Source organism: Sminthopsis crassicaudata, chromosome 2 (genome assembly GCF_048593235.1).
Source record: "Sminthopsis crassicaudata isolate SCR6 chromosome 2, ASM4859323v1, whole genome shotgun sequence".
Lineage (NCBI taxonomy): Eukaryota > Metazoa > Chordata > Mammalia > Dasyuromorphia > Dasyuridae > Sminthopsis > Sminthopsis crassicaudata.
Window position 1 is genome coordinate 109,176,737 of NC_133618.1, and position 144,179 is coordinate 109,320,915.

The 144,179-nt window shown below is 35.3% G+C and overlaps 1 long non-coding RNA gene across 1 annotated transcript; it reads right to left on the reverse strand.

Annotated features, from left to right (window-relative positions):
• Nucleotides 1–30,296: 30,296 nt before the first annotated feature.
• On the reverse strand, nucleotides 30,297–105,514 carry LOC141553245 (uncharacterized). The gene is made up of 3 exons (XR_012485344.1): nucleotides 105,405–105,514; nucleotides 36,763–36,869; nucleotides 30,297–32,314 (listed from the first exon to the last, which is right to left on the reverse strand). It is a non-coding gene; the product is annotated as an uncharacterized LOC141553245 (long non-coding RNA).
• Between the last annotated feature and the right edge of the window lie 38,665 nt (nucleotides 105,515–144,179).

Consider the following 144,179-nt stretch of genomic DNA (forward strand, 5'->3'; position numbering starts at 1 on the left):
GGATGTAATTTCCCTCTTTTTATCACTCCTTCCCCTTTTTCTGAACCGACCTCCTTCCCTTTACTACACCCCCCTTTTTTTCTTTTATATCAGTAAAATCAAATTATCCTTGAGTATTTTTTATATACCCACAACAGAGTTACAGTTCTCAAGGGTTCTGTGTACCTTTTTCTGTTTCTCTTCAGTCTTGTGGATGTAGATCAAATTTTTTGTTTAAGTCTGGTTTTTTTCTTAGAAACATATAGAATTCCTCTGTTTCATTGAATGACCATCTTCTTCCATGGAAAAAGATGCTAAACTTAGCTGGGTAGTTCATTCTTGGTTGCAGTCCTTGATCTTTTGCCTTACGGAATATCAGGTTCCAGGCCCTTCTATCTTTTAATGTGGAGGCAGCCAGATCTTGGGTGACCCTTATTGTGGCACCTTGGTATTTAAATTGTTTTTTTCTAGCTGCTTGCAGGATTTTCTCCTTTGTGTGGTAATTTTGCAGCTTAGCCACAATATTCCGTGGTGTTCTTTTTTTAGGGTCTATTTCAGAAGGAGTTCGATGAATTCTTTCCACATCTACTTTCCCTTCTGTTTCTATTATCTCTGGACAGTTCTCTTTGATAATTTCCTGTAAAATAGAATCTAGGCTCTTTTTTTGGTCATAGTTTTCTGGAAGTCCAATAATCCGCAGATTATCTCTCCTAGATCTATTTTCCAGGTCTATAGATTTTCCCAGTAAGTATTTGACGTTGTTCTCCAGCTTCTCATTTTTTTTGTTTTGTTTGACTGATTCTTGGGTTCTCTGTGAATCATTCATTTCTATTTATTCCATCCTGACTTTTAAGGAGTTATTTTCTTCTTTCACAGTTTTTAGTTCTTTTTGTAAATGCCCAATTTCGTTTTTAAATGAATTATTTTGCTCTATTGAATTTTTTTCCATTTCCCTAATTTTTTTTTTGAGAATTATTTTCTTTTTCCAATTCAGAAATTCTATTTTCTTGAGACTTTTTTATCTTTTCCAATTCAGAAATCCTACTTTCCTGTGTTTTTTTAACCTTTTCTAATTCACTAATTTTGTTTCCCTGCATCTCCTGTGAATTCTTTATTTTTTCCAACTCCAATTTCAGGACGTTGTTATTCTCTATCATAACTTCCCTTTCCTTTCCCCATTTTTCTTCGATCTCCCTCAATTTTTTAAGAGCTTCTTCTAGGAGAGAGTTATGTGATGGGGGGCATGAATCGTTCCCCTTTAGGTTGTTGTCTGCTGATTCTCTGCTGTCAACTTCCTCGGGGTTGGATACCCGCTCTTTCTCTATGTAGAAGGAATCTATAGTTTTTCTAGCTTTTTTGCTCATACTTAAAAAAATGTTTTGGGGTCTGTCCCTGGGGTAGGAAATTATTTACTTCTTTACCAGCTTCCTCCCAGACCGGATGGATGCAGCGGCCCCTGCGCCTGAGCTAAGAGAGAGCTCTGGGAGAGAGTTCCCCACCCCCTCCCTGGAAGTGCCTCAGAGGTGATTAGCACTACTGTGCTTCGAGGGCGTAGAATAGTGAAGACAGCACGAAGCCCAGCCTATGTGTCCGGGTGGGGAGTGGATGTCTGCAGCAGGTGACGTGAGAAGCCCCTGTGCTCAAACTGGAAGTGTTTGCCAGAAACCGTGGTCCCTAGTTCAAAGGTTCCGCTTCTCTGGGACTTCCTGGAGCTGAGTTCCACTCCCTCCAGCTAAGCTAGGCAGTGTGTGTTGCCTTGGGCCGTATCCACCCACTTGTCAATCTCTTAACTATTCTCAGGAGGTAGCTGAGGCCACACCCCCTGGTGCCAAGAGTTTTGCTGAGTCACCCCTAGGATCGGGGAAAATCTAATTTGAGTTTTAAAATATTTTGGCTTTCTCTTCTGAACTGCTAAATAATTAGCAGAGAAGAGCTAACAGCCTGTGCCAGATTCCTTTACCTCAGTGGCTTCTCTGATCCCAGAGCCCTTCCCAGTGCAATGGGCGCAGTGTGCCCCTACCCCACCGTCTGTGCTGGTCTTTCTTATTCCTCCCCTGAGAACTGACCTTTCCTGTTGAAACTCCAGATTCTCTTCAGCTGGTAAGTCGTGCTTCCAGTCCTTGTGGTATCTATCAGTCCTGAGCTAATTTTGAGACTTAATTTATCTAATTGGTTGTGAGGGAGTGAGGACGTTCACTGAGTCGTGTGTTTCTTCTCCGCCATCTTGGCTCCGCCCCCTGCATTTCTTTAATTAATAGTGATTTAGAGCATTTTTGTCATTTGACTGGAAATGGCTTTATTTTTATCATCTGAAAATTGTCTGATTATATCCTTTCACCATTTATCAATTGGGGAATGGCTTATATTCTTATAAGTTTGAGTCAATCCACTATAGATTTAAAATATTATTTTAAAAATTAAAAGAAAGAAGAAATAATTTTATATAAGGAAAGATAAAATTAATAATTAACCTTAACTGTAAATGGACCCAAATCCCAATAAAACATGGGAAAAACCTGCAAAAAAAAAAAGAAAACCCAATAATTTGATACATTAAAGGAATATACCTAAAACATATAGATACATGTAGAGTGAAAATGTGGGGATGGAACATGTTTTCTATTTCAAGAGATTTCAAAGAAGTTAAAGTTAAACTCATGATTTCTGATAAGGCCACAAGAAGTATTGTTAGTAAGAAAAATAGTGAAACTCTATCAAATTAAAAGACACCATAACAATAAAATAAAACCATTATTAAATAACTTTATACCAAATAGATTAACATCTAACTCCCTTAAGGAAATGATAGACAAATTAGAATTAAAAGTTTATAAAATGGAATCACAGGAGGTCTTCATTTTATTCTTTTAGAACTGAATAATAGAAAAATAAGCAAAAAAGAGAAAACTGAACCAAATTTTGAAAAACTTGACATAAAATACCATTTGTTATTTTCCCATAAGAATGTTTTTAAAATATACATTTCTAATCATTACTTAGAATTTCCACAAAAATATGTTCACAGGGAATAAAAATAATAAATAGGAAAAAGCAGGAAAAAGAAATGTATCTTTGAAAATAACCATAAAATATTAAATGATAAAGAAAGGAGGAGCAAAATTTATAAAATACATATGTGTATATAATAGTAGTTTCCTCATACAGGAGAGCAGCAATATTTCACATTTTAAATAAGAAAAAATAAAATAATATATATATTTACCAGTTATCAGAGCAAAATGTATATGAGACTACATTAATATCAAAAATATTAAAAATAATTAATGTACTGAGAATAAAATTTAGAAGTTAGAAATTTAATAAAACAAATTTTCTTATAACTATAAACTTCTTTGATTTCTTCTTCTAAAAACTTCTATAAATTTGATTCATTTCTATACTCAGCATATACATTTATATATACACATATATGTACATACACATATATATGTATATGATAAATGAGGCTTTTATTAAAGAAACTTGCTATAAAATGTATTGATATTACTTCATTGTCTATGGTAACTTCTATTATCCCTTTTAATCATGTCTGTTCTTACTTTGGCTTTATCTGAGATCATTATTGCTACCTACTTCAGCCTGTTTTTAGTTCAGCTACAAATTATCTATGTTATTATATTACTTACTTTATTAAATATTCCCCAATTACAGTTTAATCTTTTTTGAAGGAGAAGTCATCACTTTCAGGACTGAGTTTGACATCTCTGCTCTGGGGCATTGTGACACATGATTTGGAAACTGGTACTCTAGATAATAATGGTTAGTAGCTTTCAGAAGAAAGAAAAAGATCTCACAGACCATTTTGGTCACAGAAATCTTAGTGGAATAAATGAAATTTGAGAGCAGTAATTCTCTTACTATAATTGTGGACAGATGATAAGGAAGATTCATAAAAGACAGAGTAGTACTCATCAAGATACTTCAGAAATGGTAGGGAACTTGGAGGCCATATATGAACAAAATTCCCTTTTATCATGCCTGCAGCCAATGATTATCCTTTAAAAGTCTCTATAGATGAGATAATCCACTGTCTATTAAGTCAAACCATTTGGTTACAGGATAGTTCTAATTAATAGGCTTTTGGGGAAGGAAGGAGCAATTGGGATTAAGGGATTTTCCCAGGGTCATACAGCTAGTAAGATCAAATGTCTGAGGCCACATTTGAATTCAGATCTTCATAAATCCAGGTACATTGGTCTATTCACTGTGTCACCTAGTAGTCCTATAGTATTTGTTTCTAGTAATAGAGATTAAGGAAAAATGAAAATCCTTCATTATAATAATAACCCAATGGGACCCTATGAGAAAGACAGATGGTATCTGGCAGTTTATAGTTAACTATCTCTATCCCTATAGCTGTTCCTAATCAACCTACAACATTGTAGATCAGGTAGATAGCCCGGTTCCAAAATGAGTGGTATGTATATATAAACCTTGTTAATATTTTTGCCTCTTCTATTTCTGTTTGCTTTCACCTAAGAAAGAATCCAATATACTTTCACTGTCACTATTGTTCCATAAGATTACCTGAACTCTTTCTATAATGCTACGTTATAGTGATCAGAGAACTGGACAACATCTCCCTTCCTAAGGGCATTGATGTATACCATTAGGCTAATAACATTACTTTGACTGGACTAGGTGAGGTCATGGTAACAGAGGCCCTTGATCAAATGGTGGCCCACATGGAAGGCAAAAGGTAGAAAATCAATCCTAAGAAAATTCAGGGTCTATCCCTTTCAATCAAGTTTTGGGGAATACAGAAGGCACAGAAATTCTTGAGGATTCCAGGCACAGTCCAGAATAAACTACTAACATTTACTTTCTAGTGATCTTAGAAGAAAGTCTAGACACTTTTAACCATATCAGTTAGAACAATACCTGACATATAGTAAGGGGAAAGGAAGGAAAGAAAAAAAAATCATTTAAGTGCCCAATGTGTACCAAGCACTATACTAAAATGTGTCCAAGAATTATTTCACAGAACTCTCATAACAGCTCTGGGAGTAGATATACTAATATTATCCTCATTTTACTGTTGCGAAAACTGAGGCATTTGTTTGCCTAAATTCACAGGTATCTAAATCGGTTCTGAGGTCTTGAATCTAGAACTAGCACTTTATGTACTGTACTGTCTCACTATGTCTGTCCTTTTCTTCTTGATACTGCTTTAGAATAATTTTGCACTATGTGGGATGGAATGAAATTGAGAAAAACTGAAAGCAGAGAGGCCAATTTTAAGACTTTTAGAGTAACCTTACAGAAGATATTAGAAAACTTTAATAGGGTGGTATCGGTAGAAATAGAAAAAAGAAAAAAAAAGGAAGAAATTTAAACAATATTATAAGGGAGTAATCAATAAAGTGTGGTCTTTGGTTTGGTGGGTAGAGCAATGAAGATGGAGGTATTGAAGGTAGTTTCAAGGTTTTTAAGGCTGACTCTCTATACATAAACTATAAAAAACAAACAAACAAAAAAAAAAAACCAAAACAATATTTTCTTGAGAATATAATAAAATTAATTAACATGTATATAATTTTACAGTTTAGAAAGATAGTAATAAAATTCAAAAGAAATTAACTAAAAATCATATGTTTGATTGAGAAGAGAATAATCCAATCTGGATTCAAATTTAAATTTTCCAAACCCATGATCTTATGGAAGCTGGTGAATTGGATGGGAATTTCAAAGAACACAAGGAAGTATGAAGGGAGTAGATACAAATACTTTAAAAGTAAAGTTCCTTGGAAAGATAAGTCAAATCAAATTAATAGTCAGTTCTCTGATCTCAGTCTTATATCTTATCTCAATCACCTTATCAATTCATTAATTACCTATGAAGTACTTGATATATGCAAATAAATATGAAACAGGCCTTATCTTTGAGATTACATTCTATCTCAAGTAGTTTTATATCCCTTTTATTCTGAGTATAACATTTGTTGGTTTTATTTTAGTCCTCAGCTATGTCCAACTCTGTGATCCCATTTGAAGTTTTCCTGGCAAATATAGTGGAATGGTTTGCCATTTTCTTTTCCAGCTGATTTTACAGATAGTTAAGTGACTTGACCATGGTCACACAGCAAATAAGTGTCTGAGGCCAGATGTGAATTCAGGAAGATGAATTTAGGCCCCATACTCTATCCATTGTGCTAATTAAGTACCCTCAAATTTGACATTAAAAACAACTTAATGGATGACTTACTAAGGTTTTGGATGTGACCATTTGAGATGGTTTAAAACAAGTTTAATTTTTCTCTTTATTTTATATAAGCCAGAATTTGGGAGGTGAAGGGAAGGAAGAAAAGTGAAGGAATGTTTCAGTTCACGACACCTTCACCAGTTGTAGGGCAGGCAAGTCAGTTCAGTTGTAGCAGTAATGCACACTGAGGGAGAATCAGAAGCATGTGTCAAACAAGTCAAATCAGCTCAAGCACACCTTTCCTCAGACACCAAGATAAGTCGACCAGGATTCTGAACCCAAAAGCTAGCCACAATTGTGCCATGAGTAATACTTATAGCTGACCAACTACCAAGAAAGCCTAGTGGAAATGGCAGACTCTCTCTCCTCCCTCCTTCCTTTCCACTGGTTCTACTTCTAGTCTAACTCCTAGAGCAATTCCAAGAAATAGCCACCATGAAAATGTAACCTGGCAACTGTTTCTGAGGGGTGTTGCAGCTACAGCTATTAAAGATCCAGAAAAGAAAATTGGCTTTTTAAGTTTGTATCCCAAGTGGTTAGCATAGAAATATGTGCAAAACATATATTTAATATTTTTTCATTCATCCATTAAACATATTGAATTTTTTTATTACTATTAATTGCTATCTGCTATTTATCAATGTCTTGGTAATTGTGCTGGAATCCTTGGACAGTTGTTTTAAATTTGACAATACGTCAGGTGTGTGTTTCTTATGTATTTGATATTTGGTATCTGAATAAAGACCATAGAATTTCAATTCAACATCAGTTCAGGCTAATAATATTTTTGTTTTTGTCTTGCTTCTTCAAACTTCTTTTTCTTCAAATTATTTATACTGAATACACGTATACAAAAAATAATCCTTGATAGAGAGTTAAACAAAAATCCTTTTATGACAAGAAATGGTCACAGATTATTAACATTCACTTTCCCAAGGCTGATTATACAACATGAATAACAATAATTCTGAATTGATTCTAGAATAATAAGAAATAAGAAACCAACTTTTTAGTCATATCTTTGATATTGATCAATTTTAGAGTGTTTTCTGCATCAGCTTGAATGCAAATATCATATATTTCCCCTCTAACCCCAAAAGTTTGAAATACAGATGGCAAAGCAGACCAGAAGATGATTTTGTCTGCATAGCTATCCTTGGATTAGCTCAAAGTTCTCTGAAGCACTGAGTCAATTGAGGGAATTTTTCAGTAATCCTATGCTGCTTCTAAAGACATCTCATTATTACTGGTCTCTAATAAGTAATTATATTGGAATATTTGACACCAATTTACCCCAAATATTCAGATAATTATTTTTAAAAACTTGGAATTTAAGAGTTGAACACTATTTGTAAAACTTTAGAAAAGTCATTTAACTTGTATGGTCCTCAGTTTCCTAATCTATTAAATGAGTGAGTTAGACTAGATAATTTCCAACGTCCCACACTAAATATAGATGCACTAGAAACCTACTGTGTGCCAGGGTAATCAAAAAAAAAAAAAAAGGAAAGGAAAAAATCATCCCTGTACTCAGGAAATTCACAATCTAATGGTGGGGACAACATGAAACGAATGTACAAACAAGATGTACACAAATAAGCTAGAGATAATCTCAGCTGAAAGACACTAGCATTAATTATGGGAGATCAGACAAGGACAAGTAAACCCTATACTGGCTTCAGCAACTCACTGTGCGAAGGCCTGAGTTTTAATAGAAACACGCTTGCCTCCCTTCCTCCCAAGTTCCCACCTCTTTCAGGCAGTCTGCCAGCTGAAGCCAAAAGAGAGAATCCTAGCACATTGTCCCAAACTCCAGCCAGAGCACAAAAATAAACTGTCCCAGAATTTATTTCTTTTAAGAAAAATTGCTTATTCAAGCCTTGCTTTTCTCGTTTGCCCCCTCCTCTCCTTTCCAAACACTTTTCTTCTAGCATCATGCTATAATGTTGCCATCTGTCTCACTGCCAGACACACAAAAAGGGAAATCCACTTACAAGGAGTTTTGAGGGAACAGAAAAATCAGTTTGTTGTAAGTAAATTGGTATTTTTTCCCCAACATCATAATGATGATACTGTCTTACATTTATATGGTGCTTTGCAATTTACAGAGTATCCTCATATATATTATTTGATCTCACAACAATCCAAGGATGTAAGCAAATATTATTATCACTTTTCTATAATTGAGGAATCTGAGGTTCACAGCAAGTGACTCAGCCAATGTCACATAATTATAAACTGGGAATCAAACACAACTGTTTTAACTTTCTAACTTTTTCTAGCCATAGAATAAGATGGCCACAATTAAGGGATTCAAGTCCTTATGCCTCCAATAGAGCTTTTCAAATGCATACCTAATAGCAATGATTTATTGCAAATTACTTGTCAAAGAATAATAACCAGATCCTCGAAAGTGGAAGGGATCACAGAAGCCATAAAGTCTATCCCTACTGAAACAAGAATCCTTTTTGCAAAAAATCAAAATATTAGAATACAATCTTTGCTTGCAAACTTCCAATGAGTGGGAATCAACCACCATTGAGGAAGCCTATCTTCTTGGATATTACTTTAAGATTTGAACATTTTTCCTCATATCTATCCCAATATTTCCTTATGCAACTTGTATTGATAACCCCTAACTCTACTCACTGGAGAACTAGAACTAGAACTTCTTTTATTGCCTTTGAAATACTTGAAAAAAGCTATCATGTCTTCAGTTAACACTTCTTATTCAGACTAAACATTCCCAGTCCTTTTGATTCATCCTCATAAAGCATGATTTCAAATGCCTTTCAGAACTGCAATTATACTCCTCTGAGCAATTCTAGTTAGTCAGACTTTCCTAAAATGTGGTTTGGGTTTTTGTCCTTCAGTAATGTTTGACTCCTCATGACCCTATTTTTTTTTGGAAAAGGTATTGTAATGGTTAGCCATTTCCTTCTCCAGCTCATTTGACAGAGAAGGAAACTGAGACAAACAAGGTTAAGTGACTTGCCCATAATCACACAGCTAGTAAGTATACTAGTAAGTCAGGAATCTTCCTGACTCCAGGCTCAGCATTCTATCTACTGGTATGTTAATGTGGTATGTTTGATACCAAACCTAAATAAACATGCTAGATATACAGGGAAGAGAACTCTGTTAATATCAACTGTATATGTCTGCATATTATACATTTAAAATATTATATTGATGTCTTTGATTTTTATCCCAAATACATTTCTCAACCTAGTGTTTGGATCTGGTCAGTTAATAGCTCCAAACCACTTAGCTTCACTAATGGTGTGATAATTAAATATCAGATCTAAATCCAATGTCTCACTAATACATTGTTGGTAGAATTGTGAGCAGATCTAGCCATTCTGGAGAGCAGTTTGGAACAATGTTCAAAAAGTTATCAAACTGCGTGTACTCTTTGATCCAGAAGTGTTTCTATTGGCCTATATCCTCAAGAAATCTTAAAGTAAGGAAGGTGTATATGTACAAAAATGTTTGTGGCAGCTCTTTCCACAGTGGCAAAAAACTGGAAACTGAATGGAAGGCCATCAGTTGGAGAATGGCTGAATAAGTTATGGTATATGAATGCCATAGAATATTATTTTTCTATTAAAAAATGATCAGAGGATGATTTTAGAGAGGCCTGGTGACATTTGCATGAACTGATGGTAAGTGAAATGAGAAGAACCAGGAGATCATTGTACATAGCAGCATAACATGATCAATTCTGATGAACGTGACTCTTTCCAACAAGATGATTGACATCAGTTCCAATGATCTTGTGATGAAGAGAGCTATCTATACTCAGAGAGAGGACTGTGGGAACTAAATGTGAATGACAACATAACATTCTCACCCTTTTTATTGTTGTTCTCTTGCATTTTGTTTTTTTTTTTTTACTCATTTTCTTTCCTTTTTGGTCTGATTTTCTTGTACAGCAAGATACTTGTATAAATATATGTTCACATATTGTATTTAACATATATTTTAACATGTATAACATATATTGGATTGCTTGCCATCTAAGGGAGGGGCTAAGGGCAGGAGGGGAAAATCTGAAACACAAAGCTATGCAAGGATCAATGTTGAAAAACTATCCATGAATATGTTTTGAAAGTAAAAAGCTTTTTAAAAGTAAATTAATAAAATCAAAAATAAAATAAAATAAAATAAAGAATTACTGCCTCTATTATTAACTGTCATAAGACTTTAGCAAACATTGTTCTCAGTAAGGGCAGAACCTTCAAATGTTTCTTTTGCTCTCCTTCTCTCAATACTGTGTTTTCTCTAATTAATAAACAAAATTCCAGTTGATAGCATTTTCTAGAAAAAAAAAATCCAATGTCTCTCCGTCTCTTCAAAAATCAAGAAATGTATTCAATGGAATTAAAGAACAACAATAAGTGACAGAGAAGATATAAGAAAAAAAAAACATCACAAGAAAAACTTCAAAGAAATAACAAAAAGTATTTTTAAAATGTGAGTAAGCAACTCCAAAGAGCCTTCAATACAGTGAATAAAAATTATGGGGAAAAAACTTAATGATAACATCCCAGATGCAAAGAAAAATGCTGCAATAATAAAACCCCCATAAATGTTTGTGGAAAAACATCAATGATCACCAGAGTGGTTTATAAGATCAATTAAACATTTGAAGGAAGAAATCAGCATGGAAATGATGGTGAAAATTAGAGCTTTCATGGAAAACTTTATACAAAAAAAGAGAATAGATTTTTAGAACAAACAATGGAAAATCTCTCAGAGATTCTAAAAAAAAAGACATTGGATAGTTTCAAACTCACGTATGCAGAGATGGAAGAAAGGATTTCATAATAAAATTAAAATACAGCAAAGTTTAAAATCAATTGGGATCTTGTCAACAAAACAAAGCAACTCTTAACTTCAATGACAAAATACAAGAGAATATCAAAATAATAGGTTTTCTAAAATTAAAAAAGTTAAAAGTATGAATTATACAAGATTCATTAAAAAGGAAAACAATTAAATATAATATTTCAAAAAGCAAATTGCCTCTAAAGTTAAGCTTAACCATCACTAAAAATAAAAGGATTTTAGCAAAATGAAAGAATTATAAGTTCCCACTGAATAATCGATAGGTAACCTGTATATCACACATGCTAATTCATCCAGGAATAGAACTAGAAGGAGACAAAGAGAGAGGCAAGGAATGGAATTCTGTATTTTTTTGGAAAGAAGTTTCAAATAATTTTTGAAAGGCCTTCAAAAACACAGGAAAATGAGAAAGTTAAGAGACAAGATGAAGATGAATAAAGAAAGAGATAAAGCAGCTCCTTCTTAGAAGTTTGAAGATCATTAAGCAAAGCCCATGAAGCAGGAATAAAAATTATTCCAAAGGACAAATGGAGAAAGCAGGACAGAGAAGTCAACAATACTGCTGAGCCAAGCCAGCATGAGAAGAAACATGCAAATCAATAGTTTCACCAGGTCATTTTTCAGAAGATTCAGTAGGACTTAAAGCACAGTGTACAGCTAGAATGGCAAAACCTAAGTTTTTATACAAGTGTGGTATACCTCACACAGAGGATCATATCTATGGAATACTCACCATGGGCAGGGTCATCTGTAATGAAGTAGCTAACAGGTTATTGCTTTCTTACACAGATATTGCTAAAATGTCAATATTGATACCATGATTCACTTTATACTTTCAATCCCTCAGTGTTCCTGGTACACCAGGCAGAACATAAAAAGGCCTATTAGGGAGAAAGGGAAAAATAACAAGTTCCTCTTCCTTTGAAAATCTGTTAAGGGATTGAAGATACTTTTTTCTTTATTTTTCTTATATTTTTGTCTGTTTTTCTCACAGCAAGTCTTTCATGGAATTATGTTTTTATGACTATATATATAGTCATATATATGGTATATGAATGTTATGGAATATTATTTTTCTATAAAAAACGATCAGAAGATGATTTTAGAGAAGCCTGGTGACACTTACATGAACTGATGCTAAGTAAAATGAGAAGAACCAGGAGATCATTGTCCACAGCAGCATAAATATTATAAGATGATCAATTCTGATGAACATGACTCTTTCCAACAAGGTGATTGATATCAGTTCCACTGATCTTGTGATGAAGAGAGCTATCTATACTCAGAGAGAGGATATATATACATATATATATATATATATATATATATATATATATATATATATAGCCTATGTCAAATTGCTTACCTTCTCAGTGGGGGAGGGAGAGGGAAGAAAAAGAGGAACAGAATTTGGAATTCAAAATTTGAAAGAGATTGTTAAAGTTGTTTTCACATATAATTAAGAAAAGTAAAACATTAACACTTTTAAAATAAACAGGATTCTGTTTGTGGATAACAGGTTAAATCTTTTGCAAGGGTTAAATAAAGTCTCTCCCCTTTCTGACATCCATAAACTATCTAAAACTAATTTGCTCTTTTTTGTTTGTTTTATGCATTAAAATAACATTATTCTGAGAAGGGTTCCATATATATATCACCAGACTACATTGGACCACTAGGGTTCATGACAAATTAGTATAGTACACTGTTATTTTATATTAATTATTACGAATTAAGCAAAAAAAAAAATGGCCTCAATAACAAGGAAGGTGAAGGACTTGAAATCTCTATCATTAGATGAATGGCCACTGAAGTCTAGTTGCACTCCAGTTATGGAGGGAGTGGAGGGGAAGACAACCAATTCAAAAAAATTGTGGTGAAAGATAGGGAAATGTTTGTTTTAAGAAATGAGAAGGCCAGTCTGGCTTTACTACAGAGTGGGAGATAAAGGCTAATGAGGCTGGAAAGATAGATCAAAATTAGGCTATCAAGGACTTTCACAGCTAAAGAGGAGTTTATATTTGAACACTGAATGAACAGGGAAACACTGAAGTTAACTGAGTAGGGAAATGATATGTCCAAATCTGAACTTAAGAAAAATGACTTGGTAGCAATATGTATTATAGACTAAAGTGGGGAGAAACTGGAGGTGAGAAGATAAATTAGAGCACTGCTACATTAATTTAGGCAAGTGGTAATGCAAGTCTGAATTAAGGCGTAGCTCTGTGAGTATAGAGGAATCAGTGGCAAGAGATAGTGTGAAGGTAGAAAGAGTAAATTGACAACTCATTGGCTATTTGAGGTGAGGGAAAGTAAAGAGCTGAGGATAATGCCATTATCATGAACCTAGGGATGATAGTGTATTTGACATAGGTGAGAAGATTGAGAAGAGGGGAGTGTTTGGGGTAAAGATAGTAAGTTTAGATTTACACATGTTGATTTTGAGATACCTATGAGACAGCCAATATAAGACATCTAATGAGTATTTGGTAATCTGGGACCAAATCTCAAGAGAGAGACTTGGGCTGATTATTCAGATTTGAGAGTCATTTGTATAAAAATGATAGTTAACCCCATGGGAGCTGATGAGGTCTTCAAGACAGTAAATATAAAGAAGAATACAACTTGAAGAAAACCCATAGTAGGGGTGTCTATGTGTATAAACCAGCAAAGGAGATTGAGATAGAGAGGTTTCACAAATAGGAGGTAAATCAGTATATAACAATGTCACAAACACCCTGAAAATTAAGAATATACAGGAGAAAAAAGTAATCATGTCCAATATGACAGAAAGAGAAAGGATTAGAAAGACCATCAGATTTAGCAAATGAGAAATCAGTGGTAACTTTGGGAAAAGATGTTTCAGTTGAGTGATGAGATATAAAATCAAATTACTAGGATTTAGAATTAGAGAGAAAATATCTTTCATCCTGATATTTTTTGATGTTAATTATATTTGATAGCTTAGGAACTCCACAGGTTTCCATTTGACCCTGTTCATAATTATGGAGAAAGAAAATCTTGATGCCCCTATTCTCATGGGTCTATTCTTTATTACTGCATAAAAAGTTAAGTCCCTTGATGGACTTGTTATAGGTCCCCAGTATTATTGCTGGTATCCCCTTGCATCCAATTCAAATGGAATAGAACTTTTGGGGGAAAATTCAATAATATTGGTTGATTAATTTGTTATACCATTTAAAAGTTTCCTCACCAACAGTTGCTAGCAGTTACACTAACAGCCCCTAATGATGTTATATTCTTAACATAAATTTATTCAATAACTCAAGTATGAGATTTGAAAATAAAATAAGTCAAACAACTCCTCAAGCTACAAATACATTCCTCTTTGGGTATTTAGCCAGTTATTGGAAATAGCCATAATAAATAGACACACTTTTTCCACATAAAATCTTTGTGGATCTTTTTTTTTTTTTTTTTTAAAGATATACTCAAAGGCAGACATTAATTTTCAGGATAATTGTATAGTACATTAAATAAACTTAACTGGTTTCCTTTGATTTGTAGGAGCAAATATTAAGGACATATTTAAAGTCCTTCACAATCTACACTTATTCTCCATTTCCAACATTATTACACATTACTAACTTCACAAACACTCATTTGGCCAAATAGGCTTTCTTGTTTATTACATGTAACACTCCATCTCTTCTTTCCATCCCTTTGCCCTTGCTGAATTTCAAATGTTCTCTGACTCTTCAAATCCTTAACATATTTTAAAACTCCATCTCACCTTCTACAAGAAGTCCTCTTACCTACTATCTTCCCCTGAAAATCACTATGTTTCTATATTGTATTTCTTAAATATAGCTTAAAAGCAGTCTTCTCTTGTAAATGGTAAGTTTTTCAAGAACATAAATGATCTTGTGTTGAAATTTTCTAGACTTTTAGGGAACTCTCTGAGGACTTGCTTTTATTGGGGCAACTAAGTTTGTTAGAATATCAGGAATGAATGTGCTCTTAGTCTTTGTCTTTAAGTGGCTTAGACAGGGATTTATTCCCAACAGTCCTTGTAAAGATGAAATCCTCTTTCAGTCACCTTGAAGACTGTAGGTCTCAATTAATCAATAAACATTTATTAAGAGCCTACTATTTACCAGGCTCTATGCTAAATGCTGGCAATAAGAAAAGAAGCAAAAGACAGTCCCTGCTCTGATGGAAAAGACAACAAGCAAACAAATGCAAAAGAATAAGGTATAAACATGAAAAAAGGAAGTTATTAAAAGAAAGAACTAGTATTTAGAAAGGTTAGAAAAGCCTTCCTGGAGAAAATGGGATGCTAGTTAGGATTTGAAGGAAATTAGGGATGTTTTTAGGAATAGAGAACTTCACAACCATACAAGTATGGGATGAACAAATTGGTGAAATCTGAATAGGAGGTTGGGATAATTGTGGGTTAGACAAATAATGCTGACAATACAAGTAGGCATTCTGGCAATGGGAGAGGAAGAAGAGAGCCCACCTCTATCCTGCTGGGTAGACAGAGGCGTATGACTCTACATCCTGGGCAATGGCCAGTCATCGTGACCTTTGTCTTGCCACTGGACTCTGATTGCCCTGGAAGAGAGAGCAAGTCTGACAACATTGTGCTCTGTTTCATTCAAATCCAATTCTCTCTCAAGTCAAGACATCCTCCTGGTGTCACTGGAATTTTTCAAGATCAAAGGATAAACAATATCCCTTGATTAAAAGGGTCATCATATTTCACATCCTTGGAGAACTTCAAGAACATAAAAGGCCCCTTTATTTGTATTTTTTTATGAGTACAGACCCATGATTTCATCTTTATAGAAAATTCTGGACATAGTATCTCCGTCTATCAAAGCAGATGACAGCTATCTTTAAGAGTCTCAAATAGCTGCCTAGGACTCTATGGGGTTAAAAAAACAAACAAAAAAAAAAAAACAAAAAAAAAACACCTACAGTCGCACAAACAATATAGATCTGAGGCAGAGATTAACTACCAACCATCCCTGTATTCATGAAAATAAGCTGTCCACAGCTGAGAAGGTAAACTGTTTTCTCCAGCAAACTGACCTGTGTCTATTTCTGTTGTAAGAAAGAAATGCACTGCTCATTACTGGACAGAAACAGACTTCTTTCTATCATACCTGCAATCTAAGGTATGATAGTTTACAGTATTACAGTTTAAAACTAAGAGTTCAAAAAGAGCACAATAAAGCACAAAAATATGATATGGGCACACATGCGAACACACACACAAGCACACATACACACACATACACACAAGGAGAGTTTCCTTTCACCAAGATGCCCCCATCTCCACCCCCAAAGACCTTCAAAGAGTATGTTCCAGAATGGCCTTCATTGAGTTCCTTTTGTAGTGGCTACACTCTATTGATTATGTGTTGAGGGACCTTGCTGATTCATTGGGTCCTCTTGAAAGCAGCACCTTCAGGTTGAAAGGGAAACATTCAAGGAGCCAGCAGGCTCTAATTACTAATAGTTGTTCTTTCTGATTTAGTAATGCTTGTTGGGTGCAGGGAGGGGCAGTAAGCAGAGCCAGGATCTTCGAGGAAGCCAATTGAAAACAAGGCACTAAGAAAAGTCACTGAAAATGTCAGCCAGTCCAATGCAAAAAGGTCCAGGGTGTAGCAAAAACACAGCCTATACTTTTTCATCTATGCAATCTGACCCTGGGCCCACTGCCATAATCTTTTTAAGGTTAGTGGTGGGAAACTGCCTCCTGAATGTTTGCAGAGGTCTGCTAACATCCTGTGCTGAGGAACCCTAAACCTCAGGTACTATTTCAGAGGAAATGGACAGTACAAAACACAGACTGAAAATTAACCACAGCAGACCCTGGGCCTAAATCAGTTCCACTAGCCTTTCTGAAATCACTTAAACGCTGAGGTGGTTGGGGGGTGGGGAGGGGTGTTTTTTCCACCTTGGACCCTTGCCCAAACATTTTAATAGGTACAACAGAGGGAGGAAAAGAAAGAGAGACAGAGACAGAAGGAAAGTAAAAGGAAAAAAAAAAAAGAGAGAGAGAGAGAAAGAAAGAAAAAACTATTTAGCTAAGCAATTTAAAAATTCTTTGCAAAAATAATAAAAAAAAACAGTTTAACAAAATTGCAGCTGTAGCAGGTCTGTGAGGGTAACTTAGTAAAATACTCTGTGGATGGCTACAAACCTCTAATGGAAAGTTGTATAAGTGGCTGAGGCCAAAGTAGGCATTAATTACAATGAAAAATCAGTTTAGTGTAGGCCACAACTAAATTGGAAGCTGGTCCTCTAGGTAAAACAAAGAAAGTGAACAGCAGCCTTAGATTTGATTACACGGCAATACAAGAAAAATGTGCTGTATGTTGTCTATTATTAAAGCTGCTTTTGGGCCTTGTGTGGGGTGCCTAAGGGATTTTAATAAAAAATTAGTAATAGCCAGGCTGCTCTGGCTCACGGTGGCTTTTGGGGAGTATTGGTGGGTTCCAGGCTGCCCTGCCGTGCAAATTAAGTCATTGCAGACAAGCAGCCTCAGAAAGTGTTATGTGATAGCTAAGTTCAAATGGGGCATTTCTGCTTTAAAAGGACACAGACCCCTGCTGGAGGCCAATTCAGAGTTTCAAAGAAGCAATAAAATTTCATCAGGAAGAAAGGGGGTGGGGAGAAACACACACACACACACACACACACACACACACACACACACAACTGTTTGGGGTTTTCAAGTCTTTGATTATGCCTGGCAAATAGAGATCCAAGTCCATAAACTCTGAGCACATAAAATATTGAGGGACCTGAAGATAACTGCAGAAAAAGCAACTGTTAATCCAGCTTCTTCTTTCCACTTACAAATGTTAACTCTATAACTCTCTTGATATTGATGTAGTGTTATTAATAATATTGTCCTTATTGCTAATATCACCACTGGGCCCATGGCATGACCGCATATATTCAAGCCATGAAACATTAACAAAAGTTCACCCTGATTAAGAAATCAAGACCATAAAATCTACATTCTTTCTAGGTTGGAAGTATCTGGTGCAAAAATTGCTTTCTGCAAGTCTCTATGAAGAGAAAATTGCTCAGATTTCTTCTCCCTCCAAGTGGAGCACACAGGTCTCATGTTTGGAACCTGATGTCATAAAGAAATATATCCTTAGTCTAGTCTTAATTCCAAAATGAATCATCCTTAAGTCAGATTAGAACTGTGGAGGACACCATACCCATTCAGATGGGGATGTCTATATAAAATAGTCCTACTCCACTTTCCACCCCACCAAATAATAATTTCCTAAATATCCTATAAGTAGCTAAATGGATAAATTTCAGGGAGTCTGTGAATTGAATGGGAAAAAGTATCTCATTTTAACTAAAATACATCACTTTCACCAACTTCTAACTGAAATTTAGTATTTCATTCCAGTATTTAAAATATTCTTGAAAAAGATTCCATAGATTTCACCAGACTGCCTGAGGGATCAATGACCAAAAAAGATTAAGTGTTAGTGAATTCTAGTGAGTGTCTGAAAATTTTACTTATTGTAACTTCATTCCTTTTAGCTTAAAAGTTTTGAACCTTGTTTAAAGTGAATGTCTCTCAGAAATGTAAAGTTTTAAACCGTATCAGTCATTTATGGGTTTAATGCAAATAATCTTAGAGAATATTTTGTTGCTGGGAAGAGAAAAGGTACTGTAAGGGGACCAAATCTTGGGAGGGAGGAGGAGAAGCAAAAGGTTACTGGGTTCTCCAATGACAAACTTCCTCCAACTCACTGTTTTACCCAGAAACTAATTTCTTATAAGCATAGTTTAGGTTAGGGGCTTTCTGTCCAGATGCAAAGGTATGGAGTCAAGAACTTCTAAAAAGTACTTTATGAACACATTGTTTCAGTTTCATATATCTACAAAGTGAAGTCAGATACCCTTAGGAACCAATCAAGGAGCAGGTTCCCAATGGCTGTGGTCAAACAATTCATACTCCTGAATCACAGGTTTAGGTTATTCCCTGGCCTTTACCAAGGTGAAAACAAAAGAAGAAAAACTAGAAAAAAGGGAATGAAAAAATAGTAGACTAAATGGTGGCTGGAAAGGTAAAGCTGTCAAAATGGTGATGTTTTTTCGAAGGTGGCTGTTCCTCTCAGCCACAGAAAGTCCTGATAATGCTGACCTTTGTTCAGAGCTACCAAGAAGAAGATGTTAACAGGTGAGTCTTAGTTTTTTCAGCACCTTATTCTGGATTGGTTATATCTCTTATTGCAGGTTTAAAAAACAACTACCACCTTGTGGCAGTGACTAATGTTTTGTAATGCGGCAACAACGCCAGTGTCAAAACATACTGTGCAATCTCTTCTTGTACTGATAATGCTTTACATCTTTTTTGTTTTTATAAGTGAGGTGCTCTGCATTTCAGAAAGTACATAGTGATGAGCGATAAGGACACTTCAGCTATGCCTCTTCCACTCTGGCTATTGGGCTGAGTTCTGAAATCTGTATGCATCCTGGAGCCTCACCCCAAAATAATTAGATAACAGGAAAAAATATTAAGAGCCATTCTAATAATACATTTTAATCTGCTTTATACAGATTTTTGAAGGCTAATTTTTAAAGCTTTTCCAGATAATTTAGGAATTTCCCAAGGTTTCCCTAAGCAAAAAGGACATAAATACAATTAACTCTCTAAACTAAAGTTTCTTCCATGACCAATGTTGCCTACCAGAACATGGGATCTTTGCATGGAATTATTTAGGAGCTTCTTTATGTTTTTATATTCAATATCCAGATAAAAATAAGGAAAATTTCTGTCTGGTAATATATTGAAAAAACTTTTGTGAAAGCATCCTGTGCAATATCTTCCAGCATCTTTCTCCTAGTATTATTATGAGGACTGAGATAATATTTTAAAGCATTTTGCAAACTTTAATGTGTCATATAAATGTTAACTCTTACTTTATATCAGATAATGAATTATTACAAATATTATATCACATCTTTTTCTTTTATGCTATAGGTATTGTTTCATCATTTGGTTTTCTCATATATACATATTTGAAATACACACACGTATATATATACACACATGTAAATATCTATCCTTTTTTATTTCTCCCCAATTACATGATAAAACAATTTGGTTTGTTTGTTTGTTTTTATAAGGATCAAAACAAAGGGGAAAACATAAAGTCCATGGATTTTAGTAAGAACTTTAAAAGAAATCTAGTTGAATACTTTCTTTTTACAGATGAAAAAATTAAAGCTTAAAAAAGTTCTATGACATCTTCCAGTTACAGAAGCAGAATACAGAGCTGAGCTAAATTCTGAACCCTGGCCATCTTAACACTGGACCATGATACCTGCCATATACATTTTAAATTTTAACCAAATTTATAAAATTGGCATTAAGTAGATATAGTCAGATATTTATTTACTACCTGATAGTCCTTTCAGAGTCCTTTCCAATCCAGAAATTAAAAGCAATTCTCTAAACAGTCTAAAGATAAAATGAGAAATATTTAACATGAAGCTTACAGTTAGTACAACCATTCTCTGACTGTGAATTTGCTGTATCTAGTCACATCTATAAAGCCTCCCTTTGACTGGGCTATTCCCTCATTCCCAGAATGCCTTCCAACAAAGGCTAAATAGTTCCCAGGTCACCAATCACAAGTATTGGGATAGAGCACACTATATTCACCCAGTGCCTGAGCTACCCTCATTGATCATACTGCCAGAGGCGGCTAAGTATTGTACACACTGAACATTCTAACAGAGTAGTCAAAGCTTTTACAGAGTTCAGGATTAACCACCTGTTAGATAACTAATATCTATAATGTCATTTTTCTCTATCTCTGTCTCTTCCCCCCTTCTCTTTCTCTATTCCTCTCTTTTCTTCCCATTATCTCCTGTCTCTGTCTCTTCCCCATCTTAAAAGCCAAAAGAAGAATTAGTATACTCTATAAGATAAAAGTACATATACTTTTGAATTTCTAATATATTTTATATCCTTTAGGCCAATGGGAAATGTTAAATAATAGTAGGAATTACACTTACTATGGCTTAAAACCTTAACTTGATAACCTATGGATCTATGATGGGTTCTTTTTCTAATTCTGCAAAGTGGTCAACTTTCCTCAAAAACGAAATGCATCAATATTGATGATCTTAATGATTGCCTGGCCCATACTTTCTAAATGTAATTTTTCTGTTTATTTCCCTTTAGATCCAAAGCACTAGCTGTGGGGCTCTTTTTTTTCTTCTTGTTTTCGTTCCTTTGTCCAGGGTCTTGCACTGAAGCTCTCATGCAGCTGATTTTCTGAGCACCGTTCATTTGGAGAGGTCTGCTCAGAGCCATGAGTGTATAAAAGATTCAGATGTAGAATGTGATCCTTCCTTATGGAAACAATTATAGGACAGATTCCACCTAGTTTTCAGAATTATACTAAGGTAGGAGACAGAAGTCAAGTCCCCTTTTGTTTGCTGGAAGGAGAAATATAAATGTAGCATAGAAATATGGTTCAATCTTACTAACATTTTTAATTTTTTGTATATATGATTGGTGTTCTGGTTAGTTTTAATTTTATATCTCTTTTTTAAAAAATCATATTATTCAACTCCTCACCCCTATGTTAGAATTTTATATACTTATAGATTTAGAGCCAGCAATTCCAAATCCTTCATTTATAGATTAAAAAACTAACAAAACCACATACTGGAGATCCAAGAAGTTTGGATAAATGGATATGCCCATGGTTCCACAAGTAATAAGCACAAAGGCTAGAATCTGAAACCATGTCTTTGGATTTTTTCTGATCCCCAACCTTTCTGGATTTATGTCTGTTTTCTGAGTCAAGAATTGCCCTTATGTTACTGATTTAAGGCCAAATCATTATTTCTGAGCAGTAATTCATTTAAAGAACAGGAGCATGGATTCCAGCTCAAACTTACTTGATTCATATTGCCTCCAATTCAAGAGCTTAAGGGTCAACATATGTTGCTTTAATCTGCAAGCATCCTGCCTTAGGATACTAATCTAGAGACCCACATTTTCAGATCTTTCCTGAAGCCCCAGTTATGAACTTTTCCACTATGGACAGTCATCAGGAGCAAAATTTGAGTTAAAAACATATTTGAAAATTTAGCCTAATTTTTTAAAAAGGTAACTTTCAGGTGAGTTTTCCAAGTCATCAATTCCTCTGTTCAGAAAATCAGCAGGAAAGAAAATGAGTAAAACCACAAATCTACATTTCTATTGTTAACTCTAATCTTTTGTTTGAACTAAAGGTTCCCTGCTTTATTACAATCCTAAATGGCCATCACTGAGAAATAATGATGTTGAATTTCACAAGTCTGTAAATTTTGTAGCAAGGATACACTTTCAGTCAATATTTTCATTTGACAATTGTAATTAATCAGGATCTCCTTTAAACTAAGGGATGAGTGTCTTTCACAATATAAACAGGATCCTGATATGTGTTCAATGATTATCCCCTGGGGTTACCTACAGATACTGTTAAAAGGATTGGAAAAGAAAGTAATAAGATTGGTTGTTGAGAACTGCACCCATTTCAATGTCCTCCTCAGTCCTTCAAAAAAGGAAATTGAGAAGAATCTCTAGCTCAGATAGCAGTGCTAAGTCAGTTCTCCTCGATGGACCTTGGGAAGGGTTCTGCTAACTGCTGCTGCTACTACTGCTAGTGCTGCTATTCCTAGTGCTGCTACTGTTGCTGCTATTATTACTGCTGCTGCTGCTATTGCTACTACTACTGCTACTGTTGCTGCTACTGTTGCTGCTACTGCTATTGCTACTACTGCTGCTCCTCCTCCTGCTGCTACTGTTGTTTGCTGCATCCTGACACTGATATCTTTCAAAAGTTGTTTGCACAAGCTCTTCCAACCAAGAGATCAACAATGCACAGCCCTCCAGACCTGAGAACTCCAGCAAACTGAGCAAAAGCTAGTTTCCTACTCCTTGAACAGTGGCCTCGCTGGAGTTCAACCCAACATTAGAATAAGAGCAGATGACTGACTCAAAAGTGGCAGTTTTATCAAATTCTATTTCCCCTTTATCCTGCTCTGTCTCTGCCCTCGCAGCATCCTGTGATGAATAACAAACTGATTTATTCTGAATAAACATAGTTATCTCCCTTTGCATGCTCCCTCCCAGCTGCCAAATCCCTCTCCAATCCTTGATTAGGATATTGATTCCTTTTTTATATACATATATAGTCTACGGACTTGAGTACAGGACTAGGAACTGAGGACTTTTCATGGAGCAGTCACTGCCTTGCTCTGTGACTTAGAATAAGCAACTTTTTTTTTTTTTTAGGAGATAGACTTATTTTATTAATTTTTATAATTATAACATTTTCTTTGACAGTACATATGTATAGGTAGTTTTTTTTTTGTTTGTTTGTTTTTGTTTTTTTTTTTTTTTTTTTTTACATTATCCCTTGTACTCCCTTCTGTTCTGAGTTTTTCCCCTCCTTCCCTCCACCCCCTCCCCTAGATGGCAGGCATTCCCATACATATTAAATATCTTATAGTATATATGTACAGAACTGAATTGTGTTGTTGTTGTAAAGGAAGGATTGTATTTGGAAGGTAAAAATAATCTGGGATGAGAAACAAAACAAAACAAAACAAAACAAAACAAAACAAAACAAAACAAACAATGCCCACAGTTTACACTCATTTCCCAGTGTTCCTTCTCTGGGTGTAGCTGATTCCTTCCATCATTGATCAATTGGAATTGGATTAGCTCTTCTCCATGTTGAAGATATCCACTTCCATCAGTATACATCCTCGTACAGTATCATTGTTGAAGTGTATAATGATCTTCTGGTTCTGCTTGTTTCACTTAGCATCAGTTGATGTAAGTCTCTCCAAGCCTGTCTGTATTTCTCCTGTTGTTCATTTCTTACAGAACAATAATATTCCATAACATTCATATACCATAATTTACCCAACCATTCACCATTTGATGGACATCCATTCATCTTCCAGCTTCTAGCCACTATGAAAAGGGCTGCCACAAACATTTTGGCACATACAGGTCCCTTTCCCTTCTTTAGTAGTTCCTAGGGATATAAGCCCAGTAGTAGTATGGCTGGGTCAAAGGGTATGCACATTTTGATAAATTTTTGGGCATAATTCCAGATCGCTCTCCAGAATGGCTGGATTCTTTCACAACTCCACTAACAATGCATCAGTGTCCCAGTTTTCCCACAGCCCCTCCAACATTCATCATTATTTGTTCCTGTCATCTTAGTCAATCTGACAGGTGTGTAATGATATCTCAGAGTTGTCTTAATTTGCATTTCTCTGATCAATAGTGATTTGGAACACTTTCATATGAGTGGAAATAATTTCAATTTCATCATCTAAAAATTGTCTGTTCATATCCTTTGACCATTTATCAATTGGAGAATGGCTTGATTTCTTATAAATTAAAGTCAATTCTCTGTATATTTTGGAGATGAGGCCTTTATCAGAACCTTTAACTGTAAAAATATTTTCCCAATTTGTTACTTCCCTTCTAATCTTGTTTGCATTAGTTTTGTTTGTGCAGAAACTTTTTAATTTGGTGTAATCAAAATGTTCTATTTTGTGATCAATAATGGTCTCTAGTTCTCCCTTGGACACAAACTCCTTCCTCCTCCACAAGTCCGAGAGGTAAACCATCCCATGTTCCTCCAATTTATTTATGATTTCATTCTTTATGCCTAAATCTTGGACCCATTTTGATCTTATCTTAGTATGTGGTGTTAAATGTGGGTCCATGCCTAGTTTCTGCCATACTAATTTCCAGTTTTCCCAGTAGTTTTTGTCAAATAATGAATTCTTATCTCAAAAGTTGGGATCTTTGGGTTTGTCAAACACTAGATTGCTATTTTTATTCACTATCTTGCCCTGTGAACCTAACCTATACCACTGATCAACTAGTCTCTTATTTAGATGCTGCACCACTTGGTGCATATATGTTTAATATTGATACTGCTTCATTATTGATGCTACTCTTTAGCAGGATATAATGCCCTTCCTTATGTCTTTTAATTAGATCAATTTTTGTTTTTGCTTGATCTGAGATGAGGATGACTACCCCTGCTTTTTTGGCTTCTCCTGAAGCATAATAGATTCTGCTCCACCCTTTTACTTTTAGTTTGAATATATCACCCTATTTCAGGTGTGTTTCCTGTAAACAACATATAGTAGGAGAATAAGCAACCTTTAAGCCATTTAAAGGGTACCTGAGAAAAAAAGGATAGAGAAGAAGAAATCCAAAGAAAGGTGTCACTGAGCTGTGGACTGTGTCTGGGTGGCACAGTGGTTATGAACATAGTTCGGCCACTACACCTTAGCAAGATTTTCATGAGTAGTAATTAATAGCCATGCTGATATAGTTCTCGGAGAAGATTTAAAATGTTTCCTGTAATCACATAGTAAGTTTTAGATGTAGGATTTGAACATGGACTTGATTGATTCCAAACTTAGTCCTCTGCCCAGTATGATAGAGATTCCACAATGTGTGGAATATATCAGTGGGGAATAAAGCATCAAAGGAGGCTATGTATGATCAGCCAGTCAGATGGTAGGAGGATGAGTTGCATCTCAGGGCAATATTACCATAGTCTGCCTTCCTCTTGTTACTGGGCCAACTCCCAGATTCTTTTCTGCATCAGACATGGGATGCTCAAGCTGTAATCTCATAATGGGGCACTTGAATGAGAGAGGCATAGGTACCACTGGGAAACTTCCTCCTCTCTTCCCTAGTACTACCACCATCTCCTCCCCTCTCCATTTCTTATATCACCATCTACTTGCAACAGGCACCTATGAACTGGCTCTTTGTCCCACCTCTCCACCTGGACACCTCTCCACTATGGGGTAAGAGCTGGTAAGATCTGGGTCCCTTCCTCTTTTTCTTTTCATTGAGATAGATTGCATTCCAATGAGTGGATAGGCATGAATAGGTTTTCATCTCCACCAAAAATCTCATTACATTATCTTGTTTTTCAAACCTACACTTTTTCTGAATACTATCAAGAGCAGCATAATCCCTCCACACTCACCTGGGTTCCCAAGGAGTTTCATCTTTAGCTCCTCACTCTCCCTACCCCATATTTTTAATCATCCAGCCATTTCTATTTCCACAACTTATCTTGCATCTGCCCCTTTCTTTCTACTCACACAGACAACAGTAGTTCAGGCCCTCATCCTCTCCCCCCTTGACTACTGCAATTGCCTCCTAATTAGTCCCCTTGCCTCATATCTTTCTCCTTTTTAATCCACCCTCCACACAGCTGCCAAAGTGATTATCCTGAAGAGCAGGTCTGACCATGTCACTCCCTGGTTCAATCATCTCCAGTGGGTTCCTATTGACTATGATCAAATATGATTGCCTCTTTGCCTCTTTAGTTTTTTTTTTTCCTTTTAGAATTTCTATTTTGCAAGTTTTATAATATACATAATTAGTACAATAATATATGCATGCCATTATAAATAAGCAATTATACATACATTGGAGAATAAGTGCTAATTGTTTTTTCTTTCCTTTTTTTTTTTTTTTTTTTTTTTTTTTTACTGATGCAAACAATCAAAAAACTTTGAAGACCATCACAAAATGTCTTTTGCTTCCATTAAGTACAAATAGGTAGGCTCTGTGGCTTTGGGGGTAGAGAGGGTTTCTATGCTAGCTTTTCCAGGGATGACACTATAAACAGGGAATTATTCAGTTTAAGTACATCAAACAAGAACCATAACAAGAAGTTGTTTGGTTGACCATATTTTTCACTTTCTAAATGGCTTGTGGCAAAATGCACACATAGCCAATATATTTCTCAAAGAAATGGCTTAGCTGTATTTTAATATTATAGGCATATTTGTATGCATTCGGCAATACCTATATTTTGGAAATCTACATTGAGTATATATTGATTCTTTTAAGAAATCAATATATAATGATGTGTATATAATTTTCTATATTGTACTTTTGACATATATAACAAGATGCACTTTATGTTTATATGTGTGTCATATGTATATGTGCAGTCTATCTATATCTATCCATCTGCCTGTGTCTATCTTTCTATCTATCCATTTGTCTATCTATATGTTTTTATTTACTTATTTGTCTACATATCTGTCCATGTTTCTATTTATCTATGTATCTATCTATAGCTATACCTACATATATATCTTCACATCTCCATATATAACCCTCTCTGTTTATTCATACATTTACAACTCTAATTCAGGCCCCTATAATCTCTTACCTAGACTATTGCAAAAAGCTTCTAATTCATCTCCCAGCCTTGTTTTTCCCTATTCTAATTCATTTTCTATTCAGCTGCCAAAAAGATATTTCTAAAGAATAGTTCAGAGTGTTACCACATGAGCTCCAGTACTTTTTGTTACCTTCAGCATCAACTATAAAGCTCTCTGCTTAGCATTGAAAGGTCTTCATAACCTAGATCTAACTCTTCTAACCTTGCCATGCTTCTTAGATAGGAAACTCCAACACTCATCTCATTGTCTTGGAAATAACTGCATCCCATTTCTGGAGTGCTGTGTCCCATCACTTCTTGCGTCTCTTACTTTTCAAACTTTCTTCAATTTTTATCTCAAAACCCAAGCTCTGCCTCTTTTCCCACTGCCCTCTTCTAATGCTTCCTCAGTCACTAGGGATTTTCAAGGTCTGGGATGTAGACTCCCTGAGGGCAATCCTGTTAACTTTGCCTTTCTTTATCTCATCACTTAGTAGAGTACTTTCCTTAACTAATAATATAAATCAATCTTATTATTTTTCTATGTCTACATTAAATACCTAGTATCAATTTAGAACTGACAGGTTTACTAATTTCTTCCTTTACAACAATCTCATGAGGATGTAAATATAAGTATTATACCCATTTTTCAGATGAGGGAACTAAGATTCATATATAGCTGTAGGTATCATCTCATTAATAATTTTTTCCCAATAAAATACATTGCCTCCTAAATACATTATCATGTCAAAGATACTTAGTCATTTCTGACTGATCTTCAATGGCATAAAAATAAACAATTAAGTGCTTAGCAATTTCAATCTTTTAAAATGAAAATAGTCACTACTAATTTCTCTACTTTGAACTATAGGGCTTACAGGGATGAAAAGATTAAATTAAATAATATATGGAAAACACTCTACTCCTTAAGATGCTAAATAAATGTTAGATATTATTATTATTACATCTGTATACATTTGATACCATTTCTTAGTGTTAAAGTGAGCCTATTTTAAGTTTCCCTGGTTCCTGTATTCCAGTATCCCACCTCATGTCACATGACAGTACAGACTGAATTATCAGCTGGTTAAAGGGGAATGGCAAAAGGCAAAAAGAAGAGGAAACCACACAGTCTTAATCTTCCCAAGTACCATTTCCAAGTTGATTGCTGTCCCTCTTCTCCAACAGCAACTGGTTCAGTTCAGCAGAGAACCAGACTGGAGCCTTCCAAGCTGATTTTCTGCAAGCAGTGGCAATCTCTAGTGTCTGGCAGACCTAAGTGCCCCAGATGAACTGTACAGAACAATCTGAGCACTAGGGTTTGTTTGCAAGAATTGCAATCGCTGATGAACTACTCAGCACATTTCTAAGAAAAAAAAGAAAAAAAAAAAAAAAAGGGGGGGGGGACATACTGTTTTACAATTCTAAACTGGAGATAAGGTCCCATTCTTTCAATGACCCTATTGGAACCACCCGGTGGGAAATCGGCAAGATTACTGCAGTTTCTTGGGAAAGGGAATGAAGGGGTTAATCCAGGGTATTAAATTTACATTTTCTTTTATCCTTTTCCCCCTATACAGTATTCTTTCAACAAGTTAATATACCAGTTTTTCAACAATAAATTTTTCTGGGTTCTGCTAATTTATTTTTCAATACTTCTCTGCATCTGCTAATAAGGAAAAATAAAAAGAAAGAACTTTTTAATCAGGTTTAATTTTACTGGATATAATGCATGCATTTAGGCAAGTTTAGAGGAAGAAGAAAAAAGGGGAGGGGGAAACTTTTGTATGGGGATTCAACAGAGTACTGTCTTTCCTGTCTTCATCTACATTAAATTGGTCATGACCTTCCAGGTGTCTTTAAGGTTGAAGTGTTTGCTGGACCATTTCGAGCTCCACCGGCTGGTTCACGTGACCCTCCTGACATCAAGAGACAGGCTTTTAAAAGAACAGGGCCACCTTGTCAGTGCACCAGGGTCACTAATAGCCTGCCTTGGGCCCTCAAATAGGTCATGTTCGCCTTGCTCTTCCAACACAAAGAGAAAGGAGAGGAAGGCTGGGGAGGGGGGATAATTATCATTCTGTTTTTTTTTTTTTTTTTTTTTTCCTCCAGGCTCAGAGTTATACTCCATGTCACTGTGTTAATGTGCCTGCAACCAGGGAGACACATAATGCTCCTCTCAGCCCTGTTTATTAGCGAGATCCATTTGCAAAAGGCCCTTCTTTTGTGCCACAATATGAATGTGCTTTGATGGCAAATAATTACGGCGGTCCTTTTGACATGAGGATCCACAGGCTGCCCTAGTTAAGCCAGTAATTAGCCTGTCCTCCTTTTTTATTATTATTATTGAGAAACTACAAATTATCTTCATATGAGCACTGGCCATTCCCTTTCTCCCTTCTATTCTCATTCTCTCCTCTTTCTCTGTCTCCCTCTTTCTCTCACTCTCCCCCCTCCTTTTTCATCTGTCTCCCCTTCTCCCTTTATTTATCTCCTCTTTCTTGATTTCTCTTTTTTTTCTTTCTTCCTCTTTCTTCCTTTTCTTTGGTCTCTGTTCCTGCTCTCTTTACCTTTCTCTTTTTCCTCTTCCCTTTCTCTTTTTTTCTCTGCTTTCCATCTTCCTTCCTTTCCTTGTCCTCTTCCTTTCCTATCTTTTCTCTCCCCTTTTCTATCTCTTGCCCCCTTTCCCTAGTTTTCTTCCCTTCCCTCCTCTGAGACTTCTATTCTGCCTTCATCCAGTCTTTCTCTGCTCTGTCTGTCTGTCACTCTGTCTCTCTTTGTCTCTGTCTCTGTCTCTCCCTTCCCTTCCTCTCTTTCTCTTTCTGTTTTCTGTCTCTCCCTTCCCTTCCTCTCTTTCTCTTTCTGTTTTCTGTCTCTCCCTTTTTTAATCCTTCCCTCCTCTCTGTTTTCTCTTTCTGCTATCTCCTATCCTTCCTTCCCCCCTGTTTTCTCTTTCCCCTCCTTCTCCCAATGTTCCCCCCCCCCCATATCTCTCAGCACTTTGGATAAGCAGAATGCAGCTGCACAAGAGCAAGATAAAGCTCTACCATCAAGATGATGAACAATTTGGATGAAGAGCCTTCGAGACAAACACAAAAGCTGAAGGAGTGCAGTTGATGCAGGCCCGGACAGCTGAAGAATGCCGCGGTCTACAGATGAATAGCCCTCATTTGTGAATATACAGATTTTCCATGATGAATAAAAACTGAGTGTAGGTCACAATAAATAAACTTTTTTTCCCTTCTTCTTAAATAATAATTCAGGTTCCCGGCACCAAACAGCTGTAAATTGAAGGTTGTGCTTAGTTTTCTCAACTCTCAAAGGGGATAATTAAGCTAAGCTCATATTGTTTGATATATTAGTGTAATGATGAGCTACTATATTCTGGCTTGTTTCAAGTTATTTTAGGAGTTTTTTCCATTATCTTTTTAAAAAAATTATGTTTCAAATACATTTTAAATGTAGTAACAGCATCTCTAAAACACAGTTGCCCTATGTTTGGATCTATTTGAAATGTATTCATATAACATTTAATTAAAGCTGCAATACTACCACCACCCCCCTTCAGAAAATGAGTAAGAGGTAGAAATGTCTGTATTAGCTGACTAGTCCTGACATAATCTTGCCAAAAGGCTGATTCTTTTTCCTTATTGGTGCAAGATAATTAGACCATCATTAACCTCCGGAAACATCACTGTCCGTATTTCTTGGCATCATAAAATCCAGTGATTCAGAGGATTTTCATAATTTTACTTAAGATCAATGCCGAGGCAAAGATCAGTTTTGAATCTGCTTTATATTTCTAAAAACTACAGTCTGCTGAGCTGTTCTTCACATTGGAACTTAACCCAAGAGGAAAACTAACAAAACCTTCACACCTGTGTCCCTGTGATCTCTATATAACACCCACTTTGATTTCTATTGGCAAGGGGAAGCAATGAGCAGAGGGGACAACAAAAGACCTATTCCTCATGAATATGATAGTGATATGGTCATTCATTTTGTTTCTTCTTTTTCTGCCTTTTCCAGACAGTTATTATTTGAAGGAGAGGAAGAAAATAAATGAAAATTTGTTCCAGAATCAGCTTTATGTCAAAGCGTAAAAGGAACTGGTCATCTCTATGTTTTGTTTATTTAACTATATAGGCCTGAGATACCTGAACTCAGTAAAATTTATTTTTCTCCTTATTTTTTCTTTAGGGAAGAAGATGTCAGTACTTTTTGGCTCCCTCTTTAGCCATACCTAATCTTGACCTAGCTTTCCAAGTACCCCTTCAAGGAAAATAACTTTCCTAACTCCTTTAGAACAAGAGTCCTATGAAAATGGAGAAACCTTTTTTGTACATGATGTTACAAGTACTATTTAAGAATGATAATATACATATTTAAGGTCCTGGTCCCATAGACCTTTAAGAAATCGTTGAATAAAACAATGATGACAAAGAAAAAGAAGAAATAATCAATTGGGGAGAGGGGTTGCAGAAGGCAGGAGATTTGACCAAATGACTGACCACAACAGCTTACTTCTAATATTATATTTATCTGAAAGACCTAAAACAAAATTACTAATCTCTCCCCCCATACCTCTTATTTAATTGTCCTGTCAGTTTATGAAATTACACAAGGCAAGGGCAGAGAAAATAGATTTCTATGTTGACCCAAAAGAGGGTTCATTGAAGTTAATAACTGAACCTAAGCTAATATATTATAGAGTCACAAGTAAAAGTTCTTAGATTTACAAAGGTCATTTCACTCTACTGCAAATGAATATAGCCAGAGGGCCACAGAAAGCAGACCTGGAAGGCCCTTTGAAATCACATATTCCAATCTTCTTACATCATAAGAGGCAGCTAGGGAGCTTAGTGAATAGAAATTTAGGCTCAGGTAAACTATGTTCAAATCTTACCTCAGATCCTTAATAGCTTTGTGACCCTTGCAAAATAATTTTATCTCTCTCTGGGTCCCTCAAGTCACTCATCCACAAATGAGAATAACAGCAACTGATTCTCATCTTGTTCTGAGAATAAATTGAAGATAACACATGAAGAAAGCACTTTAAAGACCTTAAATCACCTTATAAATATCAGTAAGATATTTGTATAGTTATAAGAATCTAAGATTAGAGAAAGGAATTCACTTACCTAAGGCTATAAAATTGGTGATGGAGGCAACACTAAAAATGGGTCTGCTACCCAAATAAAATGGAGAAAAACATAATTTGTTGTGTTAAAACTCTAAGGGTCAGTGCCAACCCTATCCATAGGTGGTTTGGGCTGCTGTGTGGCTAAGGTAATTTTAAGACCTACAAAAATGCATCTTCACAGAAAAGGATCTATTTGTACAAAAATATTTATAGTACTTCTTTTTGTGGAGGCTAAGAATTGAACGTTGAAGAAATGCCCATAAAATTGGGTTGGCTAAACAAAATTGTGGCATACGATTGTGATGGAATATTATCTTGCTATAAGAAATAGATTTACATGAACTGATGCATTAAAAAATGACAGAACCAGAAAAACATTGCACACAGTAACAGTAATATTGTTCAATGAAGAAACTGTGGATGATTTAACTATTTTCAGCAATACAATGATCCAAGACCATCCTAAGGGACTAATGATGAAGCATACTATCTGTTTTCAAAGCAAGAACTGATATTGATCGAATACAGGCTGAAGCATGCTATTTTTCAGTTTCTTTCTTTTTTTTTTTTAATTTGAGTCTTTTTGTACAAAATAACCAATATGTAAATGTTTTTACATTAAGAAATGTTTAAAATCCTCCTTTCAACTAATCTCCAATGAATAGCCCACCTGTTCCCAGTACCTTGCCTCCATTTCTTAAGATCTCACCATTAGTTCAGACTTGGGAGTTAAGATAATCAATACTGAAAGTTCCTATTAAATTGTACCTCATATAGACGTGGCTTTCTTCAGCAATGAGATGATTCAGGCCAGTTTCAATGGTCTTGTGATGAAGAGAACCATCTATATACCCAAAGAAAGGACTGTGGGAACTGAGTGTGGATCACAACATAGTATTTTCACTCTTTTTTGTTGTTTGCTTGCATTTTGTCTTCTTTCTCATTTTTTTTTCTTTTTGATCTGATTTTTCTTGTGCAGCATGATATTTGTAGAAATATGTATAGAAGAATTACCCATGGGGGGAAAGGAACACAAGGTTTTGCAAGGGTAAATGTCGAAAATTATGCATGCATATATTTTGAAAATAAAAAGCTTTAATTAAAAAAATTAATTGTACCTCATATTTGGAAAGCATGAGGTATTAACATTCATTTATTTTGTCCTGTATTAATTAAATATTTAGATTAGTTTATTATTTCTCTGGAAAAAGCTTGTTCCTGAGTTAATGAGACAAAAACAGATAAATTTTGAAGAAGCAAAGACAAGGGAAAGGGTCTAGGCTTGACAAGTGTGAGCTAGGATAGAAGTGGAGAAGGGGATATAAGAACAAACTTCATCCACCTCCAAATTGGGCATGGGGCTGGCCTTGTGTGTAGTCCTGCCTTAATTCTTAAATCCAAAGATAAAAAATGAAGTTTGGTCATTAGTTTGTTCAGATTTCCTAAACAATAGAGTAGAGACATATCTGAGAATAAGGTTTTCAAAGAAAAATTTTGATGACTATCTGTGTTTTTTAGTAACTTTATCATTAGAAAATCACCTGGTATGATTGAAAGTGCCTATTTGCTGTAGTGTTGCATTCTTCTGGTGGGGGAGGGGTGCATTGGTGAAGAATGAGGGAGAAATGATAGATATATAAGAGATAAATAGATTAATCTCAGAGCTCTCCATCTTCCAAAGTGAAGGAGTAATTAATTTTGTGAATAGATTGCATTACAAAGGGCTACAAGTAAAGAGAGGACATGCTGAAGTGCCTATTCCCAAATTTATAGACTCTGCCTGGAAAGCCCTAGTACTTCAGAACTATCTGTCCTCATATAAACTCATCCCTCTTTTGAATATTTTAAATGACTAGATAATGGTGGGGGGAGATAAAGTTAGTTACCTTCATCAGACCTTGGCACTTTGACATTCTTTAACAAAATTACCTAAATTGTATATATGAGGGAGGGGGGAGAGATGGGGGAGGAGTGCTTGTGTGTGTGTGTGAGTGTGTGTGTGTGTGTGTGTGTGTGTGTGTGTGTCCATCTTCCTCTCTACATGTGCACACACAGGACAGATAGACCCATTTTTCACTGCAGCTCTAAAGCAAAGTGGCATTAAAAGAGGCAGAGAATTACTTAAGAATAGTCCAGGTCTTAGATTCTTTATAATATTACTTTGGTTATTAGTATTCAAAATGCTCATGAGACCAACAACAAGTAGGTGACTTTTGGAAGACCAAAATGCAAATTGACATTTTCACAATTTTTTTCACTATAAATTAAAATTTATGACAAGATAAAGGAAAAAAAAATTGATGGTAAATGATAGTTCATTGGTTTTCCTTGTAGAATAAAATAAAGGAGTAGGTGAAGTTGGTTTTAGCTATGTGGAATTGGCTTTATCATGCATCTAAGGGAGATCATTTAATGGTATATTTGATCATTTCATTGTAATGCTTATAATAAGTAATGGGAAAAAATCAATATAAAACAAATGAAAAAGATTTATTAAATATCGACTATTAATTCAAGTGCTCTCTTTGTAAATATTATCTGATTTAATTCTCACAAAAACCCCGAAAGTTAAATACTGTTATCATCCCCATTTTATAGGTGAGGACATTGAGGTGACTTGCTCAGTATCCCACAGCTAGAAAATATCTGAGCTTGAATTTGAACTCAGTAGCCCAAGTTGTATTTGAACACTGGGTCCAATGTTCTAGCTCCTGCATCATCTTGTCTGTGTAGCTTATGCAACAAAATTTCTTACAGAGGATAAATTAGAAGAGTTAATAAAGAACTTAGTAAGACCTTCAAATTAAATGAACATATTTACTGAATGACTTCAGTGAAAAGGTAGATTAGGCAAGGAGGGAAAATATAGATATAGATAAATAGATGATAGATAGATAGATAGATAGATGAATGTTTGTGTGAAAAAGAGAGTCATTTGTTGTTATGTTTATTTCTTTGATTTTGCTTATTTCATTCATTAGTACCTTCAAGTCTTATTTCCCCCAATTTCTCTCATTTTTATTTCTTATTACAAAATTATATTCCATTATATTCATATTATAAGTTTTTTTCCAAGTCGTCATCCAAGTGGGGGCCTAATTTTTTCTGGTTCTTTGTTTTAGCAGTCGTATTGCTATGGATATTTTATAACATTAATAAAAGAACAAAAAACACTAACATGACCCTCTCTCCTTCCTCTAAAAGAAAATGTCCTGTTTTTGAGCTCTGTCAGGTGAATGTTCCATAATGGGACTGCTAAATCAAAGGGCATGGAAATTTTAAACATTATTCTTACATAATTGCTAATTGATTTCCAGAACAGTTGGACTAATTCACAGGTCCACCAATAGCGTATTAGTGTGACTGCCTTCCCACAATCATATATTTCTGTCATCTTTGCCAATTTGTACATATGAGCTGAATCTGAGTGTTTTTTTTTTCAATTTGTGATGAATATTTTCTGGGAAAATATAATTTGTAGGCACTGAATTTAGTAAGCATTAAAATAACATTGCAAAGTTTAATTGCTTCAACTTCATTGACAGGAAATAATCAATTACTAATGTGAGAGTGATTCCTGACTTATACATAGCATAATTTTTTTCTTTATTTACATATATGATATGTATGTATGTTTGTATATATATGTGTTTACATGCACTGACTTGTTAAAGATCAAAACTGATATAAATCTCAAAAAAAAAAAAAAAAAAAAAAAGGCCTAGAAACCAAACTATTCAATCCTAACTATTTCAACTAATTATTGAAGATGAAAAATGGAGTATGGGTATGAGAGAGGACAATAAAGCAGATCTTAATGATTTCATTCAGAAGGTTTTTTGGTTTATTTTGGGAGAGTGGCAATTGGGGTTAAGTGAGTTGCCCAGGGTCGCTTCCATAGCTAGTAAGTATTAAATGTCTGAGGCTGGATTTGAAGTCACATCCTCCTAAAGGACCAGTGTCCTGTTCTCTGGGCCATCTAATTGCTCACAGAAATTTAACTGATGTAAATACATTGTCATAATCAGAAGATGAGAAGAGCCAATGATATGCTCCAACTGGCAGACAATTATGTCAGTCAAAGGTGATGACAGTTTAAAATACAAAATCATCTATAACAATGAACAAGGAGTGTTTGAAAATTATCAGTTATATCACCTAATTAAACAGAGAGGAGTAAATAACAAAGTAAAAAATAAAACTGATTTAAGGAAAGCTATGTGAGAGACCCAAATAATCATAGCAACTCCAATGATATTTAAGAATTAAAAAAAAAAAAATGGAAGGCAATAAAGAGAAGAAAAGTACAAAGTTTGTCTTACCAAATTTTCTAACCATCAAAAGTATCAAGGTTACCAGCCTCGTTTTCTCCTCCAAAGCCATCTGGATCCAGTGGCCAGAATAATGTACATATCAATCAAGGGGATACCTAATAAAGATATTCAGGGGAAACAAAAAAAAAAAGCTTTTTGTAAGTGATATTGTATGGTGGTCTTCATTTTTACTTTTTTGACATTTGACTGGAAGACAGAGAAAATTCAAGATTTTACTCAATTCATCTTTTGTGGACTATTTTTTAGAGTATGTGTTTTTTTTTAAAGCAAAGCATTGTATTAAGTTTTCTCTTCTCTACATAAAGATCTACCCATCCATATATAAAAATTATTCATGATTTCATTAAAACAAAAATAATTTTGTTCAATGGCCTTCTGGTCTTAGATATCTAATCAGGGATAAAAATAGGGATATTTATTCTCATCATTTATTCTCACCATGTTTCATAGAGTTCAACTGAAGAAGGATTCCTTTTGTACTGTTTTATTTATATAATTATATAATTGTTTGTGGATGACACTTTAATAATTATATCCATCAAGTCAAACCACTCAAAAAAGTTCGGTTTAATGCAAGGAATGTGCTTGAGCATTATCTTTGTCTATGCTCCAGATGAGAAGATAGTTATTTGAACAAACTACAGAGCTCATCCATCACTGTGTATGTGTGTAATGCACATGCGCGTGCACACATGTGTGTGTGTGTATGTGTGTGTGAAAAAGAAATGTGAGCTAACTTGCCATTGGGAAATCGAAAAATTCCTTTAATAATGGCAAGTATCTCTCAGAAATAAAGGCCCAGTTCTATAATAGTAATATTCTATTATTGTTGTCATATGGTACAAGTCATGGAGTACTACAGTAAACATATTTACCACATTAGGGACAATGGAGGGGCATATGTGAAGTGTGAACCAGCCACAATATTTAACAAACATAGAATTTCACAGAAGAAAGGGAGTAAAAGATGTCATAAAGGAAATGTATTAGAGGAAAAAATGATAGGCTGAACATGTTGTAAAAATGAGGGATAATCAATGGACACTTCATGTGTTCCATTGGGATATTTATGATGCCAAGAAAAAGAAAGTAATGATGTCTCTATCATATTGAATGGAATATTGGTAGCAAAGTTATCAAAGAACACGATTGCCTTTTGTACTCTTAGAAGAAATAAATTAATATCTTATCAAATTAAGGACATCCTAAATAATGATAATTAGGAGACAGTCAGCCTGTGAAAGCAAGGAAAGTTTCACACTAGACCATACCTTTACTATCACACATTGGAATAAAACCTATAAAAATACAGGATCTCATGTTGGGTATTATTTGTTGGTTACAAAATATATGTGATTTATTAGGGAAAAAAATTTAAAGGCTCTATTCCTATGAAAAGGATCCAAATGACACATCATTCAGGAAAAGATATAGAAAGAAAAGTAACTTTGTTCAACAATTCTTCAATAATTTTCATAAAGATCTTACTAAAGAGTTAAGGTGGAATTTAATTTGAAAAATAATTCCTTAAAGTGATGATGCCCTGCATATACCTCTGTTTACAAATGACATTGTGCTGATTATATTAAGACTGGGATCATTACATATATTCCTATGAAAGATCATTGAAGTCTAAGGTGATTTCAGCTTAAATATCCACATGGGAAAAATCAAGTGTATGAAGAATGGTACTGTATAGATTATTTATGATTAGACAACTTTAAAAGCTTATCCAGATCAATGATAGTAAATTAAAATACATATATATATATATGCACATATGTACTTATATAATATTCTAAAAGTCAGTGCAATTTTAAGCCATTAAAGCATTATAAATATATACATATATTTATTATATATTATACACATATATGGATATATATTTTCTATAAATGTATATATCATGTATACATATACAAAAGGGTAATGCATATGTCCTTTTATAATGTATGTGTGCATAGATAGATGCATATACACATATAATTTTGAACAGACACTATCAATCAACATCAAATTGAATAAATAAATCAATTGGATAAGAGGAGGGGATGGTCTAGGCCCTATTGCCTTTGGGAAAATAAAGTTATTTTAATAACCCTAAGCTTCTCCATAAAACAGACACACTTTTTTCAAAGTAGTATTCTTCCAGTGATATTTCATGGCTGTGAGTCATGAAATAAAAGAATGTCTGAAAAACAAAAGTTGGAGATTACCAAAATGATAATGGAAAAAAATTCAAGGCAATTTTAAATAAGAAGCAATACATTAAAAACAAGAATTAGGAAGAAGCAGAATAAAAGATATAATCAAAAGAAATGTATGTGAAAAACAAAACTTGACCATGTCATTTGTGGAGAGTGAGGGATAATTTATGAACTTTTTGCAGATTCTCTTTGTATCCTCAGCATGTGGGAGAGTTTGAGGAAGACCTGTAGCACACTGGGATGGACCACTTGTAGGACACATGGGCAAGAATTGCCTAGGGAAAATCTACATTAATGAGATCACAAATTAATTTGAAGACAAGTTAGGGGAGAAAGGACAGCAATAGCTATTTAATTCAATCTGACTTTAAATAAGGCTTGTTTTTGATAGATCATCTTATTCTTCTCAAAAGAGAGAATCCCTTTTTTATCAGGCTATATTTTTCCCTTGCTGTTGTTTCTCAAAAAATCCTTAGGATAGACAAAACCTTAATTTACAAATGAGAAGATAGATAGATAGATAGATATAGATAGATAGATAGATAGATAGATAGATAGACAGACAGATAGATATTTACACATAAATACTTATGTGGGAGAGAGGAGCAAAAATTATACAATGTGCAATTACAATAAATTAGGAAAAGATTTTCTCAATTTATTTTATTTCTAATTTATGGAATAGAATAAGCATTTCCATGACATAGTATAATAAAAATGATGATGATAGTACATAAAACTGCAAAACTACTATGTACAACTTGCAATTCCTTTTAAATATATAATAAAAATTGTCTTGAATTTTTTTCAATTAGTTTAGATTTGCTAAGTGCCTCCAGTGTCTTAGGCATCATACACAACATACATGTAATAGAGTTCTTTGCCTCTGGGTGCTTCCGTGCTATGGTATTAAGATATACCAACACATCCTCCCTATATGATAAAGGTGACAACATTTTCCATCTCCCTAAACTCTAAATATTGTGCTGGTTTATGTCTCCATTGACGTGCGCCTCTCATGCTCCCAGACCAGACAGACTCTATCCATCCTCATCCACCATGCCTTCCACTTCCAGTTTGGTCTTTTCACTTGTGCTGCACTTAAACTCCTGATGGATTTCCATTAGTAACTGTGGTAAAGGCAGTGGATTTATTAACTCTTTTTCTTCACTCAATATCCTCATTTATAACAAGGTGCGCACTGGAGAACACAGCAAGGCAGATCAATAGCCAGGATAAAATGGGGAGAAGCACCATATTACAATTCTTTGACTTCTCTCTTTTCTCCCTCCCCTTCCATTTAGGTTAACGTTTCCCCTTCATGTGTACATGAGGTTTGCTTATAACTTTCATTTCACTCGAATACAAAACAAAGAATCTTTCTTATTTGGGCTCCAAGTGAATTCTTATTATATCTGAGTATGGACAGGTTAGGTCAGAATTTCTTTTTTAACTATCATGAGCAGGAGAAAAGTAAGACTTAAATCTTTCAGGAAGGCTCTTTTACCTTCCATTCAAAACCAAAGACTTGCCAACAGCATCGTCAATCAGCAACTGGGTTTAAAATTCTCTTTAAAATGTTTTACTAGTTCACTTTACTTGGCATTTTTATCACTATTTATATCTGTAAAGTAGTGATATAATTAGTAAAGCTATTAATGTTTCTTATGCTTAGTCTTACAAATGCTACAAATCTCTATAAATCTAGCTTATAGCAAAATAAATAATGATGATAATTCTGTCAAGCATCAGGATAATTGCTGGACTGCCTTTGTGTAAACCAAGCAAATATCAGCCCTGCTAAACAACTTAATCTGGGCCACTTAGCTACCCCCTCTTTGAATGATTCTTGAGCTCCAAAGTAACCACTAAGCAAAGAGACTCCTTAATTTCCATCATTTCCACAGTGCAGGACCACTGTCAAGGCTCCTGGCTACTATTTGGTTTATAAAAGCTTGTTTCTTTCGGATACAGAGTCCTTTTTGTGCTAACAAAGTGGATATGTGTATATGTGTATACATATTGATGTATATCTTTATTTGCTCTTCCTTTTGAAGAAAACTGGTGACATCATGGGAGATGTCTTTATTTGCTTGTGAACTAGATTTAAGTGAGTCAGTCATCGAAGTCCAATGGAAGAAAAACATCGAGTTGACTGGCAGTGGTCCAGGATGTGATGAATGACCTTAGCATCTTCAATGCCTGACCAAGCTCTAAACACGTCACAGAGACTGCTTCAGCTGCCTTTCTGGTCATTGGTCAAAATTGTTCACTTTTGCTTATTCTACAGAAGAAAGTCTTCACATGCTTGGAGTACTGAACCCTAATTCACTGATGGCGTTGAGATCCATGAATTATTCTCAACTCAGGTTAGCCTGCTTGATGAGACAGTTTACCTGACTGTGGGCAATACATCTCCTAAGAACCATAAGTGAGAATTGAGTGCCAGATAGACATCAAAGGTAGATAAGCAGCCCTGAAAGTACTTAGTAAGATTTCACACTAGAGATGCTTGTCCTCCCTGGGTACTCCATATACTCCATGTATGCATGTGTAACTATAGTGTATGTATACATACATAAATATACCCACATATGTATGTATAATGTTGAGTGTGACCTAGGGCTGAGATGTTACTTGAAGACACCAATTGTGTATCTGAATTATGATAATTACAGCTGACATTTATATTGGACTCTCTATGCATTATGTTATTTGAGCCTCACAAGTGAGATGTGCATAATGTTAATACTTTAGGTATTATTCCCATTTTGTTAAAGAAATTGAAGCTTAGAGAATTTAAGTTACTTGTTGAAGGTCATAGAAGGAGTAAAGGTCAGAGACTCTCCTGACTCAGAATTCGGCATTCTTAATCATCACTACATTTTAATATGTTTATATATGTTATGTATATATATATATATATATATATATATATACATATGCATATATATACATAGCTATATGTGCATAATAGATGTGACTCCCTACTTTCTTCTGATCAATAACTATCTCTAGCCTTCATAAAGACAAGTTTCCTCACAGGCCAGATGACACAGAAACATCTTTATTTTTATTATGGAACCCTGATTTGCATGTATATCTGGATTATGACATATCACAAGCCTATGATGTTTGAGAGTATATTTTTACCTAGAATCTATTCCCAGAATTATCATTTTAAGTAACTAGAAGAAATTAAAATGAACAGCCCAACACACCAGCCCTGAGTAATGGGCCTTCTAAAACAAAAGTATTAGACAAATATATCAGCTATGAGATATACCAAAGGCTAGTAGCCCAGTATCAGCATTTTTTACTTTCACTCTAAAGTGACTGGATGATAAGAGAGTACAATATGTATTAGGAATTCAGGGCGAGAAGATCTTTTTAATATAACTGTTTTACAATGTAGCCATATATCATTTCTTAGCCAAATGCAAAACAAAGCCCAGTTCTGAATCTGAAACACACATGATAGATTTCCATTGTTTTATTTTACTCCTTGAATGAATTTCTCAAGCAAACTTTTGTTGTTGCAGTTGTTGATGGTGCCAAAGGGTTTTAGTGAATCTTTCTTTACAGGGAGAACGGCTTCCAGACGAAAAAGAGCTGTTTGGGGTGAATAATGAATGCAGAGCTATATACTCCCCATGGCAGCATGTGCAGGGGGACTATATGAATAGACAGTGAGTGCTTGGCACGTTGAAAAGTCAGTCTCCTTTTCTATTATATTTGGCCTTGTTGAGCCAATGTGCAAAAGAGTGGCCGTACATTATTTTCCATTAGCATTTTTATGGCACTTTATATTCGCAGAGTGCTTGGCAATTCTTTATTCTTAGCCTCCCAATATTCCTTGTGAAATCATCACCATCACCATCGATTCATACTTATTGAACACCTGGTATGCTAGGGGCTACAAATCGATGACTAACGTTCAGAACCCCACAAGTGCCACACTGAATCAGATCTGGGATTCGTCTAGCCCAGTTCTCTGTCTATGGGTACTTCAAAAAAGATAGTCCTCCTTGAGATCAACTTCCACATTCAGAGACTTGTACTCTCTAAACATCCTTTGTTTCTCTAAATTACTCAGTTTGAGGTTGCCATTCATTTATTTATACAAAATGATGCTGAACTTATTCATATTTTCATCCTTTTTTTAATCTTTTTTAGCTAACAAGGTCCCTAAGTTGACTTGCCATGATGTAAAGTCATTTCCCCCTGTTTTTAGTAAAACTACTTCTCTCACACTGAAAGCTTTATACTTCCATCTCCATCATTTCTAGCCTTATATAAATATTGAATTTGGTGGTGTTTTAGTTTACTATTATAGAATATGGAGTCCTCTTATCTTCTGGCTCTAATCTCAATTCTCTGCCTTTTTTTTAACCTCCTCACTAGAATCCTTATTTTCTCATTGGCTCTACTTCTGATTCTGAACTTTTCTATCTTTCCCTTCTCTATTCCTTGTAACTCCATCAGCTTTTAAGCTCCCCTTTTGATGTTTTGTCTTCCTGTGTGAAGATGCAAGCTTCCTGCGGGTAGAAGTTCTCTCTCTCTTATTCTCTGCCTCCCTCCCTTATTCTCCTCCTCTTCCTCACCCCTCTCTGTGTCTTTCTCCATTTCTCTGTCTCTGTCTCTCTATCGCTGTCTCTGTGTGTTTCTTAAACTGTTGGTTCCAATCCTATATGGGCTTGTGTAACTGAATGTGAGGTCATGAAAAAATTTCTGAATGCTCTATGTCCTGCAGTATCAAATATTCCACCAAGATTTAATTCCTTATGCAAAAAACAAATTTGCTTTCATCTTTAATAGATGGTAAAATTATTTGTATAACAAAGAATTGTTTTAAAATCACTTTATGATTTATTATCAGTAAATATCTGATTTTTGTTACCTATTTTATATGTCTATATACCTGGGGTTACATAAAAATTTCTCTGGCAAAAAGGAGTTACGAGTGAAGAAAGTTTGTGAAGCCTTGATCTAGAGAACCATTCCCCATTTGTTTGAGGGTCCTTTGTGTGCTTTTCTGATTCTTGGGTCTTATTATCCTGACAAATCACTAAAAGGTTAGGGTGGAAATGCTAGACATGGCTTCTGCCACTCATCAAGCACTATACTGCCTACTTTTGTGCATCTTTCATGTGTAAGCTCTTCTCTCCCCTAACATTTTTGCCATTTTGGTAGGGGTCCTCATTTCTTCATGCCTGTTCTAGTGCAATATCCTGCTGCTTAGTCCCTATGACTTGTCTTTCTCCATTTCAATTCATCCTTTACTAAGGTTGTCAAATTAATCTCCTTAAAATATACATTTGATCAGATATCCCTCCCTCACCATTCAGTAACCTCTAGTAGCTCCCTGTTACCTCAACAATCAAGTATAAAATATTCTGTTTGGCTTTAAAAAGCCCTTTAAAACCTGTCACCTTCCTCCCTCCCTTTTCAATTGTGCTCTACCTTATTCCCATTAATATAGTTTATATGAAAAATCCTGAAAAGTTGGGTTTCCCCAGTGTTGCAAGCTTCCAGGTAGTATGGGATAGTGGGTACCACTGACCAAAAGATTTTCAGAATGTGAGATTAAGGAAGGTTAAAATTCCATAGAGCAATTAAGTGATCCAATAGAAGCCTTGAACAAATGAGGAATTGGGGAGCTAGGAAGGCACAAATGGATTTAACCAATCAAAGAGTCTGGTGGTTTTGAGAAAACCACAAACTTAAGATAATATCAGATCTAGACCAAACTAGTTGGGGTCAATAACCTGACTTGACCAAATCACTATTGCACCTGCTTAAGAGGCTAATTGGATATTAAACAACATACTGCATAGGAGTTTTCCATCATTTTTTAAACATGTGATATATGATGAGGGAGGAGGAACATGTTTATACATATTTAGCAGAAACATGTAGTGGGTGTATCAGAAAGATTGTAACCTGGAAGAAACGAACAAATCTGTTCTCTGCATAGAGGGATTGTGCCAAACTAGCTAGTATAAAGTTTCTCCCACTTCTGTGCTTGGGGCTCCCTCTTCCTAAAGAAGGGTGGGGCCCATTTCTGACCAAAAATGTTAAGATGATTCTTTAAGATTCTTCTTTAATAAAATGTCTTCAGTATCTAATTTTCAGTATCAGGAGTATATTTCTGACACTCTGACCCAGTGAGTCTGGTTTCTTGAATGTTTGTCACATAGAACACTTCCAACTCCAAGTATATTCCCTCACTAACTTTTATATTCTTCCTCATCATCTCTGCCTCTTGGCTTCTTGGCTTCCTTCAATAACAACATATTGGGAAATAGAGACTCGGCCAGTGAGTGAGAGAAAAGATAAAGGAAGACAAAAATAGGGCCAGAGTAAGGAAAATATTTCCCTTTCCAAGAATGCCACACACTTTTCTTAAGTATAAATCTTACATACTTGTGTTAAGAGTGACTATTGCCATATTTCCTTATGTAATGTCAGTTATTTCCATTTAATACCCATAAAAAGTTGCATAGAACTTTAGTCTGATTTTCTTCCAGAAAGTCTTTTTTGACTTTTCAAATTCATACTCATGCTTTTCTTTGAATTTCTATATATTTTTTTCAGTATCACTCATGTAAATACTTACCAAACTGCCTTGCCTTGTTACTTAATTGTTATAGTTTATGTGTGCTGTCTCTCCAAAAAAAAATTAAACTCCTAAAAGTCCAGAATCATGTTGTACATTTCATTTAGTGCCCGGAATTGCAATGAATGTCCTAGATAGCGAATAATATTTTTGAATGAATAAATGATTCCCAGTGTCCAACTACCATTTCAACTTCTCAACCTTCTTTAGACATCTCTCTGAATATTGATTTAACTTAGGCTACCTGAGTTTATAGCACATGACAAGAGACCAAGGCCAAGATACCACAGCAGTAACAGATTTCCAAAATGAAAGATTAAGTCTGGCCAAAGATATGTTCCTTCAAAAGTTAACAGAGACTTCCCAAAGTAGGAAGTGTGAAGAGGTTTTAAATGAGATTTTAGCCCTTGCTACTGATATAAAAGGAATTGCTGTATGGGAAAAGAAAAAGACAGAAAGAAAAACCCTCATACCTATAATATACCCCAGTTCTGTCTGTTGTTCCTTCAGCTGGCTCTGCAGGCCCATTGACCTTGTGCCAGAAAGCTGATCACGTGGAGCTGAAGCTATCAGACATCACCTGTCTGGGTGCATTCTTCTGACTTTTGTCTGTATTTCTATTACACAAATGCCACAAATTCTGTCTTTACAAGATTGAATTGAAGATTGAACTGCCTGAAACTCCAAAGAGGGGAGCATCACCTTCCTCTCTGCTCCAAGTGGAGACCTGGGGCTAGTCCCCAGCTCTTTCCGAACAGTACATGGTTACCATGGGCAGATTCTGGGAGATTTATGTTTATCCAAGTTCCGGAGCCTACTGACCTTAGATACCAAAGATAGAGTTATAAAGTAAATTTACTACAAGAATCTACTGCTGGTGAAATGAGAGCATTTTACTCCTTTTTAATAAGGTTAAAAATAGTTACAAGTGGAGCACTGGAATAAGGACTTTAAAAAGCTGTGTGTCCCTGCATCTGCAGCTGAGGCACAGATCGGGGTTTTATATCTCCATCTAATCTATATCTCCAATCTAATAATAAAGGTTTCCCCTCCCTTTCACTTTCTGACTCTGCTCCTCCCAGACTCATTGATTTGGTTCCTGCTTCTGGTCCTCACTTAATACACTAACAGCATAGGTCTTATACCTCCCCAAATTTTCAATCCTGATATTTCTCTGGCATTAGATGAACCATTCATTCTGTTTATAATTTCAGAAGATTATTTTAACTAATAGTTGGATAGTTGCATTGTTGCTGGTGGTGGTGGTCCTTTGTTCTCAGAGAACCAATGACATCATTGAGGATGCCTTGACTTACATGTCAATTGGATTTAAGTGAGGCAGTGTTGCTCAAAGTTGATTACTGGATAATTTTATATTAAAGATGACAGACTGGCAAACAGGAAGAGGATTCTAAAAAGTCTTTGAGCTTTCTCCATAGAATATATCTAACCTGCTGAAGAGTTGGTTGAAAATAAATTCAGCAACCCAGAAATCTTGTTGGTGTAAATGTTGTTATAGACTGAGTGAAGTCCAAGCTTCCAGAGATTAATCAAAAAATATAGTCTGAATTCAGGGAAATCAGAGGATTTAGGGGCAAGATCCCATTATACTTGACTGGCTAGTCATACATCCATGCTTTCCATCTCTTGAAGAAATTTCATGTACAAAGAGGGAAAAAATAATTTCATGGTTTTGTTTTCGAGGGTTTGGCTTTCATTTTTGCTTTGGGGTTGATGTTTTATTGTTGTGTTTTTTTTTTTTTTTTTTTTTTTTTTTTTTTTTTTTTTTTTTTTTTGCCATAATAAGAGTTTCATTATACCTTACCTTGTTAGACTCTGCCCTGTTATATGTAGTATTGGGTGTAGACAACATTTAAAAAGGAATATTTTTATAAGGTGGAGAATAATTAGAGGAGGGTGTGTAGAATGATAACAGTTATCAAGTTCATACTATATGAGGATCAACTTAAAGAAACAGGAAAATTCAGCTTTGAGAAGAAATGACTTAGGGTGGACATGATAGCTGTCTCCAAGTATTTGAAGTGATTGCCTGGTGGACCAGCGATTAGACTGTTCTAAATGCTTGTTAGATTGATAGATTGATTGTGCCTAGAGAGAGAGAGAGACCAGGAACAATAGGTAGAGATTATAAAAAAAAATTAAGATTGATTTGGGGAAGATTTTCCTTATAATAGAACTATTAAATTCAAATCAATTTAATACAAAAAGAATGTTAGTCTGTCAAAAATATTAGGTGTGTACTATATACCTTATTCAGTCCCTACCAGGTTCCAGATTCCTATTTCAATGAGTTTACTTTCTCTTCTCTTGTACAGATAATGCCAGTTTAGAAAGGTTTGCCCCATGAGATAATAGATAGGCCTTCAATGTTGGTCTTAAAGTAAAGGAGTAGAAAAAATCATTTCCAGGTATGGGTTAGACTACATGGTCACAAAGGTTTCTTCTAGCTCTAAAATTTTATGAAATGATGACTCAATTAAACCCTAGATCAAAGGTCTAAAAAGACCACAATCCAATGCCAGTCAGAGACAGAGCTAAAGATAGACCTCAATAGAATCCAATTTAGATTTCAGAACAATAACATGCATAATACCAAGATGACAGATGCTGAATTTCCCAATAAAAACTCACATTTGACGCCCCTGGAATGAGACATCATTCATCAATTTCTTGGTCACCATAGTGCCCTAAACTGAAGGAAAAAAAAAATTCTCACTATTATTAAAAAAACAGTGTGGAAGACATCTAGTGGCTAGTCATCACATTCAGAACTCACCAGAAGGTATTTTGGTTGGCCTCAGAAAAAAGTTCATTAAATGCTTGGAACTTCTTACAAATAAGACAATGAATCAACAGAGATAAAACATGGGAGGATTTGATGAGATAATAGCATTATTGAAAATAAAGGTTGAATCTAAAAAAAAATCTCTCATTTTACATATGAAAAATCTCAGAAAAAGAAAAAAAGACTCTGAATTTTGGTTAGCCCAATTTATTAGCATGAGATTATGTTAACCCTAAAAATGGATCTCATGTACATAGGTATGATCACTAAAATGCATATTTTGAGCCTTTGGCTGTGTTCTTCCCTTGCCTGCTGTGTCCAGGTAGCAGAACATATGGACTGTCAGACTACCCACCGATAAGAGACCTCTTCATTACCCAAGCATGATAGGGGGTGGGGTGAAATTTTAGTTATATAACTTACTTATGTGTATCTCAGCTAGATGTTTAACATACAGGAAATTCATGTTGGCTTTACTTTCAAAGGAGGATAATAGGATGATGTGAATAACAACAAAAAGAGAAAAACTGTAATTTTGTAAATAACAAAGTCTTCCTCTCAGCTGGATAACATGGCAATGAATTTACTTATTTGCTCTATTGTTCTTAATACTCTTAGGTTCTCCACACTTTCCTGGCAATCTGACCAAGTTATTCAGAAAAATGTTGTTTGTTTTAGGTCAATGAAAAATCTTCCCCCTCTTCTTCCAATTCCAACATTTTGGACATGTTGAGTTTGAGATATCAATGAAATATGCAAGTGAAAGTGTCCAGAAGCCGCTGAAGATACAGAATTAGTTCAGGAGATAGACAGAATAGGGAGAAGATGAGAGATCTTATTCATCCAAACAATTAATATTTTTAATGTGACTTGACTCAAAAATATTTATTAAATTTCAATACCAGGTTCTAGGGAATAGAAAGGGAAAAAAAAAAAAAAACAACAACTAAATAGTCTCCAAACAAGACCTCACCCTCTATGAGGAAGTGGGGAGCAATGAACATATAATAGATAACATAGATACTTAAGCTATAGGGTAATTTGATAAGATGGAATTAAGAAGAGAGAGAGAGAGAGAGAGAGAGAGAGAGAGAGAGAGAGAGAGAGAGAGAGAGAGAGAGAGAGAGAGAGAAGGAAGGAAGAAAGGAAGGAAGGAAGGAAGGAAGGAAGGAAGGAAGGAAGGAAGGAAGGAAGGAAGGAAGGAAGGAAGGAAGGAAGGAAGGAAGGAAGGAAGGAAGGAAGGAAGGAAGGAAGGAAGGAAGGAAGGAAGGAAGGAAGGAAGGAAGGAAGGAAGGAAGGAAGGAAGGAAGGAAGGAAGGAAGGAAGGAGAAAGAAAGAAGGAAAGGAAAGAGGGAAGGAGGGAGGGAAGGAAGGAAAGAAAGGAGGGAGGGAAGGAAGGAAGGAAGGAAGGAAGGAAGGAAGGAAGGAAGGAAGGAAGGAAGGAAGGAAGGAAGGAAGGAAGGAAGGAAGGAAGGAAGGAAGGAAGGAAGGAAGGAAGGATTTCTTTCTAAAAATCTAAGGTTTATGGTAGAAAGGCATTCTGACTCTTTTGTAGTGAAGATGATTTTTCTAATGGAAGTGGAATGCTAAGTTGAGAGGAAAGCCAAGGTAGTAGAGTTGGCTAGTTCTTAAAATTATTGGTGGAGAGGGCAGTAAAGAAAATGAAAGAGTCCATGGTGACTATTAAATTACGAGCTCCATTGACTGGAAGACAGATTGAACCCTCTACAGAAAGAAAAAAGATTTTAAGATTTTTGGAAAGAAAGGGGATTATGAGGGATGGTGATGAGCTCCATTTGACATACAACAATAAGAAGAAAAGATAATCAGAAGAATCTAGGCTTAGTGGTAGAAGATACCTTAAAGATCATATAATCTAACCAATACTCAGATAAATATGATCTCCATATAGCAGAAAATTCCTTGAAGCAATGTAGGCTGAATGCATTCATGGCTGATCATCCCATGAGACTCATGTCCATGTCTTCTCATAAGTTCACAGCCATATATACTCACTTTCTCTTGACATCATAGGGTTATCAGTATAATACTTGGACTGTCCAATTGTCATCTCTAGCCATTATTATTGGACCAACTCTTCCTTTCCCATCACACATTTCCTTGATGACATCTTTTACTCCTGTTCTTTCTCAAAGCTTCTTATTAATTATATTGAAGCTGGTTCAACAATCCATAAAACAAAGAAAAATACAAAATGTCCCTCAGTTTTGTATAGCTTCCTTTAGCTGCTTTCATAACAGTGGGAGAAGGATGAAAAAGGAAGAAAGTAATATTGAATCATACCATTTTACACCATTTATAAACTTAAACTTGACAGTTGGCACTCTACACATGTATCTAACCAAATAATAATCTTTATTTTACTCAATTAAAACTATTTATTGACCAAATTTAATATTTTATTTTTGTCCCAAATCCATACATACACAGAGTATAGCATAAATCCAGCATCTTCAACTTTCTTGGACTTGCTTTTGTGTGCCATACTCCCAATCTTTTTTTTAATTAATTTTATATTTATAAATTTTTTGACAGTACATATGCATGAGTAATTTTTTATAACATTATCCCTTGTATTCATTTTTCCAAATTTTCCCCTCCCTCCCTCTACTCCCTCCCCTAGATGACAGGCAATTCTATACATATTAAATGTGGTACAGTATAACCTAGATACAATATATGTGTGTAAATCCAATTTTCTTGTTGCACATTAAGAATTGGATTCCGAAGGTATAAGTAACCTGGGTAGAAAGACAGTAGTGCTAATAGTTTACATTCAATTCTCAGTGTTCCTTATCTGGGTATAGCTGTTTCTGTCCATCATTAATCAACTGGAAGTGAGTTGGATCTTCTTTATGTTGAAGATATCCATTTCCATCAGAATATATCTTCATACAGTATTGTTGTTGAAGTGCATATTGATCTTCTGGTTCTGCTCATTTCACTCAGCATCAGTTCATGTAAGTCTCTCCAAACCACTCATCCTGCTGGTGATTTCTTACAGAACAATAATATTCCATAACATTCATATACCATAATTTACCCAACCATTCTCTAATTGATGGACATCCATTCATTTTCCAGTTTCTAGCCACTACAAAAAGAGCTGCCACAAACATTTTGGCACATACAGGTCCCTTTCTCATCTTTAGTATTTCTTTGGGATATAAGCCCAATAGTAGCACTGCTGGATCAAAGGGTATGCACAGTTTGATAACTTTTTGTGCATAATTCCAGATTGCTCTCCAGAATGACTGGATTCTTTCACAACTCCACCAGCAATGTATTAGTGTCCCAGTTTTCCCACATCCCCTCCAACATTCATCAATATTTGTTCCTGTCATCTTGGCCAATCTGACAAGTGTGTAGTGATATCACAGAGTTGTCTTAATTTGCATTTCTCTGATCAGTAGAGATTTGGAACACTCTTTCATATGAGTGGAAATAGTTTCAATTTCATCATCTAAAAATTGTCTGTTTGTATCCTTTGACCATTTATCACTTGGAGAATGGTTTGATTTCTTATAAATTAGGGTCAGTTCTCTATAGATTTTGGAAATGAGGCCTTTATCAGAACCTTTAACTGTAAAAAATATTTTCCCAATTTGTTGCTTCCCTTCTAATCTTGTTTGCATTAGTTTTGTTTGTACAAAAGCTTTTTAATTTGATGTAATCAAAATCTTCTATTTTGTGATCAATAATGGTCTCTAGTTCTCCTTTGGTCATAAATTCCTACCTTCTCCACAGGTCTGAGAGGTAGACTATCCTCTGTTCCTCTAATCTATTTATGATCTCATTCTTTATGCCTAAATCATGGACCTATTTTGATCTTATCTTGGTATATGGTGTTAAGTGTGGGTCCATAGCTAATTTCTGCCATACTAATTTCCACATACTCCCAATCTTGCAAAAGTTGTATCCTCGGTGAGCCTAATTTCCATCCATTCTTTTCAACTGCATCTCTTCAACTGTTCAATTTCCAGTGAGTCAGCATCCCTGCCTTCAGTGGAATGTTGGTTATCTCTAGCAAAAACATATCATAAGTCCCCTGTACAACTTATCACCAGCACATCAGTAGAGGATGAACAAACATTGTGAAGGCTAATAAGAAAAAATGAAGATTCTCTCTTTCTCTCTCTCTCTCTCTCTCTCTCTCTCTCTCTCTCTCTCTCTCTCTCTCTCTCTCTCTCTCACACACACACACACACACACACACACACACACACACACACACACACACACACACACACACACACACACACACACACACACACACACCTTTTACCTGGAAGAGTAAAATGGTTTATATCAACTTTCTCCCCCCATTCATACACCAAAGAAATCACTCAATCTGAGAAAGCATTCTCCACCTTACTCTGATTTTTATGCCTATATTATGAACCCCTTAAAGTAGGGGGTTTATAATGGAAACACTGACAGACCCTTAACTAGAGGGGCATTAGCAGGCGCCACAGTAATAACCATTTAAGCCCTCTTTCCTCAGAAATGATCTGCTGGGCCAATGAGGATAGAGTAAACACGGCTGATATCTTAATGACCTTTGAGCATTAGCAGATGGCCTTTTTATGATCACAGATTAGCAGTACATGGCCGATTTTTAATGACCCCTAACAGGTGCCAGAGGTTCTTTTCACTTTTTTTGCTTATATACCTTCTTAGAGAGAATGGGAGAAGCCTTTCCATTGAAACTCTTTTCCATCTTTCCATTTTTCCTTATTTTAATCCTTTGGCTTCAACATCCATAGTCTATGCTAAGACTAGCTTCTCAGAGTTCCCTGATCATAGTAACCCCAAAACTGATAGAATCCCTCTTTCATTCTGTAGGTTCTCTTTCAGGGTCTCCAAATTTTAGAACTATATATGTGCAAAAGAAACAAATAGGGCCTCCAAATAAGCCTGTCTGATTTGACTTTAGATTGCGCAGCACTATGGGGCTGAATGATAAAACACTGTAGTAGCTTCTTTCTAAGTTAATTAAACGAATCAACTAGCATGGGTGAAGCCATCAGAACACTTCCATTCTGCCATTTGCAACATCATTCAATTAACTTCACCTGGAAGCACATTTTCAACCTCCTCCTCCCTCCCTTCTTCCCCAAACACTATGCCTCAAGGCCATACACCCTACCCTGTTCATCTTTCTCTCCCTCTGTTCCTGAAAGGGAGGGAAATCAGAGCTGTTGCGCCCAGTCAGTGAATGTAAATGATCTTTCCATCCAATGTTTGGGTAAATATCCCTTTGCCCTAGTTTATTCTAGCACTGGAACAATTCAGGAGGGCACCAGGACACAGAGTAATTACCAAATTGGTTTCTCTGCGTTTATCTCTGTGGGTGGGGAAAGTAAACCCCCTACAATTAATCTCAGATGCTGTCTGCTTATAAGCAACTCTGAGGCTGCAAACCTTTGAAGCAGATAAAGCCTGCCTGAAAGTTGGAGCAAAAGCAGTATGCGATTGAACTCCAGAGAACATGTGAACTCGATCCACTTGGCCTAAAGGTTGGAGGCACTATCTCTGACAGAAGCAAAGCTGAAACAAGACCAGAGGAAATAAATATTCTTTCTTTCAATAGGCAGCATTCCTCTGAGATGCATATACATATACCCCCCTTTTATGATTTTTTTTTTTAAAGCTGCAAGTAAGTTTACAGGAAAATGACTTGTTTTCCAAAAGAAACACAGGTTGTCTTTTCTAAAATAAAAAATGTTGCAAGACATGTGTGGGTTACAGCTGCTGTACAAAACAGAGACCAGCAGCCAACAAAATACTGACATAGAATGATATGGGAAGAAGCATTTCATTTAAAGAAACATTAGAGATCACCCCAAAGACAATCATCATATGCATAAAAGAAAATAAGGGGCAGTTTAGTGAGACCTCTTTTGGGCAAATTGGAGGATACTTTTTGGTTTCTGCTTTGATGAAATTGTTTATATTTCCTTTCTGAGAAATTGTTTTTCGGCTGAATATTTCATCAATGTGGTTTTCTTGTTATTTCCACTTAGGACAACTTAAGACATGACACACTTATGTTTTGATTCAGTCCCCAACTAGTAAAAAAAAAAAAAAGTTCATTGAAGACTGGCTGCTTTCAGACTTTGGACAAGAGAGGTGCAGAATGGGCAGGTGTTTGAAAACGACTTTTCTTTTCATCAGTCTTCTAAAATTCACAAGACCTGGATAAGCCTACTGTCCTCCCCAGCCTCCCGCTATTTCTCTCTCAGTTCTTGGTCAAGTTTCAAGAAAACTCTTTGTCTATGCTATGTAGCTCAGAGGTGTAAAACCAATTAAGAAAATGAATCCCAAGGTGTTGAATTTCTAGATCTAGTGGGCAATTTTTTTTCTTCATATCAGATGTGAAATAGAGAGGGAGAGGATGTGCTGACTTCACAGGGGCCACTATTACAGATGAATGAAGGCTAAAATATTCCAAATGCTAGATTAAAGTATTCAAATTGTCTGCTTCATTTACAGGTATGTCCTAATTGTATAGAACCTGCTTTCTCCTTTCTGAGGATCAAGATAATGAATGGGGTAAGGGGTGGAATGTGATTATTATGACCTCCTCGTTTCCTGAGCCTCTTATTCAGGAAAGAAGATAAGGACATTTTTCTATGTCTTCAGCAATTGATTAGGAATGGAACTTTTTGATTTTTGTTTCTTTTAAATCTCAGCCCCTGTTGCTTAGGAAGCCCCGTCTTTAAACTATTAATGTGTGAATGTCTCTGCCTGCTCCCAGTCAAATCGGGATCATTTTCTATCAGACATAGTTAAAAAGACAAAATGAAAAATCCATTACTAATTAGACTGTTAAATTAAACTGCTTTAAATTTATTTTATGGGAGGCATAAAGTACATAAAAGAGAAGACCCAGAGTGGTACCAGTGACCTTTTCCAGAGACTTGTAGCCCACCCTGATGCTTTTTGAACCAATTGGCTGAAAACCCCTGGATTTCTTAACACCCTGTATTCCCTCTCTACCACTTTTAAACCTGAAGGATTTATTTTTATCAGTCCCTCGCCCACATAATGACTTTAAAATTCCTTAGGTTCATACCTTAAAATATAGCTGGGAATTAAGAAATAATGCCAATTAACAGTTTAAGCTCAGAGGCACTGATGGAGTTAGGAAAGGCTTCTTTCTAGAAAACTGTCATAAGCACACAGAAGAATCTATACAGTCTCTGAGTTCGGTGCATTAGTGTATCCATTTATCACAGTGTGATAAGTGTCGGGCAATATACATAGACAAAGGGAAATTGGGCACCACTTGTTCCAGTGAGAAACTTTGAATGTCAGGCAAAGTGTAGAACATTTAGCTCTATTTAATGCAAAAAGCTCTGTTCATACAACATTGCCACCGTTCTCTTACAAGCCCCAAAGTCAGAAAATATTTAGTGGATTGGTTTCCCCACACACCATTCTTTTAGCGCTTTTGAACATGTGTGATATCTAGGATTATTGCATATGTTGTTAACTTTGATGCCTTCCTATATTGTACAGTATGGCCAAGTAATGGTTAGGTTTTCCAGCTCGTTTGGTATTAAAAGATTTTTAGATGTCTTCATTGGTGTTTGTGAGGCTTTCTTAGAGCACTGAGGTGGAAGGTTGGCTACCCATTTGTTAAATGGCTTTTATCAACTAACAAGATTCCATTTTACTAGATTGCTTCTAAAGGGCTGTGGGATAAGTCACAGTCCAAAAGAGTTATCCTCTATATAGTCAATGAATGTCAAATAGAAGGAAAGGACAAAATTTAGCTCTTTGAATATTAGTACCTATGTCAAGTCCTCTTGCCACAAGAGCCCTCACTTGACATTACTATTCCTGTCTGAACCTACCTGATCATTAATTATCTGTCTGTACCACACATTCTAATATGTAATGAAATCGTTTTTTTTTTTTTTTTTTTTTTGGCAGGGAAATTGGGGATTAAGTGACTTGCCTAAGATTACTCATCTAGTAAGTATCAGGTTCTTGAAGTTAGATTTTCACCCAGGTTTTCCTGACTCTAGTCAGTGCTCTATCTATTGTACCATGTAGTTACCCCACATAAATAAATTTAGCATTTAACATGTGCCATCATTTAGTTATTTGCTAATTGTTTCATATTTGAAAATCTGATCTTTCCAATGACAGAATAAACACTTCAAAATCTAGGACTACATTCTATATTTTCCAGTATCTGGGATGTACTAGATTTAGCTCTAATTCCCAGACAACCAATTATTAAGTTTTCAGTGTGAACATTTTTACCTTGGAAATCCTCAAATGCTACAAATCAAGAGTTAATTTAATGTTGGTTGATTTCAAGGCTGATGTGATAGAAAAAAAAGTGTTAATACACAGTAAATTTAAGTATCATGTAATCAATTTTGATGGACAACTCTCTTCAACAATGAGATGATTCAGAAACTTCCAATGGTTTTGTGATGAAGAGAGCCATCACACCCAGAGAGAGAACTGTGGGAACCGAGTGTGGTTCTCAGCATAGCATTTTCACTCTTGTTGTTTGTTTGCATTTTATTTTCTTTCTCATTTTTTTCCTGTTTGATTTTTCTTGTGTAACAAGATAATTGTATAAATATGTATGCATATATTGAATTTAATATTTTTAACATTTATTGGACTACTTGACATCTAGGAGAAAGGTGGGGGAAGGAGGGGAAATTGAAACACAAGGTTTCACAAGAGTTAAGGTTGAGAAATTATCTATGCATATGTTTTGAAAATAAAAACTTTAATAAAAAAAGTAATAAAACTGTATCATGAACTTTTTTTTTTAAAGGGAGCCAGTTGTTAAACATTTGCCAGCACACCCTTATTCATATACCTCATACCTCTCAGCTCAAAAAAGAATATATTGAATAGTTAATAAATAATAATGTAATTTAACTGGAAAATGGTTTCATATTGTTCATTCAAAAAAACATTCAACATGAACTTATTGAGCTCTTATTATGTGAGCTCACCGGGTTGTTGTACAATCATTTCCATCTCTCCAGGACCCTGTGAACCAACTGTCCAAATTACTGGAGTGATTTGCTATTTCCTTTTCTATTTTTATGCAGGCAGGGAATTAAGTGACTTACCCAAGATAACACAGTTAATAAGTTTCTGAAGTCAAATTCAAACTCAATGCTCTATCCATTGTGTCACCTACCTGCTTGTATTGATCAGTGCTAGAGGACAAAAAGGATTTAAATGAAGTCAACAACAACAAAGAATATATATTCCCTAATTTCATTAATATTTACATTCTAGCTAGGGAGATTATATCTGAGAATAAGGACATATATAGGACCATAGATTTGAGCTGGAATAAACTTCAAAGATTAACTAGTGTAATTCCTTTTCAGTATTGTAAACCAGTGAAGGGTATTAATCCCACTTCTTCTGTCTTATCCCCTGAAATAGGCCTGTCTTCTGCTCAGGGCTTTCTCCAGAAATTCTAAAGCCATCCTTCAACCAGAGCCTCCCATATATCTCGTTTAGCCACGTTACCTCCCAACTAGACTCCCCATGGTCATACCTACAAACATTCTTGTCTGCTATGTTGTAGGCATCCTAGGGTCTTACAGGACACAATTTAGCACACACATTTGAACTTGGACCTTATACAGTATAATCATTTATCTTCCTCAACAGACCTCTCTCTAGCCACCAATAATCTGTCTGCACTCATTCATTAATGGTCAACATATTCCCATCTTCTCATATTCTTCTCATCCCAATAATTCTGAACCTCCAGTTGCCAATAAACAAAGCTGATTCCCCATTTCCATCCATTTGCTTCTTTTCTCCCAGCTCCCTAAATCCTATTTCCCAAATATTCCACTTGATATTTGCTTGTCCCTTTATTGTGTTCTCTAAAATGAGGGCTACTGATGAATGTTAATAAATTTCCTTTCATCTCAAACCTTTTCCTTTCCCACCTCTTCAATTTGCTGACATTCATTGCCTCCTACATGATGACATCCCTAACCATACTCACTGTAGCTGGTTGCTCTCCTACCCATATGCCCCAATTTAGTGGACTGGAGAGAGAGTTAAACTGTTCCTTATTCTCCATGTCCAGGACATATCAAAGTTTTCTTTTCTACCACCAGAACTCAGCAACCTCTCCTTCTTTGTTTGAGTTGTTGCCAGTCATGTCCAATTCTTTGTAACCCCATTTAGGATTTTCTTGGCAAAGATGCTAGAGTAGATTGCTATTTCTTTCTCCAGATCATTTTATAGCTGAGAAAACTATGGTAAACAGAATTAAGTGACTTGCCCAGTGTTGTACAGTTCCTAAGTGTTTGAGGCCAGATTTGAACTCAGGAAGATGTCTTCTTGACTTCAGGCTCTGCGCTTTACTCATTAGCCTAATTGTTTCCATTTCTACCCTACTTGTCTTTTATCTATCTAGTTATTTGCATTGTGTCTCCCCCAGTACTATTGATCTTTTTTGGCCTTTATTTTTCCTTATCATCAGCTCCTCTTACTGTATCTGAAATACAGCAAATACTTTTAAAATGTTTGCTGATTGACTGGTTTTGTAAATAAGAATATTTGGGACCCGATATGTGAAATAATTTGCTCAAGGATACACAACTAGTATGAGACAGTATCAGAAACCACGTTCTGACTACAGATATGTCTTTCCACTATACTGTGCTGCCTCTCTCAAATAGCATAATAAGTGTTGAAAAGAGCCAAAACCAGGACATGCATCATCTGAGTAATATTAAATCAATCAAAACTTCTGAAGAATTCAGTAGGACTTGGTCTCAAAGGAAATAATGTCCATATATTATGTCCACGATCATATGAAGGATGGTGAATGGAAGGAACATAGTTAGGATGAGTGTGGTATCTGTGAGTAAGACAAAGATATTTTGTTAGATGTGGGATAGATGAAGATAAAAAGAGTGTCTATGAAGTAGATACAGAAAGCCAGAGAAAAGTATGTGAATTTTGAGATACTCTAAAATTTAAAGAGAATAACTGAGTAGTGGACTCTGATGCAAGGTATTAGTGATATAGTAAGGGAAGAGAGGCTAACTAGGGGTCTACTGTATTCATCTAGAGACAAGGTCAGAAGCACCTTACCTAGAATAGTGTATAGAGAAACAGAAAAAAAAAAAAAAAAATAGAATAAGAAACATGGTGGTAGAATGAACATCAAGACTTGACAAATGAATTAGTTGAGAAAGTTATGCTCCCATGGCAATGGAAAAACGGCTGTGTTGTTTCCAGAATCATAGGCTGTCAGATTTGGAAGTAACCTTAGAAGCTCTCTAGTTATCTGCATATGAATCTCTACAACATACTTGGCATAAAGACTTAGCTTAAAAATCTCTAATAAGGAGTCAACCCTAAGAAACCTAATCTACTTGTTTGTTGTTATTCAGTCATAGGTGTCTCTTCATAATTCTGTTGACAATAATTCTGTCCATGAGGTTAAATGGCAAAGATTTACAAGTGGTTTTCCATTTCCTTCTCATGTGGATTAAGGCAAACAGAGATTGGGGACTTGTCCAGAGTAACAAAGCTACTATCAGAGACTGGAGTTGAATTCAGGTCTTCTTGACACCAGGTCTAGCCCTCTTAACTGCCTCCAGCCTACTTTTAAATAGCTATAATTGTTAGGACAAGTTTACTGCAAATTTGTCTCTTGTGAGTATCATTCATTGCTCCTAAATAGAATATCTAATCCCTCTTCCTTTCTTTTGCATACTTGAAGAGAGTCATCATTTCTCCCAAAGCCTCTCTTTTTCAAAGCTAAATATTTTACCTACTCCTCATGTGAAATGGATTCAAGAACCTATGGCATTCTACTTTCTTCCTTCTGGACAGTTTATCCTAAACCATTGTGCCTATTGATATTAATAGTAAATTACTAGAGAGGAGTTAGGGATGGGCAGAAGATAATGAAATTAAATATTAACAATTCAGAGTATTTAACAGAAATTTATTCTTCACTTTATAGTATCATATAGACAATTATTATAAAAGACTAGGAAGCATTTGAGAGGTCAGGCCTGGAGTGGTGGATTTTAGAATCATCAGTTCAGAGGTAATAGTGGAAACCCAAGAAGTTGTTGGTGCCTCTCTAAGGGAATTCATGTACAAAGGAGAAAAGCAGAGGGCCAAAGAGAGAACTCTAGGGGATCCCTTGAGAAAGAAAGAGAAAGAGATGTCAGCAAAGGAGTCAGAGGGAAAAAATGGTGAGAGATGTAAAATCTTTCCAACTAAGGTTACTTTGGAATTGGCTAAAGATAAGGAGCTGTTAAACACAGATAGGATAGGACTGGAAAAGGCTCCATGGAGATCAGGCATTGAATGAGAGAAATATAATCTTAAATAAGGCTGGAGGCTAAGAATGTTGGGATTGACAATAGATAGGGTGGAGCAAGAAATGTGGCTGATTGCCAGATATTCAGGTAAATTCATCAATGTGAATCAAAAAGAGATGAACTCTCTCTCAACTCAGCTGGCTGCTCCCTTGACTAGATGGGGTTTTCCACAGGCACTCACCCAGCTCCCCACCTCCTTCCTCAGAGGCATAATGAGCCAGGTGGCCAAGCCCATGGAAAATCAGAATACAGTGTCACAGAAGCCAGGGGAGGAGAGGGTGTCAATAAGGAGGGAGTGGCCAACCATGTCATAATGTCACTGAGACATAAAGGAAGATGAGAACTGATAATTAGATAAATACAGCAGAACATTCATTCTGTTTAAAGCCCAGACTTGGAAAGAAGAATAAGTTCTCCTTCTGGTATTTTTGACTGCAGCAGCACTGATTATCTTGCACCCTGAGGGCTGTTTTTCTTTTAGTACATTAGACCCATTGTTTGATAAGTGGCTCAAGGAAATCAATGTCCTTCCCTAAGTGCCATTGGTCATGCCCATATGCCAATAGCAACTGGAATGGTTCCCAAAACTGGCCAGATTTGTTTTCTGGGGCTCATCTAGATAAACATGTGAAAGGGATTCAGGAAGAACAGTTTCACTACTTAAATGATATTCACCAAATCTATGATGAGCCCTGTCAACCTAACTGAATTATCCATTTGACCACTGTCATCATATTGGTCAAGTATCGCAGTTTGAAGCCAGGGAGAGTCTGCTTCTATTATAATATATTAACTTTCATTTCTGGGATGTCAGTTTATGTTCATCATGTTAGTGCAACACATCTCAAAGAACTTAAATGGTATCAAGACATGATGTTTCTATATATTTTATTAAATTTTGACCTTCATTTTTTTCTCCTGAGCCATGTTTTCCAAGCTATATTTTGCCATCCTCCCATCTACTAATTTTTATACTGAAGTATTAAATGGATAATAAATCTAGACCAACATTGAATGGTAGAAGGGTTTGCCTTTGGAAAATTGCCCAGAGTTTTCAATGACCCTCAAGCTTCTCCCTCAACAGAGGCTCATCTTTTAAACAACAGCAAGCTTTTAGAGATGCTATATGTCTCCAAGTTATAGGATATCACAAATAGTCACTAAAGAATTGAAGTTGAAGGCACCCAAAGGGTAATGGGGAAGTACAGCGTGAACAATTTCAGCTATAGCATATTATCAATGAATAAATGTGCAAAAAGAGAAGTGTAAGGAAGGTCATTTGAGAAATATATGACATGAAAGGAAAACAAGGCATTCAAGGAAAAAGTGAAGAACAACAGGTAGCTATTGGTATCTACACAACTCAAGAGTTCTGGGAGGTCTAAAAGATTATGAGTGGATACTCTGTGAGGGATTTATGAGAAGACATGGACCAAGGGTTCTCAAACTACTGCCAGTGGGCCAGATGCGGCTAGCGGAGGATGTTTATGCAGCCCGCTGGGTTATGGCAAATGAGCTGAGGGGTGGAGACAGAGTGTGAGTTTTTGTTTTTAACTGTAGTCTGGCCCTCCAACAGTCTGAGGGACAATGAACTGGCCCCCTATTTAAAAAGTTTGAGGACCACTGAGTCATGGACTATAGTTACATGGATAAGAGGTCATGGACTTGTGACAGAAGCCATTGGATGAGTAACCACATTAATCAGATTATAGGGATAAAATCAGAGATAGGATTGGTGATTTCATTTGTATAGGGAACCCCCAGATAAGGACATTCCCTCTACTAATTCAGGTGCCTATTTTAACCTCAATTTAATCATATTAGCGTATTACTCAAAGAAATAAGAGGTTATGTTCCTTGCCCAGAGTCACATAGCCAATATGTGTCAGATAACTTCAGTCTTCCTGACTTGAAGGCTAACTGACAATTGACTTTAGCACACTACCTCTCAGTTGCCATCAAATCATGTAAATTAAATAATCTTAGAATCTAACACAGTACTTTAAATATGTAAGAAACTTAAAACTTATTTGTTGAACTAGAATGAATTTAAGACATCAATCCAGTCATATGAGGGAGTCTACCTGAAAATAAATCAACAGGATAGTTATTTGGCCCATGTGATCACAATTGGCCAGCTCCCTCTCTACAAAAAACCTGAGATGTTCCTATGGATCATATAACAACACCTAGAATGTCATTGCTGTCAGTGGCCATTTATGGATCACTTAGTCCAAGTTGTACCAAAGTAGAAATTCCCTCTACCATATGCTAAATTTGTGGTCATCCAATATCATCTCAAAAACCTCAACTGGGGAAGAATTCTACCCAAGGAAATCCGTTATATTTTTGGATAGTTTTGATTACTGGAAGGGCAGCTAGGTGGCACAATGGATTGAGCACTGAAACTAGAGTCAGGAAATACTGAATTCAAATCCAGTCTCAGACACTTATTAGTTTTATGACCCTGGACAAATGTGTTTGCCTCAGTTTTCTCATCTGTAAAATGAACAAGAAAACAATAAACCACTCCAGTGTCTTTGCCAAGAAAACCTCAAATGGAGTCATGAAGAGTGAGATGTGATTGAAGAACAATTGCTAACAAGATTTTTCCTTCTATCCAGCAAAATCTGATTCTTTGTTGTTTTCATCCATTACTCCTGATCTTATTGTTTTGGGCAGGGTAGAAACAACTTCAGTCTTTGTGCTATAGGATAGGCCTTCAAATACTTAGAGGTATTGCAGTGTGATGGGACATAAGGTGAACATGGCTGGACGCTGATATGTCCTGACACTGCACAGCTTGACACTGAGACTTTTTCAAGACATAAGAGATGTTAAGATTATTATTTTTTCATAATAATGCTAAGATGTCTTATTTTTTAATTTGGTAAATATCTATAGATATAATAAACCAAAAACTCTTTGGGGGAGAGGAGACAAAGGACTCAATAATTTTTTAAAAGTATAAAGGCTCCTAAGATCAAAAAGCTTAAGAATTGCTTCCTAAAGCAAACATTTGTAAGAATTCCCCATCCCTACAAAGGAAAAAGTCCATTTCTCAGGTGAAAAGATTACCTTTACTAAAGGTTTACCCTTAATGGTAACCTCATACACTGGGATATCATTTCACTAAGGGATTTTCACAGCCTCAACCATGTCTTTCACAATTTAGAATCCAGAGTTCAAGAGGGACCTTCGGGGTTCATGAGTATTTGGTGAAGTTATGACCATAGCAGCTGCCATCTATCGTGTCAGAGGATGAGAATATGACAAAAGACCTCAATCTGAAAGGGGTCTTAGAGGACATCTCTTTTTAACAGATTATGAAACTGGGACGCATGAAAATATTTATATGATTTTCACAAAATCATGAAGGTAGTCAATTATTATTGTTTTTTTGGTCATTTCAGTTCTGTGCAACTTTTTGTGACCTTAATCGAGGTTTATTAGGAAAAGATACAGGAGTGGCTTGCCATTTCCTTCTTCAGATCATTTTTACACTTGAGGAAATTGAGGCAAACAGAGTGAAGTGACTTGTCTAGAATTATATAGTTAAGAGGTATCTGAGGTCACATTTAAACTCAGTTCTTCCTGACTCCAGATCCAGTTGAATGCTACCTGACTGCTCACAGGTAGTCAGTAGGACATGGCATTTGAACCCAGATGCTGTGACTCTGAAATTCAATGTTTTTCCTGGAAGAATAGCAATCTTAGAAGTATTTTCTCTTACAAATCTTAATATAATGGGTTATATTATACTACTATTACTAGTCCTAATAATAATATCTAGCATGTATATAGTGCTTTGATATTTGAAAAGTACTGTCACATTTGATTCTAGGAAGAACCCTGGGAGGTATAGATGAGGAAACTGAGGCAGACAGAAATTAAGTGATTTGTTCAGTGTTACACAGTTAATAAATGTCAGAATCATGATTTAAACTTGGGTCTTTCTGACTCGAAGACCACTATTCTATCCATTATGCCACCTAGCTCCCAACAAAACAGACTTAACAGTTTCTCAAAGGAATTTACTGAGCAAGGTTTCCAGTTTGGGTCTTTCCTAATTCCAAATACAATCCAATTTTTACTGAATGAGCATTTATTAAGTGTCTTGCTACGTATCAGGCAGTGTATTAAAGTTCTGGGAATACAAAAAGAGGCAAAAATCACTTCCCTTACTGACTCTCAATTCAGTTTCTCTGGACAAGTCACATCCTCAAAAATAAGGTTCAGTGATCTGGATTTAGACCTGGTCTGGCATTTGAAATAGTAAATTTCCTCTTATTCAAAGGCTAACAAATAAGGTAGGATCTCACAATAGCTCTGTCTCAAGCCCCAGGAAGGGAATCAGTTAGACCTTATACATCAATCATCTCTCTGTGAAATCTATTCCCACTCCTAAGATACTTTTGTGCGCTGACCTCCCACCCTTAGCCATACAGCCACACCACTGAGGCCTCATAATGAGCTATGTTCTTTCAGGGACACACAGGAGGCAACCTTGTCCTAAGCCACCACCTCATAAAAGGTGGTCTGATTCCCAGTATACTAGGACTGAGTACACAGAACATCCATACTAAGGTATGTGTGTGTGTGTGGGGTGGGGGTATTTCTGTATATATGTGTATTTGTGTTTGTGTGTTGTATATATGTTTGTATATTGTGTTTGTGCGTGTGAATTGTATTTATGTGTTTGAGTGTATGTATAGGTGTATATGTGTTGTGCTTGTATATATGTGTATAAGAATGTATGCATATCTTTGTGTGTGTGTATGTGTGTAGAAGTGAGAGGAGTGGTTTGTGCATAGATCTTCATACCTGATCCACAGAACTTCACAGTCTTAAGACTTCAGGAACTGAGAGTTTCCTAGTTCAGGGTATAATATCATCACTTTTAGGAGAATGATGAGCACTCTCTTTCACCAAAGTCCACCTGTGCTCCATTCTCAGAATCATCAGGACTAAGAGGGCCTAAGAGTTAATATGCATCAAAAGGTTTGAAAATGAGTCAGGAAAATTCAAAGTCCTACTTTTCCAACACTTAATGACTGTGTGACTCTGGACAAGTCACATAACTCTTTTTTAAAGGCTAAAAGCTGCAACTTAGTTAACAATCTCCATTGGTCATTATAACAATAAAATCACAAATCCCATTAAAGACTTCATTGAACATCATGAGTTGCTTCTGCAAAAGAAAAAAAAAAATTAAAAAAAAATGTCACTTTAGTTCCTGGTTAGTTCCATAGGAGTAATGTTATAAATGTCAAGTTGACTGTTGTTTCTATTTTGGCCAAGGTCATGCAACTTCACAGTGAACTATGTCTCTGTCTCTTCCAGCTCTCAGTCCTATCCATGATTAAATTCTGAGTGAAGCAATGCCTTGCCTCTGTATTTGACCCATCAGACTAAATTAACTATCCCATCCTAAACCAAGGAGGTCTTTGTGAATGAACTTTTTGTGTAACTCCATGTGGTTATGTGTGTGTGTGTGTGTGTGTGTGTGTGTGTGTGTGTGTGTGTGTGTGTGTGTATATACCCACCTGGGTGATATATACCAAAATATATACAGATATAAATACCTTGGTGATGAGTGATGACTTGCATATATCACAAAATAACTCTATGCATGTGCCACCATGGTTTTTTTTTTTTAATTTGAGTATGTATGCATTAGAGAATAATAGAGAGACAGAGAAAGCCAGATATAGAGACATAGAGGGAGAGACAGAGAAAGGCAGATATACAGATATTCATGGATTGGCAGAGAGAAAAGGAGACAGTAGACAGACAGACAAATGGAAATCAAAATGGAGAAGAGACAGATTCAGACATGGAAAGAGAGAGACACAGAGTTAGAGAGGAGGAAACTCTCTGGAGTCAGAGAAAGAAATAGAGAGGGTCTGAGGCTGACAAAGACAAAGAGAGACATAGAGAGAGAGAAAGAGACAGAGACTCAGAGGAAGAAATGGAAAGACAAAATAAAAAAAAAAAAACCCAACAGAGAAATAGAGACAGAAAATCAGATTCAACAATAAAGTTAGAAAGACAAATGCCAAGAGGGAGAGACAGAGTTTGATACAGAAACTAAGAGGGAAGGAGGGAGGGAGAGAGAGACAGAGAGACAGAGACAAAGAGAAGGGTGAGGGAGAGGGAGAAAGACAGAGAGACTGAGAGACAGAGACAGAGAGATACAAAGAGATAGAGAGGCAGAAACAAAGATAGAGATAATTAAAGAGAATGAAAGAGACTGAGAGAAACAAAGACAGAGACCAAGAGAGATAGACACAGAGACAGAGAGATAGAGACAGAACCAAAAAACAAAAACAAACAAAAAAAAAAAAGACTGAGACAGATAAGGAGACAGAGACAGAGACCAAGAAAGAGAGACTGAAACACACAGAGAAAGAAAGACAGAGACAGAGACAGAACTAGAGACAGAGAGACAGAGAGACAGAGAGAGGGGTGAGTGAGAGGGAGAAGGAGAGAGAGAGACAGAGAGAGAGACAGAGAGACAGACAGAGACAGAGAGAGAGAGAGAGAAAGAGAGACAGAGAGACAGAGAAAGGGACAAAGAGAGAGACAAAGAAGACAGAGAGAGAGAGAGAGAGAGAGAGAGAGAGAGAGAGAGAGAGAGAGAGAGAGAGAGAGAGAGAGAGAGAGAGAGAGAGAAGGACAAGGGGGGAAAGAGGGAGAAAGGGACAGGAAGAGAGGGGGAGAGGGAGAGACAGGCACACCTGCCCCTTTCAGACTAGGAACTAGCTGCTTATATTTTCTCCCTAAAAGCCAGTAGCTCCACATGAAGACGCTGGCATTTCATTCTGATACTGCTGTGGTAGGCTCTTGTTTTCTGGAATGATGCATTTTCATTGTGGGTGGCGAATGTCATCCCCTTTGTGAGTAATATCGACAGTCCTGTGGCCTGCTTGCATTGTATTGCTAAGCAACACTTGGCAACCTCTTGCCCATGTTGTGCAACTTCCTTTTGATGCTTTGCTATGGCATTGTCATTTTCTTCTCTCAAGTCTTGCAGCATTGTTTGCTATGTTTGGGATTCTAGGTGGCTGAGAGCCATCTCAGGAAGGATGTTCATTGAACTGTCAGAGGGTGAATGATTGACATTAGGCACGAGCACTTTTTTTTTTTTTTTTTTTTTTTTTTTTGGTAAGGGCCTTGGCGTGTCATTATTGGATTATTTCCTCATAAATGCCATCCAAATCTACCAGATGTACCATTGAGAGATGTGCCAACCTATTTGGGAGACCTCGTAGATGCTCAGTGCCACTTATTGGTAGGTGCAGGCTTGTCCATTCAATTCCTTTGTGAAGCTCTGGGGTATTATATAAAAACAGTCGTTTTTGTGATCATCATAATTAGGAGAGCATGGTATTTCTGCATGGAGGAAGAGTCTGCATTAGATTATTTTTTTCCTTCTGTCACTGCGTATTTTGGTATAGTCAATTCACACAGTTTGGATCCCTTTGGAGAAGACGGAGCACTGACAAACATAAAATGGCCCTTAAAAAAAAAAAAGGTAAAAACGCAATAGAAACATGTCAATGCCAGTGTCATTTAAAAATCTCATGAGCCAAGCCTGTAGTTGCTGGCATTCTTTCTGGAACAACCTGGTGATGGTTCCAATAGCGTGCTATATAGCCTGTGTTAACAGACAAAAGCCGGCTAAAATATAGCCATGGGCTTCTTACTAATTCAATACATTTTCTTCAGCATCACCTTAGAGATACATAGCATGGTCTTTCAGACACCTGGAGACTATGAAGCTAGTGTTGGGCAATGCTAAGCATAGGAACAATCTGTGGTTCCTTTTGGCAAAGATGAGGAGAAAATCCAGAGGAATAGTTTTTTTTTTTTGTTTTGTTTTTTTTTTTAATTGAATCTGCTTAGCTCAAGGCTTGAAAAAATCCCTATGGAGCCCCCTGATCAAAGCTCAGGCACTTAAGGAGTTTGCCTTGACTCTTTAAGATCACCAGGGTCATATATGTCTACAGGTCTAAAAACTGAGCTGGAGAAATTTACCTTGGGGTTTATAGTGGTAGAATGCAGTCAAACAACTTCATCATTTGGTTTTGGTTTTGACTAATAAGATTCCTAATAATGAGTTTCTCTAAATTTCTTATTTTTTTTTTCAATCTTTTATTTTGGCCCAATGTAGAAAGAGCTTCTGGGTAATAAGAAAGCCATCATTTGTGCCAGACAAGTACCAATCAGGGCAGGCAGAAGGAGAATGACCACTTCCCTTTTCCCATTTCCCAATCACCAACCACTGACTTGTCTACACATTTCCTTACGGATAAAGTAAGACAGCTTAGTTAAACTGAGTTTGAAAGATTTTAATGATGATCAATGGTTTAACCAATTGTATTTAGGTCTTTTTCAAGGAAAGAGAGAGACCTCAAAACCTGGGTGTCTGGGTTATATAGAACAGTATTTGTTATTAGTTGGGCTGAAGTCCCAGTATAAAACAAACCAGAATATCTCTCATTATATTTTATCTCATCTACGGATACCATACTCTGTATTATTTTATACAATGTCCGAAAGGCCTGACTTCAAGTTCCATGCCTGAAGTAATCAGGCAGTATGAAGCTGGGCAAGTTATTTAACCTGGAGTGCCCCAGGAGATTCTCTAAGATGGTAAGTTGCAGAGCAGGTCCCCATCTGAATTTGGAAAGTTACCTTAACAGGATTTCTCTCTATAAATGAAATGATAGATCCAGTCAGAAACAACAAAAGAAATTGCAAAGGTATAGCTCATTTAAACATAAGAAAAAGTGGGGGACAAAAGAAAATTATTATTAAGGATAAATGCATATTAAATGCAACAGAGAAAATGTTTATAAAATATTGATAATTCTTTTATAAAAAACATTGACAAATTATTAGAGCTATGGAGTTGGAGGTGACCCACGGATAAGGTTACTGATTATTTTAAGATTTAGGGTGCTGGTATTAAAGAAGGGCAATTGTTATAACATTGTCACATGATTGTTATTAAGTAAAACACAGATTGATGATAAATGCATAAAATCACTCCCCATCCCATCAATAGTGACCTGTAGACAATTTATCCTTTTGTGGATTTCTGAACCTGTTATCATATCGTTAAGTGCTTTCAAAAACTGCAAGATAAAAGTCCACACCACCTTATAATTCACTTTCCTCCCCCCCACTACTCCTACTTCCTTTAATTTCATCACTCTCCCCATTCCCTTGAAAACTGTCCAAACATAAATTGAAGGTAAAATAAGACAATTTTAATTTTTACTAAATCAAGACCAGGCCTAGAAGCTGAGAAGACCTTGATTAAAATCAGTCCTTTAACCCACACTGGCTATACGACTGGGTAGATCACTGACATTTTCAGGGTTCTAGATAACTCTCTGACCCCATATGTTGCAGAGAAGGGATTGACCTGCTTTGGTAGAGGATGTTCATCTAGAAATCCCTTCTGTAAATAAAGTCAGATGTTTAGTCCCTATCCCTATTATCATTGCCATTTTATTATTTTTTATTGTTATTAACAATATCTAAACTTCTAGAAAGTACTGTTACTCCAAAGATGTAGCTAAAATTTTATGGCAAATTTGTTAGTAGCTATAAATCAATCAACAGCATCTCTCTTTTAGAAACTGTTATGCATATAAGCAGTAGAATAAAGCCGACACAGGCAATTCTGACGGTCTTGAAAACTTCAGACTTTCTTTTTAAGTAATAACTTTAATTTGGTTCTTTCTGGCATAAACTTTTTTATCCCATTATGTCAAAAATTGCATTATCCATCCATTTGTCTGTCAGAACTTTTCCCTGTGGGCCTATATACCACTGACTTCTCTTCTCTAGGCCTCCCTATTACATCCTGCTATCGAGTCACAATTTTCCACGAAAGTCTCTGGTGGCTTTTGACAATGTTTTACAGAGAACTAGACCAGGAAGCTCAGAGTTAAAGGAAATCTTCCATTCTGGCAATGAATATGTAATAGGCATTACACTGTGCAGTATTCCAAAAAATGTAAGGTTCATTAAGTCTTTCTAAGGCAGGAACTTCCTTGTAGCTTTGAATGAACCTGTCTTCATGATGGCATTAGCAAATGGCACTTTGGGGCAGGGAATATTAATACTGCACATTAAGGAACAAATTTGTTTAAATGCTGTATGGCTATATGTAGATGCAGATGATCCAGAAATAAATAAAAAGTGAATAGTTGTCCAACTTTATATGTAAATTGCCTTTTGCTTATATACATAAGAATGCTTTTTGCTCCTAAATTCTTTCATATTAACAAGCAGGAGTGTAACTAATATATAAACTAAAGTCATTCTCTTTAATGAGAATGCTAAATATTTTAAAGAAATGCATGGCTGTGAAATATTGTCAGGGGCATTTTTATACTTAAGTTTAAGAACGCTTATGACTTAACTGTTGAATTATTTAACATATTCAGCCTAGAAGCACTATTTATGTGTGTTTTTTAATGTTCATACTTATGTTAGCTTTTCTTTGCTAAGGATTTAGGACCTTTGATTTCTGTTTATAAAATTTACATTTTTAATCTCTTATTCCTTTGTATTTTCTATTTGATGGAGGAACAATATTCTGAAAAAGGGGGAAAATGAAATGAACTTTCTATAACTGGAGACAAGGGCTACAGAGATGTCACAATTAAGACCTACTGTGATTGAAATGATGCAGATTTCTGGAGGGGGTTAAAAGGAAATTGACTTTTTGGAGGGAGGGAAAGTCTGCTATAAATGAACTACCAGGACAAGCAAAATAAGAGAATTGGAAATTTGCCACTAGTTCCCAAGTCTTCCTAAGGAAGTATGCAACAGAAAGAGAGGCAGACTAGTCTCAGCTCCTAATATAATCCACTGCAATCAGTTTGCTACTTCAAATTGTCAGTTTCCATTTTTACTCATATATTGTTTTTCAATTATTGTCTAACCACAGATTTATCAATGCAACATAAAGACAAATTTCCTTTCATATTTCCTAAATTAACCTCTAGCTTTATTTCTTACACTCACTAAGATTCCTTCAAGGTTTGGAGGGGAGGGAGGTAGAAGGGGATCTAGAATGGATGTGCCCCTTGTCAAAGATATGCAGCTCAGAAAATGGAGAGAGACAGACTCAAAGTCATATGAGCCCAAGATAAAACCATGCCCTCCCTTGCAATGTTATTTCTGCTCAGGAATCTAGCAATTTCAAAATTTTCCTGTGTGTCTCCGGATTTTTTTTTTTCATTGCAAAGAACTTATTCAAAGTAGAATTGTACTTTGGGCAAAGTATGAGGATTTTTTCCCCTTAAGTCTGGCACATTTCTTGTCATTCATAGAAACTGCATAATTTAATGGAAAGAGAGAAAGACTTAGAAAAGATCTGGGTTAAAATTTTATCTGTGGTTCTTCCCATTATATGAGCCAAGGCAAGTCATTTAAGCTTCTCTGGGTTTCAGATTCTTCATGCTTAAAGGGAGGAGGAACCCAATGAGCCCAATGGCTTCTTCTAGTTCTCAGTGTCCTTTGGGGACATTTCAATGCAAACATCACAGGTCATTTTCTAGTACTACAAAATATCCTTAGATATTGGGATGCTTGACAGCATGGGCAGGTATACAAGCTGAAAGTTTCAGTGACTTATCAAAGGTACATAGAGTAATTGTCTGAGGCACGATTTGAATTCAATTTTTTCTGATCCATGACACCAACTAGCCACCAAATGACATGCATTTGCAAGACAGCTAGTTAGAGTCAGTGGTATAATTTGTGGCTAAGCATTATTGCTTAGGTTTGCACATGAGAATTATACATATGCATAATTGTTTGGGTAATGATCATTATCTAATAATATCTGGCTCTTTAGAAGTAATAATATCTATTTTTGAAAAGTAAAACAAGATATATATTTCATTGGAGCTTCAGAAATATTTATAGCTAGAAGGATCCATAAAGGACATATAGTTCAGCCTCCTCATTGTATAAGTAACAAAATAGACAAAATCTAGTGATTTGTGCAAGAATATATTCATGGTAAGTGACAGAACATAGATACATGTGTGAAACATAAGTGTTAAAATATACTTTGCTTTGAAAATGTTTTTGAGAATAGTGAGGCAATTGGGGATTTCATGATATGTGAAAAAAGAAGTCAACATCATTGATTATTATACCATAAAGAATCAGAAGAAAGAGCAAATTTATAAATCGAGATTGGCCTCCAGTGCTAATGACAACTTCATAAAAAAGAGAGAAGTCTGGATCTTGAGCTTTTAGTTACTTACTTCCATTGTTCTCCAATTTATTCCTTATAAAGAACCAAAATTTCCTTGATCTTTAAGGGTTATATTAGAAAAAAATTATTCTCAGTTATAGTTTCAAGGAACCTATAAATAAAAGAACCTTATTAATACAAACACCAATTAACACATTAAAATTTGATGGGTTACAAATAAAAATGGGTCCTCAGTCTTTCCAATAATTTATAGAAAATATCTCCTAAGAATACAGAGAGACTTGGAGAGACTTACATCAACTGATGCTGAGTGAAATGAGCAGAACCAGAAGATCACTATACACTTCAACAACAATACTGTATGAGGATGTATTCTAATGGAAGTGGAAATCTTCAACATAAAGAAGATCCAACTCACTTCCAGTTGATCAATGATGGACAGAAATAACTACACCCAGAGAAGGAACACTGGGAAGTGAATGTAAATTGTTAGCACTACTGTCTATCTACCCAGGTTACTTATACCTTCGGAAGCTAATAATTAATGTGCGACAAGAAAATGGTATTTACACACATATATTGTATCTAGGTTATATTGTAACACATGTAAAATGTATGGGATTACCTGTCATCGGGGGGAGGGAGTGCAGGGAGGGAGGGGATAATTTGGAAAAATGAATAAAAAAAAAAAAAGAAATTATGGATTGTTGCTGTGTTTCCACCCACTCATTCTTTGGAATTAAATTATTAAATTTCCAGTTAGTTCTTAAAAAAAAAAAGAAAATATCTCCTACTAAAATGACAGTGATTAAAAAAATATTGTTATAGGACTGACCAAGATTTGCTAGAAACACAATTCTGGCTAGAAAATAGAAATTAGCAGAGAATAATTATGGCAATAGTAAGAAAGCACATAGCAATCCTTGATGAATTCAAGTCATCTGGCCCAAATAAAATTCCTTTTTAGATTCATAAAAAAACCTGAAATATGTGGATTATGGCGCTACCATTATTATTGATTATTAATATGATTTTTTATTATTTTATAACTTATGGAGAGCAGGAATGGGACTATAGGACTTCAGATAAGCAAATGTCATCATTTTCAAAAATGGAATGGAATGAAATCTGTAATCTCTGAGTTTTGAAATAGAGTAATTTCAAGTAAAATTCCATAGTCTTTTTTAAAGAGATGATAGGTGAATGAATAACTAGAAAAAGAAGCTCCAAAATGATTTTTTTCAAGAACAGGTTATGCCAGATTAATTATATTTCCTTTTTTGACAGGGTCACTAAACTGGTTGATAAGAACAATTCTATAGATATGATTAACCTTGATTTTTTTTTAATGTTTGATAAAGTATCTCATGATATTCTTGTGGGGAAAGATAGAGATATATGGGATAAATAATAGCATAAACAGATGAATTTGAAACGGATTTAATTACTGGAACAAAAAAAAATCAGTTATTAAAGGTACAGTATTTATTAGAAAGAGTTGGAGTGAGGGAGTCTTTACTAGAGTGTCCCTTGGATGTATTATTTAATAGCTTTTGAGTGACTTGGATAAAGGCACAGAAGAAAGTCTAACCAAATCTGGAAGTGGCAAAAAGCTAGCAGGGACAGGTAAAATATGAAATTTATATTCAGGATTCAAAAAAAAAATAACGACAATAGAACTCTGGATGAAATCAATTAAGGTGCATTTTAATAAGAAAAATATAAAGTCTTTCACATGAGTTTAGAAAAAAATCAAGTAGAGTGCAAATTAGGGGAGGCATGATAAACAGCTGGTTGTTGAACAATAGAGAAAAAGAAAGGGGGAGGAAGGAGAGAGGGAAGAAGGAAGGAAGGGAGGGGGAGAATGAGGGAAGGATGGGGAAAAGAGGGGTTGAGAAAGGGAAGGAGGGAGAGTGGGAAGGAGAGAGAGAGAGAGAGAGAGAGAGAGAGAGAGAGAGAGAGAGAGAGAGAGAGAGAGAGAGAGAGAGAGAGAGAGAGAGAGAGAGAGAGAGAGAGAGAGAGAGAGAGAGAGAGAGAGAGAGAGAGAATTTTTATGGGTAACATGGTCAATATGAGTCAACAGTGGCAGTCAAAACAGGTTAACATGATCTCAGACTGAACTGAGAGGCAGGCCAATTCCACCTTGGAAACCAACAAGTGTGGCAAATGAAGGCTTGATTTGTTGTTTGTTGATTGTTGAGACTTTAAAAAGTGATGAAGAAAATATTGATAATACAGATTTAATTTTAAAGTGTGTCATAGGTTGTATACATTTTTTGAAAGCTGATTGCTAAACATTTACTATAGTTTTCAGGCATACCAAAGTGAGAGATTCTTTATATCCTTTATATCACATCACATCTGGAAGTTTGATTTCAGTTCTGAACATCAAAGTTTCAAAAGGATATTGATAAATAAAAATTGAAAATGAAATACAATTTTAAAAAAATAAATCCAAATAGAGAAGTGATAGACTCAGAGTAGAGATTGAGATACTTTTTTGGGATATAACCAATAAAGGAATTAGTTTTTCTGACTATATTTATGTTTGTAACAGAAGAGTTGTTTGTTCTTATTTTCTAAATGGAGGTAGGGGGTGGAAGAAAAGGTAGATCTTCATGAAAATAAAATTTTAATCTATAAATTAAAGAATGTACCAGAGGAGAACAACCAGCATAGTAAAAAATACCTCGAATCCATTCTATGTAAGGACCTATTGAAGGAAAGGGGGATAATTAGCCTAGAAAAGAGAGGGCTGAAGGGAATGTGAGGATAGTCAGCAAACTCACTCTTGAAAGGCTGTCATGTGGCAGAGGGTTTTGGCATAATATATTTAACCCCAGAGGATAAAACTAGAAGAAATGATTGGAAGTTGAAAAGAAATACAACAACAACAAAATTTTAGGCTTAATATAATAGGAAGAGTCATCCAAAAAATGAAATAGGCTACCTTTGGAAATAATGGTGTCTTCCATATTGGAGATTTTCAGACAAAGACTCATTGTTATTTTGTTGAGAGTATTGTAGTGGGATAGAATTGTAGAGATTGAATTATATAGATACTGAAGTCTCCTCCAAGTTGGAAATATTATGATTTTATACTACTAAAACCAAAGCAATGTTAAGTGCTAGAAATATAATACTAACATGTGACATATGCCCTCAAGAAATTTACATTTTCCTGGAAGGATGCAACAGGTTCAAAAACACTGAAAGCAAAATGAATACATAGTTGTGCACAATTTCAAGAGTGAGAAAAGACTCATTAGAGGAGACTGAAGCAATTAAAGATAAAGGAATATAATCAGTATGCTATAATGGAAACAGGGCTGGAGTTGAAGTCAAAAGACCTGGGTTCAGATTTAACCACAGACCTTTATCAGATGTTAGATTATGGGCAGGTAACATTTGCATACTTTCAGATTCTACACTTGTAAAATAGTGGTAACAATATTTGCATTAGTTATTATATTAAGTTGTAATAAAGACTTTGCAAAAAAGACTTTGTTAAAAAGAGTCTATAATTATGAATCATTATCATTACCCAAAAAGTTGGGTATTTCAGTTGAGAAGTAATAAAGGCATTTACATAAGGAAATTGTGGGCAGCCTTCTCAAAGACATTTATTGAAGCAAAGAAAGACAGAGCTTTTCTTTTTCTTCCTTTCTTTTTAATTCTGTGATTTAGCAATTAGACCTCTATTGATGACTTAACAGAAAAATTTTAGTGAGTTAGAAATGCAAGATGGTAAGGAGGTAGGGGAGACAACATTTTTTTCAAGAGGTGTGGAAGGGAGAGGAGAAGGCAAGTTGAATAGTAGCTGTATAGAGGAGAAAGTTGAAGGAAGTTAAGTTTTTTTCATTCAATCACTGAGAATTTATTAAGCATCTACTATATATGAACTACTGTGTTAGAGACTGCACATGGAGAGACAAAATGAAAAATATGCCATGAGAACAATTACACAAATAAAAATTTTCATTTGTCCTGGAAATATTAATATTTTTGAAAAGTTATTGGTGGGGGCAGCTAGGTGGCACAGTGGATAGAGCACCAGCCTTGAATTCAGGAGGACCCGAGTTCAAATCTGGTCTCAGACACTTATCACTTCCTAGCTGTGTGACCCTGGGCAAGTCACTTAACCCCAGCCTCAGGGGGGGAAAAATTATTGGTGGAGAATTTATGGGAAAATATGGTAAAGAATTGCAAAGGCATGAAATATAATAATTATTAGAGAAAATATTCATCCTGAAATCTACCAGAGTATCTTGGCTACACTTTATAAAGACCTTTTCTTCACATCAATCCTAATTGATGTGACTACATCGATATATATGGATACATATGTGATTGCATATGTATGTGATTGGATACATGTATAATTAGATACATTACATACACATGTGGTTATTTCCATTTCAGATATAAGAAAACTGAGGCATGGGAGAACTAGTCAATTTACTTAAGATCACATAATTAATGAATGTTGAAATAAAGTTTTATGTTCTAGTCTTCTGACATTAAGACTAGATGAACTTTACTGCATACTTTTAGCTACTGCTATGAGTGGTACAAGTATTGTGATTGCCCCTATTTCATGAACAATCAGACTAAGACAGAGATGTTAAGCTACTTGCTTAACACAGAGATTCTGTTCACGGGACCAGAATCTGATCCTGGACATTTACTAGGCTTTCTGAAAACCATCTCAGGTTTGCTAACTTCAGGTGAAGTATACTTAAAACCATCCTAATCTCAGATGGAAGCTTTCCATTACCAGTAGGACAAGTCCACATTCAACAAAATGTATTTAACACTCAAGAAAGGCCTATTAGTAGGTATATATGTGTGTATGTATGATATATGTGTATACATATATATAATATGTATTTTCATGAAGATACATACATGCATAAGTGAATATTTTTTCTCTCTGCCTCTACCTGATGAATATTGAATGATGTATCCAGTTCATTGGGCAGTCATGTGGCGCAGTAGTTAGAATGCCAAGACTAAAGTCAGGAAAATCTGAATTCAACTCCAATGTCCAATACTTAAACTGTATGATCCTGAGTAAACCATTTAACCCTTTTGGCCTCAATTTCTTTATCTATAAAATGAGCTGGAGAAGGAAATGACAAATCACTTCTTTATCTTTGCCAAGAAAACTCCAAATTGTTTCACAAAATTCAGACAGAACTAAAAATGATTAAACAATAGAAAAATACAGTTCATCATCATCATCATGACAAGCACTTAAGTAGCAATTTAAAGTTTGTGGAATTCTCACAGCTTTATGAGGTAGGTGGCATTATATTTATTTTCCAAATGATGAAACTAAGGTCAACAGGGATTAAATGACTTCTCAAGGGTCATACAGCTATGAAGTAGCTATGAAAGGATTTGAACTCAGCCCTTCCTGATTCTATATCTAGGGCTTTGTCCATTAATATTCCTAGCCACCTAGAAGGTCACAGAAGAAGATAATTGTTCAAAGCCAAAATAATCATTCCAAACAAAGTCTTGTTGAATTAAAATTAACCACTTGTCACTTTCCCCACTCTACAGGGGCATCAAAAAAGTCAGTCAATCCAGTTTTCTAACATCCTCAAAATCTGGATCAAAACTCTCCTCCTCCAGGAAGCCTTCTGTGACTGATTCTATTTTGCATCCCATATCGTATTGTACATCCAATCATCAATGACAAGAGAAGATGAGGAATTATTCCCAGATATATTTTCCCCAAGAATTTGGGGTTTAAATACTGTTTTGTACAGTTTTTATCCTTTGGAATCCCAAGAACAGAAAAAAAAATAAAAAATATGGAAGAACTTTGAATGAAAATAAAAATATGAAAATTGATGTCACAAAAAGGTTAAAATTACAATGTAAAGAATATTGGATTTAGAATCCAAGATATAGGTTTGAGTCTTTGCTCCAGCATTCTTCATTCACTACTAGTGTGATCATGGACAAATCATATAACTCTGACTCCTGGTTTACTTGTTTTTAAAATCACAATAATATTTTCAGACATTAATATTAAAAATTTATCAACCTTTGAAAACTTAAATTATTATGAGAGATAGCATAGTGAAAACATAAATATAAATAAAGTTGGATTAAGAAGATGGGATTCTAATCCCCACCATTCTATTCTATCCTCAAAACATTTGCTAATTATGGAACTCAGTTTCCTGTCAAATGAGGGAGTATCACTAGATAAACTCAAAAGATACTAAAATCTCTAATGTTCTATGATTTTATGATTCTGTCATCTTTAGCTTTATCACAATCAAAGCAATTAAATGAAACATAATATAAAGTGCAAGGCCTAGAGTTAGGAAGACTTGAGCTAAAATATGACCTCACACATTTTGCTAGCTATGTGACACCAGACAAATCGCTTAACCTCAGTTTCCTCTTATGTAAAAATGTAAAAATGATAGCAGCTATATCCCAAGGTTGTTGTAGATGAGGATCAAATGAGATAAAAGTTTTTAAATTTTTAAATTTGAAAAGGATTTTCGAATTTTAAAAACCTATATAAATGCTACCACCATCTTCCTCATTCTCATCTTCTCCAGAGAAGTAATGAGTAATCGCTGGTTTTTCATTCAGAAGTTCCAAGGGTCCCAAGGCAGGGAAAACCCAGTATTAATATAAGGAATCACTTCTCTATGGAGAATTTCAAGCATGTTTTCTTGGGTTTCCCTAAAAGGGACCCCAAAGTCAGTCAATAGCAAGTCAATATTACATAGTGAAGTGAGGTAAATGAGGGTTCTGATTAGAGGAGACCACATAAATCCTTCATCACTTTTAAGATTGTTCCTTGGGGGGGGAGGGATAGCAATATTTTTGCATTTTGGACTCAAAAATCCCCTGCTCTAATAATACTTATAGCAAAGCTGTCCTTTCTCTTTGAGGGTTTTCTAAAGAATGTGTTTAGGTAAGAAACCAGCCTTCACTTCCAGAAACAGCCATTGCTATCAGTCAATCTAGCAGCAAGCTGCTCACAAAGTTCATTCGACAAAGGGTTAGTGCAGCAAGCCCCCACAATAATGTGGAAACAGAAATATTACAAAGTAAAGGCTTATAAAATAATAAAAATTCTACTTACTTCAGATACCTCCCGGTGCCTTTGGCAAAATACCTTAAGCATTCCACATACGGCGGGCATTGTCTTTATAAGATGGCACCTCATAAAATGGTATTAAATATCACCAACGGGGCTTCATATTTCATCCGGCAGGGTTTAGGCCAGGCATGTTCTATATCACACATTATTAGAATGACATCTGCTTTGCAAGTTGTGTACCCAGGAGCCTACCCGGATAACTCATTTCAACACTCATTCTCGAGGCTTCTGTGCCTTCATAATGCCTAATATGTTTAACTCATTTTGAACAGAAGTCTAAAGCCTGCCACGGCCCTCTGGCCAAAACTGTAGCTGTCAGACAACAGAGCCAGCTATCAAACATTCCTCATTTATCATTAGCGGCGATTCAGTTGTACAGAAAAAAAAAAAAAATGTGCCCACTGTACTGAGAGGCTGTCAATTGCTCCCCCCTCTCAAACTCTACTTCTCAAATAGGGACATTTCTCTGTGGATGCATTGCCATTACATTATACTCCTTTTCCCACAACACTGAATTTATAATGCAAAGAAAATGGGGAACATATATTCATCTAAATGGCCTCTCCGCTACAAGATGAATAAGGAGATCATCAATGGCAGCGTTGGTGCAGGGCTGCACGTGAAGTCAAGGAAAATTAATAGAATCAGCCTGGAAAGAGCAAAAATGGAAAAAAATCACCCGCATGTCTTACACTGAGGCTGACTCTTCGATAACCAAAGCCCCATTGGAAGTTATAAACACTCCCTGAAATCATCATTTGGCTACCAACATAGAATGCAAGGTACATTTAGAACTGCGGTATCCACATGAGATCTCCATTTTATTCCTCACTTGTCTAAGATGGAACCTCATTTTTATATTCTTCCCTATCTTTCCTTTTTTTTTTTCTATTAATGGATTGGGTTATCCCATACCTTCATATTCTTGATAATCTCCCAAATGCTAGTAAAGTATGGACATGTTAAGTGTACAATGCTCTGAAGTTAGAGAATTTTGCCCAAGACAAGCCAAAAGTGTCCTTCAGATGCCTTAACATAAATGTTATATGTGTTGTTACTATTCACATTTGTTGATTTTATCCATAGCTGTTTTCCACTGATCTTTCATCCTCCTTATCTTGACCTTGCAACTTTGTAAATGCTAATAGTCCAAGAAGCAAATGAACCCAATTAAATTTATTTGAGCATTCTCTGAGCATCCACTTGGACTTTCTCAAAGGGAAAATGTTGAAATAAATACAATAACAAGATCTGTCCTTCTCAACTTCAAAAGGAGTGACCCAAATGAATTTATTTGTTCACAGAAGAGTGTTGGTAGAGTAGCTATTATCCCATTTTAGAGATAAACAGAAGAAAATAAATAGTAAAAAGAAAATCAGTCCTGAAGCTAGGAAAACCTGAGTTCAAATCATACTTCTCGTGTATATTGGCTATGTGTCCTTGTTCAAATCATCTAACCTCTCACTGCTCTAAAACCTAAAATTGTAAGTTCCAGGGAAGTTGCCAATCCACAATGGTAGAAGGGATTTCTTCCCCTGTGAATTCTCTATATAAAGAAGTCACAGGTCTGGTTCCTTTTTGATCATTTCAATGTTGATTCTTCATGACCTTATTTGGAGTTTTAGTGGAGAGTTTTTTTCTTCTGCTATTTCCTTCTGCACCTAATTTTACACATGAAGAAACCAAGGCAAATTGGTTTAAGTGAGTTGATCAGTAAAAGTCTGAAGCCAGATGTGAATTCAGGAAGACAAATCTTCCTGACTCCAGATCCAGACCTAGGTATTGCTGCCCCAATCCCACTCTTATCCCTAAATAGAGGAAATAAATATAAGTGTTATAGAAAAGAGCTAAGGTTGACTTCTGAAGTTTTTGTCTTAATTTTAAACCATACCCCAGAATAAACAACAAAGAAGCAGCAGCAGCAGCAGCTATGAAATGAGTATCTATATGATCTAATAGATAAGAAATTAATAAAATACAAGGTATCCAGGTACAGTCAGCTTATTGAAAATACTCAATCCATAGTACATAGTCTGAAAAGGTATTAAACACTTAGGTACTTATTAATCACCTCTCCACAAATGGAAAAGAACCAACCCTTTGCCTCTTTTTTATTCAATTTGCAATGAATTTTTTTTTCTCAGTCATCTTCTATACTCAGCAGCAATAGAGTCAAATTCAAATAGAAATTGAGGTAACTAAACAATACATAAGGATCCTTGTAGACTGCATAGTGAAAATTTTAAAATGCAATATTGTCTATTTTTCATTGTGTTTTATTTATTTTATAATTACAATTTAATGTAGTTTGGGCAATCCTTAAGAATGTTACTGGTCACTTGTAATCTCAGTTAAAAATGGGTTAGGCGATTGAGGTTAAGGATCCAGGTCAAAACAAAGTCTCCAACTTTTGATGAAATCATGATAGTTTCTGCTAATCTTACACTGTCTGCTGTGGCATCCCTCGATCTTTGAATAGCCCAATTCTTTCTTCCTAGAAAGGTGGATGACTGGGAGAGAACCATTCCCTGCAGATTCTGATTTCCAAATTTCAAAGCAAAAACTTTAAAACTTTGTGATCCTCTAATGCAAATATTATTTTTTCTTACCTAATTTTTAAAAAAGAATTTCTTTTACTTAGAAATAAATATTTCTTGCAAAATGGATAATTTTGATTATATTAAATTTTGTACAAACAAAACCAATGCAGACAAGATTAGAAAGGAAGCAATAAACTGAGAAAATTTTTACATTCAAGGGTTCTGATAGAGGTCTCATTTCTAAAATATGTAGAATATTGACTCAAACTTGTAAGAATTCAAGCTACTCTCCAATTGATAAATGGTCAAAGGATATGAATAGTTTTCAGATGAAGAAATTAAAACCCTTTATAGTTACATGAAAAAATTATCTAAAATCATTATTGATGAGAGAAATGTAAATTAAGACAACTCTGAGTTACCATTACACACCTCTCAGATTGACTAAGATGACAAGAAAAGATAATGATGAATGTTGGAGGGGATGTGGCAAAACTGGCACATCAATACATTGTTGGTGGAGTTGTGAACTGATCCAGCCATTCTGGAGAGCAATTTGGAACTATGCCCAAAGGATTATCAAACTGTGCATGTTTTTTGATCCAGCAGTGTCTCTACTGGACTTATATCCCAAAGAGATCTTAAAGAAGGGAAAGGGACCTAGATGTGCAAAAATGTTTGTAGCAGCTCTTTTTGTGAGATTGGAGAATAGCTGAATAAATTATGGTATATGAATATTATTGTTCTATAAGAAATGATCAGCAAGATGATATCAGAAAGGCTTGGAGAGATTTACATGAACTGATGATAAGTGAACTGAATAGAACCAAGAGAACATTGTTCATAGCAACAGTATGATAACATTATGATTAATTCTGACAGACATGCCTCTTTTCAACAATGAGATGATCCCAGAGAGAGGACTGTGGAAACTGAGTGTGGATCAAAACATAGTATAATTTCACCTTTTTGTTGTTGTTTGCTTACTTGCATTTTGTTTTCTTTTTTTTTTTTCCTTTTTGATCTGATTTTTCTATTGCACCATGATAACTGTGGAAATATGTACAGAAGAATTGCACATGTTTAACATATTGGATTACTTGCCATTTAGGGGAGAGGGTGGAGAAAAATGGAAGGGAAAAAAATTGGAACACAATGTTTTGGAAGGGTGAATGTTGAAAATTATCTATGCATATGTTCTGAAAATAAAAAGCTTTAATTTAAAAAAAAAGAAAGAAAGAAATAGTCCTAGTAGACATAGTATTTGGTATCAAGGCAACTAAGCATTATAGCCGGGACTTGATTTGCAGTGATTCTAATTATAGCACTCATCCCAATTAGATTCATATTCCTACATATTGAATTTACAGCAACCTGTGCAGAAACATATATTTCCCAGTTTTGTATGCTAGATAAATGTATTTCTTTTGTTCCTGCTTATGGTCTTCCATATGGTCCTGGGTCTTCCATTCTCTCTTTTTTTAAATTTTTAGTTTTCCCAGTTACACTTTTTAAAAAATCAACTTTTTTTGTTATACATGTCCATTTTTTAACAAACTTCCTCATTAATCATTTTGGGAGATAAAAATCAGAACAAAAGAAAAAAAAACACAAGGAAAAAAAAACACAAGAAAAAAGGAAAGAAAATGAACATATTATGTATTGATATACAACTTCAATCACCTACAACCTCCATAATTCTCTCTCTGTATGGAGATGATGTTTTCCATCCAAAGTTTATTGGGATTGCATTAAATCACTGAACTTCTGAGAAAAATCAAATCTGTCATTGCACAATCTTGCTGTTATTGTGTACAAAGTCTTCTTTCACTTAGCACTGGTTCATGTAAATTTTTCCAGTCCTTTCTAAAATCAGGTTGTTCATCATTTTTTATAGAATAATAATATTCCATTACTTTCATGTACCATAATTTATTCAACCATTCCTCAATTCATTTTCCAATTATTTGCAATCACAAAAAGAGTTGCTACAAACATTTTTGTACATATGGATCTTTCCCCCTCTTTTATGTATTTTCTGGGATACATTCCCCATAGTGTCACTGTTGGGTCAAAGGGTATGGACAGTTTGATAGTCCTTTGAGCATAGTTCCAAATTGTTCTCCAGAATGACTGGATTGATGCAAACATTCTTAAAATCCATTTATTTTTATATATACATGCATATATTTATGTATGCATATATATATACACATATATATACACACACATATATATGTATGTGTAGAATTTCATGGCAATTATGTGTACAATAGCAATTAAATAAGTATTTGCCCACCCTGGCACACCTAACCTCCTGCTTCCTAGACCATCTTGTAGTTAGGCAAACACACTTCAGTGTAAGGACTCTGAAATAAAAGATGAATAAGCATGATTGACTTTCTACAGATCACAGATCTCATTAATAACTTTATTAATCCCCCAAAACCAACTCCTCGTTCCAAAATTACCTGAGTACTATTGAGTACTATTTGGCTACCCCAAATTATGACTTTGATGCCATCTATTAAAAAAATGATTATTCACATATCTTTTATTCAAACCCCCTCTTTCTACTCACATAGCCTCAATCATCATCACATTTTAGATTCTAAATAGTTGAGTTCACCTCATCTATTGCAAGACTGTACTAAATGGTCACCTTGCATCTTCCTCCCAACTCTTATCTATTTTCAAAACAACAAAACACAGCTGCCAAAATTATGTTTCTAAATCTTAAATCTGAGCTATTTAATAAACACTAGGGCTTCTATTAATTCTAGGACCAAATACTATTTCATCTTTATCTCATCCTTTTAAAAATTTTCTATTTTCATATAAGTTGTATAATATATACAGTTTCACTCCAATAGGCTTGGAATTAGAAAGACTCTTCTCAGATTCCAATCTTAACTCAGATATTTACTAGCAATATGACCCTAGAAGAAGTCATTTAATTCTGTTTGCCTCAGTTTCCTCATCTATAAAATGAGCTAGAGAAGGAAATAGCAAACTACTCTGGTTTCTTTGCTGAGAAAACCCCAAAATATGGTTATTTTTTTTCTATTTTGGTTGTTGAACATAGCTGAACAAGTGTTTGTCTATGTAAGTAAATACTGTGTTAATAAGTGCACAATAAAAATTATATGGATCATTCTCCTAATGGCCTAAGATTTAGGTCAATAGACTTAGGATCTTCAAAGAGTAATTTCTACAAGCCATAGTGTCAAACTCCATTCAATGTTCATTGGACTTGTTGGTTACCCACCATTTGCAACATATTTAGTTGTCCCCTCCCCAGAAGTTGTAGAGTCCCACTCCCAACCTGAATTTGTCTTTCCACAACTGTTTTCTCTGGATAGTTTTCCTCCTATACATTCCTCCTCTTCTCTCTGGGCTCTTCTTAATAACTCATATGTTATACAGCCCTAGTTCTCTATTGTTTTTTTATTTCTCCTCATAACTACATTTCATAACAAGCTACTTAACTCTCAAACACACACTCATTAAGTGTCTTGTTGGTCACAACATTAAAATACATTCTCCAGACTCCCCAATCTTCTTAATTTTCCACTCTTTCCTTCTCAAAACATACTTGACTTTTTTCACCTGCATTTTTTCTGATTATCAGGGTTACATATTTGAAACTTACTCTTCATCACCTATTAGCAAGGTTTGTTGTATATCACTTTGTGTTTCTATTAGACTATTCTTCAGAATAGTTCAGCTTTAAACTTTCCTTCCTTCCTTTGTTAATTGCTAATCTGGATTTGGGTCACAACTCAAATCTTAAATAGAGTCTTCTATTCAATTCAATTTCATCCAAAAAGTGACTCTGTTATACACCCAGCACTTTACTAGATGTGTGGGGGCAAACAAAGAAGCAAGAGACATGAAACCTTCTCTTGAAAATGTTGAGGTCCAATTGGAAAACAAGAATAGCACATATAGAATAGTCAATCACTTAACAATGAAAGGCAGTATTTGTTGTAATGTTGAAGTAAATCATATGAAAAATGAATGCTATGGGAAATAAAAAGGGGAAAATCAAGGTGGACTAAAGAAGTATATGAAGAATGAGAAAAGAGATAAGATTTGATCTGAGATGGGGAGGAAGGAATGGATTTTATTTCCAGACCCATAGGGAGGAGAAATTTTAGCTGAGGCAAATGCTTCAGTCTAGGCACAAGAGACAGGCTATAAAATCATGTTCTAAATGAAGTAATTACAACCTTAGCATATGAATCAAAGCTTAAGTAGGGAGTGATCAAGTCAGTACCAATAGTACATGGTAAGAGGTAACAAGTCAATGAGTACTCAATATTTGCTAAGCATTGTACTAAGTGATTGAAGAATAGCTAAAAGAAAAACCTTTCAACTATATTTAGTCCTTTCTTGAATTATGAATTATGAATCTTTAAGATATAAAGATAGGGATTGCTAATGGTAAAATTAGAGATTGGGGGGAATAATTTTAATCAAAAGGAGCTAAATAACAATTTCAAGGTTCAATGTGTGTGTACCTAAAATGTGTGTATGTGTTACAAATAAGAGAGACCCACGGTATTACATGGTATAGTATGAAGAAAATGGGCTTAATTCTTGACTCTTACTATTCCCCCATCACTGAAGGTCTTCAGGCAAAGACTGGATGACCATTTCTATGGAATGTTGTAGTAGGAATTCTTTGGGGAGATATGGGTTAAACCAGATGATTCTTAGTTGCCTTCCAACTCTAAAATTCTGCGATTTTCTAGCATTATGACCCTAGGCAAGACATTTTACTTCTCTTTGCCTCAGTTCCAACTATGAAAGGAGAGGACTAAATTGGATGTTACATTAAGCTGTTCAGAGACAACCTTAGTCAGAAATTTTGTGCTTAACCTCTTTATATTTCCCTTTTTAATAGTTCTTTCCTATTAGAACCACTAAAGTTCTCAAAGGCCATTGCTCTGGTCCAGCTATCACAGAAAAAAGTGTAATAAATTAATGCTTTCTAGAGTGTTAATTGATAATGATTTAAGGCACAGATTATTTCTATTTACAATTTAAGATTTTACCACACCAAACAATATTTAAGATATAAAGACAGGGATTGCTAATGGTAAAATTAGAGATTGGGGGGGGGAATATTTTGATTAAAAGGAACTAAATCACAATTTCAACAGCAATTATCTTCAATTTATTCCACAGTAGATTGTTTTACTACTTGTAAAGATAATTCTTATTCCATCGTCCATCTACAAGGCATCTATTGGTTGCAGACCTCTTAAGGACAAAGATTGTGTCTGTTTTTAAATAAATATGCCAGACCTACTAAACTGCTATTCACCCTTAGACATTCAATATTTGTTCACTGATTGACCAAACTCTGTACGACACCCCCCCCCTCACTACAATAGATTTTTGGAGGGTATTTAAACTAGCCCTGGGGAATTTCAGTTACAGACTTCCTTTGGCCTCAGAAACCGCTCCATCTGTCGCACAAACTTTCTCAATGCCTTCCTGGCAGTCATTTCAATTTCCCTGACAGAAAAAGTTGTGGTCTGTGCCACGACTTGAAGGTTCATTTAATGTAGATTTTGATGGGTGAACTGTAAAATAACCTCAAATCTGAGGCACATTTTTTAGATTGAAGGTGAGAGACCAATTAGTGGCACTAACTCCTCGGACAGATGGTTATTATGTGATAACTGAGGTGCCTGTCCTGTCCTGTGCCATTAAAAAGTCATCTTTTCCCTAATATCTTTCATTATAAAGAAAGAGAGTTGTACAGACCTCACAGACCGGAGGCATCTTTCCTCTACAAAATGAAGTTTATACTTGGACAGGACAGGACCCAGACATATGAAGACATGGAGCATTTCTTTTGACTTACTGGTCATGATAGCAAGAAAGAAACGGACTGCAAAAATACATATAATGCATTTTAAGATCAGGGGAATCAGAACACAGAAATTGTTTGGGATCCGTATTCTACCCCATAGCTACTTTATGGCTCAGTTCCCTGAAAGTGCTTTATTCTGAAACAAAGTCTTAAACAATCACCCATTCCTAGAACACTGAAGGCAAGCCAAATGGCAATTGATTTTGGGCACTAGCACCAAGGGGAGTTAGTATGAATGTGACTGTGCATTTCTTTAGAATACTTCCTATTCCAAAGCCCAAGAAAAATAAGTCTTAGAGTATCCACTGTTCAGTGTTTTCTCTATATCTTCTGTTTTTAATAAAACAATTACTTGGGTTAGGGTTATACAAGTCTCTTCCTCTCCCATCTCAATCTTAAACCCTGTTCATCTCTTTTTATCTCTTTAACTTTCATGAATTTCCATCTCATTTCAACACTTAAACTATAGGTTACATCTATACTATAATCTCAACATCTATATTATATATATATCCCACAAAATTTAGTACTTATTTTTATTCTGTCATTTGGTCACTATTATGATGTATCTTAATTTTGCTTCTCCAAAGAGTAGATTTTCTTCTCTTTGAAGACAAAGAGTATCTTTTTTCTATACACCTTAAAGCCTTTAGCACAAAATTGAATGCATAGAAGATTCTTAAGAAGTAGTTTTAATTGATCAATTAATGCAATTCAATATGATTGAGAAGGGTGATTTTTTTCTCTTATAATTCTTAAATAATATGCATTGATGAAATTCCATCTTTCTTCATCCCCTTAATGCTTTTACCTGCCCTCTCAGATTATCTTCTATTTACCATGTATATATCTTGTTTTCTCATAGTTGTTCATATTCTCTCTCAACTAAACTGTGAACTCCTTGATATCAGAGACTGTTTTGATGTAGTTTGGTAGCTGATTGGAAGTGAACTTTCTTTGTATCCCCAACATTTAACACTATGTCAGACACATAGTAGGCATATAATAAATGCTTCTTGACTTGATTTGACAAGGTTAGCAAGTAGGTACCATAACAAGAACCTTCTACAGTAAGGTTCCAATTAATGTGAATAATGAATCCCCTGAAGAGGTTGAATGTATTTAAATTCACACTAATCAAAGTTATAATTATATAAAATATGGTAATAGGTTCCAGCCCAAAGGAAATATGTGGTGTGAATTCAAATAATGTGACCACCTCAGGGAATACTTTATTTGCACTAATTGGGACCTAGTTGTATAGAACATGGGAAAATGGGACAATTTCTCTATGTTCCATAATTCGAGGGTACTCGTAGCTTTACAGAGAAAATAAGGAAAAAAATGGGTGAAGATAATGAAGTTTTTGAGTTGATATGAAAGTGAGTTGCTCTCATTTCTATTTGATGCTTGTACATTTTCTGTACATAAAGAGTGAAAAAAAGTTTGAAATTATCATTGTGAGAAAAGGAATAGGCATCAATGAGTTGAATAAAAGAATTACAGAACAGTAGTGAGAAAGAACTCTTCTGCTGAGATGAAGTAGAATAAGTTTATAGTGATTAAAAAATCATAACAGTTTATTGATTCCCCCCCCCAGAAGTTTACAGCACACTAGAGTAGGTGAACATAAGCAAATGATGAAGGGAGATGCATAGTTGGAGATCAATATGGCAAATATAAAGGTACAAGCTACTTAGGTGATTGTAAGCTCTGGGTTAAAATGACAAATCAAGAAATCCAAGCTTGCTCCAGAAGGAAATGAAAATAGAATAGGCATGATGGAATGGAAGAAAAAGGAAGCATCAAGAGAACAGAAACAGAGATGAAAAGAATTAAAAGATCATTCATCAACATGAACTAAAGTCTACATAATTGTGGTAGGAAATAATCTAAGGAAGAAAACTGTGAGAAGTACTAAAATCTTTAAGGAAGGTAGGATGAGTCTAAAATTTGAGAAATTACCCCAATGAGCATAGTAAGATATCTATATAACCTGATGGCATGAATTGAAAGGATTTTAATTTGAAAAAAAAATTAAGTACCTACTATGTACAAAGACAACTCCTGCTCTAAAGAGCTTCCATTATGGTAGAAAATAAAGTATATACATAACTGATTTAAAGGCAGGTATTTTAAGGAAGAGAGTACTAGCATATTAAAAACAGAACAGGGTTTCATTTAATACTTGCACCTAAGTTGAACCTTTGAAAGGAGAAAATAATTTAAAAAGGCAAAAATAAGAGACCTCATTCCAGACATGTGGAATGGTCTGGGTAAATATATGAAGGGATAAGATGTTATATATGCCACATCCAGCTGAAAGAAAGAGTTCATGAAGGGGACTGAAATGACATAGTCAACAGAAAGGCTTCTGGGTCAAGTGACCAAAAAGATGATTAATTAAACATTTTTTTCCATTCCCACTCTCAATCCCATAACCAAGAGAGTAAAGTAAAAATCCTATTAATTAATATTGGAAAATGTTAGTACTTAATATGATCACTCTATACTCCCCAACCACCAACTTCCATGACCAGGTAGGAGAGTGATTAGAAAAAATAATAAGACAAAGATATAAAATATAAGTTTTCTAATTAAAAGGAATAATATATTCTGAGAAAGCAACAGTATTAGACTATTTTTCTCTAAGAAATATGTGTGTATGTAAACATGTGTAAATGCATGTATATGATTGCTTCCAAATATATCTAGCATGAAAATTCAGGCTTTGATTATGTTTTAATAATAAGCAAAATTAGATCTATGATTTTATATGTAAGATTGTATCAATAATTATAAAGAAAATGAAGCTATTTATCCAATTTTAAAGTATCTAATAATTTTAAAGGAAAAAGGGATTTACTTTACAAGTTAAGACACATGATTTTTAAAAATTATTCTTATATCAGGAACTAGAAAAAATACCAATTAGTATATAAAAAACTAAATTTCTCTAAAGCTTCAGGTTTGGAGAGCCAATTTTTCTTAAATTAAATTATATTATCTTAGCATTGGCAGATTTTATCAGAGTTATCTATGAATTTTTATAAGTGATTTATTAAAAAAACAAATAACAAAATAACAAAAAATATAATTAAGTGAAGAAAAGCCCTCTTCAGAGCTGTCCTAAGAATGAGGTTTATTACGGAATGTCAAAGAGAAGATATCCAGGGACCAGACAACTACATAGGATATCTGGAAGTCAAAATGTTCTCATTAAATGAATTTTAGGAGTAGTTTACAAAGATATGAGGAGAAGTTAGTTTATTGCTTTGGCACTTTGTTTCATGGTATTTATATTTATTTTTAAGTTTTCTTAGTTACCTAGGAGATGTGAATCTCCCTCCCTCAAAATTAGTTCATTGTGAACCCTCTAAGTAGTTTAATCTGTAATCTGATATGAATTTTGATAATGAGTATATTATTTCTAAAAAAGCCTTATAGATTTGGCTCATAAATAAATGCTACAAGAAAAAAATGAGAAAATTGAAGGGATGAGGACAGCATGTGGTTAATTTTGAGAATTGAATGAACTACACCAACTCCATCTTATGACTCAATTCTGAAGCCATCTCATTTTCCTTTGTCTTCAAGTAGAGGTCTAGTTCAGTTTCTATCTTGTGAGAAAACTGTATTATATTGTTTAAATCTAGCCCTACATAGCTGGAAAACTGGGTCATCTTTGACTTTTTAGAGACCTTTAACTAAGGACCTAGGTCCTGAGCAGAAACTTAGATTCAAAGATTGATTCAAGATTCAAAGATTGATGCAAGAGGTTTTCTCATAATTGTATATCTCAAGTAATTCATATTAATTAGCTACATACTAATTAATCAATTATTGCTTTTCTGTTCCTTTGATTGTTCAAAGAAGAATGGGACACTTCTTTTTCTGATTTCAGGGAATTGCACTCCTTCTCTATCCTTTCCAACTTAAAAAGTTCATAATCTTTCCTCCAATTAGAAATCATATTACCTAATGTTGTATCCTTGTTGTTTTCTTTCAATTAATTGGTCTTTTAATACATAAAAGTCTGTCTCCCCCTGTATTTGTATTCTAGCTCAAGTTGAGGCTTATTATGTAATTGCATGCATTGCTTAATATATCATTATGTTAGAAAATCAAATCTTTGTTTCCTGGGTCATTTCATCTTTCACCCTCCACAAAGGAAAAGGAGCAGACTTTTGGGGGTAGAGTCAAGATGGTGGAGTAGAGAAAGTGCCCAGCTGAGCCCTCCAACCATTCCTTTCCAAACAACTTTAAAATGATGGCTTCGCATTAAATTATGAAGTGGCAGAGCCAAAAAACAGTTTGGAGTGTAACATTCTTAGATCCCAAGACAATTTAAGAATTTGCATAGAGAGATCTATGACATACCAGTGGAGGCTGGATTGGAGCCCACATGGATGAGACAGCAGTGGGATGGTGTGATGGTAGCAGAAGCAGTAGTTTGGTCATACCCAAGCTAGAGAATGTAAGAGAATCTGGTAACTGGTCACTAATTGACTACAGAGGACTCTTGTGTTGGCATTGGAAGCCAGACGAGACACCATTTGGTGATTCCATTGCCTATAACTATTCTGAGTCATAGTTCAAGAGCAGAGAAAAACACTTTCAACCAAAAAGACATGGAAGCACTGAGCAGTAGTATCATTTTTGGTCCCAAGCAATCAGGGATCCTGAGGTACTGTACTGATTACAATCCCAAGGAATCAGGGGCCCTTATTTAATAGACTAGAATGCAGATCAGAAAAGAAATGACCACATATCTTTCTAGATCATACCACTTTGGAAGAACACAAAATATCCAAACTTCCAGAACTATCTCAGGAAACAGCCATGAGAGAAAAAAAAAAAAAAAAAAAAGCTTGAAGTTGTTTGAAACAATGCCCTTTAACCCAGACCACCATCTTTACAGAAATAGTTCAGAGCCCATTATTAACATAAAATTCTGAATCAAGAAATAGGGCAGAAAGATGAGCACTACAACCAACAACAATAGCATAAAGAACCCCAGTATAACCTCACAAGATAATTTGATGACAAAGAAAGACAAAGAAAGATCAAGACCAAACTCAGAAGATAAAAACAGAATTGACCAAATGGGGAAAAAGAGATACAAAAGCTCACTCATTAACATGACTTCTTAAAAAAAAAAAAAAAAAAGCAGAATTGGCCAAATGAAAAGTGAAGAAAATACTTCCATATAATTAGAATGCAGGCAGCTAGTTGGTATAGTGGATAGAGTACTAACCCTGAAGTCAGGAGGACCTGAGTTCAAATCTGGCCTCAGATACTTAACACTTCCTAACTGTGTGACTCTAGGCAAGTCACTTAGCCCTAATTGCCTCAGCAAAAAATAAAAAAAATAAATAAATAAAGATAAAAATTAGAATTGGGCAAGTGAAAATTAATGGTTCTATGAGATATTAAAAATAATAAAACAAGGTTAAAAGAATGAAAAATGAAGAAAAATGTGAAGCATCTCATTGGAAAAACATCTGATCTGGAAAACAAATTGAGGAAAGGTAATTTTAAAACTATTTGGATTATGGGGCAGCTAGATAGTACAGAGGATAGATCACTGGCCCTGGAGTTGAAAAGATCTGAGTTCAAATCTGACCCTAGACATTTGACCTTTACTAGCTATGTGACTCTAGGCAAGCATTTGACCCCAACTGTCTTGGAAAAAAAATAAAAAGACTCCAATTATCTGAAAGCCATGATCAAAAGAATGGCCTAGAAATCATATTTCAAGAATTTATCAAGAGAAACTTCTGGGAGCCTAAAACCAGAGGGTAAAATAGAAATCAAAAGAATCTATCAATCATCTCCTGAAAGAGAAACCAAATTGAAAACTTGCAGGAATGTCATAGCCAAATTCCAAAGCTCCCAGGTCAAAGAAAATACATTTCAAGCAGCTAGAAAGAAATCACTTAAATACTATGAAGCCACAGTCAGGACCACATAAGATTAAACATGGTACTTCAAGTATGAAAAAAGACATTTAATGAAAATAGTATTTTTAAGCATTGTTGATGAAAATACCAGAACTTAAGAGAAAATGTTGCTTTCAAATAAAACTCAAAAGAAGCATAAAAATGTAAACATAAGAGAGAAATCATAAGAGATTCAATATGAAGGGTTAAACTGTTTACTTTTTTATATAGAAAGATAATGTATGTATCTTCTAAGAACTTTTTATTATTTAATTAGAAAGATTCTACATAAAAAGAGGATGAGTGTATGAGTCAATGAGGTTAAGGTGAAATAAAAAAGGAGATAGGAAAGAAAGAAGTGGGGAAAAAAGGTAGAAAAAAGTGGGAGGAGAGAGAGTAAGGAAAATTATTTCACATAAAAGAGGTATGCAAAGAAGAGCTTTTACAGGAAAAGGGAAAAATACAAACAATGTTGAACCTTACTCAGTTAAATTGGTTCAAAGAGGGGAAAAATACACAGATATAAACAAACACACAGATACATATACATACACATATTTATAACATATATAATATTAAATATGTATACTCAATTGGGAATAGAAATTTATCTTACCAAACAAAGTACTTGGCAGAGAAGATGATAGGAGAAGGGGAGGAAGAAAATGATAATAAAGTGGAGGTCAGATAAAAGAAGCCTGTGCTCAGATGCAAAATAGATTTTAGTGGAGGAAATGATAAAAACAGAAAGAAGATTAAATAGAAGAAAATAGGATGGAGGGAATACATAGTAACCATAACTGTGAATGTGAATGGGATAAACTCAACCATAAAATGAAAGCAGATAATAGAGTGGATTAGAAATTAGAATCCAATAATATGTTGTTATTGAGAAACACAATGAAAGTATGCAATTAAAAGTAAGAGCCAGAGAAGAATTCTATTATGCTTGAGCTGAAGTATAAAAGGCAGGTGTAGTAATCATGAACTCATACTAAGGAAAAGCAAAAATAGATCTAAAAGGGATAAGCAGGGAAACTATATCATCTAAAAAGGAATCATAGTCTGAATTAATAGCATATGAAATACATATGCCCCAAATGGTACAATATTCAAATTCTTAAAGGAAAAGTTAAATTAATTACAGGAAGAAATAGTAAAACTATACTATTTAATTCTCTCCTCTCAGAGTTAGATTAATCTAACCATAAAATAAATAAGGTAGAAATCAAGGAGATGAATAGAGTGTTAGAAAAGTTAAATAAGATAGACAACTGAAGATAACTGAATAAAAATAAAATGAACATACCCTTTACTTGTATATGCCACATTCACAAAAACTGTATATGCCTTTTAACCAAGCAATACAAATACTAAATCTGTTTGCCAAACAGATCAAAAAGAAGGAGAAAAGTACCCATTTGTACAAAAATATTAATACCAGCTCTTTTTGTTGTGACAAAAAATACAAAATTAGAAGGATGCCTATTAATTGGAGAATGGTTAAACAAGTATCACATTATTCTAATGAAATACTATTGTGATATAAGAAATTATGAAGAGCATAGTTTCAGAAAAGCCTGTGAAAACTTAAATGAACTCATGCAAATTAAAATGAACAAAACCAATAGAACACTATGCACAGTTACAGAAATAGTATAATGATCATCAACTGCAAAAGACTTAGCTGCTCTGATAAAGGCATGATCAAAGAGAGTTCTAAAAAGCTCATGATAAAAGGTAATATTCATCTCCAAGAAAGTAAATTTGAATACAGAATGAAACATACTTTTTTAACTTTTATTTTTAGTGTTTTTTTATTTGTGGGTTTTTTGGCAGCATAGCTGATTTAGATATGTTTTATATGATCTCACAATTATAAACCAAATCAAATTGTTTGTCTTCTCAAGGAGGAGAAAGAACATAGAGAAAGGTAAAAAAATTTGGAATTCATAATTTTTTAAAAATATTAGTAAAAAATTTATATGTAATTGGAAACATTTAACAAATTTTTAAAAATTTAAATGATAAAACTACAATCCTAAATGTCATACCTTCAAAACCTGAGTCTAATAATCATTGCCAGGGGGGTGGGGGTGGAAATAAGGATTGATATTCAATAAAAATACATAAGAAAAATACTAAACTTGAAAATCTTCTCCAAACCCCCCCCAAGATACAAGGTAAAAGAATAAATATAATTATCAAAGAAAGAATAAGTAATTAAAGAGTAATAGAAATAGAATAAGTGACTTATGAGTTAAACACATGCAATAAGATTTATTAAGAGTTTATTTTAAGGACACTAGGAAATAAATATGACAGAATTTAAAGAAATAGAAATGGGTAAGAAGAACTGAATTAGCAGAGATTAAATCCTACAACCTTGCTAAGTGAATCAATATATTTTGTGCACCAAAATTACAGAACAGAAGGCTCCATAAATAGGAAAATATGAGGTAGAGGAAAGAGGACAATATATGATATACAACAAATATATGATATATCAACTCCATGGATGAACAAGCAATGAAATTCTTTTAATTTCTCTGCCAGATGAGAGACTATAGTATAAGAGACACCAAAATGAAGGATTTAAAATGAGAGAATTAAAGTCAAATATCTCAATCCAACAGTGAAAAGGGGTCTGCTTGAAGATCACTGACTTGAGAAAAGAAATATATATGTTTGTAATGAAAAAGAAGAACTAAATCATTTCCTCTAAGCATTATGTCACCACTGGTAACATTGTGTCCCAAAGAAGGGAAATATGAACTCCTAGGAGCAAGTAGTACCCGTGAGAATGGGAAGAAATGAATAAAACAGTATGGAAAAAAAGGAAAGGGAATGATTACCAACAAGACATGTTGGGGAATAGGCTTCACCATATGTCCTATGACTAAATGTTAATTTCTAACATGAAACTCTGTTTCTCATGCATTTCTCATGTATTTCTAAAATTAATTCTAAAGAGAAAGGGAAGAATGAGGAGGCAGATCTACAAAGGGAAAAAGAAATAAGTTGAAAGAAAGAAGGTGGAAGTTATATTGAATTCATCACTTAATTGATGGGAGAGAGTAGAGAGAAAGAGAAGAATCAGATAACAAAAGAAAAAAAATAAACCAATAATATCAGTTAAACTCTAAAATTAAGGAAAGAGTTGACCAATGAGAGGTAATGAGGTGAAGAAAAGAGTCTGGTTAGTTGAATCAAAACTTAGTTACTAAGTATTTTCTTAAGAGTAAAGGATATTTTAAAAGTGCAATAGTAGAGAATCTAAAAGAGCAAAAGAAACCCAACTTTCATAATTTGAATGTGAATGCATTAAACAATCATATAAAGAAAAAACAAAAGAAGAATGTATTAAAAAAAAAAAAAAAAAGCAAAGGCATACATAGAATAAAAATGAGAGATTGGAACAAAATTTCCCCTGCAGCAGGAAAAATTTTAAAAGCAGAATTTGCGGCCATGCTATCATATGAAGCAAATATAAAATTTCCTAATATAAACAGAATTAAAGAAGGAAATTACATTATATTTAAAGGAACTATAGAAAATAAGCCAATATCTTTATTAAGAATATATTAAAATAGCACAATGTATTAAATCTGAAAGAAAAATTTGTACTATAAAATGAAATAGAAAACAATACAATAATAGTAGGAGGTTTCACCATGTCTTTTTTTTTTCACAGTTAGACAAATCTCACAGAAAAATAACCAAAAAGAAAACTATAGAGCTGGAGAAGCTGTTGGGAAATTTAATACTTAAAGACTTTGAGTATGTTTTCAGAGAGTCATTAAAATATATTTCAAAGTATCATAAGTACTTTTACAAAAAGTAGACCTATTAAGACCCTATTAGATAATTACAATTATTTAAAAAAAGAAACATTGAAAGAATACATTTAAAACTATAATTCAATAAGCAACAATTACTTTCAGAGACATCAAAAGTCAGAGATCCAAGTAATTATATTATAAATTCTAAAAGAAAACCCCCCAAAATAAGTCACTATTATTCACACACACATACACACACACACAAAAAAAACCACCAGATAATTATGTGACAACACATCAAGTTCATTTTTTTTTCTGAGAAGAAGCTAACATACTTCTTGGGGACCTAAAAAGGATACTGACATGATATAAAAAGAGAATTGCTAGAATGAATGTATATTTTAAAATTAGAAATTTAATAATAAAAATAAGTAAACAAAATCAAAATAAGCACATAAAAGGAATCTTGAAAAGTACAAAGTAAATAAATTTTAAAAAAATTTAAATGAAAATGTACGAAATTATTTATTTGAAAATAATAAGAAAACAAATATATTTTGCTAACATGATTAAAAAGGAAAAAATATTAAGTTATATAATAAAAATAAAGGACCAAACCAAAAGAAAAGAATATTTTAAAAAGTGCTAAATTTACAAAACTGAGAAGGCAAAAAATAGTCTATAAGATTAACTTTGAGAATATAAAACCTCCAAACTAACTGATGACAAAATAGAAATTTTATACAATTGAATCTCAGGAAAGGAAAGGAAACTAATTGTTAGGAGCAACCGAAAGAGGAAAAATCTTGTTCCAGATGGATTTCCAAGAGAAGTCAAACAAACTTTAAATATTACTACTACCTATACTACACAAATTCTCAAAAGCTGAGTAAAAAAGCACTCTACCAGATTCCCTCATGAAACAAATATAATCCTACTGTCTAACCCAATGAAGCAAAGAAAATGAATTATCAAAAATTATCATTAATGAATACAGATATAAGAATTTTAATGAGATTTTTTTTTTCCTGAGGCAATTGGGGTTAAATGATTTGCCCACAGTCACACAGTTAGGAAGTATTAAGTATCTGAGTCTGCATTTGAACTCATGTCCTCCTCATTTCAGGACCGGTGCTCTATCTACTGTGCTATTTAGCTGCCCCATGAAATATTTTTAAACAAACTTGCTATCCAAAGACTATTCTTTGTGATGAAGTTGGATTTATTATAAGAATGCAAAGATACTTTGAAATTAGAAAAGTAATAAACAAAATTAATCATATCAAAAACAAAAATATCCAAAATGATACAGCTAAATTGGATGCAGAAAAATCCTTTGACAGGTTATAATACTTGTTTACATTTTTAATAACCTACAAAATAATCAAAAAGCTTTATTTTTCTTTACTGTAGTAAAAAGCATCTATCCATAACTGAGAATAAGCCTTATATACAATAGGGGGGCAATACAGGGAAGTTTTATCTGTATAAGAGCAAGGATATCCCCTCTTCCTATTGTTATTTAATATAGTTCTATCAATGGTATCAATAACTGAAAAAGAGAAAAACACTAAAGACAGAAAGGTAGACAAGGTTATTTCAATTTGTTGATGATCTGATAGTTTACTTAGAAAACATTAGGGGATAAACAAAGAAAATAACTGAGACAATAATTCCAGCAAAGTTGCAAGCCACAGAATAAACCCACAAAATTAGCAGCATTTCTATACAGGGTATCCCAGTCTTATTGCAATTTTAAATTACTAAAATAAACTAAAATAAACTAAAATAAAATCTTTTGAACACTGTCTTAAACAACATCCGGGAGACAATGCTAGAAATGGGGATTCCATTTTAACTACAAAATGCATAAAATATTTGGGAGTACATCTACTGATGTATAATCATTCCTATTTAGATTCAATTACAAAGAGAAGGATTATGAGATTTAGAGAACTGTGATTGCCTCAGTTCCTCATCTGTAAAATGAGCTAGAGAAGGAAATGGAAAATCATCCCAGTATCATTGCCAAGAAAACTCCAAATGGGGTTACAAAATCAGATATAACTGAACAAAACAGAACAAGCACTGATGCCATGTGCTGGTGGTAAATTAATAAGCCATTAAGAAAACTAGATAACTGTAGCATTCATACCTTTTGACCAATAGATTAATTATAAGCATATAAATTCGAGAAAGTTAATGACAAAAGCAAGTCTCCAAATTATATCAGATTATAGCAGTACTTTTTGTGCAAAGAACTGAAAACAAAACAAAAAAAAAAGTCCATCTATTGGCAAGTAGCTAAATAAATTATGATATGGGGACGTAATGGAGATTCAATGTGTTGTAAGAAATTAATGAACATGACAAATTCAGAGAATCATGATAAGATTTATAGGAACTGATGCAAAGTACAATAAAACTAAATTAGAAAATCAACATACAGAATGACTATAATAAATAATTCTTTCCCAAATGTAAAAAAAAATATATCAAAATAATCAAAACTTATTCTTGAGAAATTATAATGAACAAGCTTGGCCCTAAGGAAAAGAAATCTGCCTCCATTCTTTTGCAAAGTGGGAAAGAAGGTTTCACTGGTGTTGAACATTGCCTATGTCATCAGACATTTCAAGTGAATTAATTGGTTTACCCTTTTTTCCCTTCTTTTAATTTTTTTAAATAAAAGATTGCTTTCTGAGAGGCAATAGCACAAGGGATATTGAAGAAATATTTAAAATAAATATGATGATAAATGTTTTAATAAAGTTGAAATTCAAAAGAGAAGAGATTGAGAGACAGTAGGGGAACAATGATCTAGAAACAATTATGAAATTAAGTAGGCCAACTCCTTTAACCCTCTTTGAGAGTTGGATTGAATAGCCCTCCCTTGGAGAAAATAAGGTATCCTCTGGTGAGCATATGGATTATCATTTGTTGGGGATCAGATGTGAGTTTATATGAAAGATGGAGAATTAATAGGGAATTTAATGTATAGTAAAATGGGAATCCAAGGGGGCATGCTAGAAGGGTCTAGTAGAAGTATAAGTGTGGAGCAAGAGTATAATTTTCAAATCTATATTTTAAATTTGTTCTAGGAGATTGAATGTATATATTTGTGTGAAGAATGGAGAATAATTGAGAACTTTATTTATATTAGGATAGGTGCTGCAAAGAGCATAGGGGAAGGGACTAATAAAAGCATGAATGGTGATGGGACATAATTTCTACTTAGATCAAGGGTAGATGTAAGGGCACAGGAAGAGATATTAGGAAAAAAAGGTTCTGTTTTAGGATAACAAGCATTATGAAATCAGCATATTAGGATGTAGGTTGGAGGGACATGTTGATACAGAGCCCACTCATCATATACACACAATTCCATAATAAATTCTGGCATATTGATAGGTAATTCATATGAACTGAGAAGTAAGGGCTATTTTGCTACCACAACTATTTTGAAATCTCCCAAGGTGTTTTTGTTTTGCTTTGTTTTGTTTTTTTCTGAAAATTCACCAAGGCAAATCACTTATTCTTTTTAAGCATCTTGAGTTTGAAAGTTATCTTTTTATGACTTCTTGTACCCAGTAGACTGGATATTCATTTTATGCAATTTTTCCCATATTAAGAAGTTGGGGAAGGACACAATTTTATTGACTCTGTCCCTAGCAATTATAATTATCATGTTCTTCCTCCTCCACACTCCAATTATTCAATGTATATTAAACATTTGCTTAAGGAATCAGAGGTCTGAATTCTATTTCCACCTTTTACAGGGCCTTCATATTTAAGATAAATCTTTAACATCATATACTACAAAGCTGTTGATATGCATTAATAGAGAGTTTTCTCACTTGAAATTTCCTTTTACTAATAAAATCACCCTAGTCTGGCTATGTTCCATAGATATAGGCACTGTTCAAGATATTGAAAATACAAAGACAAAACTCAAACCCTCCCTACCCTTGAGAAGCATATATTCTATTGGAAGAAAACAATGTATGCACTCAAAAGCATAAAATATATCCACATATAAATGAATGTTGTTTCCTTAACAATAGGATCATCCCAAAGCAAGTCTTCCTCTACAAGTTGCTCCCTACTACACTATCAATTAAAAGTGGCTCAGGGAATTACCTAGTTCCTGCCTGGAACAAGTAAAGAAATATAACAACCAGGAAATATCACCTCTGCTCCTTCTTGACCTTTGAACAAAACCTGCTTTTCTTCTTCATAAGGCAAGGCCAGGAAGACAGAGCTTCACTCTAGATGGAGAGTCAGATTCTATGACAAGGAAGCTGGGCAGACCTGATTAAATATTGAGAAGGAGAGTCCATTGACTTGGCATCAGTAAAATATGGTTTGAAATAAAACCCCTGGAGTGCCACACCCCCTAGTCTGCCCAGGGCCATGCCTTTTAAGGCAGGACAATTATAATTAATTGAGTGATCTGACAGAAAGCATACATGCATTGAAAAGCATAGGATGTGTCACTTCTCTGCACATTCACTAAAAATCATCCAGGCATTCAAAGGGTTAATCCAAGATCAACAGACCAAGGACAGCCAATTCTGCCTGTGGCTACTGCTAGTCTAGTGTGTTGCTGTAGGCTTTAGAAACAGCTTGTACTTTCAACTCAGCACAGTCATTTTTAAAGAAATAATCACTCCAAGTTTACAGTGGCATCCCACAGACAATCCTGAACTCTGATTACTTCCCACTTAAGCAATCAATTCTTTATCTTTAATAGTGGGGAAAGATTGGGGCATAGCTGTAGATCAATTCTATTGGCTTCAATGCTCCATTTTTTTTCAGTGCATCATGACAATTTCTAGAGTGTGTCACCAAATTTCACAGGATGATAGATCAAGAATTGGATGGCTCTCTTGTCTTATCCCCTCATTTTACAGACAAGATCGATGGGTCTCAGGACTGAGAAGGGTCAAGTGTATATGACAACAATAGGCTGATGTTCACTGCTGGACAAAATTTAGACTAGTGAGATATGGTGGAATGAACATCAGTTTTGAGAGGTAGTGTAGCAGATTAGATGGAGAGCTGATCATAAAATCTTTAAAATTTGAATTCAAATCTCTTCTCTGTCATTTATAAACTGGCTAATGTTAAAGCAGCTGTTTCAGTTGTATCTGATTCTTTGTGAGTTTTCTTGACAAAGATAATGAAGGGGTTTCCCAATTCCTTCTCCAGATCATTTTACAGATGAGGAAACTGAGGCAAACAGGAAAAGGTGATTTGTCCAGAGTCATACACTTAGTAACTGATTGAATCCAGATTTGAACATAATAAGGTGAATTTTCCTGAGGTAGCAAAATGAATAGAGTGCTAGAACTGGAGTCAAGAAGTTCCTCAGGTTCAGACTCTAACTATGTAATCCTGAGCAATTCACTTAACTTCTGTCTGCCTCAATTTACTCCACTATAAATGGGGTAATAACAGTATCTAATTCTCATTGTTTTTTGTGAGTAAGAAATGCGAAATAAGTAAAGTACTTTTGCAAACTTCAAAACATTCTATAAATAATAGATTAAGAGATAGAGGGCATACAGAGAACCATTAACTCTGCCCCTTCATTTTACAGATTAAAAGAAAAACTAAATAGGAAGGCAAGTCACTTAGAAAATTTTGTTTACCTCAGTTTCCCCAATGTAAAATGGGGATGATAATAATAGTACCTATCTCCCAGGGTTTTTATGAGGATCAAATGAGATCATATTTACAAAATATTTAGCATAGTGCCTGTCATAAAATAATAGAACCTGCCTTACAGGGAAGTATAAGGTTCCAATGAAATATGTCATTTTGTAATAATTTTGCAAATATAAATGTGCTATAGAAATGTGAGAGAAAAGAAATAGTGTTAATACTAGCAGAAGTAGCAGCAGAAGCTGCAGTAGTGGGGTGGTAGTAGTAGTAGTCGTGATACTAGTAGTAGTGATGGTGTTGGCAACAGTGGTAGTTCATGTGATGATAATTATGATGGCAGCCATAGCAAGAACAATAATAGAGGACTTTGATTTGAATTCTGATTATGCCAGTTACAGGTCATATGGCTTTAGCCATCTGTGGAGTTCAGTTTCCTCATCTGTAAAATAGAGGGGTTTACTAGGTCATCTCCAAGAACCCTTCCACCTCTCAATCCTATGATCCTCACAGCTCAAGAGATTTAGAATGCATGGCTCAAAGTCAAAATGATAGGAAATGCAAGTTCTTTCCTTCCAAATAAGAACAAGACATGCTTGGAAACATCAAGATTTCAGCTATGAGTAGCATTCTTCTAATTAAAAATAAACTAATTTCATTATTTCTATTTACAGTCATCCTATAAATCAGTAGTCATTTTGAAGGTAGGGAGATAAGCTGGAAGCATATGTTTAAAAATCCCAAATGCTTATGAGAGTATCATTACAGTAAACATTCTCTGATTTGTTTCTATACATTCAGTACTCATCTCCAAAGGGTTTTCCAAACTGTGAGGGTGGTACTTGCAAGAATTAACTTCAATATCTGTCTTCAAGATTAGACACCCACAAAGATTATGCAACACAATTAGTACCTAGATTTTATAATTTATTTTTTTTCCAAGCCTGCCTCCTATTCCCCATCCCCTTCCATGTTCTCCATTGGGTGATAGGATAAGAAATGATTGAAAAACAGGGAAGAGGATGGAGAATGTTTATACCTATATTTCATTTAGTTCTTCCTGTTCATAATAAGTTAATAATCAATTGTATCACATGTTTTCTCACCTACTCTCGCAACTTCCAATTTCAATGAGGTTCTAGAAGAAATGTTGTATCTAGGTGAAGGAATGAGTTTTTCTCCAAATAAAAGAGAGTTTTCATGAACTCCAACCAATATACTTTTTACCATGACTATCAGTTGATAGCAATTGGTCAGCCAGTCATAATTAGATTTTAGGAAGTGGTATAGTAAAAATAGCTAGTACAAAATCTAACCCCAAAGTTCTGTGACACTCTCACATGTACATACATAGTCTAGGGAAAAGTGGATTAACCTAAGAGAGTATATATGTCAAAGGATTAACTCACAGTTCCTAAAAGTCTTGTTTCTGGAGTCCTCAAAATGTTTTCTTCAGAAATGGTTTACCTTTTTTTGCTGGGCTCTTTGTAGGAAACGGATCTTAGAATCTGTTTTCCTGAAATTGGAAATTAGTATGGCAGAAATTAGATATGGATCCACACTTAACACCATATACCAAGATAAGATCAAAATGGGTCCATGATTTAGGCATAAAGAGGGAGATAATAAATAGATTAGAGGAACAGAGGATAATCTACCTCTCAGACTTGTGGAGGAGGAAGGAATTTATGACCAGAGGAGAACTAGAGATCATTATTGATCACAAAATAGAAGATTTTGATTACATCAAACTAAAAAGTTTCTGTACAAATAATACTAATGCAAACAAGATTAGAAGGGAAGTAACAAATTGGGAAAATATTTTTAAAAACAAAGGTTCTGACAAAGGTCTCATTTCCAAAATATATAGAGAACTGACCATAATTTATAAGAAACCAAACCATTCTCCAATTGATAAATGGTCAAAGGATATGAACCGACAATTCTCAGAGGAAGAAATTGAAACTATATCCACTCACATGAAAGAGTGTTCCAAATCACTACTGATCAGAGAAATGCAAATTAAGACCACTCTGAGATACCACTACACACCTGTCAGATTGGCTAAGATGACAGGAACAAATAATGACAAATGTTGGAGGGGATGTGGGGAAATTGGGACACTAATACATTGCTGGTGGAGTTGTGAAAGAATCCAGCCATTCTGGAGAGCAATCTGGAATTATGCCCAAAAAGTTATCAAACTGTGCATACCCTTTGACCCAGCAGCGCTACTACTGGGATTATATCCCAAAGAAATAATAAAGAGCGGAAAGAGACATATATGTGCCAAAATGTTTGTGGCAGCTCTTTTTGTTGTAGCTAGAAATTGGAAGATGAATGGATGTCCATCAGTTGGAGAATGGTTGGGTAAATTGTGGTATATGAAGGTTATGGAATATTATTGCTCGGTAAGAAATGACCAGCAGGAGGAATATAGAGAGGCCTGGAGAGACTTAAATCAACTGATGCTGAGTGAAATGAGCAGAACCAGAAGATCACTGTACACTTCAACAACAATACTGTATGAGGATGTATTCTGATGGAAGTGGAAATCTTCAACATAAAGAAGATCCAACTCACTTCCAGTTGATCAATGATGGACAGAGGTAGCTACACCCAGAGAAGAAACACTGGGAGGGGAATGAAAATTGTTAGCACTAATATCTGTCTGCCCAGGTTGCATGTACCTTCGGATTCTAATGTTTATTGTGCAACAAGAAAATGATATTCGCACACATGTATTGTACCTAGACTATATTGTAACACATGTAAAATGTATGGGATTGCCTGTCATCGGGGGGAGGGAATAGAGGGAGGGGGGGTAATTTGGAAAAATGAATACAAGGGATAATATTATAAAAAAAAAAATATATATATATATAAAAAACTGGAGGAAAAAAAAAATCTTCAATGTCTCCCTATTGCCTTGTAGATAAAATAAAAAATTCTCAACCTGGCAATTAAAAATCTTCACAGACTAAAAAAAAAAAAAAAAAAAAAAAAAAAAAAAAGAATCTGTTTTCCTGGTTTCATTCAGTGTTAAGCCTCCTAATGCTTATACTACTATCAATCACCACTATTCTAAGGGTGATATAAGGATATTGATAGGAAAATGGAAAGTACAAGATCCCCTAGCCCTTTGGAAAGTTACAGAGTCCCTCTCCATCAAAAGTAGATGAGGATAGTAGAGTGTTTTTTGTCTCTCCTTTCAAATAATTCCTTCTCAAAGATTTAGTTGGAATGCGCTTTCCTCTCCATTGCCAAGCATGGGAGTCTCTTGAGCCTAAATTAACTCAATAATTTATAGATGATCCATCCATAGGGTAAGAACAAGTTTCCCCAGGCAATCTGAACACACTTCTGGTGCAACATCATTCCTATTGATCAAGGACTTCTAAAGCCTATGATTGATTGATTCAATAGATAAGTGTTTTCCCCTGGTTAAAGTACCAGCCCTTAACATTTTGTACTAAGATGCAGTGATCTGATTGACTTTAACTAACCCTTATTCTATCATTTTCTTGACTTTTTATTTAAATCAGTAGCATGGATGGGGGTGGAGGAGGATGAATAATCTCAATGGTTTGATCAAAAGTAGGACTTCTTGAAGTCAAACCAAGAAGATTCCTTAGGCAATTGGGGACTGAAAAGGTCGGGAATGGGGGAAATAGAAGGATGATTATTCCAATGGGATTGGGAATTCAAATTAAGAAGTCAGGTATGAGATATTAACTTGTCAAGGATCAGGTAAAAAGTCGTCAGAACAAGATGGCAGGATTTGTATTCTCAACTCCATATATGTCCTTGCACAAATGCACATCACACACACACACACACACACACACACACACACACACATACACACACACACACACACACATCCTCTGTATCTGTCTATGTCTCTGTAATTCCCATGAAGTTGTGTCGGTGGAGTGTCCTGGATAGTTTTGAATGTTTGTGCTATTCAAGTATTCAAATTACCATTTAGATCCACTATCACTCATTGTGACCAATAAGAATTGACTCCCCAAAACCAGGTGCAGCCTCCTTTTCAAATCCCTTCAGGAAAGGCACCCTAATCACAATAAGGGTTATATCTGGGCAAAGCACTCTGATTGAAGCCCATTAAATCTATTAGGACTTGAGATTTCCTAGGGGAGATCATATTAAAAATATATTTGATGATCAAGCCCATAAGGCAGGTGCAAACCCTGCTCACTTCATGACTTGTCTAAGTTTATAATAATAAAAATGGACCATATTTCTTACCTATGTGCCTCTGAGGAAAGATTGTGCAACATGCAGCATCCTTCTAATCGAAATTAACTCCCAGATTATTAAAAGGATGTTTTTCTCCCCACTTTAGGTCAAGGTGAATCATCAAAGCTTTTTCTTATGTTATTAACCAAGTACTTGATGTACTAGACTCAGATATTAAAAAGCATTAGCCAAGCCATCATGGCCAACGAGTCATGAGCACATGCAAAATTGGAGGAAGAAAATAGGTTATTTACCAAGGGAGTCAATGACTTGAAATATTAGAAGCCAGATATAGCTACTTATTGAAATGGAGGCCAGACCCTATTCCAGTATAATTCCAAATAGAAAAGAAGTCTCTAACCTCTGACTCAACTTAGAGAACAGAATAATGAAATATTACATATTTTGTATATATTCACATACACATATAGATAATGAATGTTTTATATGTATACATATATGTATGTATCTGTATGTACATATAAAAGAAGCATGACATAGTTTATATAGACAACTGGCCTCTGATACAAGAAAATCTGGGTTCAAGTCCAGCCTATGACATACTATCAGTGTATTCTTGGGCAATCATTTCTCTCCTGATATGTACTGATATTTGTTAGATGATATATTTATTGATGGAGGTTGACCCATCTAAGACTTCTTTGTATCTAGTCCCTATCCTCATATATATGTATGTATACATGTACCACCCACACCATACCCTATCCTAGTTGACATAATCAGAGAAAGTAAGGGGAATTATAATATAGACAAGAAGTGTTAACATGTTCAAAGAAGTATAAAGATAAATCCGTACTGTGCCTATAGTTGGGACTGTCTGGGAAGGAAACAGATTTGTGAAATGTGCTCCCTTTATCTTTTCCAGAAAACATCAAAACTGAAGAGGGGCATCTTTCTCCTTCCCCTTCCCTCGTAATTACATCTGGCAACCAAGCTACACAATACTCCATAATAGCAAATATTTTCCTCAGCTCTCTCATTCCAAGATAGATAATTGGAGTAGGAAGAATTTTTAAAGTACATGATTTTAAGGTGGAAGTAGAAGAGAAATCAACTATGAATACAAGGGAAGATTATCACTGGTTGAATGAGTACTGGATTTTGGGTACTCAACCCCTTAAATAGAGAGAACTTAGGTAGAGGAACAAGTTCCTATCTCAGCTTTATTATCTACTTTTAATGACTAATATAATGCTCTAAATATAGCTGACAATTAATGAGTGTATGTTGTTGAAATTCTTAAGTTAGGATTTCATCTCCTTGTGATCCCATTTTTAAAAAATGGGGACATATTGAAATAATTGACACAAAGAATGGTATTTTGACTTCTCAGTTCTTCTTTCCTTCTGCTAGAGGGGCAGTTTTAAAGAACTTTCCAACATAGTGATTTTTGTAATACAAATTGTTTTCCAAAGTATTACTTCCAGTCATCCCATAACTCTACACATAAAAAAAAAAAAAGCATTGGTCTTGGAGTCAAAAGATTTGAGTTCCAGATTCTCTAAACCATTCTCCACACAGTTGCCAAAATGATATTTCCAAAGTACAACTCTCAGTATGTCATATCATATTTAAAACTCTTTAGTGACTCTACATTGCTTCTAGGATAAATGGACTATCCTTGATCTGACATTTAAAGTGTCTAGTACATGTTATTACTTATCTTCATGCATTTGCTATTCTAGTCAATCAGCAAAGAGACATTTATTAATCACCTATTCTGGGCCAGGAATTATGCTAACCCCTAGGGATACAAAGCAGTCCTTGGATCTCAAAGAATTTGGGGTTCTTCCCCTTCCCTCCTCTCAGTGATTTTAAAAGCTTTTTCCTGGTCCATTTTTCTAACCAGGGCTATCCTTCCTTATTCAACCTTAAGCTCCTAAGGACTCTTTTTATTATGGAAGAACTTAGTGTGGATTTTTGTTGCTACTGTTCAGTGGTTTCAGCCACATCTGAGTCTTCATGACCACATTTGGCTAGTGCAATCTCCTTCATATTACAGATAAGGAAACTCAGTGATAGTTGAAGCTTTTAGATAGGTGAAGTTCATACAGCTAATTAGGGACAGAGCTAGAATTAGACTATAGGTTATCTGGGTCTCTTTGCATTATCCCATACCGATTCTTATTAGACATTTACAGTTGAGTGTGAATTAAGGTAACTGGTATTACCTTTTGCTAGTGTTTTTTTAGCCTAACGTTTAATTACTAAAAGAAACAGTTTTTCTCTTGGGAAATTAATTTTGAGCATCAGGGAGCAGGTAGATATATTTTTAGGGGGAGTAGGGGCTTCATGAAGTGGCCTTGACATCATACCCTATAAACAATCACTAACACCACCTAACCCTAGGTCAGCCAACAATAGTAAAATCTAAAGATCTTTGTGCTCAAGTGACTTTTTCCTGTTCTTTATAGGTACATCTCCTGCAGTTATTTCCTTTAGCACTTACCTCCATGTAAGGTTGGGCTTCCTTAGTTACCCACTGCTACTTCTGGCTATTTCCTCTCCCACTCTCCTTCATCTTTCTATCTTTTTGTCTCTTTTCTTTTTGCCCCTTTCCCCATTCTCATGTCTCTCCTTCCCCTTTCCTTCCTCATCCCCTTTTCCTTTTCTTCTTTCTCCCCTCCCCCATACTCCCACAGCAGTTCCCTTTCCCTTTTCCCTTTCTCCTCTCCCTTTTAATCCTTATTTTTCTCCTTCTCTCCTCTTCTTCTCTCCCTAATCTTTGACTCTTCTCTTCTTTCCTTCACCTTTTTCCTCTTTCCTTCATCTTTTCTCTCTCCCTCTCCCTCACCTACTTCTCCTATCCACTCTCCTCCTATGTCTTCTTCCCCTTTTTTTACTTTTTGCCTCATTGTCTCCCTCCCTTTCTACCAATCCTGTTTTGAGAACAGAAGTTTGCATTAACTGAGCAAATGCACACAATCTTCTGATGTATGGATGGATTTGGAGCTTGAATGTTGCTTGTAGAAAATAGGCGCCCTGTTTATCTTTATTTGTATAGTCCAGGCTACTGTTTGGCAAATGTTTTTCATTTTCTTTCACTCTCCTTTTCCTGATCATAATTTATTACAAGTTACACTCTTTCCCTCTTTTTAGGCTTATTTAAAAGTAAAGTTTAAAAAGCAATATTAAATCAAATGTCGGTTTCAATTTGCAGTATACAACTTTACTTGTTTTCATAGGTCCAATCCTGTTCCTGATGCTTAGGGAAAAGCATCTCCTTATCAATCTGCATTTGATTCCAGTAAGTTTTGTTTCTTTCTTGACTTATTTTGTTTGCTATTGCCATTTGTGTATTTGTTTGCTTTGGCAGAAACCATACATCCTTCACGACTGGTGGCAACAGGTAGGGGCTTGATTTATATTTTAAGTTCTTAATCTTCATATTTTATTATATTGGGGTCATCATTAAAATAATTCAACTTTGTGAGGTAAAGGGAGGAAAGGGATATAGTGTGGGAGTTTCTCTGACAGTCAACTCAGAAAAATGCCACACAGTGAGAGATTGGAGATAGGAAGTTATTCCCTTTCCAAGCTTCATGTCCAGCCCCACCACCAGAACATGTGTGAGGGAAAAAGTGGAGGGAGAGGAGAAGAATGTGTGGCTCATTCTAATAATGAGGATGAGGATGATTGCTAGACACTGACATACAGCACGTACTATGAGCCAGACACTGTGCTAAGTGTATTACAAATATCATATTTAATCCTCACAACATCCCTGGGAGGTTGATGATATTTTTATTCCCATTTTAAAGTTGAGGAAATTGAGGCAAATAGAGATTAAGTGATTTGCACTGGTTCACATAGCTAGTATCTGAGAAAAAAATTTGAAGTAGACCTTCCTGACTCTAGGACAAGAACTTCATCCACTAGCTGCCTAGGCTAAGCAAAGATTAGCTTTTTTTTTTTCTTAACCCAGAGGACTCAGCACATATGATCAATCCAACCCCCAAATTATACATTTGTTATATTGATTTCTCTTACCTAGATTATTCCAAGATGTCAGAGGAACATTGGAGAATTACTAAAGAGAAAGCTGTTTTGACTCTGTGAGATTTTACATTATACACTGATCTTAGAATCTAATTCTCTGTAAGATTTCTCTTCAATGTGTTTTGATGCTGATGTAGGTACTCCCTTTATTCATGAAGATTAAAAACTATCCATGTCTTCTCATCTTGTTCTTGTTTTGTCTGTGACTTTCTATCAATCCTCTTCTCTGTGCACTAAGGACCTTCCTTTGGGTTTTCATTTGTCATAGACACTAGTGCAATATGAATGAATAAATGGATGAATGAAGTATTTGTTAAATACTGAACAAAACAATGCTAAGTACTAAGAATGCAAATAGAAAAACAATGCCATCCTTCCTCTTAAGGAGCTTACATTCTAATGGGGGAAGAACATATAGGGAAACTGTTTCTTTTTATCTTCTGCTTTTTAGTGCAATCCAGATCCTTTTCAGATGATTTGTCTTTGGTAATGGCCACAAGACATATGTCATAGTCTACTACATAGTATATATAGTATATACTATGTAGTATATTTACCATATACTTTTTTTCCATTGTAGCCCCTGAAATTTTGATTTTTCTGAGATCTATAGCTTTATAAGAGAATATTGATGGAAAATGTGTGTGGGGGATATCTGCAAAGAGCTACTTGGAATGATTAAAAAAAGATTACAAAATTTCCCAAATTGAATTTAACTTTTTAATTCAATTCTTGGCCCTGTTCATTGGTTATGTATAGTTCATTTTCAAATCTATTTTCTATTATCTATTTTCAAATCTTTTTGAATCTATAGCTACACATTTCTTTATTGATTTGGACTAATTCAATGGACTTTCCTTTCAATTTAATGTTATAATTTGGCCAATACATATTTTTAATCCACTTGATTATTTCCTGTGTGGTAACCTTTTTGATTTGTTTTGTTTTGAGCATTTATTGAGAAATCTGTATAATGTTCAACAGCTTAATTCACTCAGGATATTGTCTTTCTTTGTCAGGAACATATCCTTAAATAGAACTTCATCATCTATAGCAAATGTTCTTAACCTTTTTGGTGTCATGAACTGCTTTGACAGTCTGGTGACATCTATGAATCCCTTCTTGGGGTGATGCTTTAAAATGCATAGAACAAAATATATTGTATTGCAAAGAAAAAATGTATATTAACATGCAGTTACATAAATATTTTTAAAAACAAGTCCATGGACCCAAGGTTAAAATTCTTGATTTATAGAGCACCCCTTTTTCTTTTGAACTTTACTAAGTACATCATCTAGATGACAGTAGTAAACACCTTTGGCAGCATTTATCTCCCAGTTTTATGCCTTACTGGATATTAACCATCAGATGATGCTCAAAGTGATCTCAATGGTTGAATTTTTTCAGAGGGAAGACTTTGGATCTGTGTCTTGCTTTATTGTGTCAAATTCATTTTTGTCATCAACAATCAAAAGAATGAAATCATATATTATTGACACCTCAGGTTATCTGTGTAACTGGGGAGATGTGGTCTGTCACAAAGATTCATCGGCTAAACTTCCTATTCTCTGCTCATATTTTTTCATCAAGGATATCCTTGAAAATGCACAGATCATTCTCACAAATACTTGTGGAGATAAAGAAGGTATAAGGGTTAATAGTTAACTGAGGCTTTCATGATTGCCTTTTTCTTGGTTGCCAAGTCTTCAGGCTATCAGATCAAAATAATGTCATCTGTAGTTTTTTACATTCTTTTGGAATTTTTCCATCTTTCAGCTCTCTTTTCATTTTTATTCTTAAAAAGAGGTCTTTAGAAAATGGCTCACATTTAACTATCAGAAAAAAAATCATGATGTCACTTTCCTAGGTTCTATTGCCTATGTCTTGAAGTGAAGAGTTGGTCTCAGAAGGTACAGATCAGGTCTGCAGCTTCCACCCAGCCTAAAGGCACAGAATCATCACAGCTTCTTAAAGGCCAATTCCTTAATGAGGCTAACTGTGTCTAGACTACAAGTCATTGTGACAGTTTGGCCACAGAAGCCTCATACAATCTTAGTGAAATAAGCATCCATCACTGTGGATGCTTCCTAAGAATAGATGATCTACTTGGCTGTACACACAATCAGCTAGTAGCCATGAACCATTCAGGTTAAATGGCCTCATTGCAACAAAAATCTAACTGCTTCCTTCATCTCTCCATACATGTCATAATTCTCTGTCTACAATGTTTTGGAGGTTAGTCTCAATACATTAGTTGTTGGCTATAGGCTAGGTTCAAGAGTAAATAATAATGTATTTTCCAAGTGCCATGAGCACATTTTGAGCATTCTCCAACAACTCCCCTATACGTTCCCTGCTCTCTTACACTCAGACCCTTGTCAATTTTCACTTGGAATATTGCAATATCTCATAATAGGCCTTCATTCCTCATGTCTTTCTTCATTATCCATCTCCTATATAGATACCAAAATGATATCCCCAAAGCTCATGCCTGACCATGTTATCCTCCTGCTCAACAAATTACAGTAACTCCCTATTACCTCTAAGACCAAATATAAACTCTTTTTGATATTTAAAGCAACCAGACACTATATTAGATAAAGTCCTAGATGTATAGGCAAGAAGAATTGAATTCAAATTATGTCTCAGATACTTAATAATTATATAATCTTAGGAAAATCAATTAACTTTTCTCAGCCTCAGTTTTTTTCACCTGTAAAATGGGGATAAAATAGCACCTAACTCCTAGAGTAATTATGAAAATAAAATGAAAAAAATCTTGTAAAGCATTTGGTAAACCATAAATCACACAAATGCTTGATAACAACAACAATAAAATTTTTCTTACCTTGATTCCTTCCTACTTTTCCAATCTTCTTATATAATAACCATACTGGCTTATGTGCTATTCTTAACACATGGCTTTCCATCCAGAGGTATAGGCTTTTACACTACCATATTTTGAATGGTTTTACTATCCTTCATCTATCTCATAGAATCCCAGGATTCAAGACTCAGCTTAAATCCTACTTTTTTCAAGAGGCTTTCTGCCATCACCACTACCATCCCAAGTCCCCTTTTCAGCTTGCCTTATATCTGCTCTATTTATATTTTGTATTCAGGCACACATCTGAATATACATGTATACACATAAATGTGTATGGGTATGTGTGTCTATATGAATATATCCTCTTTGCCCAGGATCTGTCACATAGTAGGTACTTACTAAATGCTTATTATTTATTGATAGATTTCTGTCCTTTCATGTTAATTATATTATGTTTCCTAGTGTAATGTCATATAAAGTCTTAGAGCAGAAAAAGGACCTGAGAGGTTATTTGATATGTTTCTATTTTACAGACAAGAAAACTGAGACTTAGAGAGTTTCAGAGAATTGTCAAAGCCACAAAGCTATTTGAATTCTTGTGTATAGTGACAAAACACAATGGATTATACCTCAAATACCCAAACATTATAAACAATCTAAAGAATTTCTAATTATATATATGTATATATATATATGTCATTAGAAAAAATATGTATAAGTTGTTAAAAACTTCAAAATGATTTTTGCTATAGAAACAATGTCATAATTGCTTTTTAGTTTTTCATATCAAGGCATGAAAAAATTATTAAAATTCTACTGTAATAGAATTCTGGTACTAATAGTACTAGGTACTATGAACAAATGAAAAGTTTATTATATAGAGATTCAGAACTGGAAGAGAGCTCAAAAGTCTTCCATTCCAACCCTCTCATTTTACAAGTGAGGAAGATAAGAAACAAGATGGTTAACTGAATTACCCAGGAGTATATAGATAGTAAATGTCAGAAGTAGAATCTGAACTCAGGTCCTCTGAAACTAGCACTTTTTTCTTTTATGCTAATAAGCAAAATTCAATTCAATTTTGATTACAATTAAATAATAATTTATTAAACACTTTCTATGTGAAGGTCACTGTGTAAGACTTCAGTGTCAAAAAGATCAAAATAAACAATCTCTTTCATTTTAGGAAGCTTACATCCTATTCTGGGCAAGAGTGAAATTTCCTGGGTAAGAGTGAAAATTTCCTATCTCCTTTTATTCATTGTCTACTTTCTAATGTCCCTTTCCCCTGGCTATCAGATGCCCTAAGACCCCACCCAGATTTGCTTTTTCCACAGTGCATTACATGTTCCCAAATTACCTCCCCTCCCACCAAATCGGAACTCTCATTTTCTCAATGCAACTGATTTCAACTTGGTAGGTGTCAGAGGCGAGCAATCTGAATGAACTAATTCACATTAATGTATAAATGACTGTCATCCCTATAACCCTTCCCCTGATGTATTTGCATTTTTAAAAGAGGATAACTGAACACAAATGAATCCCTAATTGATGATATTATACCCAAGGTAGCAAATTGAAATGAATATTTCCAAGGGGGTAAGGAGGAATCATTTTGGGCAGAGAGGCCACACTGTAGGAAGGCCATCCTTGCCTAGGAGATGGCCTCAGGTTCAGCTCTCCTAAATCGTTCTGATTTCCATGGCTTTTTCTCCTCAACTTCTCTTAATTCACTGGTATCATAGAAACTTTAAATTTTCTTTTTTGTTTCTGTCTCCCTCCATTGTAGGGCCTGTGGCAGCAATATTGGAATAGAGGAATGAGACTACTGTATATGTGGATCATTTCTAAGCAGACTGTTTATAAGCAAAGAATGCCTTTGTTGGGGGGAGGGGCTTGAAAAAAGAAATGTAAACCTTTTTTACAGATGTCCAACTATCAATCTAACCCAGAGACCCCCAAACCAAGCATGTCCTTGTGCTAAATGCATTTTTTAGGGAACGGAGTGGCCAAAGCAAAGACCCATATTCTTGATTCTACTGGGGGACTCTCAAGACATTTGTTGAACAACTCACCCATCAATAACTATATAATGCTCTTGGTCACTTTATTCATCTCATTTTTCTTTCTTATGTATTGCCAGTTAGGACACAAAACCACTCTGATTTCCAATTTTGAAAAGCCATTTTTATTTTCTTTATTCATTCTAAGGCATCTAAAAATCAGATTTGTGTAATTAATGGGAATCCTTGAATGTGCAATGAGCAGGCTGTTAATCCCAGAGACCACATGTGCCTTGCATAGCCCAGTGAACACGAAGACATTGTCTCACATGAAGAGGCAAGGCATTCTTCATCTCAGGACCAGGTCTCCTTAAAAGTACATAACCCTTCCATCATTACTTATCATATTGTGGTCCAAAAAATGTTTGTATCCATAATTCTTTATTCCAGGAAAGATGGAAAGAATTGTTTTAGTCTTTCCTCCTTTCTGTCTCTTTTTCTCTTCTTTAAGAAGTTAAGTAGAGCCATCATATTCTCTGTCTCCCATCATGCTATGCAAGATAGCACCCGGGGGCCAACCAGGAGATCTAGAAAAGAGAGAGAGAGAGAGAGAGAGAGAGAGAGAGAGAGAGAGAGAGAGAGAGAGAGAGAGAGAGAGAGAGAGAGAGAGAGCGCTGATGATTGGCTGGAGAGGAAGTAATGATTTGTAATTGCAATACTTTCATTACTGTCTTTTAGCTCTTTGCAGACTAATGTCAAGAGCTTCGTCTTTGTAGTGTTATTGGCATTTTTCATCATATTCATGAAGTGTGGGTCAATTTTCTTCAAAAGGCGCACTTCGCCAACTTGCCACAAAGACAGACAGTAATAAATTCTGCTAGTGCGCTGTGAAGGCTTCGTAGCTGCAAGCTACAATAAAAAGCAATGAGCTGGGTGTCACTAAGTAACTCCAGTTTACACTGCATTTTCTTCTTTTATTGAAAACTGAGAATATGAATTTATTAATGAATACACAGGCCTACTTTGAAGGGGAGGGCGGTGGTGTACGGGAGGGAGGGAGGGAGGGCTAGATCTGGGGGAGACACCGAGTCAATTTATTTGGTATTCACATAGCGTGTGCCTACATTGTATTGTTTCATCATTTTATGGCCAGGCATAGCTTGTTAGGCTGTGGCCCTCCAGAAAAAACCCCAGCTCATATAGCAACACCTTGACGTGGATCTACAGCTGCTCTCACTGTGGCTGTCTCACCTTTAGCCCCGTCTGTCTACTGCCGGCTTTCATTTTCCGCATTCATACATCAATAAGCTTTGCATGCTGACACCTAATTTTGCAGGCTACTTTGGTTATGGAGGCCGTGTTTTGCATATCACTACCCACCCCCTTCTGACATCTACTGCCTTTAAAGAGAAAGAAGAGAAGAGAGGAAGAGGGAGAAGGGGGAGTGAGAGAGAGAGCTCGAAAGAGAGGAATTCTTTTCTTCTTTGCCTAATCAGAGATTTCTTTATATTTGTCAAAAGCAGATATGCCAAATCAACTTTAATTGATTCCTCCGTGGTGCCCATGGATGATTTTTGAAGGACTGAGCTTGTGTTCCCAGACACACTGTTGTGTTTCAAACAAAAAGGCGGTTTCTCCCACAAATCAAATTTTGATGCCAATTAGTTAGCATTTTCCATTCCAATTAAATTGGAGACCTTTCTGATTTGGGAAGACTTTATATATATTTTATATAGAAAATGCCCTCCAGGGGCTAATAAGCAAGAAGGTATGAACATGGGTGACAATACACACTTGGGGTGGGTTTTTGTGTGCACTGGTGTGTGTGTGTTTTTTTTTTCCTTTTTGCCTTGTTTATTTCACAGAGATTTGCCAAGTCCACTGCAACCTGTTATATGACACAGCAAAGCCTGTTTTACCCTTCAGTCAGGTGGCTAATATCATTATAGCTTTGACAACTTATAAAATGTTACAATCTAATAGTGAGTTTTTTTCTCCCCATAGTGAAAACTCATTCTGAAAATAGAGGTTTAAGGAGTAGAGAAATGGGATGCAGCAAGATGAAAATGGCCACTATGAATAGGTTGGGTACACATTTGAGAGAGAATATATCCAAGGAACACATATGATACAGAGTTATTAAGCATCACTGTGTGTACCTGTCCAAATGGCTAGAGATATACTTATTCAATCATTCATTCATTGTCAGTCAACAAGTACTGTCTACTATGTGCCAAGTACTGGGAATTGAAAAAAATAAGAGTCAAAAATGGTCCCTATCCTTAAGGAACTTATATTCTAATGGAGAAGACAACATATAAATAACAGTGTTTACATAAGATACCTACAGAGTAAATAGAAGTACTTTCAATGGAGAAAGCATAAGCAAGTCAGCATAATCTTTCATTTCCAATTTCTTTTTTAAAACAAAGTACTTTTCATGTATACTGAAGTACTTAAAGGGAAACATTAGTTATTATTCAATTAAGACTCTACAGTCAGCTTGAGATTGATTCAGAAGCTCTGATATACAAAATTTATATAACATCTCATTGGCATGGGTTTTCCCTTTAGTGATTCAGAATACAACTCCATGACTGTCCTTCCCATGTGACTCATAGAGTGTTCCCCTGTAAGCTTGCCAAAGAAACTCCACCCAACATGTGGAGGGGCTTCCTTAATGGGAATTTTTTTTAATGGCAAGGATACCAACAAAATTAGCAGGTGGTTTCTTTTTTCAGCATACATTTTTCTGATGACATCCTTTAAACATTTTTTAAAGTTAAAAAAAAAATTTTATTTCTCTAGTTCTTCTCTTCTGTCTCCATTTTCAAAATTGGGTCTGTATTTCCTTCTCTATCCCCATAAAAGTGACCAGCTTATGGGAAAAGAAGATATATACGTCTTCAACAGACAGTGCCTCCCTGGCAGACTTTCTTAAAGTGGAGCAAATGGGGGCCATTGTAGCAATCCCACAATCTCTTACCCAGTATCTGGGTCCTTCTCTTTATAATAGGGCTATCCATAATGCCTTGAATACATAACATATCACACATACACATAAATATACATACACGCATATTTCACTATTAAATCAAAAGAATAATCAGTATGTTAATTTTCTAAATTGTGCCAAGATGATTTTCTCCTGTTATGTTCAGAATGTCCCAGGATCAAAATGTCTGCCTTCTAAGAGAACATTCTTATCTTCTACTATCCTTTTGGAAAACTGTATTTATGTGTGGTAGTGGTTTCAAATGTGGCCAACTGAAGAGGTTTATATCTTTAATTTAATACTTTCCAATTGCTTCAAATAGAAATAACCAGATGAAGAAATTAAAGACCTGTATACTAGGTTGCTAAGACTCAACTGACAGCCCCAAAGCCAGGCTTTTTTTTTTTAACCTAAAGGACATCTGCACACTTTCCAGAGATGATGATAAATCAATAATAACTAAATACCCGTAGTGTGTGGAAATCTCCCTGCCAGTACTTGGGAGGCCAAGGATATGCACTCTGAAGCATCCCAGCCTGGCGTACAGACTGAGGCTGGACAAGCTTGCCACCAGCAATAAAAGGAGGAATTATGAGGGCTACTGAGCGTTGTTCACATATGCACAGTGTAGCTCAGTGATGTCAATTAGCATGTCTGCTTCCATAATTGTTATACAAGGGGAAAATTTACAGTGTTAAATGGTCCTCAAATTCACACTTCGCTGTGAGTTTTTGTTTGGTGGTGTGTCTAGTATTAATGTGGATGACTGCCTCGGACATCTCTCTGTCACTGAAGAGACAGCAGTGAGGAATATTACCAAAAGGGAAAAAGACACATACAGACAGAAAAAAGAGAGATGGCGAGGAAGAATATTACATATCTTTATCTTTATTTTGCTTGCTAGATTTATACCATTCACTCCATTCATTTTAATTTCTCAAAGAAGAAAAAATGGGCAGATACATATATAGACCCATTTTAAATGAGAAGCAGCATAGTACTATATGATGGGAGGACTGAAAATCTTTCTAACTTGAAGTCAGATGAATAAGGTTCAAGAACTGGTTCTACCACTTGCTGGCTATATGTTGTTATTGTTGTTCAGTTATTTCAATCCTGTCTGACTCTCTTTACCCTATTTGGGGTTTTCTTGGCAAAGATACTGAAGTGTTTTGCCATTTCCTATTCAAGTTCATTTTACAGATGAGGGAGTTGAAGCAAACAGGGTTAAGTTTCTTGCCCAGGGTCACACAGTGACTAAGTATTGGAAGTCAGATTTGAACTCATGAAAATGAATCTGCCTGACTCCAGATCTGGCAATCTATGCACTATGGCTCCACCTGGCTGCCCTCTATAGCTACATAAACTTAAGGAAAATGTTTACTTTGTTTCCTCCAAATATACAAAGTAGGGAGGAATAACACTAACAGTGGTTACTTCACAGATTCTTGCAACCAGAAATCATTATGTTAATAAAAGTTACTGGTCTTACTATTGTTTTTGTTCTTTTTTCTTTCTTTCTTTCTTTTTTTCTCTAAGGCTCACTGAAGAAACTAAGTTGTTTGGTTACTTGGTTGGTTGGTTGTCCTTTGTATTGACAGAGGACCAAAATGACAACACTATTAAAAAAAAGACTAAGTGGAGCCACAATGAAGGATTTTGTGTAGTAATAATAGCTAGCATTTGTATTCAAGGTATGCTTTAAGGTATGCAAAAGCATTTTACATACATCATCTCATATGAGTCTCACAACATCCCTGTGAGATAAATGCTATTATCATCCCCATTTTAAAGATAAGGAAACTGAGGTTGAGAGCAGTTAAGTTCAGGATAACACAGCTAGTAATGGTCTGGAGTAAGATTCAAATGCAAGTCTTCCACAACACTTATTGTGGAAGCCTTCTAAATTGATTAGACTTTCTTCTTTTCTTTGGGTATCATTCTAGCTGACATCTCCAGCTCAATTCAGCATTGTGAGTCTACCTATAAAAACACATGCACACAGGTAATTTGATACTTCTTTGGGTCTGATCCACTGTGTATGTGTGCACTTCTGATGATATGGACTTGTCCATATCCATTTTCCCATCTGTCTCAACCATTGCATCCAATAAATATTCCACAAGCTTTAAGGACCTTTACTTAGCTCTTTTGACATTATGTAAATACCAGTGGCAAATATGATCTATATATCAGTTATCTCCACCTTCACAGCTTATTCACATGGAGCTTAGAAACCTCCATGTTTCTTCCCATTACCTTTTGAGTGACACACAACCATAATTCTTTAGAAACAATGATGTTTTGTTACTTGAAAACTTAAAAAAAAGAGTAAATAGAGATAAAGATATTTGAGGAACTTTCAAATTGTAATAATTCTTTAAAGTTATCTACTCTAATCTTACATCTAAGGCAGAAAATTCGTCTACAGCATCCCAGAAAGCTACTACTTCAATAATTCTAATGATATAACCATGAAGCAATATTTATTAATTGCAGTAACTACAGAAACCAAAGTCTCATGGACTTCATGGGAGGAGTGTGTGTGTGTGTGCGTGTGTGTGTGTGTGTGTGTGTGTGTGTGAGTGGGTGTGTGTATGTAGAGAGCTATATAATTTTTAATGAATTGTATGTATATAGCCAGATAATTTACTCCTCAGAACAAAGATCAGTGTCAACCCCAAATAAGAATAGAGTAAAAATGGGAAGATATGTCATACTTAAAATAGTTCAGACCAAACCTATTTAAACAACATATTGATACTAGAAAAGAAGAAATAGATAAAGCAGTAGACATTGACATAGATTAGCAAGTTAAAATAATTAAAGCAATTTTAACAAAAAAGAGTCTAAAAAGAGGCTATGAACCACATGAGCTGGTATATATATATATATATATATATATATATATATATATATATATATATATATATATATATATATATATATCACTAAGTAAAAAGAAATAAAAGCCAGTGTTAAGACCAATTTAAAATATAAAATCAATTTCAAAAATGTATGGATTACTGTGGCAAAAGATTGTGATTAATATCACACACCCCCATAAAACAAGTAGAAAAGGTAGAAAGAAAACTGTATTTGTAGAAATTTTGATGAGAGAATTCCATTTAAACCAGATCATCCCAAGGGCAACAAAAAACAAAGTTTCATAAAGGACAAGAAAGCTTCATCAAAAGTTCTGCAAATCATTGTCTCCATCAATGACAATGGATCTGCTACACTTGACCTTGAAAATCATAGCCCATACATATGATGCATAAGGAAGTAGTAATGGCTTTAATGGTGTTGGGGCAAATGACTCTTTTCTATGTTGTTAACACAGGCTAACATATCATTACCTAGTTGAATCTTTGAGATGTAGATCAGAAAACTCCACCTTATTCCCAAAAACTTTCTAGATTCCTTCAGCTGAAAGTGCTCTGATCTGTAAACAAAATAGTGAGTGAACAGAGTGAATGGAGCATTGGACTCACAGACTGGAAAGCCTGAGTTTATTTAAGAAAATTTTCTTCTCTCCTTACTGTTTTCTGGAATTCTGCACTGAGTTGAGTAAATCTTTTTTGGTCTCCTTTACCTTTCACTTTCTTTACTCAGCTATTTTCCTCAGCCTCATCAGACAGCCATCTTTCTTGCTCTTCTTTTTCTTTATTATGTGTGTGTTGCTTCCTGCTATACAATATTATGATCCTCTGTCCATAGTTCTTCAGACATTCTATATATCAAATCTAACTCCTGCAATCTATCTTTCACTTCTACTTCAGATTCATAAACAACGTTATTGGGGTCACCCCTGCATGAAAAAATGGGCATGATAAAACACAAAAATGGTAGGGACTTAACAGAAATAGAAGGAATGGCAGGAATAAACTGAAGAATAACACAAGAAAGATCTTAACATTACTGATGATGTGGTTACTGATCTAGAGCCAAACATACTAGAGAACAAAGTTCAGTGGACCTTATGAGGAATTGCTAATAATAAGGTTAATGAAGGTGATGGAATTCCAGCTGAGCTATTTAAAATCCTAAAAGATGATGATGTTAAAATGCTGCATTTGATGTGCCAGCAAATTTGGAAAACTAAAATTGGCCACTGGATTGGAAAAGACCTGTTTACCTCCCAATTCTAAAAAGCAATGCCAAAGAATGTCTAAATTGCCAAGCAATTGCACTCATTTCATACACACAAGATTCTGCAAACTAGGCTTCAGCAATATGTGAACTGAGAATTACCATAACAGCAGGCTGGTTTTTGAAGAGGCAAAGGAACAAGGGACCAAATTGCCAACATTTGCTTCATTATGGAGACATCAAGGGTGTTCCAGAAGAACTTCTGCTTCATTTACTACCCTAAAACCTTTGGCTGTATGGATCTCAACAAAATGTGGCAAGTTCTCAAAAAGATGGGAGTATCAGATCATCATACTTGTCTCCTGAGGAAGTGGATCAAGGAACAATAGTTAGAAGCAAACATGCTATTCTAACTATTCTAACATGCATGTAGATTAGTTTAAGACTGGGAAAGAAGTATGACTAGGGCTGAATATTGTCACCTTATATATTTAATATAAATTAAGAATACATCATCTGAAATGCCAGGCTGAATGAATCTAAAACCAGAATTAAGCTTGCTGGAAGAAATATCTGTCAACAATCTCAGATATGCAAATAATACTACTCTAATGGCAGAAAATGAAGAAGAATTAACAAGTCTCCTGAATGTGAAAGAGGAGAGTATAAAAGCTGACTTGAAATTTAACATTAAAAAAGCTAAATGGTGCAGTGCATAGAGCACCAGCTCTGAAGTCAGGAAGACCTGAGTTCAAATCTTGACTCAAAAACTTAACACTTCTAGCTATGTGACCCTGTGCAAGTCACTTAACCAAAATTGCCTCAGCAAAAATAAATAAATAAATTAAATTAAATTAAATTAAAAATAAGATCTTAGCAACTGATCCCATCATTTCCTGGCAAAAAGAGGGAGATGAGATAGAAGTAGTGTCAGATTTTATATTCTTGGGCTCAAAAATCATTGTAGATGGTGACTGCAGTGATGAAATTAAAGGATGTTTCCCCTTAGAAGGAAAGCTTTTGAAAATCTGGATAGTATGTCAAAAAGCAGAGATACCACTTTGCTGGCAAAAGTCTATATATTCAAAGTTATGATTTTTCCAGTGCCAGTATATAGCTGTGAATAGTTGTAGTACATGGAAGGCTGAGCACCACAGAATGGATACTTTCAAATTGTATTGCTGAAGAAGACTTGATAGGCCCTGGGACAGCAAGAAGATCAAGTTAGTTAATACTTAAAGAAATTAATTCAGACAAATACTAAAGCTGAAACTTAAATATTTTGACTATATAAAGGAAAGACAGGATTCATTGGAAAAGACTGTGTTAGGAAAGATTGAAGGTAAGAAGAAGAAAAGACAGCAGAAGATGAGATGGATGGTATCATTGAATCAATGAACATGAGCTTAGACAGACTTTGGGCAATAGTGGAGGATAGAAGACCCAGTTGGGCAATGATCCATGGGTTCATGAAGAGTCAGACATAATTGCACACCTAAAGAACAATAATAGGCCTGGATTTGAATCCAGACTTAGACAACCATTGTCTGATCCTGGGCAAGTCATTTAATTTCACTCTGGCTCAGTATTTTCATCTGTAAAGTGAGGGGGTTGGACTAGAAGATCTCTAAAATCTCTTCCAGATCTAAATCTATAATCCTAAAATCCCCTTGAGCATTTAAGTAGCTTTATGGTCTCCTTTGTGTTAAATGGGTTTTGATACCTTCTACCTTCTACAGATGCATTCCCTCTGCTATATTTATCTTTTTTTGTAATAGTTCTTTATATGTTGTCTCTCCCATTAGACTGTGAGCTCCTTGAGAGCAGGGATTTTTTTGCCTGTTTTTTTGGTATTCTCAGCACTTAGCACAACATCTACATATTAGTAGGAGCTTAATAAATACTTAGGGATCAGAGTACCTGGATGACACAGTGGATAGAGCACTGGCCCTGTCAGGAGGACCCCTCTGAGCCTCAGTTTATTCATCTCTAAAAATAAAGGAGTTAATCTAGATAACCTCTAATAATCCTTCCAGGTCAAAATCTATAACCTTTAATGAGTCTGTGATGAGCCCTGAGTTTATTATCAACAGATATTAATGTTTCCAAGACATAGAAGCTTATAATTTGATAGATTGTCTACATGAATTAAAAAATTGAGTCAATTTAATTCAATGCTTAATATGTTATTAGAAGGTGAGACTTCCAAATTAGATCTCAGTGTCTTCATGTTCCCCCATCTCATATAAGGTTCCACATAAATCATTTTACATTACAGATGGGGAGCCTCATGTCCTGTAGTATGTACACCTCAGGGTATAAATTCTGGAATTCAATAGATAGTAAAGGTCCCCACTAAGGGCAAGAAGAGGAAGCTTGGAGAGGTGGGAAAAGCATGAAGGGAGTATAGCAGAAATTGTAAAAGTCAGTTGACATTAGGGAAATCCTTCAGTGGATAGCAAGAGAGCAGCCCAACAATCAATAGAAGGTAGTGGTATAAAGAGCATGAGGCAGTAAGTAATAGGGAGCCAGTCATAAGTGTTATAAGAGAAGTCTCTGAGAAGATAAACAAGAGGAAATCAGGGCTCCAGTCACAAAGGAATAGGCATATGAGACAGGGTATCAAGTAAGGTAGGCATTTAATTATGAAGAAGATGGCACAAGAGGAAATGGGACTCAGCTATAGAGAATGGAGTATAAAGGTGAGAGTATGGGGGTAGAAGAGCCTTAGTCACAACAGACAAGGTAACAATCTAATTAATAATAATAATAGTAATAATAGCTAATATTTATAGAGCCCTTTAAGGTTTCAAAAACATTTTATAAATATTATCATGAGATATATTCTCACAATTAAGTTAGGAAGTAAGTACCACTATTATGCCCATTTTACAGATAAGGAAAATAAGAATTTTTCACTGCTGCAGATTTAATACCATCCCAGGCTCTAGGACCAGTCTAGAGCACAAGCAGAGAAAATAGAAGGATTCCAGTCAGTCAACAAGCATTACTAAGCTACTATGTGCTAGGTTGTACTAAATCCGGAGAATACAAAGGCAAAAACCCTTTTTGCTCTGAAGGAACTCACCTTCAATTGCATGTATATACAATATATATAGATTATATGAATTATATGGAAAGTAATCTCAAAATAAAGACACTAACAGTTGGAGGGAAATGGCCTCCTGAAGAAGATTTGATTTTGACTCATTCTTGAAGAAACACAGGGAAGTGAAGAGGCCGAGGTAAGAGAAGAGGGCATTCTACGGATAATGGACAGCCATTAAAAAGCTACATAGCAGAAAGTTGGGGTATTCTGTGTAGTAACCTGCAAGAATCCAAATATAGCTGAATTATACAGTATGTGAAAGGGAGTAACCCATATGAAGACTGGAAAGATTAAAAAAAAAAAAAAGACTAGATTTCAATTGTCTTTAAATGCCAAAAAAATTTGATATTTGACCTAGAGGTAATTTATTTGGAATTTATTTTGGGGAGGAGAGGTGACATGGTCAGAATTGTGCTGTAGGAAAATCATTCTGGCAGATGAGTCAAGGATGAAATGGCTTGAAGCAGAGGTCCATAGCTCAGGGACTAAACCTCAAGTTCAACCTTGCTGTGGGCCTTCTCTGGCATTGTATTCAAGTAGAGGTAATAGTCATGTGTCTCATTGAATAGTCCAGGACCAGCTGGAGGCAAACTGGCCCCAGAAACAAAGAATTGTGTGATTGATAAAAAGCTAGACCAGGAATCTTGGAGGAATGGAAAGATTGGGAGATCCTTAGGCTAACCAATGTGATGATAACCAATAGTGATGATGAATCCAGGAATGAAATCTAGCAAAGCTATTTCCATTCTCCCTATTCTCCCTATTACATCTATGATCTCACCCTATTTCCCTTGGTTTTAGGTGTTAAGGAGAATTAAAAACCCCTGGACTTAACTTCATGAAGATATGAATTCCTTTCCTTCTTCAGACATTTCCTAAGTTCTATAAACCTGAGAAAATCATTTAATTTTTCTGTTAAAAGAAGGTAAGACTTCTCTAAATTTCTCTAAAATTTGTGATCCTATGAATAACATCCAGAGGTGACAGAGACAGGTCCTCCTGGAAAAGAACAAAAACAAATTTAAATTCAAAGTCAAGGTCAATTTTGTTCCTAATGACTTCTTTGAAGTTTACTGACATGTCCCTAAAGACCTAGTCACCATTTGAGTGCTTACAAGGCTGGGACTAGGTCATCTTCAACTGCAATCAACCTCAAAAGCGCCTCTCTAACATCATGAAGGCGTCAGCCACCAAAGAAAGAAGTAATTGTCCTTGATGATTGAGCACATGAGCAACTAATCCTTGCCAAGCCCTGGGAGCCAGAACTGCCCACCACATCTTTCAACACAGGATGCCTGGGGACCTCTCAATGCCTGTCTCAAAAGGCAAAACACAATTTGACGCAGATTGCTAGCAGCCAGCATTTTATGGTTGGCTTATGCTGTGTCAAAGAAGAAAAGTACTCTATGAGTCATTACAAAGCACTGCTAGAGTATTATTTTACTGATATTTGGGTCTTAATAAGGAATGCTGTATGCTTGAGAAAATCCAAGGATGTGGGCAATATGCCAATTAACCCTTACAGCAAGTCTTCAACTCTCAAACTTCATAAATCCTAAGTCTCACTTATGACTCCATTCAAGGTCAATATTTAAGAGGCCAAAAAATGAATTTTTGCTACCTTTCCACTTCCTTCTTTAGCTCCCCTCTCAGTCCTGCTGCCTCCAAACATATCGTCCCCACTTGTACTTTTTACATGTGATACTCCCATAGGACTTTGCCTTGCATTAACTTACATTTCCTACTCAGGTATTAGCTGAAAATGACTTATGATGTTAACCCTCCCAGGAGTATTTTCATTTACTGAAGCATTCCTTAAGACAAGAAAGAAAGAAAAAGCTTAAAGACATCAAGGATTACATATATAATAAATGGATTTCCAATACCATAACAGGCCAGTGGAAGAGATTTAAAAAAACAAACAAATAAAACCCAGAATCTATCCATTGCTCCTTTAACTTTTATTTAGGCAATTCTCCATTCCCCTTACACTCCTGGTTTTCCTTCCTGTTTGGAAGCCAATTGTTCCTAGAAAAGGTTCTTTCATAATGTTTTTCTAGGAGGAAATAGCTGTTGTTACCTCTTGGAGTTTTTCTTTCTGTGTATGCTTCCCGGGGGGAGGCCCAAAAGCCCCCATGGAATTCTAAACGTGCTCTTCAGTTTCTCATCACGACTTTCATTAAATAGGACCCTGGAGTTAGTATTGGCAAGAAAGGTCACTCTTCCTAGCATCCCCCGATGATGGGCTTTTTCACTTTGGTCCCCTCTGCTTCTGCATGAAGCCCTGTGGGATACCCAAAGGTAGCCCCCACTGCGGTGTCATTTCCCTGCCTTCTCTTGAAACAAGCTGCTATTTTCTGGGTATTCGGGGGTCTATTTGTCAAATTGACCCAAGTAATGAGGTCAGGATAACTCTGTCCATAAGGGATACATTTCCTCGAGGGGAGAATGTACCTCAAAACATACACACACACAGTCAAACACATCAAACACACACTGAAAATATGTATCTTTACTCAGTGCACAAGGAAAGCAATTTAGAATACTAGCTTGTAAAACTAATCTTTGAAAAGAAAAAAAAAAGCATAGGAAATAAAGAATAAATCTCCCCCAAACCATGCTATTTCTCACCTTATGGTTGATTCACTTACTCCATTTTCAAGCTTGATTATAGAGTCAGTTGATAGTGTGTAGCTGATAAAAAGCCCTAAAAGAAATTCAAAACCTGGAAATCTTAAGTACCTCAGGCTTAAGATGAGGCAATTAGCCCCTGGTTTGTGAGAGAGGTTTAGAAAAGATAACTCTTCATTACTTTGATGTGGGGTGAGAGTAAGGTCTGAAGGTTCCATTTAGTTCTCCTACAGTTACTTTTCTCACCACTGCCCCCAAACCCTGAGCCATCATCAGAGTGAACAATGGCTTGAGGTCCAAGAAGGTCTATACAAAACCAGTGGGATAATGGAGAACATTGGTAGGATCTGAATTAAGTCAGCTAACTTGTGGCCAAAATCTTAATGGAGACAATTTAGAATGGTCTCCTAGCTCATTGATTTTTGGTCTTACATGGCCCTTTACAAAACCCACAGTTTGACCCTTTGTACAACTGTTTGCTAAGTGTTTTGATGTTAATGTCTGAACACCATCACAAACTCAGTTTGGGTGAGTCACTTAGCTTTTCCAGACAGAAGTTCACTCCTCTAAAGCCAGTATTGTATAAATTAATAGTGAAGTTAAGAAGGTTTGGGACAAAATCTTCCTCTAACACTGTGCAATGCTGGGCAAATTATTTAATTTCTATGAATCTGTTTATTTATCTGAAAAATGGATATAAAAATGACAACTTCATGAGCAGAACTAAGAGAACATTATACACAGTAACAACAAAATTATGTAATGATCAACTATGATGAGCTTGGCTTTTTTTTTTTTTTTAAACAATGAAATGATTCAAGGCAATTCCAATAGAATTGTGATGGAAAGTGGTATCCACATCCAGAGAAAGAATTATGGAGATGGAATATGGATCAAAGCATAGTATTTTCACCCTTTTTGTTTACTTGCTTGATTTTTTTTTTCTTTGTGTTTTCTTCACTTTGGATCTGATTTTTTTTTTTTTTTTTTTTTTTTTTTTTTTTTTTTTTTTGCGCAGCATAAGGAATACGGAAAATGTTTAAAAGAATTGCAGATGTTTAACCTATATCAAATTGCTTGCTGTCCTGAAGAAGGAGGGGAAGGGAGAAAATTTTGGAACATAAAGTTTTGTAAAGTTAAATATTGAAAATTATTTTTGCATATAGTTGGTAAAATAAAATAGTATTTTGAAAAAGAATAATAATAAAGAATAATTTCATAGGGCTATTGAGAAGCTTAAATGAAATAAGAAATTTCTTTGAAAATGTTAGTTATATATAAATATCAGCTATTATTAAAATGAGAATTATAAGATGGTCTCTATAATTCATTCTAACTCTATTTCTTTTTAAATTTATAGATGTTTATAAAATCAAACATGTTCTTTCTTGAGATTGCTGTTGTTCCTCAGTGTCTAACTCGTCCTGACCCTATTTAGGGTTTTCTTAGCAAACCTTAGCTGCCTGTTTGGAAGGTGATTGTTCCTAGAAAGGGTTTTGTCATCTTCTTTTCCAGATAAAGACACTGAGACAAATAGAATTAAGTGACTTTCCCAGAATTACTTTCCCAGAAATCAGGTCTTCCTGACCCTAGACTCAGCACTCCGGCCACTGTGCAACCTTCCTACCCCTTATTTTTTAAGCCCATTCTCAAATACACCACACTCACCCATCATAAAGTCTTTTTGTTTTGTGTTGTTTTTTATTAATTTTTATAATTATAGCATATTCTTTGACAGTACATATGCATAGGTAATTTTTTTTTATAACATTATCCCTTGTACTCCCTTCTGTTCCGAGTTTTTCCCCTCCTTCCCTCCACCCCCTCCCCTAGATGGCAGGCATTCCCATACATATCAAATATCTTATAGTATATCCTAGGTACAATATATATGTGCAGAACTGAATTTTGTTGTTGTTGTTGTTGCAAAGGAAGGATTGTATTTGGAAGGTAAAAATAATCTGGGAAGAGAAACAAAACAAAACAAAACAAAACAGTGCTCACAGTTTATACTCATTTCCCAGTGTTCCTTTTCTGGATGTAGCTGATTCTGTCCATCATTGATCAATTGGAGTTGGATTAGCTCTTCTCTATGTTGAAGATATCTACTTCCATCAGAATACATACAGTATCACTGTTGAAGTGTATAATGATCTCCTGGTTCTGCTCGTTTCACTTAGATGTAAGTCTCTCCAAGCCTCTCTGTATTCCTCCTGTTGGTCATTTCTTACAGAACAATAATATTCCATAACATTCATATACCATAATTTACCCAACCATTCTCCAATTGATGGACATCCATTCATTTTCCAGTTTCTAGCCACTACAAAAAGGGCTGCCACAAACATTTTGGCATATACAGGTCCCTTTCCCTTCTTTAGTATTTCCTTGGGATATAAGCCCAGGAGTAGCACTGCTGGGTCAAAGGCTATGCACATTTTGATAATTTTTTGGGCATAATTCCAGATTGCTCTCCAGAATGGTTGGATTCTTTCACAACTCCACCAACAATGCATCAGTGTCCCAGTTTTCCCACAGCCCCTCCAACATTCATCATTATTTGTTCCTGTCATCTTAGCCAATCTGACAGGTGTGTAATGATATCTCAGAGTTGTCTTAATTTGCATTTCTCTGATCAATAGTGATTTGGAACACTCTTTCATATGAGTAGAAATAGTTTTAATTTCATCATCTGAAAATTGTCTGTTCATATCATTTGACCATTTATCAAATGGAGAATGGTTTGATTTCTTATAAATTAAAGTCAATTCTCTGTATATTTTGGAGATGAGGCCTTTATCAGAACCTTTAACTGTAAAAATATTTTCCCAATTTATTACTTCCCTTCTAATCTTGTTTGCATTAGTTTTATTTGTGCAGAAAATTTTTAATTTGGTGTAATCAAAATGTTCTATTTTGTGATCAATAATGGTCTCTAGTTCTCCCTTGGACACAAACTCCTTCCTCCTCCACAAGTCCGAGAGGTAAACCATCCCATGTTCCTCCAATTTATTTATGATTTCATTCTTTATGCCTAAATCTTGGACCCATTTTGATCTTATCTTAGTATGTGGTGTTAAATGTGGGTCCATGCCTAGTTTGTGCCATACTAATTTCCAGTTTTCCCAGCAGTTTTTGTCAAATAATGAATTCTTATCCCAAAAGTTGGGATCTTTGGGTTTGTCAAACACTAGATTGCTATTTTCATTCACTATCTTGCCCTGTAAACCTAACCTATGCCACTGATCAATTAGTCTATTTCTTAGCCAATACCAAATGGTTTTGGTGACTGTTGCTTTATAATATAGCTCTAGATCAGGTACAGCTAGACCACCTTCATTTATTTTTTTTTCATTACTTCCCTTGAAATTCTCAACCTTTTGTTGTTCCATATGAATTCTGTTGTTATTTTTTCTAGGTCATTAAAATAGTTTCTTGGGAGTCTGATTGGTATAGCACTAAATAAATAGATTAGTTTAGGGAGTATTGTCATCTTAATTATATTCGCTGGGCCTATCCAAGAGCACTGAATGTCTTTCCAATTATTTAAATCTGACTTTATTTTTGTGGCAAGTGTTTTGTAATTTTGCTCATATAATTCCTGACTTTGCTTTGGTAGATATATTTCCAAATATTTTATACTATCGACCGTTATTTTGAATGGAATTACCCTTTGTATCTCTTGCTGTTGGATTGTGTTGGTAATGTATAAAAATGCTGAGGATTTATGTGGATTTATTTTGTATCCTGCAACTTTGCTAAAATTCTGAATTATTTCTAATAGCTTTTTAGCAGTCTTTGGGGTTCTCTAAGTATACCATCATGTCATCTGCAAAGAGTGATAGTTTGATTTCCTCATTTCCTACTCTAATTCCTTGAATCTCTTTCTCGGCTCTTATTGCCAAGGCTAGCGTTTCTAGTACTATATTGAATAGTAATGGTGATAGTGGGCAACCTTGTTTCACTCCTGATCTTACAGGGAAAGGTTCTAGTTTATCGCCATTACATATGATGTTTACTGAAGGTTTTAAATATATGCTCCTTATTATTTTAAGGAATAGTCCATTTATTCCTATACTCTCAAGCGTTTTTAGTAGGAATGGATGTTGGATTTTATCAAATGCTTTTTCTGCATCTATTGAGATGATCATATGGTTTTTATTAATTTGATTATTAATATGGTCAATGATACTAATAGTTTTCCTAATATTAAACCAGCCCTGCATTCCTGGTATAAATCCCACTTGGTCATAGTGTATTATCCTGGGGATGATTTTCTGAAGTCTTTTTTGCTAATATCTTATTTAAGATTTTAGCATCAATATTCATTAAGGAAATTGGTCTATAGTTTTCTTTCTCAGTTTTAGATCTACCTGGTTTAGGTATCAGTACCATGTCTGTGGCATAAAAGGAATTTGGTAGGACTCCTTCAATCCCTATTTTTTCAAATAGATTATATAGCATTGGAATTAGTTGTTCTTTAAATGTTTGGTAGAATTCACATGTAAATCCATCTGGTCCTGGGGATTTTTTCTTAGGAAGTTGGTTAATAGCTTCTTCTATTTCTTTTTCTGAGATGGGACTATTTAGACTACTTACTTCTTCCTCTGTTAATCTGGGCAAGCTATATTTTTGAAGGTATTCTTCCATTTCATTTAAGTTATGGAATTTATTGGCATAAAGTTGAGCAAAGTAGCTCCTAACTATTGTTCCGAATTTCCTCTTCATTAGTGGTGAGTTCTCCCTTTTCATTTTCAAGACTAACAATTTGCTTTTTCTCTTTCCTTGTTTTTACTCAGGTTTACTAAGGGTTTGTCTATTTTGTTGTTTTTTTCATAGAACCAACTCTTAGTTTTATTAATTAATTCAATAGTGTTTTTTTTACTTTCAATTTTATTAATCTCACCTTTTATTTTTAGAATTTCAAGTTTTGTGTTTGTCTGGGGGTTTTTAATTTGTTCCTTTTCTAGCAATTTTAGTTGTAAGCCCAATTCGCTGGCCCTCTCTTTCTCTATTTTATGCAAGTAGGCCTGTAGAGATATAAAACTTCCCCTTATTACTGCTTTGGCTGTATCCCACACATTTTGGTATGATGTCTCATTATTGTCATTTTCTTGGGTGAAGTTATTAATTATGTCTATGATTTGCTGTTTTACCCAATCATTCTTTAGTATAAGATTATTTAGTTTCCAATTATTTTTTGGTCTATTTTCCCCTGGCTTTTTATTAAATGTAATTTTGATTGCATTGTGGTCTGAAAGTGATGCATTTACTATTTCTGCCTTACTGCATTTGATTTTGAGGTTTTTATGCCCTAGTATATGATCAATTTTTGTATAGGTTCCATGAATTGCTAAGAAGAATGTATACTCCTTTCTGTCTCCATTTAGCTTTTGCCAAAGATCTATCATATCAAACTTTTCTAGTATTCTATTTACCTCTTTGACTTCTTTCTTATTTATTTTGTGGTTTGATTTATCTAATTCTTAGAGTGCAAGGTTGAGATCTCCTACTATTATGGTTTTGCTGTCTATTTCTTCTTGCAGCTCTCTTAATTTCTCTTTTAAGAATTTAGATGCTGCACCACTTGGTGCATATATGTTTAATATTGATACTGCTTCATTATTGATGCTACTCTTTAGCAGGATATAATGCCCTTCCTTATCTCTTTTAATTAGATCAATTTTTGTTTTTGCTTGATCTGAGATGAGGATGGCTACCCCTGCTTTTTTGGCTTCGCCTGAAGCATAGTAGATTCTGCTCCACCCTTTTACTTTTAGTTTGAATGTATCACCCTGTTTCAAGTGTGTTTCCTGTAAACAACATATAGTAGGATTCTGACTTTTAATCCAGTCTGCTAACTGCTTCCTCTTTATGAGGGAGTTTACCCCATTCACATTTATGGTTAGAATGACTAATTCTATATTGCTTGCCATTCTATTAACCCCTCCTTATGCTTTTCCCCTTTCCTTCCCTCTTACCCCCCTAGCCAGTATTAAACTTGTGAACACCACTTGCTTTTCAAAGCCCTCCCTTTTTAGTATCCCTCCCCCACCTTAAAGTTCCTCCCCTTATTTTACCCCTTTTCCTCACAATTTCGGTATTCCCTTCCCCTTAGCTTACTCCTTCCCTCTCACTTTTCAATGAAGTGGAAGAAGTTTCACCATAAATCGAATATGTCTATTAATACACCCTATGTTCATCTCCCTCCTTTCTTTCTCTCAGATATAATAGGTTACCTTTGCCTCTTCATGAGATGTAGTACCACCACTTTACACTTTTTTATGATATAATTTCCTTTCCACCTCTAGTTTCTAGGACAGATTATACATATGATCTTTACATATTTTTATGGCAGAAGTATAGTTCTCAAGATTTCTTTTTACCTTTTTAGAAATCTCTTGAGTTCTGTATTTGAAGATCAAACACTTTATGTAGGTCTGGTTTTTTCATCAAGAATAGATGGAATTCATTTATTTCATCAAATGTCCATCTTCTTCCCTGGAAAACAATGCTCATTCTTGCTGGGTAAATTATTCTTGGCTGCATACCAAGTTCCTTAGCTTTTTGGAATATCATGTTCCAGGCCCTTCGTTCTTTTAATGTGGATGCTGCTAGATCCTGAGTTATCCTTATTGTGGCTCCTCCATATATGAATTGCTTTTTTCTAGCAGCTTCCAATATTTTTTCCTTTGTCTGATGGTTCTTGAACTTGGCCACTATATTTCTTGGCGTTTTAATTTTAGATCCCTTTCAGTAGGTGATCGATGAATTTTTTCAATGTCTATTTTACCCTCTGTTTCCAAAACGTCTGGGCAGTTCTCTTTGATAATTTCCTCGAAAATAGTATCCAGGCTCTTTTTTTCCTCGCATTTTACAGGGAGTCCGATTATTCTCAAATTGTCTCTCCTGGATCTGTTTTCCAGGTCTGTTGTCTTTCCAATAAGGTACTTGACATTCTTTTCAATTGTTTCATTTCTCTGGTTTTGCTTGACTACCTCTTGGTTTCTCCTTGAGTCATTCATTTCTACTTGTTCAAGTCTAATTTTCAATGATGCATTTTATTCACTCACTTTTTTTTATATCTTTTTGTAATTGTCCAATTGTGTTTTTAAGTGAGTTTTTTTCTTCTATGGAATTTTTTTTTCCATTTTATTTTTTAGAGAGCTGATTTCTTTATCCAACTCACTAATCCTGTTTTCCTTGGAGTTGTTTACCTTTTCCAGCTCACTAATCCTGTTTTCCTTGGAGTTGTTTGCCTTTTCTAATTCACTAATTTTATTTCTCAATGATTTGATCTCTTTATCCACTCTGGATAACTTTTCCAGGCTCTCTTTCCAAGCTTCCCTTTTCTTTAGCTATTTCTCTTCTAGCTCTCTTGTGAGAGCCTTTTTTATTTCCTCTATGAGATTCTTTTTGTATTGAGGAGTAGATCATATCCCCCTTAGGGGATTCCTCTGGGGACAGTCTGTTTTTAGCTTCAGTATTTGAAATCTGCTCTCTCTCCATACAGAAGCTGTCAATGGTTAGAGGCCTTTTGAATTTTTTGTTCATTTTGTCAAGAGTGGAATCAAAGAAAACAAATTGACAAGAGAAACAATTGGTCTGTTTTGGGGGTGATGGGGCTGGATGGTGTTAATGGGCTTCCTCTACAGACTGGGGGTAGGGCCGCAGAGAGCCACTAACAGGACAGCAATAGCTGTGCTGCATCTGCACTCTGAGGCTCTGAGAACTTGGAGTCACTCCAGGTGGGGGTTGGGAGTGGCCAGGTTCCGAGAGACTCTAGCTTTCCGAGGTTTTGATATTTCACCTCCAGTGTTTATACCCTCTCCACTGCTCCTGGCTTGCTGCCAAGATGGAATATCCACACTGGGGTAAAAGTCTTTTTGCAGAAACAGCAGAGATCGTACCCCTTCCCCCTCTGGTCTGAACTGTGTGAGCTGCCTGTCTTGCTCTGGCTTGCCTGCCCTCAGTCTGCACCCCATCTGTTCGACCCTCCCCCAAGCAAACACAGACCTTTTCTGGTGAATTTCAAGGATGTCGTCTCTTGGTGATTATTTGTGTGTTTCTTTTCTGGTCAAGCATTAACTCTGAGACTTGTCATGAAGTAAGTCTGAGAGAAAACACGGAGCTCAAGCAGGTGTCTGCCACCAAGCTGCCATCTTGGCTGAAAGTCCCATCATAAAGTCTTTATTTCAGATGATGATACCATCATTCTTTCAATTACACAGGAATCAATGCATAGAGTCATCATTAATTCTTACTTTTCCCTCACCCACAACAGCCCCTAAATCTTAAGGATTTTTCTTTCTTAGTGTTTCTCTCACCTGCTCTTTTTTGTCTGTTTTGACTGACATCACATCTTACATCTGGAATACAAAAAATCTTTTTACTTGGACTTCTCTCCTTCTAGTTTCTCTTTCTTCTATTCCAACATAAATGAAAGATTAGATTAATTTTCCTGTTGGTTTTCTTGTATATCTCTCTTGCTTAAATGGATTAGTGACATCCCTTTAGTTATAGAAAAAAGTGCAAAATAGTTGTTATAATACTGAAAGATCCCTACTCTCTAGCTCCAATCTAACAATATTTAATTTGGAGGAAATGGCAGCATAATGGAGAAAACTCTGGATTTCAAGGTAGAAAATGTGGGTTCAAATCCTAATTTGATTTACTACATATATGATCTTGAACAAATAACTCTATCTCTCTGGGCTTCAATTTTTCTCATCTACAAAAATGAAGAGACTGAGGATCATTATCTCCAAATTCCCTTCTAACTCTAAATCTGTAATACTGATCCAATTTCATCTCACTTAGCTCCTATACAGAGACCTGCTCGATCAGCCTAGCCTCAGTGAATGTCAATACTACCTTCACTGGAGATCCTTTATCCCTCCTCTCTGACTTTGAAAATGCTAGCTATCTTACAAAATCCTGGCCAAGCCACATTTTGTCGCTAAAGCCATTTCTGACCACTGCAGGCCATAGTGATCTCTTCCATCTCTGAACTCATCTAGTACTCATTTATACCTTTCATTCAGTATCAATCTCTTTAGGTCTCAAAACATTAATTATATTTTATGTATTTTTGTTTATATATATTCTATCTAAAATATTTGTGTATGCTATATCTACATCTCTATATACATATACCTAGATCTATCTATTTATCTATCTATCTTCCTACCTGCCTATTAAGTGGTGACACAGTGCATAGAGTACTAGATATGCATTCAGGAAAAAATGAATTCAAATATGATCTCAGGTACTTCAAAAGTATGAGACTCTGGGCAAGTCATTTAACTGCCTCATTTTTCCCATCTGTAAAATGGGGATGATTATAGCCCCCAATCCCACAGGACTGCTGTAAGGATAAAATGAGATAATATTTGTAAAGTGCATTACATATCTTGAAAAGCTACAACACTACTTTAATTGTTTTTGTGATTTTGTATATCATCATCACCATCTAGATGACTTGGTGGATAAAGCATTGGGGCTAAAAGAGTATCAGGAAGGCATGAATTTAAATGCAGTCTCAAACACTTACTAGAAAGTCACTTAACCTCTGTTTGATTTAATCTGATAGAACAGGAATTAGCAAGCCACTCAAGAATATTCACTAAGAAAACCCCATGGACAGCTGATCCATGAAGGCATGAAGAGTCGAATACAACTCAGCAACAACAAATTATTATATTTTTTTCTTTCAGATTTGGCAATTGCCAACTTATTAAGCTACTTTGGCAGCATTGTATCCAGAATCCTGGGCACTGAATAAAACCTGAGTTCAAATTCTGCCTCAGACACTGTGTAATTCTCAATTTCCTGTACTTTAATATGAAAGGGTTTAGACTGGTTGTGCTCTAAAGTCCTTTTCACCTCTGGGACTTTATGATCATACTCATTACTGTACATTTCACAGTCTGAGTATCTTGCACACAGTGATTGTTTTAAAAATATTAATCGCAGGAATATTGTATAAACAAATTCCCTTCTTTCCTTCTCTTTCCATGGTAACCATATTAGCACAAAGCCTCATTGTCACTTGCCTCAACAACAATATAAACTTCTTCCTATTTTCATTCTTTTATCCCTTCAAAAGTATACATCCCATAGCACTATCAGAGTAGTATTTCTTTTTAAAATATCTGTTCTGATCAGTTCCCAGTACAAATTCCAGTGATCATCCAATAACATTTATTAAGCACCTACTATGTATCAGCATGGTATTAACCACATGAGATACAAAAAAAAAAAAATAAAGAAAAAACAGTTTCTATCCTCAAGGAGCTTATAATCTAATAGGGGAGACAACAAACAAATACATACAAATAAGCCAAATAGAGAAGTAAATGGGAAATAACAGAGGAAAGGCATTAGATTTAAAAGGAATAAGGAGAGGTTTCCTTAGAAGATGGATTTTTAAAAATCCCTCCAAGAAGTGAAGGAAAGAGAACATCCCAGGCATGAGAAATAGTCAGAGGAAGTATTCAGAGCTGAGAGATGGAGTGTCTTGTTGGTAGAAGAGTTAGGAGGCTTATGTCATTGCACAGGTAGCAGTAAATAAGGTAGAAGAAAACTGGAAAAGACTCTAAGTTATGAAGGACTTTGACTATGAAATAGAGAATTCTGCATTTGGTCCTGGGGGAGATAGGGATCCTCTGGAGTTTATTAAGTAGAAGGGTGATATGGTCAGCCCTGTGCTTTAGGAATGTCATCTTGGTGACTGAAAAGAATGAAGACTAGAGTAGGGAGAATCTTGAGGCATATAGACTCATCAGCAGGCTAATATGATAGTCCAGGAGCCAGATGATGGGGTCAGGACCAGAAAAGAGAAGGGGACATATTTTAGAAATATTGTAAAGGTGAAACCAATCAACCTTAATAGGATTAGATATGTAGGATGTGAAACAGGGAGAAGTCATGGATGGCATCTAGCTTGTGAGCCTGAAGGACTAGAAGGATAGTCTTACCCTCAGCAATAATAGGGTTATTAAGTGGGATGGAGTCCAAGGGTTTAAGGGGAAAGATAATGAGTTCAGTGTGGGACAAGTTGAATTTAGGATATCTAGTGGACATCAGTTTAAAAAGGCTGAGAGGAAACTGAAGATATGAGCAGAGAAGTTAGAGTAAGATATGTAGATTTGAGTATTATCAGCATAAAGAGAGTAATTAAATCCACAAGCTGCTGAAATCACCAAATGAAACAATATAGAGAAAAAAGAAAACATGTTTGTAGCTAACGGATGTAATCTGGATGAGAATCCAGCAAAGGAGATTGATAAATCTCAGATAAATAGGAGGAGAACCATGAGAGAGTAGTGTCCTAGAAACCTGAAAGCAGAAGGTTTCAGGAAAGAGAGAGTGAGCAAAAGTCTCAAAGTCAAGGAGAATAAGGATAGAAAAAAGACCAAAGAATTTAACAACTAGGAGATCATTGGTAATTTTAGAAAGAGTAGTTTATGTGGAACAATAAGGTCAGAAAACTACATTATATGGAATTAAGAAGAGAGGGAGAGGAGAGAAAATTGTAAACTGTCTTTTCAAGGATTCTAACCCCCAAAGACAAAACAGAGACAGGGCCATAGTTAGAAGGGATGGAAGGATCAAGTGTAAATGGAAGGAGACAAGGGCATGTTTACTGCTGTTGTTTATCCTTCCTTCTTGAAGAGGACTATAACATGCAAATGAATTGGATTGAAGTAAAGGAGGGCTGTGCAAGATCACCTGCCTCACTTTCCCCTCCAGAGTCATCTGGGTCCAGTGGCCAGATATAAATCAGAACCAATGGAGATGGCTGGATGCAGTGGGAGACCCCGGCCTTTGTAAGCTAAAGTCTTCAACAGGTCTCAGTTTAACTGAGGCCATGCCCAATCAGCAATTAAGGTTATGTGGCGATTGAGACAAAGAATCTCCTATTTCAATTAGTCCCAAAATATCTAAATAAATAAATGAATTAAAGAATGAGGGGAAGACCCTCAGAATTTCTGACAAAACAGAAATAATTGCTACTTACATTCAATCTGAGTCTATCAGGACTCAAACAAACCATATAAGATTTGGTCTAGGACCTATTAGTGGCCAATTAGAATCGGATTTTTTTTTTGTTTAAGGCATGAGCCTTAAGAAATAAATCTAGCTAGTAAACCCCAGGATGTCATGGGAGGATTCAGAGGAGCAAAAGAAAAAAAAATGCTTTAAAGAACATCTGTAGGTAAGAGTATGATAACCTATGTGGATAGAGAGGGGAATAGGAAGAAGAGAAGGAGAATGGAGGGAGAAGAAGGAAGGAAAGAAGAAAAATAGGAAGGAAGGAAGGAAGGAAGGAAGGAAGGAAGGAAGGAAGGAAGGAAGGAAGGAAGGAAGGAAGGAAGGAAGGAAGGAAGGAAGGAAGGAAGGAAGGAAGGAGAAGGAGCAAGGGTAAGGAATATGGAAAGAGAGGAGGAGGGAAATGGGAAGAGGAGGGAGAGAGGAGAATGAAGGAAGGGAGAAAGGAAGGGAGGAAGGGAGAGAGAAAGGGAGGGAGCCAGTAGAAAAGGAAAGATTGAAAACAAGTGATAGATTAGAAATGATAGAAGAGGCAATCTATTGGAGGAGATGAGATGGAATGGAATCTCTTGAGCACGTAAAAGGGGTTGATCTTGGTAAGTAGTAAGGCCATCTTGTGTGAGATAAAAGTAATGGAAGAGAAAGGAAGAAAAGGCACCTGAGTGATAGGAGAGAAGGAAGAGAGGAGAGGGAAGAGCTCATAGAAAATGGCTCTCAATTTTTTTTCTGTAAAGTATATAGCAAGGTTCTTTGCTGAGACTATAGGGGCAAGTCACTTAAGCTCTATTTCCCATGGTTTCCTCAACTGCAAAATAGAATTAATAATAGCACTTACTTTCCAGGGTTATTGTGAGGATCAAATAAGATAATTGTAAAATGTTTAGCACAGTGCCTGACACATAGTAAATTCTATATAAGTGTTAGCTATCATCATCATCATCATCATTTCTCTTAACCAATTTTCTGTTTGAGCCAAACTAAACTGTTTTGTGCCTTAACACACACATACACACATACACACACACACACACACACACACACACACACACACACACACACACACACACTATACTCTGCTTTCATGCAGGAGCATGCTGGAGTCAGGCCAGTCATCTTGATCTTTGTCTTGCCACTGTACTCCAATGACTGTGGAGGAAAGAGTGAGGCTGCCTCACTCAAATCTAATCAGGAGCAAGTCAAGACATCAGTCTTGTGATGTCATTGGTCCCATTTGAAAACTAAGGAACATAGTGAACAGATAACAATAAAACTGGAGTCAGCTCAACTAGCTGAGCATTTATACCTTAAAAATCAGCAAATGCTACAGATCAGGGCTTGATTTATAGACTTATATTGTTAATTACCTAAACATAAAAAAGTGAAGTAGAAAATATTCATAATAAAAGATCAAATTTAAGTGTCACATTTGCATATCTTCTCTCCCCCACTCAGAACTGGTTGGTTCTTTCTTCTATTAGTCTCCTCCTTTCCTTTCCCCTTTCCCCTCCAACTTCCCTATAGCATGAGACCAGTTTCTATATCAAACTAAATATGTATGCTATTCCTCTTTGAGCCATATCTGATGAGATTAAGTTTCAAACAATGCTCATCCTTCTCCTTTCTTTCCCTTAATTGTAATAGGTCTTTTTTGCCTCTTCATATGATGTAATTTACTGTCATTGATTCTTGCTTTCATGCCAACATGATTTTGTTCTTGTTCCTTTACACCTCGAATACCATCCTTCTTCATCTTAGACTACTAAAATCAAGCATATTTTATTTTTCAAAGTTTACTGGAGCATTTTGTTTAGACAGAACTGACATGTCCCAATAGCCCTCTAAAACAAACTGTATTCCCTATGAAACAGTAAGTTTGTCAACTTATAACAGAAAATTATGTCCTACTTTGACAGAATGGTTCCAATATTGGTCATTGTATTAAACTAGAGTCTTGATGCCTTCCAGTGTTGAATTTAATTACGTTGTTCTAGTCATTATATATATATATATATATATATATATATATATATATATATATATATATATATATATATGTATATATATGCATATACATATATATATATATATATTATTAGGACTACAATTTTTCATCCAGTAACACTTTATATGTCTTCCCATTTTCTCTGAAAACTTTATTATTTGTTATGTCTTAAAATATAGTAATAATAT